Genomic DNA, 144,179 nt, shown 5'->3' with positions numbered 1-144,179 from the left:
TTTATGTGTTTTGTAAACTGTACTAGTTTCATTTCTTTGTAAAAGTGTTGATCTTTTCTCTCTTTTTTAGACATTAAGTTATATGAGTATATGTAGATACATGTAAAAGTTTATAGGATTTCCATTTAAAACTAATTTTGTACATTGAGTTGATCACGCATTCTTTTAGTGCAGAGTTTTCATTACAAAACTGAAGTTATATGCATCTTTACTATTTCCGAGACCTCATCATTGTGACATAATTCCACATTATCTTCAGTTTGGGGCAATCACTCAATTACAGTAAGTGTTGTTATATATATATATTGTTTGCATTTAATTTCTTAAGAAGCAATAAAAAATATCAAACTATAATAAGTATTTATTATAGTGCCATTTCTGATTGTTTAATTTTGTGTCAAATTTTCAGTGTGGTGACATACACATCAAACGAGATTGTCATCCAGAGTCTATGTATGTACCTCAGTGAGGACGTGACAACAGTAATCAAAGAATTACAGGTTTGTATACGTATGCCCTTTTTAAAGACCTAACTTACATTGCCAGCCTGTATGTTGCAAATATTTCAGTGAAACTGAAAATGTGTTCTTTATTTATTTATTTATTATTATTAAATTATTTAATATTTATTTACTTACTTTTGCCTTAGGACTGCAACCCTGAAGAAGCAGAAAAAGAAATTTCTGAAACCACTCTGGGGCTTTTTGTGATTTGCAAAGAAGGTGCTTGTGCTGAGGATGAGCCTGGTGATGTTGGAGTTGTGGGCAGCAAGCTTTCCCCAAAGGTTCAAGCACTTAAAATTAAAATGTTTCTGTGACTGGTTGCCTACATATTTCCAACAACTGGAGGAACATTGAAAACATTTAGACAAGAATGCCCTCTACAAACTGATGACACTAACTCCAGCATGCAAGAGACTGCACTTTCCTGCTTCCTGTAGCTCTGAAACTTTTGATACAGGAGATGTTACTTCTATTGCTATTGAGTCCAGGAAGTCAACTTTTTAGATAACTCGTTTTCCAGTAGCGTTGAGGCTGTCTCGGGTTACAGTTCTTAGCCTCGTTGTAGTCTTTTCTAATTTTTCATGTTCTGCTTAAATTCAGCTGCAGAGAGCGAAAACAGAGTTCAACAAAAGTTGAATGCTACTTCTTCCACCATCAAAACAAAGGTCTGACATTTTTGAAGGCATGGCTGAGAAGATCTTTTGGTATGCAGCATACCCCTCTGCAATGAGTAGGACACATTGTAATGGCCCAAATTCTGAAATGTGAAAACCTGTTATATGTATTTAAAAAGTGTTGAAAACTTGATTTATGTGAAGTAAAATATTTGCTTTTCTTTTTTCCCTTTTGTTTTAATTATTATTACTTCGGTTGCACTTAATTTTACAGTACGTGTACTTACATGTACTTATAGTACAGTGTATTTATCTAAGAAAGTTCTGGTAATTCAAGGTAACTGCATGGGGTAGGGTTAGGTTTAGGGGTAGGTTCAGGGTAAGTACCTTGTTATTACATAGTTATTGAAATTACTATAATAAGTACATAGTATGTACATGGGGAACATTTTATTGTATAAAGGGTCCTGGTTATTTAATTATTTTAACAAATATTTAGGAAGAGAAGGGACCATTTACATTTCTGTTTTGTGTTATAGATCAGGAGAAAGCACATTGTTTACTGTACTATGCAATAATATGACAGTATTACCTAGAAAATGTGAAATTAATCTTTGATGTTAAAATGGTTTCTTGTTGATCCCTGCTAGTTGTGGGCACACATAGCTAAAAAGTCAAACATGAGTTATAACCACTGGATGATTTAGTTTATAAGGATTCATGAAACTGCAGAAAACAGTTGCTTTTATTTGTTATGAAAATGTAACATGTTTTGTCCATTTATTTAATAGAATTAAGAAAAGGTAAGGTGATTATATAAAGCAAGTAACAATAAGTTATTGAAAATGAGTAAAGTTTATGTATTTTACAAGCTTAAATCACAGTTCATCAGTTTTCATAAAATGTATTTAATTCATTTACGTTAACTGAACATGAAAGGGTGAAGCTTAAACAAATGTTAACTTTTGCGTTGGATTTATGTGATTAAATTGGATGGAAAATTGACATCTAATTGAATTACATAAGTTTTAACCTTTGAGGTGAAATATTTTTTTGAGTGAACGCAGTCAGGCAGGATTTGTGTTATGAATGTTGTGTAATCTAATGCTCATGCTAAAACATCCCGGAGAATGCCTCAGATGTATGAAGAGCCCCGGGCACACCCTGCTCTGCACGCGAGAACAATGCATCAGACTCGTTGACCTTACAGTCCTGACAGGGAAGACGTTACAAGCACACATGCAGGGCGGATCATTCCAATTCATTGCATTTACAGAACAACTGTTCTGATGTCCTGAGTAGTTTTTCATTTAACTGTCAAGTTCCAAAAAATAAAAAATAATAAAAATTGGTCCATGCAATGCATTATTAATGTATGTATAATTAAATTGTAATTCATGGAATTGTATTCTGTGTCTTCTGAAGATGACGGAAGTTTTATGCAAAGCTTGGACACAAATTAAGTTAATATGCACTGAAAAATCTTTAAAAATCGAAAAAGAAAATAATGTTTCTCTCATAAGGCATTACATGCATTGAAATATAATCATATGATTAAATATTATAGTTTTATGGTATTTTATGTCATATTTTAAGATTTCTAGAACATTACAAAACATTTACATTTCAAATAAATGGTGTTCTTTTGAACTTTCTATTCAACTGTGAATCCTGAAAAACACAATGTGTGACGGTTTCCACAAAAAATATTTTCACTGTTAGCACTGATTCCATCATGGATAATAATCAGAAATATTTATTGAGAAGCAAATCAGAATATTAGAAGGATTTCTGAAGATCATGTGACACTGAAGGCTGGAATAATGATGCTGAAAATTACTATTTGATCACAGCAATAAATTAAGTTTTAACATAAATTCACATGGAAAAGACTTTCACAATATTACTGTATTTTTAATCAAATAAATGCAACTTCACTTTCATTGAAAAAGAACATCACGGACTAGCTTTACTAAAGAAGGAAAGCCACAAAGGTTTGGAACGGCATGAAGGTGAGTAAATCATGATAAATGTGTTCATTTTTGAGTAAATCTTGTTTTTCTAGTTGCCCGTGACGTGCACACTCATGCTGCCTGCTTTCAAACACAACCAAATAAAAATACATTTATTTGTTTAGCATGCAAATATGCCAGAGTCTGACTGTAAATAACACAACATAACAGCCACAACAAAAACCATATAGAAAAGACATAAAGCAGAGTCAGTGTTGGGGAGTAACTAGTTACATGTAACGGCGTTATGTAATTTAATTACAAAATTATTGTAACTGTAATTAGTTACAGTTACTAAGAAATAATGAGTAATTAAATTACAGTTACTTATACTTTCCCAAATTGCACTGACTATTCTAAGACATACCGCCCTAATAATTTCCGGGATGCGGAAACACAGTCTGGTTTATAGAATCCAGTCATAAAAACGGAATGCCTAACGCGGACGGAATATGCCACATTTTGGATGACTAAATCAAAAGTAGGTCAGTACACTTGAATCAAAACATGACATGGACTAGTGTCTGTGAATATTAAGCCCCAAAAATGCAATATATGACTTGCACATTCTGCGTGTCTGTGGAAAAAAGGTGCGGACTGGACACCGGGAGAACCGGGACAATTCCCGGTGACCTGGCAGCCGATTTTGCCCCACTATTTAATATCATTATTGTATAGTTGCCTGCCGAGTGTACTAAAGCGATCATTTGCGAATCCGCCATTTGATAATTAAATCTCTAATAAGTCATGAATTGTTAGTCATGACTCGCGCGCTCTCCGCGCCTCCGCCAAACGGAGAGAGAGAGAGAGAGAGAGAGAGAGAGAGAGAGAGAGAGAGAGAGAGAGAGAGAGAGAGAGAGAATAGAGTGGACTGCTGGAGCAGAGAAGCAGAACTACTGTTCAGGGTTTCAGGTCGGTTTCATCTGTAAAGATGCTTTTTGTCTTTGTTTTTTTATTTATTTAATCAAGCAGCAGCACGTTGCTCATCAGTCATTACTCAAAATACTATATAAAGGACATCATTATTATCTGTTGTAATGTTACAGTAGTAATTCAGCTGAAAAAAAAAATCCGATTTTTTTTTTTTATAGATTTAGGGGGAGCTAGGACAGACAACAACACAACCCTTACGAAAATTAACATTTTAATATTGATCTAAATCCAGAGAATTTAAGTTTAACTGTGATAACCAAAAATGTAAAATTATTTTACAAATGTATTTATTTAAAAATAAATACAAATCCATTTGCAAAAAAAAAAACAAAAAAACAAGGTTATTTTACTTTTATATAGGCTAATAAAAGCATGGTTAATTTTTGTAAGGGAAAAACATGTACAGTATTAGGATTTTTCTATAAAGATATTGTAGTATTGTAGAGTATTGTATTGTAAAGTATAGTTTTGTTCAATCTTAAGTATTAAAGTCATGAGAGAGATGGATAACGGCAAAATAAAGAGACTGAAGAAAAAAATGGAAGTGAAGGTGCAGTTCAGGAGAGAACTTTTAATTATTTTGCATGTCCCCAAATTAAAGATTTAAACCTTTTTTATGTCAGGTCCATAAAAAAAAATAGTTTTGTCCATGAATTTGTTTGTATGAGTTTGAATTTTCCAGTCTGATTTTTTTTCCCAGTCCGCCCCTCCTGTAAATTAATGGCAAAGACATGGTTTCATTTACAATAGGCCTACTGAAGCTCGCAGTGTTTTCAACCTCTGCTGCCTCAATATAGGAGTACACGAGCACATAAACATAATTTCTAGAACGGCTCTGTGTCACTTCATGTGCATTTTACTTATTTTGAGAAAACTATCATCATATACAAACAGACTGCAGTTTAAAAAAAACACCAATGTTTCAGGAGTTTATTACACAGAATACGACACATGCTTATTAGATAACTGTATTTAAGTTGATGTATATGCTTTCATTTATTATTCTTTAATTTTCACAAATTTAGAAAAGTAATCAAAAAGTACTCAAAAGTAATTAGTTACATTACTTTAATAAAGTAATTGAAAAAGTTACACTACTATTACATTTTAAACAGGGTAACTTGTAATCTGTAACCTATTACATTTCCAAAGTAACCTTCCCAACACTGAGCAGAGTTTAAAGCATGTTAAAGACACGCTGAACCACGTGTACAAGTGTTGCATCATCCTGAAAACATGCCACATTGCAAAAAGAGTGTTTAGGTTCTGGTTCTGGTCACACTGAGCAACCTGTCTTTAGAAAATACAATGAAGCTTTTTCTGCTTACTAATGCTGATTGATAAGTGTGGTCAGTATTTCCTACATGCTTCACAGAAGATGTTTTTCATTCCCGAGGAGAGGTTTTCACACAGACGTCATGAATTGACGTACACAACCGGATGTAGAACCAGTTTCAGATTAAAGAGATGTGTATTTTCATAAGAAATGCTTTAAAGATTACACCACGTCCATAAGGTTCATATCCGAAAAGGAGCAACTAATAATAAAAGACCTTTCATACTTGTCAAACTTAGTGAGCAATGAGATTCAGTAGAGAGCCAATGAGTCATTTATTTCTGTATTAAAGTATTAAAGTGCATTGTGTGAAGTTAATCACATCACAAACCCTCTGTATGCATTTTTTTATGCATTATTGGCACTATTTTCCTATTTAACCCTGACTGTTTAGTTGCTTTGATACAATCTTTATTGTTTAAAGCGCTATATAAATAAAGGTAACTTGACTTGAGTATGAGCAACAATAATGGCCTTGATGACCACTAGATGACCACACAGTCCCATATAGGCCTTTTGTATGTGTGTTCATGTGTGACCTGTTTTTTTTAGGTCAGAGAGAGAAATGATGTGGTTTTGTACTATTTGCCCTAACAGTAGTCAAAGCGTAACAGAGGAAACATTCTTTTCCTTATTTCACTGGAAAGCTTAATTAGAGTAAATAAGATGAGTGCAAATCCTGGGGTTGAATTTGGAGCGGCATCCTACTTTTGCTTTTTCTGCTATATATTTACATACAGTATCTTATGAATTCTAGCACTGTATGTGATTCTGAATGCTATCATAACAATCTTACATTTGTTTGAGCATCTCGAAACAGCAACACTGGCTCAATGGAATGTTCTGGACTATGGCAGATGAAGACGTGTTTGGGAATATTTTTTTTATCTATTGCAGCGTTTTTGTTCTATTGAAATTGTATATTTTATCTTTAAATAAATAATGTGATTTTTTTTTCTGGTTCCAAAATATATGAAGATCAACATGGAGTCTTATCATTTCACATAAACTGTTGAATTTGAATCACCTTAATTAAGTCTTTTGTTATACATCACCATTCACAAGTTCAACAAGATTTCATCAGCAAGGATGCATTAAATTGATAAAAAGAGGCAGTAAACACATTTATAATGTTACACAAGATTTCTAATTCAAATAAATGCTGCTCTTTTGAACGTTCTATTCATCTGTGAATCCTGAAAAATAAAATGCATCACAGTATCCACAAAAAAGGAAGAAAAAAAAGAGAGAAATGTTTCTAGAGCAGCGAATCAGTATATTAGAATGATTTCCGAAGATCATGTACCACTGGAGCTGGAGTAATGGTGCTGAAAATTCAGCTTTGCACCACAGGAATAGATTTCATTTTAAAATATATTAAAATAAAACTCAGTTCTTTTCAACTGTAAAAATATTTCACATTTTTACTGTATTTTTGATCAAATAACTGCAGTCTTGGGCTTGGTCAGGGTTGGGCAGTATTTCAGATACATATATTTATAATACGTATTTGAAATACAAAATACTTTTTAAAAAGTCTTTAAAAATCTAATGTAATTTGCATTTAAATAAATTTTTTTTTCACACACAAAAAAAGGATATCGATCGAACATGGACTTCTCATTACAGCTACGTAAATATGCACCATTTCTAGATATGGCGTTAGAAAGTAAGCGAGAGAACAGAAGTACCTCTATCCTCGTGCGCGCCTCGGTGATGGGCACGGCGCTGTGTCCGCGGTGGTCCTCCGTCACGCACTCCTGACACACGCAGCACGCGTCGGCGCAGCAGAACAGCTCCAGCGCGCAGCGGTGAACCTCACAGGTGCGTCTCTCGATGTCCCGCAGCGGCTCCACCAGCCGGTGGCTCTGGAACTTGACGTTCTCCAGGTGTGGCCTCAGGTGAGCCTCGCAGTACGACACCAGGCAGGTCAAGCACGACTTCGTGGCTCGAAACGGCCGGTCGATGCAGGAATCACAGGTGACATCATTCGGCCCCAGAACCTCCTCTTCATCCTGAGGCTTCTGAGGGTCCTCTGACTCCTTCAGGTCCTCCTGAATCTTGCTTTCCTCAATGGTCTTGCTGTCTTTCTCTCCTGCGGTCTGGATTTCTGTCTCTGGAGATCCATTGATCTTCTCCTCTGTGGACTTCTGATTGTTCTGCTCTGGGTTCTTCTGGAGTTTTTCTGAACTCGAGCTGCTAGCTGGCAGATCTGCTGTCAGCACCACGTCGACCATGATTGCTCTCCTTCTGTCTTGAGCTTTGATTTCAGTTTAAAGTTGAAGCTCAAGCCCAAACTTATGAGAAGTGAGTTGGATCTAAACCACGCCCCCTAACAACTCAACTATTTCCTCAAATTCTTCTCATTCTGATGCAGTCAGAGGAGGAGGGCGGGGCTACGCTCTAATGTGGGCGGAGTTCGTATGCAGATCAGAAGGGCGTGTTTTCTGTCCTGACTGTGTTTTGGTAATAATTTGATTACTTAAGTTACTAGGCTAATAGATTTTTTTTTATGTCTTTGTGTTTATAGTTCATTTCCTCATCTGTAAACCCGTTTAGTGTACAAATGAATCAGACTTAGAAACTTCTAGCTGTTCTTTTATTTGTTTCATTGTGAGTTGTTTTTAAGATGCTGTGTCAAAAGTAGAAAATCTTGGCTTCTGTCACAATTATAAAACTCATTCATGCTTCCATATATTCAAAATAAGTGTTCATATCATGTTGTAACTCCATACCAGGTGATTGTCCCTGTAATGAGTGTACTGTAAGTTTCTTTAACAACATTTAAATTATTGAATTGGACTAATTTAACATTAAACTGAACTGAGCTGAACAATGCCACTATACTGTCTTGTTAAAGCTGATATACAGCACAAGTTTCATCACTGGTTCTGCTACTGTCCTGTTTATTACTGTGAAGCTGCTTTGTTCTATAGAGTCATGGGTTGGTGATGCAGCACATGGAGTGATCACGATGGAGATGACAGACAAATCTTTTAATTAAGTAAATCCAAATACAAAGAGTACAAGCATGACAACCAATTTACCATAGATGAGAATGGGCAGAGGCTAAGAGAGAACTGAGGGTTTAAGTAGTGAAGCAAACTAAGGAGCTGACGATTAAATGAATCATACACAGGTGAACAGAATGCTAATCAGGAACAGGTCAACAGAACACACAATGAAAGCTAAACATAACCCTTACATATAGACTTTGATTTATTACAGTAAAATAAAATATATATTTATTAAGCCACAAACTTAGACGCCCGTATTAATGAGAGAAAATTTGACATTTAGGCATTTTGCAGATTCTTTACTTCAAAGCGATGTACATTGCATTCAAATTAAACTCTATATTATTTCAATTTAAGTATTGAATCCTTATAAATTATGTTCTAATGAAGGTGAATGAGACTTACTTACAGTAAAGTTTAAACTGATACACAAAACATGATTGATATGGAAAGAAAAAAGAAGAAAAGGAAAAAATGAAAAAAAAAGGAGGATCTAACGGTCCTCTTGGATACTTTTATCCGGATCTGAATCCTTTGTTAACCACCTTAATGAAAAACTGAAGCTCTTACTTCATCAGTCATCAGGGATTTTTTTTGTCAGATGCTAAACGAGCTGGTTTTACTTCTTTTTCTGAAGAAGAAGGAAATTATGGCTTTATCTTTTGCAGTTTTCTTAACTTCAGTTCGATGCTGTTTGGCAGACCGTACTTGACCTGCACCTGCTTGATCTGAAACACAGACGGACAAACAGAACAAATTTCCCCATGTGGTCTATTTAAACCATATTCTGTTTAAATATTCTTAGTAAGTGTGACGTACTTGCTGTAAAACTATTTCAGTGCTGATCTGTGTCAGGTCTAAAAATGAGGAAAGTCTCACTCGTAATCCAACGACATTGTCTAAAGGGAAACATACACAGAAAACTAAAAATTCATTTTTATTTGTTGACACTAATCATTCAAACACTGTACAGGATTATAGGAAATTTATCAAAACATAATCTATCGATAAGATTTGTACTTTTCAAGATGCTGTTTCCTGTTCCACCGTCCACCCTGAAGACCCATCGACCGGGAACATTAACATTACTGGAGTTCCTGAGGTTTGAGATGAAGCTGCCATTGATTGATCCAGGAATCACAAAGTAGTGTGTGGAGTTTATCGTGTCATAACCAGCCTGAAAGTGTGTAAAACATTATTCATATAAACAGGATTTATAGAACATGAACTTTTATACAGTAGTGAATCATTTTGTTCTTAATAAAGAAAACAAGTTTCTTTCACCTGCACTGGATGTCCAGTTACAGCAATGTTACCATAATTCATCAGAATAAATGAAAAATTACGGCCTGAAATTAAAACCACTTGAAACGATGTTTCCTGCAAAAATTAAAAGATAAAATTACTTTAAGCTTAGCAATTTATTGTTTTCTCGGTTACTGTCTTTACTGTCTACTGTATTCACATGGCCTAGTATTCAGAAAATGAATCGTGAACAAAGTGAAAACAGTCACATTTCAGAAGAGCATCAATCTTACTGTGTTGTTTAAGCTGAAGTAAGGAACTTTATTCCACGTTGCAACAAAGACCCAAGAAGCGGTGAAGTTCAGATTTGGGAAATGTGTGTTTATATCCCGAGTGGCGCGTGTGAGAACATTTCCACTGGTGTACTGTTGATATGAAACTACACCTTTCAGACGGTTATCAAGATTAGTCCAGAGGCCTGCAATTATATCTTGGCTTCCTCTAGCGGGGAATGAGTAGGGAGCATATGCTGATGAAGACTGGTTGAATGTGAGGCGTCCATTATTATTAACCTGCAACATGAGAGATATTGTCAAAATCACTGATTACAGATGAGTTTATAAAGCATTACCCACTCAAATTTAGACTCGGAATCCAGACGGAGTCAAATTCTTACAAAAATCTGCTGGTATGTGCGGCCAAAGAACAGAAATGGACTCAACAGCTGAATAACTGGAGAGCTCCCATCATCAACAGCAGCATTTATTGTGTCTCCAGCTACTGAGCCGAATCGATAAAATACTGATCCTGCCAAGAGAAAAAAAAAAGTAAAGAATCTGACATTATTTCTCACAGATTAATGGGGCCCGTGTTTGAATCTGGCTGTGATTAGTAGCAAAATAAGGATGACCTCTGGTGGCCAACTCATGTAGATGTTAAAGTAATAATGCAAAACAATTCAAAATGGGGGAAATCTCGTTATGAAATAAATTATGGATGAAAGATAAAAAAGAAAGAAAAGATAATGCATATTTATTTGCTGCCTTTGCACACAAATACCAAGGGTGCTAATATTCATGTACAGGAGTGTATAAATCGGGATAATCAACAGTTATGCATTAGGTTACACAATTTTAATGTGCTTCATGTCATGCATTAAAACCGTGTAATGCACACCTATTGATTATCCCTTATGTTATACCAGAGATGTTCAAAATTTTTTAACTTGGAGTCCGAGTCAAGTCTAAAGTCTTTATCGCTGGAGTCTGAGTAGAGTCTCAAGTCATTTAATGGCTCGCTAAATAAAATCTTTCTATTTATGAATCTGTTTTATAGACTATAGACAAAATATATGGTCTATGATCTGCTTTTTAAAACAATGAGGTGTTAAGTTGTAAGTACATCCAATCTTTTATTTATAGGCTATGTTTTAATCCATTACCATGTTCAAAACAGTTTTTCTGTAATCAAATTATACAATAAGAGTCCAATCTACTATGACATGTAAGGAAAAATGTAGTAGTACTTTAGGATATAAGTCAGGGGTATTCAATTAAAGTTCCAAGAGTTGCGGCCTCTTTATTTTCTTCCAAGTCTACTTTCTTCATCTACTAAAAACAAAGTAGCTGTAATAATCAAAACTGTCTCTGTCAGCAGAAAAATAAAGTTAACTAGCAGTTTAAGTTTAAGTTCTATCCTAGCCAATTAACAAGTTTCCCAATTATAATTACATGATTCTTTTGAAATGATTTTAGCCTACAGATTAACTCTCTGGGACTGACTGTCACGCCATAATATGTAGATCAGAAATGTCTTGTTACATCTGGTTTGAACAGCCGGAGTCATAGATAGTTTGATAGATATTGATAGATAACTAGATAGTAAGGAAAAATTGTTTCTATGAAGCCCATATTTATAACACATTATAAGGGTATTCTTAAGGCATTATAATGAATGCATAATGCATTATAAAAAAAAACACTGAGTATATGGTATATCAACTCATGATTAATTATAACAACAATTATAATACATCATAATATTTACATATTTGTGGTTATAACTTTTAAGAGTATGATTATTTATAACACACAATGAACACCATATTAAATCTACTTTACTGTATCATATCTTGACATTGTTTATTTAAGATCTACACAGTATCTTACTGAGTGTTATTTAAATGTTTCCTGCTAATAATATTTAATTGATGTGAGCTTAATATTCTTCAACTGAAAAAAATGCACTGTTTTATATGGTTAATGTCACAGTGTCTGGGTTGTGTTCCCTGGGTTTCCACTAGGTGTCCTCCTTTCTCACAGTGTCTTTCTCCTTATCACTTCCTGTTCCCTTATTTGGTCACCTTCCTCCTGTTTAGTAATTGATTGTTCCCCACCTGTCTCCTGTTCCCTCATTATCCTTCTGTGTATTTATACCCGGTCTGTCTGAGTCTGTGTTACGGAGTCCTTGTTTAATGTTGATAATTATTCATGTCCGTCGCTTCTTGCCTTGCCTTACCTTACCTTGTCTTCGTGTCTTGTTTATGTTATGTTTGGATATTCTGGTTTTGACCCTGCCTGGACTGTTTACCCCTTTGGATTACCCTTCAAATAAACATCATACCTGCAATTGGTTCCCTCTCCTGTGTTATCTGTAACACCATACGTGACAGTTACATTTTATTTTGATGGTCCCCTTAGTCTATTGACTATAAGCAACTGCAACTACAGGTCAACTCTCATTAGAGTATTAGTAGCCTTAGGTTGAGGTCAAGGGGAATGTAGAAATTTGATGTACTTGCAAAGTTGTGTATAGTCAGTATGTCTGTTGGCGGACCTTCAAAGTAAAGTGTTAGCACATATTCACAGTAGCAGACATACGAATACCCTACATTTAAAATGGTTTAAAGCAAATGTGTTATATTACACATTCATCTGATCTGATATCTGATCTTATGGCTTTTTGAGGAAAAATATAATAATATTAACTATTATTATTATTATTTTAACTTATAAGTGATCTTTGCCTGCCTTAAGTAAAGTAGCATAAGAAAGATGGCAAGATATGAGACTTATAAAAATAAATACAATCCAAGTGGATGCAACATTTTCATTGTGTGCTATAATCATTCTCTTAAAAGCTATAACCACAAATAAGTATGTATTATAATACATTAAAACTGTTTTTAAGAATATTCATGAGATGATATAACATATTATATGTTTTTTGTTATGCATTCATTATAATGCCTTAAGAATAACCTTTCCATTTATTATAAATACTGGCTTTACAGAAACTGTTAGCAGAAAAATAACTATATTTCCAGCATTGTTGTTTTCTGCTTGTGTTTTAGTGAAAGGTAATCTATAATTTGCTGCTCACAGTGTTTCTGTTGTTAAAATAACCAGCTGTTAAAATAATGTTAAAATGGTGCTGTGCTACAGCTCACGGTCCGGATGGATGCCTTTTGAAAGTCAGTTATAGAAATATTTAAGAATCAAAGACTCAAGTTGCTTTTAAAATATTCAAGAGTCCTTTTCCTCGAGTCGAGTCTGGAGAACAGTCTGAAGTCTATAAAAATGTGACTCGAGGCCGAGTCACTAACTCGAGTGCCCATATCTATGTTATACAAATAGAATTGAATAAACTTGTCAAACATTAACTTTGGTGTCCTATTCTGCCTATTAAAGCCATGCTGTATGAACAGGAACTTCGAGACTCACACCTGCAGCCTAAATGAATGTTCCTAATAGTGCTGTAAATTCAGGCAGCATGTTCTGAAGGGTCATGCATTTGAAGTGACATGAAAGGCCAAAATTCCCTGACATTTATAGCAAGTACAGCAAGATGAAATGACAAATGTGTTGAATTGCTTTGTGGCGACCTAAGACGCTGTTTCTAGCCAAGGCTTCATTAAACAAATGCGGCACCTTGTTGATACAGTAGGCAAAATTGAAAATTGCGTACGCTTTTACATTAAAAACAAAGTGGATACATTAAAATATCGGTACTTGTTAAGAGTTGATCAAAATAATTATATTCATTAAAATTATACCGGTTTTTTTTTTTTTGGGGGGGGGGGGGGGGGGTGCAATATGAAAGACTGGTGGAGACTCATGAAAACTTTGAATGAAAATCAGGGTTATTCAGCCAAATATTAATTTCTTCCAAAGTGAAACGCTGAATCCTTCCTTGATTGTTTTGATAGAAAATTAATACAAACTTGTTTTGTTTGCATTATTTGAGGTCTGAAAACATTTCATCTGTTCATATCTAGTTGTCATTTTCTACAAATAAATACTCTAAATTACTCTAATACTCTTAATCTCCATAGCATAGCCAAGGATACAACACATTAAAAATACATATGAAGCAGCTACTGATGTAAATACGATTCACCACTATTACGATGCAGTGTGATCTGATTTCGGTTCGGTTCGAGTCAACACAATCTGATTCAATGCGATATGAAGCAATGAAAAAAAAAAAAAAAAAAAAAAAAAAAATATATATATATATATATATATATATATATATATAATGCTATGAACCCCCCACATAAACACAAAATGCCTTCTTGTTCTCAAATTTTGACTAGTAATAGATTCTTGGACAGCTGCAGATCCTGCATTGAGTACACATGATGATCTGGAAAGTAACTAGTTCTGCAACAAAAGATTGTTCCATTTGAAACTCTGTACTTTTGTCACGAAAAAATAACATGGGTCTGATTTGTTTATGTAAAATAATAATCCTCCAGACTGATTTCGGCTGTGGTTGTGGTTTTGGCTGTAGTTTCGGTTGTGGTTGTCTCTGACATGACAAGCAGACAATATTAATAATAAAAAAGAATATTACACAAAATAGTAGCCTACTTTCTTAAATAAACAAAGTCACATGTAAATATATTTACCTGCACAGTATGCCAGATAGCAGGTACTTGGGCTGACAAACTCATAGACATAATACCCTCCTGGACAGGCTTTGACTTTAATGGGATTGGATTGGAAATAGCAGCAGTTATTGTTCCAGTGACCGCAGACATTTCGAGTGACCACTCCATCCTCAACTGTTGGATGTCCTCCGTTCAGCCACAGTGGAGCATAAGTGCCACAACTATACTCCTCAACACATGTGTCTGGCATCTGAACGCTCTGACCCTGAATGAAGAGACGGTACCAGCCGTTCCAGCTGACCCAGGAGTCACACATTATTTGAGAGGAATGTTGATTGTTGGTGGCTCTCCACAGATCATCCAGAACATTGTAGTTGTAGCAGGGGTCAACAGGGGGAGCTGGTGTTAAAAAATATTAGAAAATTAAATGTTTCACACTAAATGAATGTTACACTGTTTTTTTAAACATCAAAGGTACTGGTATGAAATCTCCAGAACAGTCTTCACTTATTTTCTCCTGTGTTTAAAGTTATTAAAAGTTGATGAAACAAATGGTTAACATTTGCAATGGAATAACTTGACTTTGAGAAGAACTGTTTGAAAAAACATTTAGCTTCTTAAAATTATTGCTTTGCGTTTGGTGGTCTGCGCATAAAACACTGATTAAGTTATATCTTCATATATATATTATATTATATATTCATACACTGAAAATACAGATTTTTACTACTTTAACTATGATTTGCTATACTCTTTTATAAAGGGAGAGAAAGAGAAATTTTAAGAGAGTATGTGTAATAAAAATAAATGACAGAAAATGACAGAACTTTACCAGTGGTTGTGATTGGTGGAGTAATGGATTCTATGGGTGGGATTCTCTCTGTTGTTGTAGACACTGATGGGGTGGACTGGTTTGAGGCTTCTGATATGAAGAATTTTTTTTATATCAGTATCAAACATTTTTAAACATAACCCCTAAAAAAGTACATTTAATTACATATGAGTAAATAATCACCTGCACAGTAAGCTGAGCAATATATTGGCTTGACAAACTCATAAACATAGTAATTTCCGGGACAGGCTTTGACTCTTATAGGGTGGGATCTGTAAGTACAGCAGCCGATCACTGAGACACAGACCTGACGGATGACCACTCCATCTTCCAGCTGTGGATGAGTGCCGTTGAGTGACAGTGGGTATTGCGTCCCACACATGCCTTGATTAACACATGATTCTGGCATCTGAGTATTCTGACCATTGGAGAACATCCTGTACCAGCCATTCCACTCCACATTATAATCACACATGCCATAGTAATAATTGCTATTATAGTAAGAGTTGTCAGTGGCTCTCCAAGGCTCATCCAGACTGGTGTAGTTATGGCAGGGGTCAACACTTGGGGTGGTCAACAACACTGTTGTTAAAAATTAGAAAGAGAGCATTACATACTGCATATTAAATCAATTTAAGATAATAAAATGAATATAAACCAATACAAATTGTGATAAATGTCAAATAAAAAGGTAAATGAACATACCTGCACAATATACAGGAGCTGGGATTGAAAGAGTTGGTCTGATAAATTTGTAGACATAATAATCTCCAGGACAAGCTTTAACTTGGATTGGTTCAGATCTGTAGCGACTGCACTGATCATAGCGAGAGCCGTAAATGTCACGAGTAACAACTCCATCTTCTGGTCGAGGATGAGAGCCACCAAGATACAGAGAACTAATGCTTCCACATGACATGTAATAAAAACACCACTCAGGCATCTGAGCACTTGATCCATCAATGAAGAGTCGATACCAGCCGTCCCATTCTACACGAGTGTCATCATGATCATTTGAATAAGACCAGTAACTGAGTGTGCTTCTCCAGTGGTTGTCGAGTATGTTGTAGTTATTGCACGGGTCATAATCTGTGTTAGTGAGAGACAAAAACAGACCAGTTATATTTCAATGAGCAATTTCACAAGTATAAATCTGAACTAATCAAACACAATAACAAACATGATATTTAAATGTCATTGCCAATATACTGTACATACATACATACATCAGTGGTGGAAAGAGTACTGCATTTTTTTTTACTTATTTTGTATAAGTATTGCTACTTATGGAATAGTTTACTTGAGTACAAGTAAAAGTCCTGAAAATGAATATAACTCAAGTAAGAGTAAATGAGTATTTTGCTGAAAAACTACTCAAGTTACTTGCGTTACAAAGTACTTTAGTTTTATTTTAGTATTTTTTTCCAACATGAGAAGATGTGAGCATTATGAAGCATTAAACACTCTCTTGTAATGTCTGTGTCACAAGTAAGTATTAAACTTATGACTTTTCAAGAAATCCCATATATAGACAGATCTCTAAATCTATGCTTTTTAAACCATTTTGGGTTTTTCATAAGAATGATGTATATGTATACGTATAATGCAATGCTAACTGAAATAACCTGTACTGCAGTATAAAATTTGATAAAATAATAGTTTTTTTCTCTGTCGCATTCTGTGTTAAGAAGCAAAACGTAACCACAGACACAGACAGTTATCTCAAACATGACTGATGATATATAGTAATTTTGGACCAAAAATTGATATTAACTTCATAAACTGTCATGTAATTGAAATAATGTGGGGTATGTGTAAGGTTTGGCGTTGTTTGAATTGTAATGGTCCCGATTCCAATTCTGCTTATTGAATCAGATTCTTAATAATACCTACTTTCGATTCCAATAAATAATAATAATAATTATATATATATATATATATATATATAATATATATATATAGTGACGTGTGTCCTGAGCACTCATCAGCATTGCCCTGGAAACAGAGAGGAAACACCTGTGCACACTCAGCACGGGCTGGCCGGCCACTGCTGAAGCTCGTTAGAGCAAACTACAAAAGCCACCGCATGACACCCACTGGTGAGACACATCTCCAGAAGACTCCACGCTAATGCCTCTTATATACTTTTCTTCCAGAAAGCAGTGTGTGACCGGCCAGCTGCAGCACGTGAGCTCTACACAGACACCCAGCACTTGAAGACACGGAGGAAAGACAGAGGCAGATTACGGAGCACCAGCACATGTCACCACACACATCGGCACCTCAACTCTCAATAAACTCACCCTCCGGGGCATTCATTGAAATCCTATTGTCGTGTGATTCACCCCGTTACACTGGTGGAGAATGCAGGCACATTCGTGAGGAATCACAGACAAGTAACACCTCCAAAATTAAGTTTGCCCTGTGTCTGCAACTGTTGGTCACTTTTTGTTTTTTCCTTTTTGACTTTTTCCCTCTTCCCCTGTTGTCTCCGCAGGCGGCTGCTCCTCCCCAGTCATGGAAGAGTTGCTGAAGCATCTCACTGAGGTGAGCATCTGACAACAGCAAGTTATGGAGAATCTGAGTGAGAGATCACCTCCGCACTGCCGCTGCCCAATGAGTTCTGCATCAGATCCCGCGCTCAGGCCACCCAGCTACTACCGAAGATGACTGCACAAGACGACTCAGAGAATTATCTGCAGATGTTCGAGGTCATCACGACTCAGGAGGGTTGGCCTCGGGAGGAGTGGGCTCGCATGCTGGCACCTCTGCTGACGGGGGATTTCTCGATGACACTGGCTCTAAATGGTTCCTACGACGAGCTGCAGAAGGAAATTCTAGCCCGTGTGGGGCTCTCACCCATCTGTGCAGCACAACTGTTCCATGACCGGGAACATAAGGCCCGGTTACCAGCCCGGGCCAAAGCGTCTGAACTCACCCACCTGGCACTACATTGGCTCCTCACCGGGGAAGCCACCGCTGCTAAGGTGGCCGAGTGCGTGGCTGCTTCGGGCCCTTCCCTGTCCTCTTTGGCTGGCAGCAGGCATGCGGAACCCTCACACCATGGGCGAGCTCGTGGAGGCCGTCGAACTGGCAGAGGCGGCCCAACATCAGGAGGTTGGGGAGTGAGCGCCGCCTTTTCCCTGGAGGGTGAAACAGGAGCGATGTGCGCCAGAGGGCATCTCGTGGCCAGTGAGTAGTCCGGCGGTTCCCGGCCCACAGGATGAGCCGATGCCCATGGAACCACCCCGCTCGCCAGGTCTGACTTGGCTGGCAGGCTGCGTCGTCCACCATGAACTGCCAGCAGGGGCGCTGCGGGCAAAAGTAAGAATTATTGGACGGCACTACCAAGCCATACTGGATTCGGGCAGCGCAGTCAGTTTTGTGCAGTCCACAGTGTTACCCCTGTGGGCGGGACCCAAGACCCTCCTGCCCATCACCTGTGTACATGGCGACACCCGACAGGTCCCAGCTCGTCGTGTCACCATCTCCGCTGCCCCAGACGCCTGGCCCATCGAAGTAGGGATTGTAAAGGATCTGCCCGTCCCTGTGCTGCTCGGGATAGACTGGCCGGGGTTCGACCGACTGCTCGCCGCCCAGCGACGGCCCATCTTGTTGGCCTTGGACAGCACCAAAGATGGTGAGTCCCCCTCCCAAAACTCTAACCTCTTTTAAGGGGAGCGTTTGCAAAGCAGCAAAATGGGGACGATCGGTTAAAACATTGCTGGTCTATATACATACATGCATACATACAACACACAACATATAATATACAGCTGCATCTCAGTGAATTAGAATGTAATGGAAAAGTTTCTTTATTTCAGTAATTCAATTCAAATTGTGAAACTTGTGTATTAACACGAGTGTGCAATAGTATTGTTTAAAAATACTATTGCACACTCATCCAACTGTATTTATTACCACTGTTGTTGCGTTGCTGCAGCTCATAATGTACATAAAAAGTGATGTGACATTCAGCCAAGTATGGTGACCCATACTCAGAATTCGTGCTCTGCATTTAACCCATCCGAAGTGCACACACACAGAGCAGTGAACACACACACACACACTGTGAACACATACCCAGAGCAGTGGGCAGCCATTTATGCTGCGGCGCCCGGGGAGCAGTTGGGGGTTCGATGCCTTGCTCAAGGGCACCTAAGTCGTGGTATTGAGGGTGGAGAGAGCACTGTACATGCACTCCCCCCACCCATAATTCCTGCCAGCCCGAGACTCAAACTCACAACCCTTCGATTGTGAGTCCGATTCTCTAACCACTAGGCCACGACTTCCCTACATAACCCTACACTGCATTCCTATTTAATACAGTGTATATAGCAACTCCACTGTGCATTCTGTAAATCATAGCTTCACTTACTCTGCACTTATATGTATATAAAATACTATATTCTTTTAATTCTGGTTAGATGCTAACCACATTTCATTAGCTCTGTACTTGAACTGCATAATGACAATAAAGTTTAATCTAAATCTAAATATTAAATTAATTCAATGCACACAGACTGAAGTAGTTTAAGTATTTGGTTCTTTTAATTGGGATGATTTTGGCTCACATTTAACAAAAACTTCAACAAATTAGAATACTTCATAAGACCAATAATAATAAAAAAACATTTTTGTGAATTGTTGGCCTTCTGGAAAGTATGTTAATTTACTGTACATGTACTCAATACTTGGTAGAGGCTCCTTTTGCTTTAATTACTGCCTCAATTCGGTGTGGCACTGCTGAGGTGGTATGGAAGCCCAGGTTTCTTTGAAAGTGGCCTTCAGCTCATCTGCATTGTTTGGTCTCTTGTTTCTCATTTTCCTCTTCACAATAGCCCACAGATTCTCTCTGGGGTTCAGGTCTGGTGAGTTTGCTGGCCAGTCAAGCACATCAACACCATGGTCATCTAACCAACTTTTGGTGCTATTGGCAGTGTGGGCAGGTGCCAAATCCTGCTGGAATATGAAATCAGCATCTTAAAAAGATCGGCAGAAGGAAGCATGAAGTGCTCTAAAATATCTTGGTAAACGGGTGCAGTGACTTTGGTTTTCAAAAAAGACAATGGACCAATACTAACAAGCCCCTACCAAGTATTGAGTACATGTATACAGTAAATGAACATACTGTACTTTTCAGAAGGCCAACAATTCTTTAAATGTTTTTTAAAGTTAAAGTTTAAAGTTTAAATGTTGAAGTATTCTAATTTGTTGAGATATTGAATTGATGGGCTTTTGTTAAATGTGAGCCAAAATCATCCAAATTAAAAGAACCAAAGACTTAAACTTCTTCAGTCTGTGTGCACTGAATTTATTTAATACATGAGATTCACAATTTGAGTTGAATTACTGAAATAAATGAACCTTTCCTGGACATTCTAATTTATTGAGAAGCACCTGTAGTTACATTCTCAAGTCTAGGTACAGGTTAACATGTTAAATAAAAAACTTTTTTTTTCTTTCTACCGAAAATGTGCCTAAAAAAAGTACAGGCACAAGGGTACAAATTACACTTTTACTTTACACAAAAAGGCATGCACTCTTATTTCAATGCTGTGCAGGTTACGTCAGGTTCATATTTCATACATATAGTTTAACTGCACTGTTAAAGAGGGCAAGCTTTACCATTCAACTGAACTGAGTGCATGCACTTTAGACACTTTTGCTTACCTGCTGTACCTGTTCTTGCTCTGTCCATGAAACAGGGTACAGTACATTTCGAATGTCACCTGACAAAACCTGGAAAACAGGTCTCATCACTTCTGCTCGTCAGAGAACGTGTTAACAGCCGTATTAAATAATGGCAATATCTATGGACATTTAAGATAATCAGTTAAACTAGTTAGCTTTTTTATTGTTGACGTTTTATTCCATTTTATATGTAAATGTTAGTGAAAAGAATAAAAATAAATATCTTTTAGATATCAGTCCACATATGTGATGGACATTGGTTATGATTATCTACTTTGAAGGTAATCAAGGCATCTTTGAGTAAAACAGCTTCATATTGAACAAAGCATATGCAAAACGCTTGAACCGGAAGCGATAAGACCCGTTTAACAGAACTCGGAAGTCTGTTCGAAATAGCCACTATAACTGTGTCCTTCTATCAACCGAGTTTTCTATTTACTTAAACTGCTGAGCGCTCTGGTAATATCAATGAAATCACCCAAATCAGGAGCTGACAAAATAACAATTTAAAAAGAGTACTGTACATTCACTAAAATATTGAAATGTTAATGATACTGGTTCAAAACGCCAACATCAGTGATTGTCCGTCAAAGTCAAGTGCGGTTTGAATGCCATGAGTTTAAACGATTGAGTTTTGATTGGTTTTGCACAGAGTCAGACCTGTCTGTTATTGCCTGAAGCTCAGTGCCCATCAAACACCAGCTCGCCCAGTTTCTCCATCAGCACCTTTGTCTTTTTTGTACTTTTGGGGAAAACTTTATGTAACAAAGTTGAATATATATATATATTTTTTATTAAACTCAAATAAAAGTACCATAATTTAATTATACTCAAGAAAGTACAAAAAAAAAAGGAAAAGAAAATTGTACTCAAGTACTGTTACGAAAGTTTCTTTAATTAATTAGTTACTTTCCACCTCTGACACACACACACACACACACACACACACACACACACACACACACACACACACACACACACACACACACACACACACACACACACACACACACACACACACACACACACACACACACACACACACATATATAGAGAGAGTGAGGTTACATGCCTTAATTCAAATGTAACTTACTCGAGGTATTGGTGAATCCAGTACTTATATTTGGACTTACAGTGGAAATCTGCCGTGAAATTGTGTTGACATCTGTAAAGAAGAACATTCAAGACATGATTGAAGTGAATTTAAAACTTTTGAAAGACTTCATTTAAAAATAGTGAAGAGAAAAAGCACATTACCTGTGCAGTATCCTGAACATATGCTTTGTGGTTTCACAAGTTCATAGACATAGTAATTTCCTGGACATGCTTTTACTCTGATGGGGTTTGTCTTGTAATTACAGCAGCCACCCGAATAAGCCCCTCCACAGACGTCTCTGGTCACCACTCCATCCTCTATCTGAGGGTGAGTACCATTGAGGTACAGAGTCATGTATGTGCTACATCTGGATGAACTAACACAGGTCTCTGACATCTGGATGTTCATTCCATTGTAGAAAAGCCGGTACCAGCCATTCCAGGAGAAAGAGTCATCACAAATGTAATCTCCACTTGCATTGTTGGCTCTCCAGGGACGATCCAGAGATGTGTAGTTGTAGCAGGGATCACTGCTGATGTTGCTGAAAGCAACTGTCATGGAGATTGGGAAAGTTCTGTTAAAATACTGAGACCCACTTTACATTAAGTGTCAACAACTACAGTCTTCTAAAATGTAAATTTGTAATTTGATAAAGTTCACTTATTGTGCAGATACATGATACACTGTGCTTATTTTAAAACACACATTTATGTACAGCTGCAAATAATTTCTGTAAATGCATCTGAATTCTTTAAGTACACTCTTGACTCATATCTTGTTTAACACACCCTTAAATATAATCATACCATTAAAACTGTCCCAAACCTCAACCATTCCTCCTAATGAGCAACTAACATGAACAAAATGAGAACGCTGTACCTTACAATTCATCTTCTCATCGAAATTGAAAGATTAATATATATAGTGTATAAATGATCACTTATTGCAGAAAGTCATTGATGTGAGATTTAAAGTTGGAATCATAAGAAATAAGTTCTGAGATATAAAAATCGCCTAATGAGTTTTTCTTGTTCTGTTCTGATCATCTGGATGATATTGGGCTTTATGTTTTCATAATGGCCTACTGACTGGACAGTAAATTATCTCTGTGCATTGTGGCTGATTTTATAAGCCCCACACAGACTGAAAAACAAACGTTTGGCATGATTTTCAATCTGAGTTGATTATATTTTAGCAATAGTGAGACTGAATCGGTCAAATATGCAGCCTTAACACCTAACTTTTGAGGTGAAGATATTTTTTGACCTGTTGTCCAAAAACAATTTTAATGTCGAAACAAAACATACTTTCTGAATCTGCATGCATCGTGAAATGGACTGAACACAGAACTGTTTGGAATTTGTGCATTTCACAAATGTCACAAATAAACACATTAGGCTTGGTTCATCTAAACAAATTTTGTCTCAGTACAATAATAAAATAATAAAATATGCTAAAATATGATCAAGTTTTAAAGCAAAAAAAAGATTGTACTTAAAAGTTTGTTGATTATTGATTATTTGATTATTTCAGTGCTTAAAGGAACACTCCACTAGTTTTGAAAATAGGCTCATTTTCGAAGAAAACAAAAATAACGACTTTATTCAACAAATGATATATGTAAATACCCAAGACAGTCACAGGTGTATCTGTTTAACTGGTTCTCATTCTCTGTTGTCTAACACCCTGCTGAACGCCTGCTTGGGCTGATAAGCATTGGTGTTTTTTAACATGTAGCCCTGTCTTACAATAAAGGCTTTTTATAGTTTGCCTACTATACGAGTCCCTGAATGTGGATTATTTTTGTACACACTTAATGTTTTTTGCAATGGAATACACAGTTCGTTTTTAGCTAAAACCGTTAATATTATTGCCTATATAGCTTATTTTATTATTAAAAATTATTTCATAAACACATGAACACATGTCATGAAATCCTGCTGTTTTAGTACAGGTCTATCATACTGTAGGAGCCAAAATGTGTGTAAAAAGGTGATGTGTTATTCTCATGTTGACAATAGAGTGGTTATGTGAACATTCCAGACTATTCAGTGTACATAGGTTGCCTTCCCACTGCTGTAGGTAGGTGTTTGACCCGGAAGGGCAAAAAGTTTTTTACCACAACAGCATGAAAGTGTCATGTCCGCTGTCTGATCACCCCGTTCTTCGGTGTGTGTGTGTGTGTGTGTGTGTTTCTGTATATGTCTGCATCTCGTGTGCACATGGTGTTTTGTTTTGGTTTTGATCGTTCATCTTGCACCTATCTGTGGCGTTCCTCCCTCCCCCTCATCACTACTGTTTCTTGTTTTTCAGTTCCAACTCTAACATTCCATCTCATCTTTGACAAATTAAATGTGTGCAAATCAAACAGGTTTCGATAAACCATTCTTGAGATATATCATCGTATTAATATTTATATCAGTTATTGGTATGCATGAAATGAGGAAGAACATTTTTTTAAATATATTTCATAAAATCTTTATGACATTTACCAGCACTAAAGATTACAGTGCAAATGACATATTTTGTGACATATTAACAGTACATTTCATTCTATATTTTAAATTTCTGGTTACTTTCTAGTTATCTTCTCTTCTGTATCAGCGCTATGATCTGCACAGCACACATTTAATTTGTCAAAGATGAGATGGAATGTTAGAGTTGGAACTGAAAAACAAATGTGTGGCATTTGGACAGATGACATTTTTCACCTTTAAACCAGTCAATTATGCAGCAAGCTGAAGATAATATTTATTTAAATAATATTTATCTAAAACACTCTTTTTGTCAAATGTTTTTTCTTTTCCAGTAAGTAATTTTTCAAATACAGACTATTCTTTTCCTGCCAATGTAAACGATTAATTACATAGATATGATTATTATTATTATTATTATTATTATTAATAATATAACTGTTAATCACTGTTGGTCTGCTGAATACGCATTATGAAATGGACTGAAGTGTTGAGTGTTTGTGCATTTCATAAATCTCCAAAATTCCAAAGACATTTAGCTTTGTTTATCTGATAAAACTCTGTTTCAATACAGTACAAATAATACAATTATTATTATCAATATTATTAAATAATAATTTTTTGTATTTTAGTTTTATGTAAAACTAAGGATGGAAATATTATATAAAGCAAAAATGTATATATATATATATATATATATATATATATATATACACACACACACACACACACACACACACACACACACACACACACACACACACACACACACACACACACACACAACACATATTGTACCTGTAGTTTGTCCATTGATCATTTCACCTGTTAAATACACAGTATAAGCATAATGAATCAATATTAAGAATGTTAACAATATGATTGAAGCACATGACGAATAAAACTCTCACCATTAATCAGCAGCAGAACAGACACACACAGAAAGATCAGAAACCTCATTGTGACCAGCGGAAACTCCTGCACCTGCACAGACCTATACATACAAATATATATATATATATATATACACACACTACCCATTAAAAGTTTTTTTATGTTAATAAGTTTACATTTTTTTCTTCTTTTTTTTGAATTCTCTTCTGCTCACCAAGCCTGCATTTGATCCAAAATACATCAGAAGCAGTAATATTGTGAAACTTTTTTTACAATTTAAAACAAGAGCTTTCTCAGAGACAATTTATAAGAGACATGCCACTTCCTCAATCCTCAATACAACTATATAAGGAAAACCCGTAATGGCAAAGATGGTGGTTGTATGCACATGTCCCGATTTTTATCATATTTTACTGCTGTTTCTATACATGCGGTTTTTATGTCCGGTGACCAGTGAAAGTGCAGTTCTGACTCTCTGCCCATTCATTTAGAGCCTGGTCTTATTAGTCTGAAATAGCTCCCCGGAGGCGTTGCTATAATTTTTCTGCGAGAAATTATAGAAATGTATACTTTTATTTAGCAAGGATGCTTTAAATTGATCAAAGGTGATGATAAAGACATTTACAATGTTACAACAGATTTAAAGTTCAGATAAATGCTGTTCTTATGAACTTTCTGATAATCAGAAAAGCCTGAAAAATTCTGCTGTTTTCAACATAATAATAAATGAGCAGAAAATTGGAAAATTAGAATGTTTCTGAAGATCATTTGACACTGAAGACTGGAGTAATGATGCTAAAAATTTGAAATCACAGGAATAAATTCTATTTTAAAAATATATTCAAATAGAAAGCAGTTAATTTAAGTAGAAAAAATATTTCACAGTATTACTGTGTTTGCTGTATTTTGGATCAAATAAATGCAGGCTCAGTGAGCAGAAGAGAATTCTTTAAAAAAACATAAAAAAAATCTCACTGTTCAGAAATGTTGACTGGTAGTGTGTGTGTGTATACTGTATACAAATGTTTCTCATATTAATTATTTTACATTTTATTTTGTGCAAATTTGCAAATAAATAAATACATGACTTTACCTGAGGTCAAATGCTGCTGCAGAACACACTCGGGGAGATTCTCTCTTCAGCAGCTGAACACAGTGATGATGATCTGCAGCTCTCACGATCTCATCAGTGCCTTTAAGAACTGTAAGTGGGCCTCTACTGAAACCTGATATATTTTCTCAAAACTTTTCTCATGTGACATGAAGATATTTATTTGAATGGATCACTTCCTTGTGTGCATCTTTTAGAAATTCCTTCACTCTGATAGATAGATGAATGCAGATGGAATGATGATGAGCAACTTTTTCCAAAGCAACTTTACAGCACAAACCCTCCAGGGAGTGAGCCAAAGGTGACTGAAAAAAGATTCATGCTAATTATTTTAATAATCTCTAAATTAATTCAGTGTGTAAGGCAAGGCAAGGCAAGTTTATTTATATAGCACATACACAATGTTAATTCAAAGTGCTTTACATAAAAGAAAGTAAAATAATCATGAAGCAATGAGCAATTCCAATAGGAGCAATTCCAATAGGGTCCTCGCACTGCAGTGCTCAGGCCCTAATTAAAAAAAAAAAATCAATCCTAAATGTAACTGGAAGCCAGTGTAAGGACCTGAGGACTGGTGTGATATGCTCAGATTTTCTGGTTCTAGTCAGAATCCTGGTGGCAGCATTCTGGATGAGCTGCAGCTGTCTAATGGTCTTTTTGTGAAGGCCGGTGAGGAGACCATTACAAAAGTCCTGGTGAAAAAAGGCATGAACAAGTTTCTCCAAGTCTTGACTGGAAACAAAACATCTAATTCTTGCAATGTTTTTAGATGATAGTATGCTTATTTAGTTACTGCTTTGACAATTGACATGAATACTGAAACTAAGGTCTTTCTCCAGAATCACAACAAGATTCCTGACTTGATTTTAGTTGTTTGACCCCTAGAGTCAAGGTAAGCATTCACCTTGAGAACTTCATCTTTGTTTCCAAATGCAATTACTTTATACATTTTTTTCCTTGTTTAACCTGTCCTTGTGATAGGCAATTTGGTTCTTTCTAATTATTTGACTTAGTAGGAGCATATACAAGCTAAACAAGAGCGGTGCAAGAATTGAGCCTTGTGGGACTCCGCATGTCATGGACGTCCAATTAGACTTATGCTCTCCTAGACTCACATAATAACCTCTCCCTTCTTAGTATGACCTGAACCATTTAGGTACCATCCCAGAAAGCCCGACCCAGTTTTCCAGTCTCTCTAGTAGTATGTTATGATCGACAGTGTCAAACGCAGCTCTGAGATCTAGCAATACCAACACTAATATATTGCCAGAGGCAGAATTTAAGCGAATATTATTTATTATCTTAATGAGTGCTGTCTCTGTGCTGTGATGCAGTGGGAAACCCGATTGCAAATTGTCCAGGTATCCATTTAAGTTTAAGTATTTGTTCAGCTGATTAAAAACAACCTTTTCTATTATTTTGGCAATAAATGGAAGATTAGATATTTGTCTATAATAGCTCAAAATGGTGTTATCAAGATTGCTCTTCTTTAGGAGGGGCTTAACAACTACAGTTTGGAAATGTCCCAGAAAGAAGTGAGTGTAAATAATGATTAACAAATGACAATAAAAGCATTAGTTCATCTTAATACCACTGGAGGCACACAGGTGATCGAGTAATATAGAGTTTATGAGATGTGCAATCTAACAAGATCATAACTTAGCAGGATAATATTCTTTTATTAAGAGAATTCTTCTTTTCCGGGTTGCGTCTATTGCTGGAGCAGCTGAGAAGGATCTGTTTTTATTATATATAGTGAAAGCGGCCTCTAGTGATTGAAATCACTGACAGCACATGCTGTTTGTTAAAACACGTGATGCTGCACGCTGAACACGGCAAGAAACTTCAGACCCACATTAAAAAGCAGCTGACAAAAAACCAAACTCGGCCACAGCCTGGAAGTCTCACCCCCTCCTTCCTTCGAAGGCGTGTCAAGTCACGTCTAACCTCGTTGGTAAGTCTTACCTGGCTGCTGGTCAAGTGGCTGCCACACTCTATGCTATGGTGGTGCTTCAAGCCTACCAAGCGGAGCGGACAAATGCAGCTGCCCACTGCTCCATCTCGCTTACGTATGTAACCACGGTTCCCTGAAGAGGGAAAGAGGTGCTGCGGTTCGGGCCATACTGTACCTTGATAGCGTTTCCTTAGATCATGAAATCTGAGCAAAATAGCGCGTGGCACGCAGGTATACTATGCTGACGCATGCGTAAGGCGGTGCCAAGCGCTATTTGGCCAATAAAATTGGCGGATGGTACAGGGATCCAGATATTCGTCACACCAAAGGGTGTTAAAATATGGTGATGTCACCGCAGCATCTTGTTCCCTAATCAGGAAACCTTGGTTACATACGTTACTGTAACAATATACAAACTTCACAGTCACGGGAAGGAGGAGGCAGGAACCGGCGGAAATTCAAAATGAAACTTTAATTACAAAATAACCACAAACAGCGTGACAGCCCCACACAAAATAAGAGGCCTGGTCCTCTCTCTTCCGTCACTGTCGTCGCTCCGGTTTTATATCCCTCCATCTCCTCTGTGGGACTCAAGACCGGTGAGTGGAGCAGGTGTCACTCATTTCCCAATCACTCCACCGGCCTCACTCTCTTCCCATGTTTCTCGGCCCCGCCCCACTCGTCTCATACCCTAATCGCCCCTCGCAGGTCAGGGGGTAACCACGAGACTGCGCTCCACCCACCCTCCATACGGGCGAACCGCTCAGGGAGACCTACGGGAACCTGGGGGTAGGACAGACAAGGCGAGAGAAAAGGAGATGGAAGGATGAGGAGCGACAGAGATGAGAGAGGGGAGAGAGGAGAAAAATAAAATAAAATAAAAATGTGTTCCGGTTCCTAGACATACTGCCGCTCGGCCCTCGACCAGCTGGGTGAACTCCCCCGTGGTGCCTGGCGGTGGCACTGGAAAGGCCCTCGGATGATGGCATGACATTTCTCCAGTTTTAGGCAACCGGCAGGAGTCCCCCATTCCCTGTTCCTCCCCACTTTTGGCGGATGGCAGCAGGCTCCAGCCCACTGGCTAATGGAGCCAACTCCTCCGCTCCCTCATGGACGGCAGCCACCCCTCCACATCGCGGGCGGCTGGCAGCGAGCTCGTCCATCTCCAGCAGCGAGCTCGTCCATCTCCAGCAACTCACTCCAGCCCACCGCCTCGAGCGTCCACGGCGCCAGACTGCTATGCCATGCTCGATGGGGATTCACCCCAGTGGCAAGGGATCTTCGTCAGTGCGTCCCTCCTTCCTCCCTGGTTTTGCACCAGTGTAACAATATACAAACTTCACAGTCACAGGAAGAAGGAGGCGGGAACCACTGGACATTCAAAATGAAATGACAAAATAACCACAAACAGCGTGAAAGCCCCTCGCGGATGACTGTCGTGCACAAATAAAAACCAAACACAAAATAAAGTCCAGGCCTGGTCCTCTCTCGTCCTTCACTGTTGTCATTCCTCTTTTGTATCCTTCCAATCTCTTCCGTGGGACGCGAGACCAGTGAGTGGAGAAGGTGTCGCTTTTTTTCCCAATCACTCCATTGGAGTCTCAGGCCAGCAATACCACGACTTAGGTGCCCTTGAACAAGGCACTGAACCCCCAACTGCTCCCCAGGAGCCCCAGGACAAATGCAGCTGCCCACTGCTCTTGGTGTGTGTTCACTGCACTTTGGATGGGTTAAATGCAGATCATGAATTCCTATGAAAGGGAACATCTCGCTTACGTATGTAACCACGGTTCCCTGAAGAGGGAAAGAGGTGCTGCGGTTCGGGCCATACTGTACCTTGAAAGCGTTTCCTTAGATCATGAAATCTGAGCAAAATAGCGCACGGCACGCAGGTATACTATGCTGACGCATGCGTAAGGCGGTGCCAAGCGCTATTTGGCCAATAAAATTGGCGGGATGGTACAGGGATCCAGATAGTCTTCACACCAAAGGGTGTTCTTATATGGTGATGTCACCGCAGCATCTTGTTCCCTAATCAGGAAACCTTGGTTACATACGTTACTGTAACAATATACAAACTTCACAGTCACGGGAAGGAGGAGGCAGGAACCGGCGGAAATTCAAAATGAAACTTTAATTACAAAATAACCACAAACAGCGTGACAGCCCCACACAAAATAAGAGGCCTGGTCCTCTCTCTTCCGTCACTGTCGTCGCTCCGGTTTTATATCCCTCCATCTCCTCTGTGGGACTCAAGACCGGTGAGTGGAGCAGGTGTCACTCATTTCCCAATCACTCCACCGGCCTCACTCTCTTCCCATGTTTCTCGGCCCCGCCCCACTCGTCTCATACCCTAATCGCCCCTCGCAGGCCAGGGGGTAACCACGAGACTGCGCTCCACCCACCCTCCCTACGGGGGGACCGCTCAGGGAGACCTACGGGAACCTGGGGGTAGGACAGACAAGGCGAGAGAAAAGGAGATGGAAGGATGAGGAGCGACAGAGACGAGAGAGGGGAGAGAGGAGAAAAATAAAATAAAATAAAAATGTGTTCCGGTTCCCAGACATACTGCCGCTCGGCCCTCGACCAGCTGGGTGAACTCCCCCGTGGTGCCTGGCGGTGGCACTGGAAAGGCCCTCGGATGATGGCATGACATTCCTCCAGTTTTAGGCAGCCGGCAGGAGCAAAGGCAACTCACTAAACTTTGGAACAAAGTCAAAGCATGTCCTGTGTAGATTAGGTAAAGTTGTATGCATCTTTTTAGTCTTCATACAGCTATATTGAAGCTGGGAGCTGATCTGGGGTCAGAGGTTGTGAATGATGAGCGCTGCAGTGCTGTATTAACATTGATCCGAAGTTAGTGCATTAGGCAATGATCTTTACATTCAATAATGTCATTTAGTTAAGTGAATAGGAAGCACTGCTTAAAAATCAATGTGAAGGAAATCCTCCTTTTAAGTATATTTTAATGCATTTTGTTTTAAATGAAAAGATGCTCTCTATGCACGGCATTGCTTGTTATAAAGACAAGATGAATTCAGATTCGATCCTGTTTCTTAATGCACATTCCTGGTCCTTCAACAGCACATATCATTCTGAAATAACAAATGTTTAACTTCTTTATCCTTCGTCAAAATGTCTTCCAAGACTGAAAGTACTCATCCTACATTTTTATTCTTGTCAAATACCCTGTTTCTTTCAGTAATGCATCATATTATGCAAGTAAAATGAATTGTGAGCCAAGTTTCATGTTTACTTTAATTCCAATGCCTTCATGCATCAGTCATCATGTCAGTGTCAATCTTTTCATCTTCTGCTCTTCATCCCATCATCATCATCCTCTTCCTCCGTCACTGGATTCCCACCAGTTCAGTGATGGGTGGTGCAAACACCATCAGCTCCTGATATTTGTGGAAGAACAGACGCAGACGGGAGACATAACCGTCCTCCAGATACGGCAACTTCTTCTCCTTCAGATACCGAGACACTATAGGCTTCACCTGAGACAATAAACACATGCATATTCATTATTACCATTCATTTACTAGTAGATATATTTATTTGCCATATTAACTTTATCAATTTGTTTATCATTTTAAATTAATTTTGTTTGAATAATGTTGCTTCATTAATTTATTCATTTTTGTGAATTGTACTGTTAATATTAATACTATGTTTATCCTGCATTTCAATTTAAATTATTTTAATATTTTAAATATTCTTTTTACATTAAAGTAATTTTTACTTATACATATTTATTACACAAATTATTACACATATTAGATTATTTTAATTAATCTAGATTAATATTAGTTCATTAATCTATTCCTTTTTGTTAATCATAATGCTACTTGATTTGTTAATGCTGCATGTTAATTTTATAGAAACAAATGCAATGATTTATTGTTTTAAATGATTATACTTTTTTTACTTTTTTATTCTGCATTTCAATCTAAATATTAAGTTATCAATAACGTGTAAATTAAACAAATTAACACACACACACACACACACACACACACACACACACACACATATATATATATTGGCATGTCCTTATCCATTAGTATTTTCTTTTTAATTAATCTTGTTTGACTAATGTTGAATTTAATTAAAATATTAATTCTATTTATACTTTATATGTTAAGGTTGCATTTTAAGTTAATTTAATAAATTATTTACAATTATTTTAAATATTCAATGATTTACATTATTTAAAAACTGAATATTGTATATGTAATATATTAATTATTTATATTATATAAATAAATATACATTTTATATACGATTATAATTACATCTTATAAATTATTAATTTAAATTACTTATTACGTGTTCCCTATGTCTTGCCTGGACTTTTATGTTGAAGTGTTTCCTGTGCTTTGTTTGTAGTCTGTTTGTTTATTGGTTCCTCTTGATTCTTGTCAGGTGTGTCTTGTTATCTCGTTAAGCTGTAAACATATATCCCTTGTGTTTCACTTGTCCTGCCTGCACATTGCATTATTCAATTAAAATGCAGCATAAACATTTAGAAAAATATCAATATTAAATATTAAATAATAAATTAATCAAAACAATTAAAATAAGTTAATTTACAAATGTAATAAAAATAAATAAAAAAATAGCTGATGTTTTTTTTATTTTTATACATATACTGCAGTTTGAGAAACACTTTGTTCCATGTGAATAGAAGCTGTGGCTGTCAGTATGAACGCTCACCTTCAGGCACATGTTGTCAGACAGGAATGGGAAGAGGTGATGCTCTACGTGGCAGCTGATGAGGGAATGGCCGAAGGTCCAGTCCAGCAGCGGGTTTCGGGGAAGGTTCAGGACTCCGTGTGTCATCTGGAGGATGCGTTTGGGCCGCTGAGTGGCAGAAAACATTGCCAGGCCGATGTGCTGCAAAAGGGGAGAAAAAGAAACCAAACATGTTCAGGGCTCAAAAGATACCACTGACACCAGAGGGGGCCCAAACGAGACAAAACTGATGTAAACACATGAGACAATAGCACATACAAGCATTTATCACAGACACATACTGTAACACACTGCGACTATGAACAGAGCAACACAGCATTCACTCCTAAACAAAGGTCTCACACATCGCTGTGGGTCTCAGAGCCGACGGCTGCCCTTTAAACCAGCGAAAATACCTCAGAGGATCAGCACAATACAAAAGTACATTCTCCCTTAGCTCTGCCTGGGAAAATCATGCGTGAATTGTTCTCTGCCGTTTTATGTTTTTCTTCAAACGAACCCTGTGAACCTCTGCGAGCAGCAGAGGAGAACAAAGCCGCATTGAGCAGGTCTCGCGGGAAACGATGGAGAGACACACACAGACAGGGATGGATTGATGCAGACTTCAGCTGAATGGCTTCGAACATTCACACTCAGAATGATTACTCTTATGAGCCTTCGAGAGACAACAGAATAATGTAGTTCTGAAGTGTTACTGTACGGCCAGAGAGGTTGTTAGTGGATTGTGTGGTGCTCTGTTAAAGCTCAGGACCAAAGCAACAATAGCAGTCCTTTAACTATCACCAATGTACCTTAACTTACCAGTTTTTATATTTTCTGTAGACAAGCAGTGTAAATATGAGCAACCATAGCATGCAAAACCAACTGTTTTTATATTTAGTGAAAAGTGGAATAGATCCTTTAATTTATATTTTCTGAGCATGCAAAAAACACTATAACAGTCAAAAAACGACTATATTTAAAATACTTAATATTTTCTGAACATGCAAAAAACTATATTTTTATATTTTCTGAAGATAGGCAGTGTAAATAATTTAATTTTTTACTTTCTGAGCATGCACAAATTACTATATTTTTATATTTTCTAAAGATAAGTAGTGTAAATGATATAATGTATATTTTCTGATCATGCAAAAACAAATAAATCATGCAAACAACTGTTTTATATTTTCTGATGATAAGTAGTGTAAATAATTACATTTATATTTTTAGAGCATGTAAAAACAACTACAGCATGTAAAAGAACAATATTTTTATATGTATATCAAGTGATATTCTCGATTTAATTTTCTGAGCACACAAAAACAAATACAGATTTCTTCTTATAAGTGGTATAAATTATATAATTTATATTTACTGAGAATGTCAAAACAGCCATAGAATGCTAAAGTTTTTATATAATTGGTGTAAATGATTTAATTTAATTTTCTGAGCATGCAAAAACAACTGAACATACAAAAACAGTTGTGCTAGTGTTGTGTGACACAATTGTCTAAAGCAATTGTAGAAACCATGCAATTCCAAAAAATAATCAAAATCAGGTGCACAACCAAAAAACATCTATCATAGTCATATATTAAAATGCATCTAGCATTTTTCTATGATGCATATCTCACCTGAAATATGTTGACGTGTATGTATGGCAGGGAGAACATGGCTCTGCACAGAAGCATGACCACCAGAGCAGAGCTGCACGAGAGTCCTGACACACACCTGAGCAGGTAATACTGAGAAAAAAAACCCAGACACACACACAGGACGGTGCGCACAATCTGGAACGGAGACTGACACTTCAGCTGACCTGAAACACATGAGAGAATATGTTTCACTGATGATGAAGCTGGTATCAGCGCATTCACACAAGGGTCAAATGTAAATTTATGTAAATGTACATCAGCTCAGAGCTAAATGTACTCGGTTGATGTGGTGTCCTAAGCAAAAAAGGGCCTCACCGATGGCAACGATGGGTGTGATGATGGGGACGGCCAGCGGCGCGATGAACAGGTAGACGGATCGAGGAAGGAAGGGGATTTTCCAGGTGCTGGAGTCTCCCAGACCGATCACATTAGTGTGAGCGTGATGCATCTTGACGTGAGCATGAACACCGGCCCGCGCTGAGAACGAGCCGCACACCTGAGAAACACCAGAGAGGAGCAGCAGTCATATGATGCATGCAGGGGTACAAAAGAGACCACATTTCATCAACATCTCCTCTCATTTAAGAGTTTTGGGATTTTGAAGCATTTAAAACAAGGAAAAGATGATGTAAAATAGAGAACTGTGAACTCATTCAACTGTAAGTACATAAGGGTCATTGATCATGTGACTCTTTGTACAGACCAATGTTCTTGCTTTCGCTGTAGCTCAAGCGGATCTTTAGAACACCTCAAATCATGATGGATTTTAATTTAATGTGATGACTGAATACATTTTTTATTTAAATATTCAATAATTTAATTAAAATACTAATTAAATTATGTTAAATATTTATATTATTAAATATTTTGATTTTAATATTTACATTAAATGATTTACTATATATATATATATATATATATATATATATAGTGACATATCTATCAATAAATATCCTTTGCACTTGAATATAATTAAAGTGGCATTAAAATAATTTAAAAATAATAAATATTGAACATTTTAAATAGTAAATAGCAAAACAGTAAAAAGTAAACAAATTAAAATATTTAATAATGTAAATGATTTAATGGAAAATTAAATATAGGTCAGATGTTCTTGCTTTTTGCAAGATGCTTTTTTCATTCATAGTTTCAGCACTGCTGTCGTTAAAGCATTAAAGATCATTTAAGATATACAAAGAAAATCCAATTAATTTGACTCAAACTGTTGTGCTAACATAATTTGCAATAAAAACTGCTTATACAATTATAAAGGTGAATAACTCTTTGGGGGCCAACTGTGTCTGTGTGTACAGACTGTTACCATAGAATGTGATCAACAATATGACTCTTGCATTCTTGAGAGATTGGAAACTGTAAATTAACCTCAATCCTCTTTATCCATGAAGTTAATTAATGAAGAATTTATCAGCTAAATTCTTTCCATTGCATTTTCATATTACAGAGAGCATGTGAAACACACTGTGCTTTAAACATCAGTACAAAAACTCCTGATGACCCAAAACACATGGAATTAAAGTAAAAATGGAAACTAAAATTAAATTAATGTAAAAATGGAAAGTACTGTGGCAGTATCAAGACTCAGAAATGGCAAAACCATGGTTCTTTTGGTGCTTTATCATTTAATAAGTATATTATTTTACTACTGTGTAACAATAGATTTCCCAATAGATTCGCAATGTTTAATGATTTCACATTGCCAGCAAATCTCACTTCGATGAAGAAGACAGCCCAGAAGTCAGTCCAGGCCGGAGACTCGCTGAGCGCGCCGTGACTGGACAGATGTGTCCCTTTAACAGTGATGACAGCGTGAGCGATGCCCATTATCAGCAGACCCAACAGGAAATACAGCGGCTGAGAAGAACCCAACAACAGGAACCCTGCAAACACAAGAACATCACTGTAACAGCGCAGAGGTGCGGAGCTCGACTCACGACTAAGATATGAGCACAAACATCTGCAGAGACATCTAGATGACATTTATGCTCCATAATCAAAGCTATGACACAAAATGCTTGCTTTATGTAACTATTAACAGGTTTAGAAATGAGTTGAGAAAACACTATAAACAATTTGAGGTAGAAATGATTTTACTTAGAAATTGCTAAATTTCACATTTAATTACAGATAAATATCAAGTAGCACATTGAATGAAACTGAAATTTTGATGTAGAAAGACTGAAGTAGTTTTTTCTTGTAAAGCATGCTCCAGTAGACTTTTACATTAAAGGGACGTTTATATGACAATGATGGTACTAAAAACAGAAAGGTTTTTCCTTTGCATTTTTAAAAAGTTTTTCATACAGTAAACAACGTTTGTCAAAACGACCCCTATTCACAGATGTGTTCAAATGAATGACAACACTGTGTTATGCATGCCAGGCCAGTTGATGGTGATGTCACTTTGTAAAAACAATACTAAGTGTTTTTAAAATTTACGTTTTCAGAGATTACATGGAGATGATAACGGTTGATAACAAAGTGCACGTTTTTAAAAGAAAATAAAAGTTTTGCATTCATTGAATATTTTTCACAGTGAATTTAGATACAGTGAATTTTGGCATCTGATAAATAAATAAAAGTCATTTTGAATTCATGTTTCAATTGGTGTCTTTGTAAAACTAAATGATGAATTTTGATGGGAATGTCTGGAGAATAATGCTTCCGAACAGGGAAAGTTTGATTGTGATTATCTGATTGTTTAGCTGTTTTATCAGCCCATGGTTATATTTAATGTAATGCGTTGAGTATATCATTATGTATTATTCGTGATGTCTGAAATAGTTTGGTGATACAGTAAACTACTTTCTCTCATGGAACACAATAAAAAGAAAGCTTAAACTTAAGTTACTAGTACTAAAAATCACATAATTATATAAAAATATATTAAAACAAAGTATCTGTAGTATATGCCTTTTTAAAATATATTGGTGTCATTTGTTTTGCTTTGTTTGCGCTGTTAAATATTTCTTTCATCCAAAGACTGGATAAAATGATACACAATTTCAAAAAGATGATGCAATGAATTTAATTATGCTATGTCCTGTTGTTTTTGACTAGTGTAATACAGCACGAAATTATCTTTTTTCGAATAATTTAGCAGTTTTGACCTCCATCACTGTTTCTCCCTGAAAGAGGAGTCAGTGGCGTGAGTGCTGCAGGAAACTGGATCTGCCCAATGGGATGGAAGCAATCAGATCGAACCGGTCCCCATGACAACCACCCCCATAGGAGCGCCTTGGTAATTTGGATATTAAAGGGATAGTTCACTCAGAAAATAAAATTCTGTCATCATTTACTCACTTGTTCCAAACCTATGTGAAGTTCTTTCTTCTATTGAATGTTTAAAAAAAAAAAAAAAAAAAAAGAGATATTATGAAGATTGTTGTAAACCAAACGTTTCTGATGGGGGCCAGCAACTGTCTGATCTTCATTCTTTTGTTTTCAGCAGAAGAAAGAAAGTGATTAAATTATGACATAATTTTCATTTTTTTGAATGAACTGTCCCTTTAACTGTAGCCGTGTCTGAAAGCTTAAAAAGCTTTACTATATAAAGAAGCTGATTTGTATGGATTGAAAGTCAAAGAACATTTGGCACAAAACTGAAGTTGTTTTTTTGTGTCAGTGTTAAAGCAAAGTTTCACCCAATAACCGGCAGACACACAGTCACACCCCTGGACTGCGTGACTTAAGTCAACAATTTGTTTTAAATGCACATTATCCAAAACTCTCCATTAGTGACATTGCACACCTTTACACACTCATACAGACTGTAGTACACACAAGTATGTGTTGGGATGAAAACACTCACAACTTAAAAATCAAAATGCAAATATTTTCTAGCTAAAGCAAGATACAAATTTGAATTGATTTGTTAATAGTAATTTCCTCACACACCATAAACTATTTCTAAAACGTTTATGTTGCCTACATCATTAATAAATAAATATATAAATAAAAAATATTATGCAAAACAGATTATTGGATTTTTCATTTATTTTATTTATTTATTTTTTTATAGAAAATACTACTTCAGTCTTTCTAATTAAATACTTTACAGTTATTTTCATTATTTATAAATTTCCGAATTAAAAGTATTATTTAAAAAATGTTTCACCCCATGAATGAAAAAAGGAAATGAAATTGGATTATATTTCAAAGCCTTTAAGCCTTGCCATACATATACATTCATTCTAATGCATACACACATACACACACACACACACACAGGTGTGTGTGTGTGTATGTGTGTATATATATATATATATATATATATATATATATATATATATATAGTTATTTAGAATTTTAATTCCATTTTTTGTATTGCATTTCAGTAATGAAAATTTAAAAAGATAATGTGGGTAATTTGAATGTAAAATGTAAACTACACAACAGACTCGAAATAGGAGTTATTTTGAGTATATTTATTTTGTTTCGAGATTCTCCCAAAGAGCCTGTGTCTAATCAGTCTTTTTGTGTCGATAATGAAACAGTGGTCAAAGTGAGTGTACCTGCCGGTAAACTGATGAAGGCTGCGGTGAGGATGCTGCAGTCTATTCCTCTCCTCTCCCACCAGCTGCTCTCTCTCACACTCTTCTGCACCAGGCGCGTGAGCTCCATCATCAGCGTCTCGCGCTCCGCGTCCGCGTGCGGCTTCCCCTGCGCTCCGTTCCCGTGTCCTTCATCATCCCGGGACGCTGGATCTCTCCACTCTTCACAAATGTTCTGCATGCTGGCACTAGAGTTCAGAGACGCATGGCGCCCGCTCGCACTCTCTGTCCGGTCCGGGAAACAAGAGTGAGGGACTTTAGTGCTGACTGCGCTAAAAACGCGCTCACTCTGTCTTTCTCGTTCCCACGGCGACGCCTTTGGCAGGAGTGTCCTCAATACTGCAAGAGCTCTGCGTCATCTCCTACAAGAACAACACACACACACACACACACACACACACACACACACACACACACACACACACACACACACACACACACACACACACACACACACACAGCTATAAATTAATTTTAAAACCAGAAAAAGTAATGGTTGCATCCAATTAAACAATTTTACGCAAAACTACTGTGCATAAATTGAACAAATGTATGTTCAAGTCAAATAATAATAATAATTTACACAGGAAATCTGCTATTTCTCTGTAAACAAATAAACAAAAACCTGTCAAATCACTCACACACACAAAACAATTTATGCAATAATAGTTTTATGAATGATTTATACAGAATTTTGTTCAGGATGGTTTAATTAACAATTGACCGATATTTGACTATTAATTTTACTTACACAGAAATTCAGCAAATGTTATGGTTTTAAGGAAAAATAAACACTGCAAATTTCATAAAGCCATTTGACAAAAGTTGCATTTCTGTGTATTATTTATATAAATGAAAGATGGCAACTGACAATTTTAAATCAAAGGACCGTGACGTCGCCCGGTATGGCGCAGCCGGGGCCCCACCCTGGAGCCAGGCCCGGGGTTGGGGCTCGTATGCGAGCGCCTGGTGGCCGGGCCTCCCCCCACGGGGTCCGGCCGGGCTCAGCCCGAAGGAGCGACGTGGGGCCGCCTTCCCGTGGGCTCACCACCTACAGGAGGGACCGTAAGGGGCCGGTGCTTAGACAATCGGGTGGCAGTCGAAGGCGGGGGCCTCGACAGCCCGATCCCTGGACACGGAAACTAGCTCTAGGGACGTGGAACGTCACCTCACTGGCGGGGAAGGAGCCCGAGATTGTGCGTGAGGTAGAGAGGTTCCGACTAGCGATAGTCGGACTCACCTCTACGCACAGCTTGGGCTCTGGTACCACACTCCTCGAGAGAGGATGGACTCTTCACCACTCTGGAGTTGCCCATGGTGAGAGGCGGCGGGCTGGTGTGGGTTTGCTTATAGCCCCCCAGCTCAGCTGCCATGTGTTGGAGTTTACCCCGGTGAACGAGAGGGTCGCTTCCCTGCGCCTTCGGGTCGGGGATAGGTCTCTCACTGTCGTTTGTGCCTACGGCCGAACGGCAATGCAGAGTACCCAGCCTTCTTGGAGTCTCTGGGAGGGGTGCTGGAAAGTGCTCCGACTGGGGACTCCGTCGTTTTACTGGGGGACTTCAACGCCCACGTGGGCAACGACAGTAACACCTGGAGGGGCGTGATTGGGAGGAACGGCCCCCCTGATCTGAACCCGAGCGGTGTTCAGTTATTGGACTTCTGTGCTAGTTACAGCTTGTCCATAACGAACACCATGTTCAAGCATAAGGGTGTCCATCAGTACACGTGGCACCAGGACACCCTAGGCCGTAGGTCGATGATCGACTTTGTGGTCGTTTCATCCGACCTCCGGCCGTATGTCTTGGACACTCGGGTGAAGAGAGGGGCGGAGCTGTCAACCGATCACCACCTGGTGGTGAGTTGGATCCGATGGCGGGGGAGGAAGCTGGACAGACTCGGCAGACCCAAACGTACTGTGAGGGTCTGCTGGGAACGTTTGGCCGAGTCTCCTGTCAGAGAGATCTTCAACTCCCACCTCCGGCAGAGCTTCGACCGGATCCCGAGGGAGGCTGGAGATATTGAGTCCGAGTGGACCATGTTCTCCACTTCCATTGTCGAAGCGGCCGCTCGGAGCTGTGGCCGTAAGGTTTGTGGTGCCTGTCGAGGCGGCAATCCCCGAACCCGGTGGTGGACACCGGAAGTAAGGGATGCCGTCAAGCTGAAGAAGGAGTCCTATCGGGCCTGGTTGGCTTGTGGGACTCCAGAGGCAGCTGACAGGTACCGGCAGGCCAAGCGGACTACAGCCCGGGTGGTTGTGGAGGCAAAAACTCGGGCCTGGGAGGAGTTCGGTGAGGCCATGGAGAAGGACTATCGGTCAGCCTCGAAGAGATTCTGGCAAACCGTCCGGCGCCTCAGGAGAGGGAAGCAGTGCCCTACCAACGCTGTTTACAGTAGAGGTGGGGAGCTGTTGACCTCAACTGGGGATGTCGTTGGACGGTGGAAGGAATACTTCGAGGATCTCCTCAATCCCGCTGTCACGTCTTCCATTGAGGAAGCAGAGGCTGAGGGCTCAGATGTGGACTCGTCCATAACCCAAGCTGAAGTCACCGAGGTAGTCAAGAAACTCCTCGGTGGCAAGGCACCGGGGGTGGATGAGATCCGCCCTGAGTACCTCAAGTCTCTGGATGTTGTGGGGCTGTCTTGGCTGACACGCCTCTGCAGCATCGCGTGGCAGTCGGGGACGGTGCCTCTGGGATGGCAGACCGGGGTGGTGGTCCCTCTTTTTAAGAAGGGGGACCGGAGGGTGTGTTCCAACTACAGGGGGATCACACTTCTCAGCCTCCCTGGGAAAGTCTATGCCAGGGTACTGGAGAGGAGAATCCGGCCGATAGTAGAACCTCGGATTCAGGAGGAACAGTGTGGTTTTCGTCCAGGCCGTGGAACACTGGACCAGCTCTATACCCTCTACAGGGTGCTGGAGGGTTCATGGGAGTATGCCCAACCAGTCCACATGTGCTTTGTGGATTTGGAGAAGGCATTCGACTGTGTCCCTCGCGGCGGCCTGTGGAGGGTTCTCCGGGAGTATGGGGTCCGGGGCCCTTTGCTAAGGGCTATCCGGTCCCTGTACGAACGGAGCAGGAGCTTGGTTCGTATTGCCAGCTGTAAGTCAGACTTGTTCCCGGTGCGTGTTGGACTCCGGCAGGGCTGCCCTTTGTCGCCGGTTCTGTTCATGATTTTTATGGACAGAATTTCTAGGCGCAGCCAGGGGCCGGAGGGGGTCAGGTTTGGTGACAACACGATTTCGTCTCTGCTCTTTGTGGATGATGTTGTCGTGTTGGCCTCATCAGGCCAGGACCTTCAGCATGCACTGGGACGGTTTGCAGCCGAGTGTGAAGCGGCTGGGATGAGAATCAGCACCTCCAAATCCGAGGCCATGGTCCTCAGTCAGAAAAGGGTGGCTTGCCCACTTCAGGTTGGTGGAGAGTTCCTGCCTCAAGTGGAGGAGTTTAAGTATCTTGGGGTCTTGTTCACGAGTGAGGGAAGGATGGAACGGGAGATTGACAGACGGATCGGTGCAGCTTCTGCAGTAATGCGGTCGATGTACCGGTCTGTCGTGGTGAAGAAAGAGCTGAGCCGCAAGGCGAAGCTCTCGATTTACCGGTCAATCTACGTTCCTACTCTCACCTATGGTCATGAGCTTTGGGTCATGACCGAAAGGACAAGATCCCGGATACAGGCGGCCGAAATGTGCTTTCTCCGCAGGGTGGCTGGGCGATCCCTTAGAGATAGGGTGAGAAGCTCAGTCACCCGGGAGGAGCTCAGAGTAGAGCCGCTGCTCCTCCACATCGAGAGGGGTCAGCTGAGGTGGCTCGGGCATCTGTTCCGGATGCCTCCTGGACGCCTTCCCGGGAAGGTGTTCCGGGCACATCCCACTGGGAGGAGACCCCGGGGGAGACCTAGGACACGCTGGAGAGACTATGTCTCCCGGCTGGCCTGGGAACGCCTCGGTGTCCCCCCAGAAGAGCTGGAGGAAGTGTCTAGGGAGAGGGAAGTCTGGGGTTTTCTGCTTAGACTGCTGCCCCCGCGACCCGGCCTCGGATAAGCGGTAGAAGATGGATGGATGGAACTGACAAATGGAAATTATCTGAAACAATCAATCAAATCACAAAATCATGCAACAATGTACTGTATGTAAAAACTATTTACACAAAAAAAAATCTCATCTTTCTTGCTCCTACAAAGATGCCCTTGGTCCACAGTGCAGCTAGGGCCCATGTGGTGTCTTGAATTGCAAGAACAACACATTAAAATCCCTCTCTCTCTCTCTCTCTCTCTCTCTCACACACACACACTCCCCCTCTCTCTTTCTCCTAGTACAGCTAGAATACATTTACTTTCTCTCTCATCTGCTGACTCACACGTGTATTCAGCAAACCTTGTTCTCCTTCCATTCTCTCCCTCTTTTAATCTACTTGGCAGAAGACAATAGAAACATTGAAGCAAAAGAATGGAGTGTCAGAGAAAAAAAAAGGACTGAGCAATTCTATACAGCACACAGGCTATTTAACATAACAATAAACTTCAAATAACTCAAACACAGGTCAGTAATAATGACTAGTTTATTAAATTGACATTTTAAACCAGCTACCCACAATTTGTCACTGAAAACAATGGCATTTGGCTACCCTGAAAACATATGAGTCTTGGGTCATATTTAACCCTCAAATACAAAGAAAATATATATATTTTTAAATGTAATATTTTTTTTTCTTTGGATTTTAGGGTAAGATATGAGCTGACATCAAGGTCAAGGACAATCGTAAAATATAAAGACAATATTTACAGCATCATGTAAGACTACAAAAGAGAAAGAGCACAGAATGGAAAACAAAACACTGTGCTTCAAGAAGCATAATACAAAACAGAAGTAATACAGAAGAACAAATTTCTCATAAATAATTAAGTCGTTTTAAGAATGATTTACACAGAAATGTTTGTATTTAAAATATTTCTCTACAATTTACATAAATGTTTTACACTTTCTTCATAGAAAATATCTTAAAATTCTATGCTTGACAATGACTTAAAAAACCATTTACATTGACATTTTTGAATACTGTAAATGAGTATAAATGAACTATGACACAGGAGCAAATAAAGCATTAAACTTGTATTCAGACAGATGTATAATGTCATGTATTCAGTACATGTAAGAAAGGCTAGCCGTGCGTAGCTGAATTGTGTGGAGATGGAGTGTGATGGATAGACAGATAAAGTAACAAGAGTTATATCAGCTTTCAGCAGGTCAGCCTCTACACCCATAAATGAACAGACAGCAGAGGAACACGGCACCCAGAACAAACATCTCACCCACTGAGCAAGAGGCTTCGACACACACACACACACACACACACACACACACACACACACACACACACACACACACACACACACTCCTAGCACCTCTTGGCTGGAGCCAGTCAACATACAATCATCAGAATTCAAAAGATGAAAACTGTAAATTGCCTACTTTTTACATGAGTGAAATGTCTTTTGGCTGGACATTGATGTCCAAAGCTCCATATTTACAACTATGAACAAGACTGAATAATTTTTAAATGCAAAATGAATAAAAAAACAATGTTAATCTTCAATAATGTGGTACACTAAAGCTCTGATTATATAGATTTTTTCTGTCAGATTCAAGCTGAGATGCCATGTGACAAGGCTTTGTTTCTTGGTCTGAATGTTTAGGGTTGAAAATTGCTGTGAAGATGAACATTTTACCACAAATTACTCTAATTACCTTTATCCAAAAAATACAGTATCAGCATGCAAGGCAAAAAAAATAAGAGTGCATTAGGAACCACAATGTATTTGATGAACCTCAAGATAGTACCGTAAATAGCAGGTCAAATTAAAAGTTTGTGTGAATTTAACCTCCAAACTGCAAGGGCATTCATAACTGAAAACATTAGCATGCAGAATTCATTTTGCAAGCAGAACCTCTTTGTTCACTGTTTTGCTGGCTGGAAAGGGATGTGTTCCATTGAAGAGCTGTAGTTTCACTGTTTTCACAGGCACAGACACCCACAATGGCTTTGTTCAAAATGTAGGTATAGACAGAATAAGAAAAAATGTGAATTGCACTGTGCAACCTGTTTTACTTCCACAGTGTCATGCATTTCAAAGTGAAACAACATTTATTTAGGAAAACAAGTTTAGTGGGACTTGATTTTATCAATCTGCTATTAACTGGACTGGTTTAAAAGTGAAATTCCAAAATGAAGTTAAAATGAATGAGAGTTTAATAAAACAATGTGCAAGTAACTATTTGTCAGTTATTGAACAGCCTGCACAGCTGTCAGCAGAAAAGCAAAGTCCTTTCACAGGAAGAGCAAATTACTTTTACCATAAAATAAAAAAAATATATAAAAAACACAAAAGCCAAATAATATTTTTTTTGGAATAACAAGAACATATGCCTGTATAATGTCGCTAAAATTTTGATAATGTAAACGTACCTTAAGACTGGGGATGAACATTTAGTAAACAATAAAATTAAGGTTTTGGCCAAATTCCCAGGCAGCATTGCATGTATGCTTTACAGAGAAACAATCTTAGAATGTAACAAGCTCAGAGAAAAAATACATCCAGGTGACAGAAATACTGGAAGACTTGTCCAATACATGGGGGAAATGGATAAGTATCCCATGGACTCTGCATGAAGTACTATCTGTGTGGCATTGTTGAGTTACTGCCTATGTAAACACAAGGATACAGTTAATCTAGTATATTGTCTTAAAACAGCCGCTTATGCAGGCAGCAAGAAAGTACACTAGGTTTTGGAACTGTCAATAACAGACATACACATACTCTACAACATTGTGTCCTTCATGCCATCAGCATCGTCCAGAGCCTTGTTGTGCCTACTGCATGCATCAATTAGTTTTTTGCGAGGTCCGAGTGGGATATGGATGCTAATGAGGTCTTGCTCAGAACACAACAGCAACGCCTCCAGGTCCATCTGCTCTCTATGGAGAATTGAAAGGAAGTCACTCAGTCCCTGAGATGCCAGGAATACTTCTAAAGGACCCGACGATGACTGAAGCTCGTCATCCTCCTCCTCCAAACCCAGGTCTCCTTCCTCCCATGGCAAATCCTACAGGATGCCGCCACATGAGAAAAATTAACAATTCTCATAAAGCCCCTCTTCCAGAGCTAGATGCAGTGTCTTCTCATAAACTGGTTAGATCAACAGATTCACACTGATTCAGATTGGCACATTTACATTAATTCAGATCAACAGATTTCTATAACTTACTGTACACTAAATGGCCAAAAGTATCTGGACACTCTGGACTCTATATTTATTACTAAAAAGTGCATGAAGTCAAGCATGAAGTCATGCAATTTTCACGGACAACCATTTGTACTAAAATAGAACCTTTTTTTGTTCCAGTATGATGTCCCTGTGCCCAAAGGTCAATAAAGAAATTATTTATTGGTGTGGAAGAACTTGAATGGCCTTCACAATTCCCCTGTCGTAAACCCCACTGAACACATTGGGAATTAATTGGAAACACAGACTGTAACCCTGACCGCATGGTCCAGTGCCAGACCACATCTAATTGGGAGCAATTTCCTGCAGTCATGTTCCAAAATCTAGTGGAAAACCTTCCCAGAAGATTGGAAGCTTGGACCAACTCCCTATTAATACCCTTGGTACTGAAATTAAATGATTATTTGGGTGTCCACGTTTGGCCATTTAGTGTAGGCATGGGCAACTACACTCCAGGAGAGCCATTGTCCTGCAGAGTTCAACTCTATCCCTAATCAAACACACCTGCCTATACATTTCTAGAAAACCTGAAACCTCTTTGCTTAGATTGGGGATGGAGGTAAACACTGCAGGACAGTGATTCTCCAGGACAGGAGTTGCCCATCCTTGTTCTGCTTTAAGTTCAAGAAAGCCAATAGTAAGAGTCTAGTTCAGGGGTAGCCAACTCACTCCTGGAGGGCCATCCTGGAGAATGTGGCCCCAACCTGAATCTATAAACTGAAGACCTTGGGAATTTAGCCCTCCAGGAGCATTAACTTAAAACTAATCAGATGAAGCTAGCACCTAATGATTCAGAAAGGAAATCGATAGGGGTTGATAGGAACAAGTGGAATCCGTATGGTATCTGCTGATTTTTGTTTGTACCTGCAAGTTCTTCTCTTGAAGACTCAATGAGCTGCCTAAGCTGACTTCATCATGACTGGGTGATCGCAGCGGCAATCTCCCCCGTAAGCGGACATTCGGGGCTCGTCCCACTGGTTCACTCCCCACCACACTGCCCTCATTCCGTCCCATTTGGAACAACCCATCCGTTGCATAATTCCGACGGAATACCATGGTACCGAGTCCTGGGCGGTTGAACAAAGAGTCCCGACCAGAGTCTGTACTTATTTCAGAGTATGCAGCATCATACAGACCTGGATCACTGAGAGCCCGGGAAACAGTGTCTACCTCATCATCATCATCATCTGGCCTGATGTCCTGTTTACCAGAAAACATGTTACGGATGTTGAGCCGAGGGCTGGACTGCTGGCGTCGGTCGACGTACGTTTCCTGCTTCAAGAACATGACGTCATTGCCCAACTGAAGACCAGAGAGCGAGCGAACACTCTTTCGCCCATCTTCAGATATCTTGAACATTCCATCACCTTGCTTCTTCTTCTCAAGTCGCCGCTGAATCTTGGTCCGGCCTCTTGTTGTGGACTGAAGAGTTGCCTGTAAAGAGAAGTTTATCATTGTCATACTTCAAACAAATAGGGTTTCACACACATCTAGAAACCCTATTTGAAGACTGACTACTGTTAGTGTACTAGCTACTCTTATGCTACTCTAACAAGGAAGCACGTTTTAATTTAGCAAATGCTTTATTTAAAGTAATAAAGCAACATCCCAGCACCCTGGGGCTTTGCACAAGGGCATAATGGTGATAAGTCATGTGGGGACTGAACCAGCAACTACTGCAGTCCACTGCCAAGTGTTTAACAGAGTTAATGTATTTTAGACAGCCCTTTCTAAATTAAAGGTTTGCATAGTTTATCTACATCCTTTACTAATGAGCATAAAGTCAAGGCATGCAATCACCATAGACATTTTTACTGAAAAAAAGCTCTTTGCCAGTCCACCATGATGATGCCCCTTTGCACAATGGTCAATAAAGACATTCACCGGTTTTTGAACAGAGCTTTTTATCTTGCTTGTCTGATTTACTGACTTAATGGTTAAGTCCATGAAGCAAAGGTTTTATGTTGAGTGTTACCAGTTCTATGCCCTTTAGTACCCATGTGATGCTCAGGCACAGTACCTGTGAGTATGTCATGTTGGAGTCGAGAGTGTTGAACTGAGGGATCCTTCTGCTCAGGGTGCTGCTGAAACTGCTGTAACTCATTGTATCTGACGTGTCCATTGCAGCATTCTCTCTCAAGAAATGCTTCTCCATGCGTTCGTGATGCCTACGCTGAAGCTTTTCACAGTTCTTAATGCGTTTCTCTGCATTACGGAAGGCACGATCCTTTAATTTGCTCACCACTTTGGGGTTGATGGTGATCTGTTTGGCGGCGATAGTGTCCAGATATCGCACACAGTCCATGTGGCTCCTAGAGGCCGCCATGTCCAGTGGCGTGTGGTAGTCATTGTCCAAGCACCACACATTGGCACCAAATGACACCAAAAAGGACAGACAGTTGAGATGGCCATTAGCTGCTGCCAGGTGAAGAGGAGTGTTTCCCCAAATATCACATTTATCTGGATCTCCTCTGTGGAACAAAAACAACAACAGCGGATCAGTTACATCTAATTTACATTGTTACATGGTCAAAATTAGTGGTCGATGGACAAGTGTTTGTCAGTGACTGATACCAGTAATGATATTAAGGGAGCAGGGTGGCTGATGGCCAATATATAATACAAATTAATTATGGAAAAGTAGATGTTGCCAACATATTTATGCAAAACGCTTTTTTGGCCAATGCCGATGTGTTCAAAATGGCTGAAAAATGGGCCTTGCCAATACACTGATCAATAACTAGTGAAAATATAGGGTGTGTGAATCCATGTATGTGCCCATGTGCATGTCAGTGCATGCATTCATGTTCTGTTGTGTGGCAAGGTGTTGATCTGAATACGTAACATGATGCTTTGGAGCTCTACTTACCCACTGTACCACACATTATGCAAACTGCTATTGTGGCTTACCTCTCGATGTCATTAAAAACTGTGCACCATGTAATGCATTCATCATCTTCAATGAAAGAGACCTGTAGTATTCATTACCAACCATACTGTTACAGTCAAAATTCATTTAATTTGTGTTTAATTAATGAGGCACTATGTTGACAATTCAGCACAAGTGCAAAACCCCATTTACTGTAATTTATAGTGCAGCATATTAACCAGTCATAATGGTGTCAAGATTATGTATGTTTGCTATGGCCCATCAACAAACCGAAGTGCAACAGACCTTAATTAAGACAAATGCATTGAAAAGATGCTGTATATATACTCTGCATTTTTAATACACTTTCGGCTCTCAATAAGGTCCTCTTTTAGTCTCAAATTCTAATATCTACAAAGGTATACATGGCAACCATCCTTTTCAGAGACCAGCGGAAGCTACCAAAATACAAAAATTATGGTTAAAATACTACAGAGAGCAAAAACGTGAAATCCTGAGGTGTTTAATGGTGCTGACAATCAAGTTAACAAAATGCCAACAGCCAAGGAAACAGGCAGGCGGAAGAGGAATAGCCCTAATTCATTATGTTGACCTTTAACTGTGAACATTACCATCTTTCTCTCTGTCTGGCCATGTGTAAAATTCCTTTCCATGAGTGCGAATGCAGCCCTGGACTCTCTTTAAAGACTCTCAGCAGTAAAAATTTTTGCTCATTAGAAATGTAGCACAACAGTTAGTGTCTGTACTCTAGACATAGTGGAGCCGTGATGCTCAAAAGGGTGATGCGAAGTCTGTTTGTCACTCCCATTATAGATTGTTCCTAGTAGTGGTAAAGCAAAATAATTATGCTCTCAGCTACCAAGAATAGTGTATTACTCAACTCTTTAAAAAAAACATACACACACACACACACATATATATTAGGGATGGGACGATAACCGGTTTTATTGATAACCGTGATAAAATGTGCTGAAGGTTAGTAATATCGTTTAAAAATGAATTATCATTAAAACCGTGTTTGATTATCGCGGTTTTAATAACTCACTATTAAATCATGTCCAGCCAGCAACAGTCTGACGCAAGCGCAGCGCACAATGTTTTTTTTGTTTTTTTTCGAGAAGGAATGGCGAAAGTCAGTGACTTTTCTATGCTTTTCTATGCTTCTACACTTTTCATTGTAAGGAAGGAAATGCCACAGAATTTAATCTTTCTTTAAATTAAGTGCATAGAGTTGCTTGTTTTATTAGTTGTTTGTTGATTATTAAATATAAAACTTGCTGAAATGTTTTCAGTGTGAGCATCAACTATTTTTGAACACTTTCATCTCGTTTCAACAAAACCGTGATAATATTGATAATCGTGATAATTTTAGTCACTATAATCGTGATATTAAATTTTCATACCGTCCCATCCCTAAATATATATACACATATACATATATATATATAGCGCTACGGAATAACTTAACTTGGCGTTACATACCTCTCATCTCCAAATACCGGACTCCATTAATAACCTAAAGCCCATGTTTCATAATCCATAATTCAAAACCAACCCCTGATGGATAAAATCAAGTTACTGCCATACATTTGTCTTGCTGAATATTTAGTTTTACTCAGAAATAGGATGGAAATAAGCAAAATGTGTTAAGTTAAACATGATTTAAAAATACAAATCCATTCCGTGAGTGATTTGGACAATATATGGAAAGGCAAAAACATTCAGTCAATTCTATGACATCCAAATAAAAGCTATAAAAACTATAAAAATCAAAGTGATCCTCTCTCCTAAACACAAACTTTGTGAATCATGAACTCTAAATGTTGGCTGAGTTATGACTCAAATTGCAGTCGCCTCTCTTTGTGAACATGTTTCAGTAACAGATCTGGTTCAGTCAGAGATCTGGAGGGACTGATGCAGAACACTAATTAGAGAACAGTGAAGGTGTTCACAGAGCAGAACATTTAGCTTCCATTATTAACCTGCTCAGGAGATAAGAGGCAGGTTATTTAGATCTAATTACCAAATTACTTGATAAACAATACAACACTTGTGCTCTCTCCTAAAGCCAGTTCTAAAAAAGAATAGAAAACGGAGACATTATTCACGTTCCCTCATGATTCAAACACATATGATGATATTTTCAATAGAGCACAAAAGTATAGAATTTTGATGCAGTTTTTTCATATGTAAAATAAAATTAACAGCAAATAATCTTGGAGCAACATGAGAGTGATAAACAAAATGACAAAGTTCAGCTAGATTGAGCTGAATGCTTTAGATATCCATGACATAGCAGATTATTACAGCACACCTTCATCTGTAACTCCTCTATATGCAGTTTTTTATATTATTATTTAATATAAGCCTAATACTTTTAAGCAGTAATAACAGTTGCAACAGAAAGGCATCACTCAAGATAAAATTGCACTGTTCTCCTGGGTGACCTTTATTTTAATTAGGCTAGCCCAATACAGTAAATATGCAAATAAAAAAATCCAGATATCCATCAGTGAGAGCGGCTGGGTGGAGGGCTAAATTATCTCAATGCAGATGTGATCTGATACAGGAAAACACAGAACTGCCATCATGTTAATGAAACTGTATATGCCAAAACATAACCAGACCTGAGAAGCGTTGTACATCACATTAACTATTTAAAAAATGTTTAAACTTGAAATTATATGTTTCAAGTAGAACCAAATAATCATTTAAATGCATTAAAAATTAATAAATAAAAGCAATGCTCATATGTTAAGATTTTCAGATTGTACATTGCCAGCAAAATATATAATGTATTTCTATAAATGTGTTTTTGGTGGTGTCTTGGTTCTTGTTACTATACTATGTATTTCTTAAAAGAACATTTCTTTTAAGAAGAACTTCAATAACAACCGCCTTCTAGCATTTGACTTAATAAATAAATAATATTATTATGTAATTTGGTGTCTGGAGATTTATTTTTTTAAGTACTGTTTTAAAGAATAGGAACATTAATAATTATTTAAAAAAATATATAAATATATTCTACATAAATAATTGACGCATCACTCACCCTCGCGCCACCAGCAGTCTGAGCGCGTCCAGGTTGCCGTGGTGCGCGGCCCAGAGCGTCGGCGTCATCCCATCCTCATCCGGCGCGTTCAGATCTCTGCGCGTCGCCTCTTTCAGCAGGTGCAGGTGACCGTCTCGAGCCGCCCGGTGGTATTTGTCGTTCATGACGGCGGCTGTAACCCCAAACCCGGCTCACGGACGGTCATTTGGCGTGCGTTGCAAGGGCAAGATTTCACGTGCGCTTCTAGCGTCTCCACTCGAGGAACTGCTGGCACGCTCGAGCGGTTGCTATGGGAGGAGTCCTGGAACGACCACGCCCACTTCCGATCAGCGCACACCTGACAGATGAGAACTCGGTGACACATCCAGGTGAAATCACTCTCTAGTATATCACAAGAATGATAAATATTAATGCACGATATAATCCAATAATTTGGGCGAATGCCCGTTATATTTAAATGAAAACAAAAAGATCCAGTTGTATATAAAGGAGACTTCAAGTATATATGCATTTGTATAAATATCATCTATTTTATATATTAATTCAGCCTGTAAAATTGTACTACTCTCCGTTGAGGCATCATACATAGGCTACTCCCTGCAGCTGAGAAAATGAACACACAATACAAACACTAAACTAATCCAATCCAAACAGAGGCAAACCCTGCTGTGACCTCAGTACAACCTCACTCTAGCAGATCTGATCAAACAAATCCAAGATGTGCTCTCGTTGTTGACCACAGCATTATCAGAGGAAGTCGTTGAACTCTGTTCAAGGTCTATTAAAAGTGCATGCTGTTTTACCTTAAAGAAGTACTTCACTTTCAGAATGAACGTTCGGTCATCATTTACTCACCCTCCATTTGTTCCAAACCTGTCTGAGATTCTTTCTTCTTTTGAACAAAGATGATATTTTGAAAAATGTTAGTATACAAACAATTGATGGGCACCATTGACTTCCATAGTATTTTATTTTATATTTTCCTATTATGGAAGTCTATGGTGCCCATTAACTGTTCAGAACATTTTCATGAATTTTTATTCTTTACATGAACTACTTTAATCCAAATGTGATAATTATCGCTGCCTCTGATTTTTTATTTGGGGGGGGGGGGGGGTATGACCTTGCAAATCACATATTTTCCTATAATCTTCTTAGCATAAGTCTCATCCTGCATTTTTCTCATTAAATATCCTGTTTTATTCAGAGAGACATAATACATAGCATTGCCTATTAAGAGATTATACAGCATGTTGATTTTAACAAATTTCTGACATATATTGGTTTTGTACAAATGGCATTCAAGAGTTTTTATAATTTTTCTATACATGCAGCATTTCCAGCTTTTATATGATTAAGCTTTTGCTTCAGTTTATATACAGTTCATTCACACCCCTCCACACACAGGACACTATTACAGTAAAAATAACAAAAATAATATAAACACACACTCCTCTCACTGCTCACGAGGTCAGAGACCTGAGGGTTATGGGTCCGTTCTCTTGGATTGACTCAAGAAGAAAATGAAGCAGAATGTGTCAGAAATAACAGGACAAATTGATTGGCAGCGTAAATGCATTCATTCGTTTATATATACAAAACTCAAAAAAGTCAGAAAAACAAAACTTTTGATTTTACTGCATTACATTTTAGTGAGAAAGCTTCAAGTTTAATTAAATCTGTGTGAATGTGTTCAGTTTGGAGAAATGGAGTCCGTTTTATTGAGTTGATTCTCTCGGTGTCATTAAATTCTCTGGATCTCAAACAGCTTGACATCAGTGTCGTACCAAACAGGAGGATCCTCGTTACTAAAACAAGAAGAACAAGATAATTTAATTCTGTTTTATGAGATGTTAGCCACATTTCAACATATAAATGCATGTAATGTTACACTGATCAAGTCCTAATGTGTGACTTTCTAGGCAGTGTAATTTTGAGTAGTGCCCACATTGTCCTGCAGAGGGAGACAGAGCGCAGGACTCACCGCAGGTAGATGATGCCCCACATGTATGTGCGGAACCACAGAGCCGTGCCCTCATTGGCCTGGTACTTGCGGATGAGGATGGGATGAGGAACCGGCAGCAAACCCACCAGAGTCCCGTGCTGCAGAAACTTCAGGATCTCAGACTCATCCGTCAAACCTCTACAAGAACAGCAAGAGCATCCGCTCTCAGTCAGGGGAAAACGTAAAGTCTAACACTTCCTTTAGGCTTCAAAACTGCAAGACCACATTGAAAATCTGGGATCTAAATATATTTTAAACCTGGCATTTAACAGACTTCTAAGATTGTGAGACATTCCCTAATAGAATGATATAAAATGAATATATCAGATTTCGTAGCAATTAGTCAAATATACAATGCACTTTACACACCTCAAATCATGCTGAAGAACAGTAACATGTTTCTGATCATACTATTTCTCAAAAAAATGTTTACATAATTTTTAATTAAACCATTTGCATTGAATTACAACAGAAGCATTCTTACTAACGTTCTTAGATGTTTGGATCCTTTGTGTACATTTAGGTGATGCCATTTTTGTTGAGTTTCATGTGTAAAGTATTGTCAGAATTGCCAGGGTCCTCAGTATTAAATGATAAATATGTATCTCACTTGTCAATGCAGATTTTCTCCACCTGAGGCACCAGCACCTGCAGGAGTCTCATTATAGTCTGCAGAGGAAGTTTACTCTTCCAGGAGAGGACCTGAAAGAGAGCATGCAGAGATTGGATGTTTCGGAGAGGAAAACATATGTGATTTTCTTTCTTTCAGTCTATATAAGGTCCACACACTCATTGGTCTATATTTGAGGATCTATGACTGACCCAGTCCGTAGTAGGAGTCCAGTCTGATGAAGAAAACACTCGTTTCTGACTCCCATCACAATCTCTGGTTTCACACTTCTAAGAAAGAAGAAAATTATTATTATTTTTTATATATATAACCAGAACGAAGTACTGTAGATTAAATGTCAGGGTCATCAGATGATGCTGTACCTTTTCATCTTCACCTGAGGTCGGCTCAGTGTCTCTGACTCGTGTCTCAGAGCTGTGATCTGATTGGTCGTGGGTCGAGTCACTCTGCTGCAGTGAGAGTGTCGTTCCGTCCTCAGAAACCTGTGAGGTTTCTGTTAGTTTATCAATGCCTACAACATAAACAAAAAAAAAAAAAACCATTTATTTTAATGCCATTTCACAGCAAGGCCATTTTATGGCAAGATCAAAGTGATCTTACAATCTTAAAAGTCATACAAATAACAAAAATGAAGTAAAAAAGAAGATAATAAATCAACAAATAAGCTGTAACATTACTAAAACCAGCAACACTAGCAGTTTCCATCCAGATTAATCTTGCATAATATTTCATAATAAAACATGTCCAAATTTAACAAATGTTTCCATTGTTCTGAGCCAAAATTATGACTTCCTGGAAAAACTGTTATTATTAAAACTTAAAGTATTATTATCATCACTAAGATTAAAATGATTCAAACTGAGAAGCTACTGCGACTGTTATTTCCTACATAATAATGGTGCCTGAGAATGTGCAGATGAAATGCAAAGCAAACACTGTCATGTTATCTTGTGTGGCATGCAGTCAAGTGAGATTTTTGGGAAGGTATTAATACCAAATCATTTTGATGATAGACATTTCAGAATGACTGAAACAATATTTGAGACGGCTGGTTCAGGTACAGTATTTAAATCACACGATCTTTAGTCACATGAGTTTCTTATTTTTTAGCACATCACAGAATTTATTCAGTAAATGTGTTTTCAAACTACAATAGTTTATGCCCATGTTTCTGTTCTGGATAAAGAAATCATCTACCTCAATTGTGTGCATATGTTATTATGCACATTTTAAGATTTTATGCACTGGATACATCATTTCCATCCAGCTTTTTTTAATGCCATATCCCAAAATTTGCATAGAAATGTGGATGGAAAATACTACGGTCTAATGAAATTGGGTTACGCACGTGGCATGGCCTTCAAGCTGGCATTCAGAGTGCCTGTTTGAACTGGTGTGGTTTTATATGGGGCTTCACTACAGGCAGTGTTGCAGGGGTTGTTGGTCTCCATGAAGACGGCATTATGGGTGCTGTTGCTCCTGCTTTTCCTCTGCAGGGCTTTCTGGATCGAGCTGACGTCTGTAGGCAGGTTAGCCAGCTGGTGAAAGAGGTTGCGTTTGCGGATGATGCCGTACACCAGGTTAGAGTTACCTGATTTTTAGAGACAGATGAATACAAATGCTTATAAGAATTACAATAAACATTCTCTACAAATATTTGAATATGTTTGTGCAGTCTGTGCTGCAAAGTCCAAAGTTGAAGGATTGCATACCGAGGGTTGCTGCAGAAATCATGTTATATGATACAATTATTTGCATTCAAATAAACAAGAGTTTTGCTGCTTTACTTTCATATCTTATTTGTCATTTGTTACCCTGCAGCACAAAAGCAGTCTTGAGTCTCTGGAGTATATTTGTAGCAATAGCCAAAAAACATTGTATGGGTCAGAATGATTGATTTTTCTTTTATGCCAAAAAGATCATGTTCCATGAAGATTTTTTTCCCCTACTGTTAATATAATCAAAACCTTTTGATTAGATATATATATGGCTAAGAATTAATTTGGACAACTTCAAAGGTGATTTTCTCAGTATTTTGATGATTTTGCTCCCTCAGATTTCAGATATTCAAATAGGTATATCTCCGACAAATATTGTCTGATCCTAACAAAGTTATTTATTCAGCTTTCAGTTGATGTATAAATCTCAATTTCAAAAAATTGACAATTAAGGCTGACTTTATTTACAGCAGCGATGAAGCTACAAAAGCTACTTACCATCAAACTGGTACTGAATGATGTTGTTAAAAACTTCTAGCAAAAAGAAAACCAGGTGATGGTTAACAGGTGAGAAGAACAGGAACCATGGGCTTGAGAAAACCTCTAGCAGATGTAGTAGTTTGTTGGCTGCTACCATAGACAGACTTTTCAGGTAAGGAGACACTGAAAGAACAAAAGCAGTGATTTATCAGGAAGTGAAAATTTATTTATATGCATGTACATTTCCGTGAGTAAACTCGCATACCATTGACTATAATAGTGAGCAGACAGTCATACAGGGGCTGAAGTCGCTGATGTCCACTGGTGATGATCTTATGGAAAACCTGTCAATCAAAAAAAATATTTTGCATTTTAATGCTCATGCAATCAATTCTTAAATCGTATTAGCTTCACCAGGAATGCATTAACTGAAAAGATGCACACATTGAATGCAAAGCAAGTTGCTTCTTCCAAATGCATAAATGCAAAATATTAATTAAGGAAACATTAAGCAATTGTGATGCACGCTCCGTGAGTAAGACTGGACAGCTTTGGAAAATCGAAAACTTACATTAAATTTTGGGTCTGTTCTTTACAAAAAGCTATAAATAATTTAAAAATGCATGCAATTTTGTACACAAGTCATATAGACTACTTTAAATTAGCTTTAATTCAATTTTGTTTGTGGCTTTCCAATATGATGCGACAAAGGCACATGACAGTATCTGTGTTCATCTCACCACTATCAGCAGGTCAGCATGAGTCCCAGCGAACACTGAAATATCCATCGGCACTCGCACACTGTATGGTTTATTCAGACGCACCCCAAAATTCCTCTCTCCACTTAACAGCAACAAGATGAACACGCAGATATGCACCAGACCGACACGTGCTGCAAACAGACGCATATACTGTACACACCTACACATATGGCCATTATCATCACACCCAGTTTATAACTATAAGACAACACTAAAATTGCACTTCATATTTAACTACAAATGTCTCTCAACGTATGATAAATATAAATGTATCTTGTACGTATAGGAGGAAATGCTCCAGATACTCACAATGATTGGTGCGAGCGTCATTCAGATAGAATAGAATTGGTACCAGAATATCCAGCACATCACTGCTCTTCAACACATAGAACAGGAACTTCTGAAACACAGAGATGGAGAAATGCGAGTACAGAATTACATTTCTACAAATTACATAATTGTAAAAATTACTGAAAAATATGAAAATATTTTTATCAAACAAAACATTTTATTTCATATTTAATTTCATTTTACCATACATTTCATAAAAAAAGAATACAATAAAATAAATTATATAAAAAAGTGGCACCTTGTTGAGGTCACAGAGTTTCCAGAAGAGCACCAGGAGCTCCTGATGAAACTGGATTTTCTTGCAGGAATGGGGCAGGTATGTCTGCAGCAGGGGGTTATTGAGCAGCCGGCTGATTCCTCGCAAAATTAAATGAAAGTCCTACAGGCGGGTGTTATTAGAAACATATTATGTGAGGATACGGATCATTTACAGTGTCTAAAGGACTATTAGATGTGTAAGGTAAGAGTTAAGGGCATTTGCACTTGTTTTGGGGTGGTTGTGAAGTGTTTGTGTGTCTTACCTCTTCTCTGTGAATTCGAGACAGGTAGTTTACAAACAGGTTTTCGCTTCTTGTCGTCTGAAACATCATGAGGGAAAATCTGATACTCAACTTGAGCGCATGAAATTCTGAGCGATCATAGTACTGAACACAGGTGAAATGTACAAAAATTATGCTAATTTTTCACACAAGAATGACTGCTTTTGAAGGCTTTTTAATGAAATGTCAATTATTTTTATGCGTAATTTGTTAATGTTTTATTCAGCACTGAATCAAACAAAAAAGGACAAATTTTGTATTTACTATGCATTAATTGTGCTTACAGTATCATGCATGTTACATTGCAGGACTACTGCATGTTTAATTCATTGAGCAGAATGGAGTTATCACCTCGTAAATAAATAGTCTATAATAAATAGCATTTTTAACTAAAAATTAATTTTACTGATCAAACAGAATGTTCCCTTAACATCTGCAAAACCTTTTTAGAACTTAAAAGAAACATTCGGAAATAACTAAATGGAAACATTAGCAAAATGTTCAAATAACTTTCAAACCTTCAATACGTTAATTTTTTTAAACGTTCAGAGAACATTCAGAAATAAAACTTAATCTTAGAAAAACATTCTTAGATTTTTTAAGCTGCGATACTATTCTGCACAGATTTGTGTCTTGTTACCTGGCATCCCTCAGCAGTTGTGTTCTTGTTGTAATCAGCAGAGCAGGTGTCAGTGTTGGTGCTCAGGTTCGGGCTGGTGTTGGAGTTATCGACCAGCTCTTGATCCAATGAAACAATCAGAGTCTGAAGCGCCAGCTCCGCTAGCATCCCCCTCTGGTCAGAGAACATCAGGTGATTGTACGGGACGCCGTACCCCACCGGATCATACGCACATACCACGTTAAGAAGAGAGGTGAAGAGCGGCAGGGCATGTCTGACAGAGAGAGAGAGAGCACAAACTTTAACTGCTGCATCACTAACGAATGACAACAAATGAGAGCATGTGTGCTTACCGGTTTTCTCTAGAGCAAAAGAACGAGACCCAGGGGTTGAGTGTGTGTGTGTCAGATGGAGACTGGTACATTTCTTCTGAGAAACACGTCAATAAAAGCTTCAACAACTCTGCCCTGAGAGTGAGGGAAAGAGAGTGAAAGGCATAGAAAAATAAATCAAGTATGCAATAAATTGCAAAAACATTTATAAAGTTTCAAAAGATTTCTATTTTTTTTGAATGCAGTTCTTTCTTTTAGTTAAAGAAAATGGGAAAAAAAATCTTTCAAGGTTTCTAACATTTTAAAACATGTTTTTAACATTAATAATAATTAAGTTGTTTCTTGTGCAGAAAATCAGCATATTAAAATGATTTCTGAAGGATCATGTGACACTGAAGTCTTAAGTAATGAAGTTGAAAATTCAGCTGCGCATCACATGAATACATTACTAAGAAATAAATGATTTTAAAATGTACTCAAATAGAAAACAGCTGTAATATATTGTAACAATAACTCACAATATTACAGTTTTTACTGTATTTTTCATCCAATAAATGCAACTTTAATGAACATAAGACTTTTGACCCCAAACTTTTGAATGGTGGTGCTGGTATTTATTTAAATAAAATAAAAAATAAAATAAAAAAACAGTTATTTTTCCCAGTGCAATCAGGAGAGAGAGAGAATAATAATAATAATAATAATAATAATAAAAAATAAAAAAAAAAGTTCAACTTTTAGAGCAGTGGTTGACTGACAGGTGGGTAGGCAGTCCTAAATGTTTGTCATGGACACATCAGAATTGATTTTATTTATAATACAGATGTAATGCGGTCACTTGCAAACTACTACCAGCTGTAAGGTACTGTAGGTCAGAATGTATAATTAGTACATAAGAGGGACAGGGCAGTATGCAGCAGGCGGATCTCTGACCTGTTGGAGTCATGGGTGTGATTGAGAGGCGGAGTCTGAGCAAATCCAACACCTGCTTCCCAGATGAACTCACAGCTGTCTATGGACTGGATATCAGAAGGCCCATCCTGAACACACACGTAACTTATGTCAATAAAATAAATTATATTAATTTATTTTCCCACATGTAGATGGACAGAAATTGCGTTCCTGCTTAGGGTTTCTCAAACTGGTGTTTCACAAACCCCTGCAAGATTGTTAGGGAAATGATGAAAACCTAAGAATTAATTAAATTACATGTAAAAGTTTTTAACATCAAAATAGATTCAGCGGACAAAATTCATTGCGTGATTCTCCAAAAACATTTGGAAATCACGCAAGGAACAAAAATACTGATAAAATAATTACCCTCAACGCAGTGCAGTTTAATTTGGATAAAACATATCTGCCGAATGCAGAAGATGTAGATGTCCATTCACATATTCTACAAATTTCTTTGTGTTGTCTGTGCAAACATTTGAGACTTCTGTGGCTTTACTTGAAAGAGCAACTGTTTTGTTGAATGGTGGTTTTGCCAATTTTAGAGAGGGTTACCGCACTGGTCCTGCTGTGGCTCTCGACAGTGAAGTCAGGACAGAAAAGCAGATCAGATATAGCTGTGAGGAGAGACTCCGCCAGCGGCCGTGTGCTTTCGTCATCGCTTTCATCCTACATCAACACAGGAACACACCAAATCAGTCCGTCGTACAACAAAGAAATCATGTTTTTAATCACAAAAGCAGGAAACTCATGCATTCCTTTTTTTTTTTAAACAGTGCAAACTTCAAGACTTCAATCTCGTCTGACAAGAGTTTGAGGAGCTATTGGCTTTCATAAGAGTTTCGCTCACACAATCACTTCATCAATACACTCATTCTGCTCCCTTCATCTCTCTAATCACAGGATATTTAATATGTTGTCGTTCTTTGAGAGAGACACAATCAGAGCAGTGTTTAGGCTGGTAACAGGAGACTGTAAAAATGCACAGCAGAACAAACCCGCTCTTACACAAGCTGCTCATGTTTAAGTTCGTGCTAGGCAAAGCTTTGCTGTGTATCTTCTTAAAACCTGCTTGCACAGCTCGTATTCAGCGGATGTTCTGGGAGTGTGTGCAAAGATTGCATGCTTTACTTGCATTTTGGAGAGGCAAGAACTTTATTAACCACTTACCACAGTCTTGCCCACTTTTGGTACAGTGGACCAGAAGAATCCACGCCAGTCTGGATCCTCGAAGATATACGGCAGAATACGAGTCAACAGACGAATGCAGCTCAGTACAGTCTGTCTGTCTCTCTCACACACACAGCCTGAGTCGGCGTTCAACACGAGCCTTTCCACCGCCTGCAAAACACACACACACACACACACACACTTGTTTTCCAAGCAAAATATATTCATTTTATTTGCATAAACTTTCAACTTTTCATGCTGCAGTGGTTCATCAAAATTCAGTCCCAAAACATAAATGCAACATACGTGAAAGAGACTAAATATATAATGCACAAAAAAAGTATTTTAGAGACAAATCTAATTCACAGAACAAATAAGAATCATGAGAATCATATATTTTTTCAATATTTTTTTTTCTAAAAATAAATTCCAAAATATGGTTTCTTTACTAATAACAATTTTTTTCTGATATTTTTATGTATCTCTTCCAAGTCAAAACAGACTTAAATGAGTGAGTGAGTGAAGTGACATTCAGCCAAGTATGGTGACCCATACTCAGAATTTGTGCTCTGCATTTAACCCATCCGAAATGCACACACACAGAGCAGTGAACACACACACACACACACACTGTGAGCACACACCCGGAGCAGTGGGCAGCCATTTATGCTGCGGCGCCCGGGGAGCAGTTGGGGGTTCGAAGCCTTGCTCAAGGGCACCTAAGTCGTGGTATTGAGGGTGGAGAGAGAACTGTACATGCACTCCCCCCTCCCACAATTCCTGCCGACCCGGGACTCGAACTCACAACCTTTCGATTGGGAGTCCGACTCTCTAACCATTAGGCCACGACTTCCCCCGCATGCATGCATGCATGCATGTTTACCCAAGAGTCATATTATTAAAGTACAAAACATTTATTTTGTAGTATATCATAAGTCCCCTCCCATGCTGAGATCACATGACCATATTTTTCTCATCATTAACCTCCACTATGGGACACAGGCTGTATGTACCTTGTAACAGAGGGTTGCCAGATTGGACGGAGACTCCTCTCTCACAGCACGGATCTCAGCAGCAGGAACCAGAGCAAAAATATCCTGTGAAGTCAGGTTGACGTCAGTCCAGAACTGGTCCCAGAACACATCCTCAGAGGCCTCTACTGGCTACACAAATCACACAAGGGTGCATTTTTAAAAGTCAAAACTAAAAAAGGATAAATGCATTGAGATAAGATAGTGACATCTTCAGTCTTTAGACATCTTCTTCTGTATCTACTTTATTTCTCAAAAATCTAAAACTTCTTTACGGTCCTAAATGCTTAATTATCACACAATATATATATTTATTATTATTATTATTATTATTATTACCATTCTTTGTTTTAGGAAAGGGTGTTGACATAATCATGGCGATTAGGCTACTGTAAATCCCTCATAAACACAACGTTTTTACTGAGAAACATTAAGCAGGTCAGCTTCAACTTAACAATATGAGCATCAGCTGTAAAAGTCAATAAGAAACGAGAAAAGCATGTAACACGAACAAACAGCATGACTTTTGACTGCACACAGCTGTCATGTTTAAAGTTTTTGATTCTCTCTATGCATAGGCTCTTTCTGAATAAAATGATTACAAACGTAATTTAATATTGAAAGAGAGTTTAAATGTCCAAACGAGTGTATAAAGTTTAATATTATTAGATATAATAAAAAAAAATGCACCAGGCGACAGTTTTCCATCTGCTACACTTTAACAGCGCTTCTGAACTAGATTAACCCTTCACAAATGCTCGTAAAAGTCACATAAAATAAGCCTGACCTGTGTTTTGGTTGTAAGTTGTATCACCGCTTTTCTGAAGTTCAGTTTGGAGTCTGAATTACCCATTTCGCTCGGATCTGTCCACCGCGCACCTGTAGCGCAGGTGAAAACGACGCCACATTAACAATCCTACCACGGCAAAGGCGATGCTCATGAATATTAATTAGGCTGCACCAACGTTGACGTTAACCTGCCTGACGCATCCAATCATGTAATGTATTCATATTTGAGATTCGTTGATTCACCTGCTCCCATGGCGCCCGTTTCAAACGTTAACCAATCAGATTGGACGACTGAGAGAACATCCCGTTACGTCATGAATATACATGAGACAAGGCTTTTAGCCATAGTAGAAATCGTTTGTTCATGACCAGGATGCAAGCAAAGTCTTTTTCCGGGTGTGTAAAGTAAATGTTTGTTCAAGGATTACTCTTTAGATGTCGAGTGCCTTAAGCATTCTGAGAATTAACTTTAAGCTGCTTCTTTAAAGGCGCGGCCTGCACTGAATACAATGGACGATGTCCTGAGAATAAGCGTTTCCTTTATTACTCTGCGATATGGCTTAAGATACTATGATTCAAGTACAGTATAAACATACAGTAAACACACAATGATATTTTCTCTTTACCCAGTGGAAGTATTTCTCTTGAAGGTGTTTAACATTCTAAGTGAAAAACCACCTGTTGTAATTGTGGATATTGGTTCCTGCACCATTATTTGAATGGTGCTTTTAGAGTAAAATCTATAAAGTTGTTGTATTTTATATGCTAACAGCATAATTATTGATTAGAACTGAGATGTATATACTTAACTAGAAATGTTGAAGTATTTTGGATGTTGCAGTGTTGGTCATTGCTTTTTAATAATGTTTAGAAGTACAAATATTCCATGTTATCTCATTTAATTTTTAGCTCACGAAAGCTGCTGCCATTATAATTATATAAGAATTAGTCAAATGTTTTTATTTGTTTCGTATGAAGCTTAACATTGTGTGGTTGCAAATGACACATTCATTTTACACTGCAATTTTGGGTTTTTAAAATGTGATTCAGATGGTAATATGACTGTTTTTGCTTTCACATATCAAAAATGGCAAAAGAAGCTGCGTCATATGGCAATATTTGGCCAAATATTACAAGCAAAGTATGTTTAAATGCACATCATTTTCAAATCCAAAATTCATCCAGAAAAATAAGTACATGCTTTACTTGGAACAGTCTTGTTTACATGTGTTCATTCTTACTGTTTATTTTTCTCCAAAACAATTTGTATATAATATCACCCAGCATTTCCTGTGTTTGGACATGTGTGAAACACATATGTTTAAAACTAAGAACTGTAACATGTTACACCCAACACTGAGCAAGAGGAAAGATGATCAGAACAAAAGCAGTCAGCGTATTAAATCCAAGAGGCATCTAAAGCATTTAAAGACCTTGTCTATGTTGGGAAAAAATACTATTGTTTTTCTTGGAAATTTTATTTGGGATATTATTTTTGGGATATTATTATTAATTTTATGTCACGTTATTTGTGCTCACACTTTATTTTTATTGATTGCAACACTTTAAACTTTAACTCCCATTGTTACAACCAAGGACAACCTTTTTTGAGGAAATTAATACATTCCAAGCATGTAAATTATATTACATGATTACTTTTGTTTTTATTATCACTAATTTTATTCCACAGACAAAGTGTGTCCTGTTAGTGGTGTGTGTCTGATCTCCTCATGTTTGGATTAAAAATTGAAAAATTGAGATGCATGTGTATTATATATTTTAATGTGTTGTATTGTCTTTGTTTCTTTGATGACCAGTTGATTGACCAATGGCAACTCTGGTCTTCATAGAAAAGTTTTTTTTCAAATGCATCGCAATATTTTTGTGCCATTGGAACAAGATACAATACATATAATAATTTATATGCAAGATAAATCAACTGTAAAAATAACATTAAGTTTAACATATCAGTTATCAAGTATGTTATTTAATTTTTTTATATGTACATTTGTTGCTAAGAATCTCGCAGGAATCTGATCTGATTTTAGGTAAACATATTCATTATTGTTATCACTGTAATAACAGAGCAACCAGTACACAACAGAACTGCACAATGTAGTAAACCTATTAAATGGCAAGCAAACCATAGCTACAGTCTTGAATAACTTTCAAATGAATTAAAAACTGGTTTAGGTTATTGTTTAGAGCTTACTCTTGGTTCCAGTAAAGGTCCACCCACATGTATTAATAAAGGCACTGATGAGATCCTGAGAGCTGCAGATCATCATCACTGTGTTCAGCTGCTGAAGAGAGAATCTCCCCGAGTTTGTTCTGCAGCAGCATTTAACCTCAGGTAGTTATTCCTCAAAATTTTGCCACATTGTGTTTTTTTTTTTTTTTTCTGGTTGTATGATTTATGGAATAGATGCAATTAAGTTTTTCATAAATGGAAAAACTGACTTGGATTGAAATAATTTCATTATGTAAGAAGTATAGTGTGAAGCAGTGCAGGGCAATGAATGCAAGAACGGTAGTTTACAGAAGTTTCAAGTTTAGTACAGATTATACAAAAAAAAAAATGAATTGCAGAAAATCACAACTGATCATTCAGAGTCAAGTTGTTTTGTTTTTACAGGTCATTTGGTCATAATGAGGTTTCGAATCTCACTTTTTGTATCACTGATTCTGCTGGTTAATGGTGAGTACATTTATAAAAGTTGTCAGATTTCTGTCTCTTTTAAATGTCAGCTGACTGGAAGCTATATTAACTCATGCTTCAATTTTTCATCAACAGGTGAAATAGTCAATGGACAAACTTCAGGTACAACAAAATTCAACCTACAACTTCAAGCAGAATCTACAACTTCCAGCTCTGATCCCTGCTATGATTATAACACTCTTGATGAATACTGGAGAGACATACGGCAAGACGTGTATCAGTACTATGGACATGATGACACTCTTGTTGAATGGAGTGGCTGGTATCGGCTGTATCTGAACGGAGAAAGTGCTCAGATGTCTGAGTGGTGTGTGAGTTATGTGGGATGTGGTGGTGAAACTGGACTGTATCTCGGTGGATCTCATCCAACACTTGAGGATGGAGTGGTGACCCGTGAAGTTTTGGGAAATTATATGTGGTCTAGCCAGTGTGACAACTACACTTCCACATCCATCCAAGTCAAAGCCTGTCCAGGAGATTATTATGTCTATGAATTTGTCAAACCCAACATATCAGCCTCTGGACCTACATATTGTGCAGGTAAAAAAAAAATTACAAAACAAAATTTGTGAATTGTGTCATTTCTGCTGAAACAAAATTGGTGATAATGATGTTACCCAGACCATTCTTGTACCATGCCTGTTCAGTCAGATCCATGTTAAACAGACAATTACATATAGTCTTGCTCCAAATATAACTTTACTTAAACCAGAAGTTGTTGTGTAAAAAAAAAAAAGGTTAGACTGTTTTGGAAAACTCAACCTAGGAATGGCCGACTTGAAGTTAAAGTGAGATAGGGGAACGTATTAAAAAAAAACAAAAACATAATTCACCTGCAATGATATTTATACATGTTATTTATCTCTTACACAAAAAGTGTTTGAATGCATAACTTTACATTTCTCTTTTGGCCATGACAGTTGTTTTCAGCAGCTCCAGCAGTGATCCCTGCCACAACTATGAGTCTCTGGATCGTCCCTGGAGAGCCTCCAATGAAAGTGGAGACTGGATTTGTGATGAACGTTTCTCCTGGAATGGCTGGTACCGGCTTTTCTACTATGGAATGAACATCCAGATGCCAGAGACCTGTGTTAGTTCATACACCTGTAACACATACATCAGTCTGTGGCTCAATGGTCCTCATCCTCAGATAGAGGATGGAGTGGTGACCAGAGAGGTCTGTGGAGGGGCTTATTCGGGTGGCTGCTGTAATTTTAAGACAAACCCCATCAGAGTGAAAGCGTGTCCAGGAAATTACTATGTCTATGAACTTGTGAATCCACAAATCGGATGTTCAGGATACTGCACAGGTAATGTGCTTTTTCTATCTTTCTCTTCCTCTTTATCTCTTACTCACTCCGTCTTTTAAACAAAGTCTTTCAAATTTTTTAAAATGACATAAATTGAATTTATGTCAAGAATGTTCTCCTTTTTTAGATGTCAGCACAATTTCACGGTCAATTTCCAGTGTAAGTCCCGATATAATTACTGGATCCAGCATTACCTCGAGTAAGATATATTTGCCTATCTATCTATCTATCTATCTATCTATCTATCTATCTATCTATCTATCTATCTATCTATCTATCTATCTATCTATCTATCTATCTATCTATCTATCTATCTATCTATCTATCTATCTATCTATCTATCTATCTATCTATCCATCCATCCATCCATCCATCCATCCATCCATCCATCCATCCATCCATCCCTCTTTCTCTTTCACTCTCTCTCTCTGTATCTCTCTCTCTCTCTGTCTGTCTGTCTGTTTTTTTTTGCCAGTGAAAGTGAAATCACATGTTTGTTTGTTAATGTATTTGATTAGTACAGATTTGCAATTGTAAAGTTGCTCATTGAAATATAACTGTTTTTGTCTCTCACTAACACAGATTATGACCCGTGCAATAACTACAACATACTCGACAACCACCGGAGAAGCACACTCAATTACGGGTATTGGTATGGCTTGCTAAATGGACTTGATGACACTCGTGTAGAATGGGACGGCTGGTATCGACTCTTCATAGATGGATCAAGTGCTCAGATGCCTGAGTGGTGTTTTTATTACATGTCATGTGGAGGTTTTAGTTCTCTGTGGCTTGATGGCTCTCATCCTCGTCTTGAAGATGGAGTTGTTACTCGTGACATTTATGGCTCTCGCTATGATCAGTGCAGTTACTACAGATCTGAACCAATCCAAGTTAAAGCTTGTCCTGGAGATTATTATGTCTACAAATTTACCAGACCTACTCTTTCAATCCCAGCTCCTGTATATTGTACAGGTATGTTCTTTGTATTTTATATGCTTTTATATTGAGGTTTTCATATTATTTTTGTCTTGGAATAATTTATTTGGCACTGTATATAATAGTCTTTTTTTCTAATAGTACCTTTCTCTACCCTAATCATCGATCCCTGCTATAACTACACCAGTCTGGATGAGCCTTGGAGAGCCACTGACAACTATTACTATAATAACTATTACTACAATTACATGTGTGATTATAATGTGGAGTGGAATGGCTGGTACAGGATGTTCTCCAATGGTCAGAATACTCAGATGCCAGAATCATGTGTTAATTATGGCATGTGTGGCACTTATAATCCGTTGTCACTCAACGGCACTCATCCACAGCTGGAAGATGGAGTGGTCACCCGTCAAGTCTGTCTCCCATGGAGTGGTTGCTGTGATTACACATCCCACCCTATAAGAGTCAAAGCCTGTCCCGGAAATTACTATGTTTATGAGTTTGTCAAGCCAATGTTTTGTGGAGCTTACTGTGCAGGTAGATACATCTAACCACACACACTTTGTTCACTATTGTGGGATTATATTTTGGAAATGAGTGACATTAACAGAAATCTTTCTCATATCAGATGTCAGAGGCCTTAATGAGACATCAACCACTGGTAAAGTACTGTTCGGTTCCACTGATATTTGTAAAATGCAATTTATTTCTGTGATGCGCAGCTGTATTTTCAGCATCATAACTCCAGTCTTCAGTGTCACATGATCTTCAGAATTCATTCTAATATTCTTATTTGATACTCAAGAAATATTTTTGATGATTATCAATGTTTAAAACAGCTGTTCTGCTTCATATTTTGTTAAAACTGTGATACAGTTTGATATTAAAATGACTGATCCCAAACTTTAGAATGGTAGTGTATACATTCGTGACATGTCTTTTCATATTTTGATAAATGAGTTTTCCACTCTTTTATACACTTGGATTAACTTTATTCTTTACTCTTGGATTGAAATTTTTAATGAATAAATCAACTGCAACTGCAGTCAATGGCCATATTTGTAACAGAATAATTTTAGTTTATACCCCTGTCAATTTATTTGATTCATTCTTTGGTTCTCTCCTTCAGAGCCCTGTGCTGAACTCAACTGCACAGAGGATGAATGGTGTGGAGAGAAAAACGGCGTCTATGGCTGTTTGTGTTACGAGAACCAGACCAGACCAGATTCTTTTGGTGAAGATCATTCAACTACAAAAACTTTTAAATATAGTTTTATAAGTAATTATTATATATATTGTTTTGTTTATTCCACCAATGTTTTGGGTGATTTTTTTCCCTTCTCAGAAAGCTTCTCAGAAAGCTGTGAAAGCAGCTCTGGCTCCATGTCTGTGTCTCGCTGTCAGCTCTTTGAGGCTGGTTTTCCAGCTGACGTCTTACACCTCAATGAACCCAGCTGCAGAGGAACAGTCCGGAATGGCAGAGTGGAATTCCATTTTGATAATGATGAACATATCTGTGGCACAAATCTTCTGGTAGGATATATTATGTACATGCCTGTTAAATGTACTATTATCTCTTTGAACGTTTGATAAAAAAAAAACTCTGAAAGAACATCCTTTTTATCATACTTGTGACTTTATGTTGATTTACTGATGCTGCTCTTGCTATAAAATTTAACATGTAAAGAAATACAGAGAGAAAAAAAAACGGAATCAATTTTTTTTTTTATGTCAATCAATCGTGATCAGTCATTTAGGCAAAGCTCTAATCAACAAACACTTTAGATAGTGGTTGAGGAGTAAAATAAACAGATTGACAAGTACTATTTCTGTTGTCCACAGGCCAACGGCACCCACTTCATCTACAGTAACTTTATTCTGGGGACACCGAGGTCAGAAGGTCTCATCAGCAGAGAGAAAATCCTCAAGCTTTCTTTCAGCTGTGCTTATCCTCAAACACAAACACTTTCCATGAATGTGGAAATCAATCCACTGGAGAGGTGCGAATCTTTTAATCTTTTAAGCAGGAAAAAATAATGCACAGTAGAAAAATGTGTAAATATTTTTTTCTAAGAAAATATATACTGAATGCTATGGTCTTCACTGTTGTTTATATAGCACTTTGTACAATACATATTATTAAAGCAGCTTCACAGTGTTAAACAGGAAAATAGTGTGTCAGTAAAAATATAATTCTGTTGTAATGCAGTTCTCAAAAGAGGGCAATGGTAAACAGTCAATTTTCATTTAAAGACAGTTCAGTTCTCTGTGCATAATCTCTGTGTCTGTGCAATCGAATCGATAATATTCCAAACATTTCTAAATATAGATTGAGTGGAAATCCTGTTTTGTTTTTTAATCAATCTTGAACATTTCAACAGCATTGTGCACAAGACTCTTCCCGCTGGAGAAGGCAGATATCAGGTTCGGATGATTCCATATGAGGATGATGAGTTTACTCGGCCCTTCACTGGTAGAGTGGATGCAGAGCTGGACCAGAAGATGAATGTGGAAGTTCGTGTCGAGGGGGTTGACAGCCGTCAGTTTGCTCTGGTGATGGACACGTGTTGGGCTACACCTGTGAATGATCCTGATTACAGTCTCCGCTGGGATCTCATCCTCACAGAGTAAAGCTGTGCTGTTTTAGGATTACCTGTGAAACTTTGATTTTGATTTGATTTGTTAATTGTCATTGTTAATATTCTCAGGTGTCCCAACCCAATTGATGACACAGTGGAGCTGCTGCAGAACGGCGTCTCGACATCCAGCCGTTTCTCCTTCAGGATGTTCATCTTCACTGCAAACTCCACTAAACTTTACCTGCACTGCGCTGTTCACCTGTGCCTTCTGTCAAGCAATCGCTGCTCAACGGTGAGTTTAGAAGACTCACTAAAAGTAATTGATCGTATCAAAATTGGGGTTCAATCAGAAAAGAAGGAATTACAGTCAGGGAGCTAGTTCAATAACGCTTATCATCTTCAAAAAAACTAAACAAAAAAAACATCCTCTGCAGCATATAAACAAATAATATACAACTTTTCAGCATCGTCTCACAGTCAGTCTAGCTTTCCTCTCCCCCATCAGCTCTGGAGCTTTTTTAAACACTCTCTTGTCCTCAGAGAAAAGGAAACAGCTGTTTTCTCACTATGTAGAATTAAACATATACAAATGATGGTTAAAGCTACACTATGTACTTTTGGCCCTCTAGCGTTTGAAGTGTAAATCTACACATTATTTTGTTAATTACATGAGTTATGCTTTGTCTCCACCATACTGCACAGATGAATCTGATGGTTACTGATGACCAATTGTATCAGTGTTAATGTCACTAATGAACAACATGCATGTATAAAAAGAGATATATAAACAGTATGTCTTACTAGAAATAGCTTACCAAGCTTTGGCAATGTTGATATTTCACCCTGATTGCTGTTCATGTCATTTGAGGTCCAACTGTTGAAACTGATATAACTATTTATAGGCCAACAGACCAAAGCAATAACTGATTAAGAGAATGGCATTGTTACTAATATAAACACTGTTTTGTGAATGTAGTGAATGTACAGCAAATGTGATGCTACTAAACATATTTCTGAAAAGCCAAGACTTTCACAAATAACAGTTCCAAAAAATGTACTGTGAAATGAGATTAAATATCAGCAATTTTGAACAGGAATTTTTTTTACAGCTGGATTTTACCTTTTCTCTTTTAGGACTGTAACTCTGAACCTCACTGGAGAGAGCGCAGGTCTCTGGACTTCCATGATAGTGCTTCCATATCCCTGGGTCCTCTGATGTTGTCTGAAGGGAACACAGGTGAACATTTCATTTACTGTAATCATTTGTAAATGAAGGTTTCTGTCAGGAATACATTACAATTCACTGCATTTCATTATATTTCCTGTTCACAGATAAGTGGGTCCCAGAGCAAGTGAAGGCATCCGAGGCTTCTTTTCTGTGTGCTTCTCTGATTTTGACACTTGCTCCTCTGATGAGTGTCCTGACACTCTTTTAGGATTTTACCACAAAAATGTGTAGCATTTTACATGAATATTTTAATGGATGTGGTTGTAGTGAACTGGTTGCAGTAATGCTTTAAAGCGATACAAGACAGACATATTTACAGGACAACATTTCAAATTGTGTACAATTTAAACAATTTTCATAAGAATGCATATTTAGCTTTAGACATTTCAGTAAGAGAATGAAAATAGCTATAGGGTATTTCTGAATAAATGTTATGGTTTTGAAGAAAGTTGAATTGTTGTTTCTTATAAGATGGGGGGTAATTTCATCTATTTCATAAATGGGTAACACTTTAGAATATTGGTCCATTAGTTAATGTTAGATAACAAACAATGAACAATACATTTATTACTGTATTTATTCATCTTTGTTCATGTTAGTCAATGAAAATACACTTATTCACTGCTAGTTCATGTTAATTCACAGTGCATTAACTAATGTTAACAAACTCAACTTTTGATTTGAATAATGCATCAGTAAATGTTGAAATTAACATCAACTAAGATTAATAAATGCTGTAGAAGGATCATTCTTGCTTAGATCATGTAACTAAAGTAGTTAACTAACATTGACTAATGGACCATTATTCTGAAGTGTTACCCATAAATAACCAAAATAGTTATTGTATTACTAGATTAAGAGTTTAATAAAAAATGTAAACTGATGAGTGTGACACTCTCTTTGTATCAGGAAATGCATGATTTTAATTTGATTATTTTTGCCACTTGTGATAATGTGCATAAACTCTAATCAACAAACTTGACGTTGCATGATAACGGATAATGAAATTACTAACAGTTAATGCAGTGATGGTCATGTAAGTCTTGAGGATCAACTAGTTCCAATACTGTAACCAGTTTTGATGATTGACAACTGTATTTTTTAAAGCTGCTTTCCAACATCTTTACTGAAAAACATATTTATCATTTTCTTTTCACTGTTGCTCTGCAATTTTGAAAAACCTGTAGGAATGGTAAACCTGACTATTGAGTTTGAAAACTATTTCTCATGAAGTGAAGACGTGTTATGTTGTATTTCAGAATACAAAGAGGTGCTTTATGCTTGTTGATGAGGAAGGTTAAAACATATTCAATATAATTAAAACTAGCTGTCATTGCTGTACCCTCAAACACATCAATAATAAATTAAATTCACTTTATATCATTTGTTAATCTAGGTTAATGTTAATTAAAAGTATACTATTCTTTATTTTTAATTCACATTTGTTGATAGATTGTTCATTTCAAATGTAGATTAGAATATACAGGAATTAATAGTAATATTTTAATATAGTTGCTTCTTTGTTTATGATATGGAATGCTTTAACTATTAAACTCTTGCTGGAGTGGTTTCCTCTTTTCTTTTTTTGGCTAACTCACTTTGTGTTTAAAGGTATCAGCACCTAGAAAGGACCTCTACATCCCTGAAAGACAACGGAGGCCAGAACAACTAGAGCCCCAGATACAGATCCCCTGTAAAGACCTTGTCTCAGAGGACCACCAGGACAAGACCACAGGAAACAGATGATTCTTCTGCACAATCTGACTTTGCTGCAGCCTGGAATTGAACTACTGGTTTCGTCTGGTCAGAGGAGAACTGACCCCCAACTGAGCCTGGTTTCTCCCAAGGTTTTTTTCTCCATTCTGTCACCGATGGAGTTTCGGTTCCTTGCCGCTGTCGCCTCTGGCTTGCTTAGTTGTGGTCACTTCATCTACAGCGATATCATTGACTTGATTGCAAATAAATGCACAGACACTATTTAACCGAACAGAGATGACATCACTGAATTCAATGATGAACTGCCTTTAACTATCATTTTGCATTATCGACACACTGTTTTCCTAATGAATGTTGTTCAGTTGCTTTGACGCAATGTATTTTGTTTAAAGTGCTATATGAATAAAGGTGACTTTGACTTATTATTTTTGTAAATTTCTGGAAAATGTGCTGAACAAATAATCTGACTCGTCTTCATTATATTTAATTATTTTTGACTCGTCTTCATTCCAGTCATTAATCTGACTCATCTTCATTCCATTCTTTCTTTTTAAATGCTGGTGTATACAAGAAAAAAAAAGTCAATTTAAAATAAACAATGTGTCACATGAAAATTGCTGTAAAATTACTTCAGGCAGTTCCAGATAAAATTGCTGCAGAGCTGCAGGTCACTGTATTCAGCTGCTGAAGAGAGAATCTCCCAGAGTCTTGCTTTGTGAATATTTTAATTTAAGGTGTTTTTAATAATCTGCACAATAAACAAAAATAAAATAGAACTGAATGTTTCAGGTTGTGTATGTGTGAGATTTCTGATCTCATTTTTCGTTTTGAAATTAAATTATATATTAAAAACAAGCAAGCCCAGACGAGAAAAAGTAATGCAAAAGTAATGTAACACACTAGTTACCAGGGAGTAACATGATGCTGAAATGCATTACTTTTAAAAGTAACTTTCCCCAACATTGGCAGTGACAGTCAGTGTATGTAGTTCTTTTTTTAATCTCAATCATCGGGTTGCAGCAGGTACTAAAAAAAAATCCACTTTAAGTGATAATAGCTGTACTTTGATACTAAGAAACCAAGCAGTATTTGCTCCATGTCCAGAATCCCGTCTGGTGGTTTTCTGAAAGTCCTGTAAATGTATAAAAATTAAAGTAAACCTGGCTATGCAGTTAAAAAAACAGTCACATTCAGTACTTCTCAATGAATGTGTTGCTGTCATTTGTCATCGCTACAGTCACGATCATTAGATGGAGTGCCCATGAACTTCAGTAGAGGGCACTCCACTCAAGACCACTCCAGAAACAGTCCTTTACCAGATCCTCATCCCCAGGCAAAAGGTGACTATACTGAATGAATTCCTCCACAAAGAGCTCAATTGGTCGGCCATCTTGAAAAAATGAGCAAAGCACACTTACAGGATTGAATGAACTTTTAGCTGGCTCAATACCTGGTATGGTGTTCAATAAAGCTGCTGGATCCTGGTTTGGCGAAGTCTTCTGTAATGATGAGCCAGAGACGTTCGGATCCTAATGCAGCGCTTTATTAAAGAATGGTCAAACAGGCAGAAATCAGGAATGGCGTCAGGTGTGTCAGGGATAACCAGAATCGAAACCAGAAACAAGCAGAGATCGGGGCAGGCAGCAGAGAATCAGAGTCGGAGTAATCAATCCAAAGATCAAACACGGGAATGACAAACACAGAGAGAAACGCTCAGAAATGTTAGACAGGCTAAACAAGACTTCGTAATGAGTGAGAGTGAGTGTGCTGCTTTTATGTGTGTGTAAATGAGGTGCAGGTGTGGCAAGGAAATTGGCTGATGAATGAGGTGCAGGTGTGGCAGGGTGGTTGTGATGCAGTGACTCATGGGGAATGTAGTTCGGGTGTGGTGCAACAGTATGAGAGGTGCTAGTGTCCAAGTGACATCTGGTGGTTGATGGGTGAAATGGTCCTGAGTGGAGTGCCCTCTACTGAAGTTCATGGGCACTCCATCTAATGATCGTGACAGCTAAACACCAACATATTACGTTTAAATTTATTAATGCTCATTCATGATATCCAATGTATTAATATATCACATTACAAGAACGTTATATATATATATATATATATATATATATATATATATATATATATATATATATATATATATATATATATATATATATATATATATATATTACTCCCCAAGGGTAGAGTATACCCTTTGTCCATACCGGAATTATGTTAACTTAGTATGTTTCTTAAATATCTGCGAAGATATTATATTATTTTTATGCTTTAATAGAGTCAAAATCTTACATACAGCACCTTTAAGCCTAAATAGTGTATATGCAGATATCGGATACGGGTCACTTTTAAAACATGTAAGCGGGTCATCAAAAAAATTGGATGTAGTCAGAAAATCTAATTTGGGAATCCAGATCTGTAGTGTAAATACAGCCCAAGCTGCTACCCGTCTTCCACCGCATCGGCCGTGGGACTGTGCCATCGACCTGCTGCCTGGGGCCAGACTCCCCAAGGGTAGAATATACCCTTTGTCCATACCGGAATGCAAGGCAATGGAGGACTACATCAAGGAGGCTCATCAACAAGGATTCATTCAACCTTCCACTTCACCTGCCGTATCCAGCTTCTTCTTCGTGGGAAAGAAGGACGGAGGCATTGAGGCCATGCATCAACTACTGTGCCCTGAACTCTGAGACAGTAAAGCTACCATATCCACTTACCCTGGTCCCAGCAGCCCTCGAGGAACTCCATGGAACCAGCATATTCTCCAAGCTGGACCTGTGGAGTGCGTACAATCTCGTTCGCATCTGGGCAGGTGATGAGTGGAAGATGGCGTTCATCACACCCTCAGGTCACTATATATCTGATTATGCCCTATGGCCTTTCAAACTCACCTTCCGTATTCCAAAGCTTCATGAATGAGGTGTTCCGGGAGTTCCCCATCAGTTTGTGATTGTCTACATAGATGACATCCTAATCTACTCCCGGAACCTGGACGAACATTGCCACCACATCATGCAGGTCCTTCAGCAACTTAGGAAACATCAACTCTATCTGAAATTGGAGAAAATCACTCAACTGTCCAGTTCTTCGGCTACAACATCAGCATGGAAGGTATCCAGATGGACCAGGGGAAAGTGCTGGCCATCCAACAGTGGCCGCTTCCAAAATCAGTAAAGGAACTGCAATGATTCCTAGGATTTGCAAATTTCTATAGATGATTTATTCACCAGTTCAGTCAAAATACATCACCCCTTACCACTATGCTGCATGGTAAGCCAAAGTCTCTGTCCTGGAACCCATATGCCCACAAAGCCTTCCAATGTAGTCAAGGTGGATGCCTCCCAGCCTCCATCCTTGTGCATACTTCTCTGGGAAACTGACCCATGCAGAACAAAACTATGACATCGGCAACCAGAGGCTAATGGCTATTAAGTTGGCTCTGGATGAGTGGCACCATTGGCTGGAGGGAGCCTCTTCAGCATTCACAGTAATAACAGACCCCAAGAACTTACAATATCTCAGAGATGCAAAGTGCCTGAACCCCTGTCAAGCCCACTGGGCCTTATTCTTCACACGGTACCATTTCATCATCACTTACTATCCCAGAAGCCAAAACCCCAAGACTGATGCTCTCTCCAGGTTGCATGCACTGGATCAGCCCTCAGATCCTGAACCCATTCTCCCTTCAGCCCTATTTGTCAGCCCTATTCAATGGGAACTCACACAATGCATATGGGATGCCACCCGAGCCAAACCAGTTCCACTGGGAGGCCAAGAAGGGAAGACATACGTAACAACCTCCCTGCTAATCTCCTTTCTGGGCTCAGTACACAAAGTACCGGGCTCTGGACACCCAAGCAGCCAGACCCCTGGCTCCTTCAGCCTCGGTACTGGTGGCCTGGTATGACCGAGAATGTCATCAGGTACGTCTGCAGCTGCTCAGTCTGTGCCGTGTCCAAGACCCTTGCCATATACCATCTGGCAAGGTGGTTCCCCTACCAATACCACAGAGCCCCTGATCACACATTGGAGTAGACTTCGTCACAGATCTCCTAAACTCTGAAGGCCACACATGTGTGCTCATGGTTGTGGATCACCTGCAGGTTGATCCCTTTCAAAGGCCTGCCCATAGCACTGGAAACAGCGGAGAATCTATTCCACCATGTGTTCTGAACTTAGTCACAGACCAGGGTCCTCAGTTCATCTCCCATGTATGGAGGGCCTTCTTCCGGCTGCTAGGGCTCACCGTCAGTTTATACTCCGGCTACCATCCCCAGACAAATTGCCAGACTTAGCGTAAGATCCAGGAGCTCAGATGCTACCCTTGGTCATACTGCTCAGACAACCAGCACAGCTGGAGCCGGTTCCTCCCCTGGGCCAAGTATGCCCAGAATTTCCTAAGGCAATCCATCACCAACCCCACTCCATTCCAATGCATACTCGGGTACCAGCCTCCAGTCTTCCCATTGACGGAGGAGCCCTACAAGGTTCCAGTTGTGGACTTCTGGTTCTGAGAGAGTGAGAGGGTATGGGACTCAGCAAACATTCACCTTCAGCGTGCAATACGGGGACATAAATTCTTCCATCCCCAGTCAAATGGCCAGACTGAGTGTAAGATCCAGGAGCTTGGATGCTACCTATGGTCATACTGCTCAGAAAACCATCACAGCTAGAGCCGGTTCCTCTCCTGGGCAGAGTGTGCCCACAATTCACTCAGGCAATACACCACCGGCCTCATTCCAATGCATACTAGGATACCAGCCACCGCTCTTCCCATGGATGGAGGAGTGCTCCGAGGTTCCAGGTGTGGACCACTGGTACTGAGAGAGTGAGAGGGTATGGGACTCAGCACACATCCACCTTCAGCGTGCAGTGCGGGGGGCATAAATTCTTCACAGACGCCCATTGGTCAGACCCTCCTCAGTTCCAGCCAGGTGATAGGGTCTGGCTGTCAACCAGGGATCTCCGCCTCCACCGGCCCCCACTACATAATAATAATAATAATAATAATAATTCCTTTACATTTATATAGCGCTTTTCTAGGCACTCAAAGCACTTTACGTTGTCAGGGGGTATCTCCTCATCCACCACCAGTGTGCAGCATCCACTTGGATGATGCGACGGCAGCCATAGTGCGCCAGAACGCCCACCACACACCAGCTGACTGGCGGAGAGGAGACAGAGTGATGAAGCCAATCAGCAGATATGGGAATTGTTAGGAGGCCATGATGGTCGGAGGCCAATGGGTGAATTTTTAGCCAGGATGCCGAGGTCACACCTCTAATCTTTTGGAAAGACATCCTGGGATTTTTAATGACCACAGAGAGTCAGGACCTCGGTTTAACGCCTTATCCGACTGAGAGTGTGCTTGTTGACAGTATAGTGTCCCCATCACTACACTAGGGCACTAGGACCCACACAGACCACAGGGTGAGCACCCACTGCTGGCTTCACTAGCAACTCTTCCAGGAGCAATCTAGTTTTCCCAGGAGGTCTCCCATCCAGGTACTGACCAGGCTCAGCCCTACTTAGCTTCAGTGGGTAACCGGCCTTGGGCTCCATGGTGATATATCTGCCGGCTATATCACCCTGGATAGGTCCTTACATAGGTCCCTTTCAAACCCAGAGGCAGGTCAATGATGTCACATATACATGCTCCAACTCACTCCGTGGTAAAGAATTCACCCCACTTTCCATGTCTCATTGTTAAAACCTGTTTTCCCTTCCACCACAGAAACCACGGAACTTGCCACACATCCTCTCCCTGAGTGCTTAGAAGAGGCAGCAGTCTACCATTTTCGTGACCTTCTGGACTCACAGTGACGGGACAGCCGGCTTGAGTATCTAGTGGATTGGGAGGGATGCAGACCGGAGGAAAGATCATAGGAGGCCAGGGATGATATCCTAGTCCCCTTACTTCTGTAAGAGTTCCATTGTAACCACCCAAATCGTCCCACACCCAGAGGCTGTGGTCATCCCCATTGTCATTTAAGGGCATCAGGAGCCACCCCTGGGGGAGGGGGACATGTCAGAGAGTCACAGTCACTGCAGTCACCTCAATCAACACAGTCACCAGATCACATTCACCTGACTTCTGATTCCCTTCACCTGCTGCAGCCAATCAAGCTCCACTACATAAGCTCACTCAGTTCACTCACTCAGTGTCCGGTCTACTGTTCACATTGCTAAACCATGCCAGACTCCCTTGTTCTAACCTTTGTGTTTTTCCCCATAGAAGATTCCGGTCTCTTCTCCATTCCAATTCTCCACTGATCTCCTGAACCTCAGCCAAATTACCTGGCATCACGCTGCACTCACTCAAGACTTTCTCATTCCCTTCAGTCAGTAAAGACTTGGATTTTAACTACCTTCTGTGTCTTGTAGCCTCTGTACGTGACAATAGGTGTAGATTTCCTGCATCTTCTCCAGTTTCCTTTTTAAAATGATTGTCCACTTGCAGCAGGACAGCAGCATGTTTATACAGTAGGATGCTGTCATGGAATGCACGGATACTGTCAAAACTGCTGCTGCTTGCCAAAAAAAAAAAAGAAACTAAAATTAAATAATATTTGAGAGCAAGGTTAGATTACCAAAAATAGATATGTTCTTGAATTTACAGCATATTTTTTCTATCTATGATGTGTTTCTATTATTAAATGTCTATGGAATTAACTAAAAATTGCAAATCAAATATCCATGTTTAGAAAATTGCCAAATTTATATTTTAGATTAGATTTTAAATCTTACAAAATCAGCAGTGCTGCCAGTCATCAATGACCGGGTTGTGTGACTTAATTTGTAAATATGTTTTGGCCAAACGTTTCATCATGATAAATATATGAGCTAAAGCATAAAGTATGAGTTACTTTTGTATGTGGTTTACACACATAAAAGTAGTGATTGTGTTACTATTGGTCTCTGAGGATTAACCTGCTGGTTAATAGAGATTCTGACCAGGTGTGGTGTAGTATAGCTGATATATTCAGTTGGTAGGTTTTAGAAAAATGAGGTTAGGGTAATATGATTTATCAGTTCATGTAACAGATATACTTTAGCAAAAATTCTTTAACTTCACATTTATATGTCATCAACTTGCTTAAGATGAACATTCATGTATGATGTACGAAGTAGCAACTGGTTTTTGAAATTTAATGGAAAAATCAATTTTCAGTGATTGACAGCTACAGTTTGTTGCCTTTACAGAGTCATTGTCTGCTTGTTTTCTAAAAGTATAAACTGTATAAGAACCTGACTATCCAGTTTGACTTAACAAAAGAGTAAAAACTTCAGATAAAGTCTTAACTGTACTGTAGAGAATATAGGTGCTTTTTAGTTATGTTTTCTTTTTATAAAACTGATGCTAAATAGTTAAAATGTAGCTAAATGAATAAATGTATTTAGGAGGTAATAGCAGTAAAAATCTATTCATAAATACTGTAATAGCACTGTTGATTTTGTTTTGCTAAAAAACCCACAAACAAATTGAATATTACAGTTATAATAAAGACTTCTAACAACCATTACACATTTGAGAACAGGACAAAAAGTGTTTAATTTATAGTGATCTGCAACTTTTACTGCTCATTGGAGGTGAAAGTCTACATTCTACAGGTGAAAGTCTACATTCCTTCATTGCACATTTTAGCTCATTATTCAAAAGCCCACATTTAAAAAACAATGTGATATATATTTGTATTTGTCTGTACATTTACAGAGGAGACATTACTGTCATGACACATTAATGTTTGTCACATTGTTTTTTAAATGTGGGTTTTTGGATGATGAGCTAAAATGTGCACTGGAGGAGTGTAGATGTTCCTTAATAATACACCTCCGATAAACCTGTGAATATATTGTTCACTTCCTTCAATTGCCCAAGAACAGACTGAATTCTTTTTCTTCAAATTAAATGATTAACTAAAAATTTGCATGTTTTGCCAGCTTATGTTTAATTTATGCTGTATTTATAAATCAACATCCATGAATATTTGTTTCTTTTCCTTAAATTTTTTCCCATTTATTTTCTGTATCAAAATATTAAATACCATTCCTACTTTTCCTCATTTTAACCTGCTATTTACCTTGCATGCTGTTTCCCATTTACTTTTATTTTTACATTTACTTTAGGATTTAGCTTTGAGTTGTTTGAGTTGCATTAAAGTATGTATTTCTGTATTTGTTTTATAATTTTGTTAGTTTGCACATCTAAAAATCTCCATCTTACAGCCCTTGCCAGCATCCCTCCAGTGGTCTTTAATTAATTAAATGTAAACATTATCAAACAACATTAACATAAATGATTTACAAACATAATTAACTAACACATTATTAAACTAATAGGCATTAATATTTCCTGTCACATGTTAAAGTACAGCTACTTATCAAATCAAACTTGTCATCATTCCATCTACATTCACATTTTTTTTGAAATGCAGCTGCACACAAGGAAACGATCAGTTCAAATATCAAATCTTCACATTACAAGAAAAACTGGTTTACGACATTGCAAAATTTCTTCTGGTTCCAGTAATTATCCACCCAACGTTATTAATAAAGGCACTGGTAAGTGTGAGATTGTGCAGATCATCATCACTGTATTCAGCTGAGTTTGCTCTGCAGCAGCATTTGAACTCAGGTAAAGTTATTTCTCTTCTTTTCATCACATTGGGCTCTAATAACAAGATCATTGGCTTTTGACTGATTAAAATTATTTCACAAAATGTTACTTTTATGTAAATATTTATGAACATTATGATTTAAGTAGTTTTTACTTATCTGCACAATACACCACCCCCACAGACTAAATAAATTAATTAATCAATTAAATATAACCAAATAAATATAACCAAATGTTTTGTGTGTGTGTGTGTGTGTGTGTGTGTGTGTGTTGTATATTTGTATGCAGGTGCATGTGTCGTCCGTCATAATGAGGTTTCTGATCTCTCTGTGTGTGTCACTTCTGCTGCTGATTAATGGTAAGGGTTTCACAATCTGTCATGTGTATTAAAATAATACTGTTAGTATGTGCACTAATCTTTCTTAATATGAATTCATTATGTCGATATTGTGTATTTAACAGGTGAAATAATCAATGGACAATCTACAGGTACAATAATGTTTTACCTTATTACATCACTTTTTTCCAATCCTTTGCTGTCCTTTACAAATATAAAAATAAAAGAAGCATAAAATGTTTAATTCTGTGAAAAAAAAAACTACTATTATTGTATTCAAAAAGTGCACAAATTCCAAACACTTGCTTGTTTTGTGTCAGGTCCATTTTATTTTATTCATGTATGTAGATTCAAAAGACCTTCAGTGATTAACATATTCATAATTGTAATAATAACTGTGTTTTTTACTTAACCATGCTAATTTAAGGCATTTTGAGAATAATTAGTTATACTGAATGTGAGTGTGTATACACTCTCTCTCTCTCTCTCTCTCTCACACACACACACACACACACACACACACACACACATATATGGATTAATTAAATAATAAATGATTTAATAAATAAATATTCATGTGTTTTAGACAAAAAAATATCTTCATGTCGAAAAAGTTTTACAGAAAAAAGATTTACAGGCTCATACGACAATAGTATATCCCAATTCTACACTTATTTCCCATAATTTAGATTCACATCTGTGACTTTCTGTAGTAATTGATAATTTATACAGCATACCGTGTATGTTAATATGTGTTACAATATAGAATTGGAATAGTCTTCCATTATTCATGATATCGAAAAATTTAATATTTGCCAAGATACAGATGCCACTAATTTGTTGATTTATGTCTATATTTAATTTTTATTAAAGTACTACAGTATATATCAAGATGGCTCAGAGTGAACTAGGATACAAACTCAAATCCCAGGTTTTTTTTCATACTTTTTTTTTTTTTTTTTTAGAAATGAGTTGAAGTCCTTGAAAGCAGCTTTATATGCATGCAGATAGTGAAGTGGTAATGATGAACAGGTGAAGTGGGTGGAGTAACAGGTGAGATGATTCATGATTGATAGCAGAACAGTAACACCAGACTTCACCTGCTGGACAGAGCAGGAACAGCAGGACCTGAAAACAGAGTGAATCATAGTAGACATGATAGCTATACATTTACATCTTAGTAAATTAGAATGTCGTGGAAAAGTTCATTTATTTCAGTAGTTTAACTCAAATTGTAAATAGATTCAGTGCACACAGACTGAAGTGGTTTAACTCTTTGGCTATTTTAAGTGTGATGATTTTGGCTCACATTTAACAAAAAATCAACAATTCAACAACAAATCTAAAAGAAAAATTGAATATGGTGAGATGCCAATCAGCTAATCAAAACACCTGCAAAGGTTTCCTGAGCCTTCAAAGGCTTCACTAGGCTACACAATCATGGGGAAGACTGCTGATCTGACAGTTGTCTAGAAGACAATCATTGACACCCTTCACAAGGAATGGACTGAGGCTGGGGTCAAGGCATCAAGAGCCACCACACATAGACGTGTCAAAGAATTTGGCTACAGTTGTTGTATTCCTCTTGTTAAGCCACTCCTGAACCACAGACAACATCAGAGGGGTCTTACCTGGGCTAAGGAGAGGAACTGGACTGTTGCTCAGTGGTCCAAAGTCCTCTTTTTCAGATGAGAGCAAGTTTTGTATTTCATTTGGAAATCAAGGTCCTAGAGTCTGGAGGAAGAGTGGAGAAGCTCATAGCCCAAGTTGCTTGAAGTCCAGTGTTAAGTTTCCACAGTCTGAGATGATTTGGGGTGCAATGTCATCTTCTGGTTTTGGTCCAATGCGTTTTTTGAAAACCAAAGTCACTGCACCCGTTTACCAAGAAATTTTGAAGCACTTCATGCTTCCTTCTGCTGACCAGCTTTTTGAAGATGCTGATTTCATTTTCCAGCTGGATTTGGCACCTGCCCACACTGCCAAAAGCACCAAAAGTTGGTTAAATGACCATGGTGTTGGTGTGCTTGACTGGCCAGCAAACTCACCAGACCACTCCCCGCCCCACTCGTTACAATGAAGTATTCTAATTTGTTGAATTGGTGGGTTTTTGTTAAATGTGAGCCAAAATCATCACAATTAAGAGAACCAAAGACTAAAACTACTTTAGTCAGTGTGCATTGCATTTATGCACATAAATTTCAGTTCAATTTGATTTGAATTACTGAAATAAATGAACTTTTTCACGACATTGTAATTTGTTGAGATGCACCTGTAATCACATTTTTAAGAAAAAAAAAAAATGTTGTTACGAATTATATATATCTGAACACACCATAAACAATACATTTGCATTTTTTTAAGGTGTCATATATATGTATAATAAATAAACTAACTAATATATATAAATAAACTAACACATTTCTTGAAGTTGCAGTTAGTTTTATATAATCCCTCCATCGTGTACTATGCCAATATCGCTTCTTGTCATAAAGACTGTTTGTCACATAGTGAGTATGTATCATCACAGGGTTGTCCTTTTTTTATGTCATTGACTCATTATTCTCTCAGAATCTACAACTATCAGCTCTGATCCCTGCTATGATTATAACATACTTGATGAATACTGGAGAGACATACGGCAAGGCCAAAGCTATGGACATGATGACACTCTTGTTGAATGGAGTGGCTGGTATCGGCTGTATCTGAATGGCGAAAGTGCACAGATGTCTGAGTGGTGTGTGACTTATGCGGGATGTGGTGGTGAAACTGGACTGTATCTCGGTGGATCTCATCCAATACCTGAGGATGGAGTGGTGACCCGTGAAGTTTTGGGAACTTATGTGGGGTGGGGGTATTCCAATCGGTGTGGAGCCTACAATTCCACATCTATCCAAGTCAAAGCCTGTCCAGGAGATTATTATGTCTATAAATTTGTCAAACCCATCATATCAGCCCCTGGACCTGCTACATACTGTGCAGGTGAAACTCTCTTTTGTGTTTTTTTTTTTTTTTTTTTTTAAATCCCAGCATCAAGAGTAAATTAAACATGTTTTAACAGTTAAACATGGTTTAGCCATTTAGAAACAGTGGAGTGCATTCATTAAACATTCTGTAGGCTTCTTTGTAATTCTCCCCACCCTCTCATTGCACTTCACTAACTGTAGCTGTCATGTTAGTTGTAACACAATTACTCAAAGTTTCAACTGTCAGCGTGTCTTGCCATGTTATTTATATTAAAATTATAAAGTTACTTCATAATGAATATCATAATTGACCCGTCCTCATGAAATAATGTCATTATGTTTTGCAATGTAATACTCTAAATTGCCTTCAATGTACAGTAAATATAGTATTTTAACAGTACTTTTCCGAACTCCATGACAGTTGCTTTCAGTAGCATCAGCAGTGATCCCTGCTACAACTATGAGTCTCTGGATCGTCCCTGGAGAGCCAACAATGCAAGTGGAGATAACGTTTGTGATGAACGTTTCTCCTGGAATGGCTGGTACCGGCTTTTCTACTATGGAATGAACATCCAGATGTCAGAGACCTGTGTTAGTTCATACAGCTGTAATGTACACATCAATCTGTGGCTCAATGGTCCTCACCCTCAGATAGAGGATGGAGTGGTGACCAGAGAGGTCTGTGGTCATTATTGGAGTGGCTGCTGTGATTACAACACAAAACCCATCAGAGTGAAAGCGTGTCCAGGAAATTACTATGTCTATGAATTTGTGAACCCACAATTTGGGTGTTCAGGATACTGCACAGGTACCTTCCTTTTTAACACTTTACAAAGTCTTTTCTAACTTTTTAAATGATCTCAGTCATATCTTGACATGTCTTTGTAGATGTCAGCACTATTTCACAGGTGGCTTCTACAGTAAGCCCAGATACAGTCACTGGAACCAGCATCACCTTGAGTAAGTTATATAAAATATTTTATTTAAAAAATGTATTTATGGTAACACTTGAGTTTTTAACACTATACATGAACACTATTAACTAGTTGGTTATTAGCATGCATATTACTAGCATATTGGCTGTTTGTTAGTAAGGCATGACCATTTTCTAGACCCCTTAACCCTACCCTATACCTTAACATAACTACTACAACAACTAAACAGGTCTCCTACTCACTATCAGTAAGAAGCAATTAGGAGTTTATTGAGGGAAAACTCATAGTTAAGTTAATACAGAACATGTTCCCTAATCTAAATCTTATTTTGCAATGAAAGTGGCATCTTTTATGCATAAACTTGTAGCTTCACTATTACACTGTCATGACATGAATGAATTATGAGTCTCATGACGTTTACTATATTTAATGGTTAAGATTTGCACTTCCTCATTGAAATATACAGTAACTTGCTTGTTTTGATATCTCAATAACAGATAATGACCCGTGTGAAAGCTACAATGTACTCAACAACTACTGGAGAAGCACACTCAATTACTGGTCTACGTATGGATACATCTCTGATCACGATGACACTCGTGTAGAATGGGACGGCTGGTATCGACTCTTCATAGATGGATCAAGTGCTCAGATGCCTGAGTGGTGTTTTTATTACATGTCATGTGGAGGTTTTAGTTCTCTGTGGCTTGGTGGCTCTCATCCTCGACCAGAAGATGGAGTTGTTACTCGTGAAATTTATGGTTCTTATTATGATCAGTGCAGTCACTACAGATCTGAACCAATCCAAGTCAAAGCTTGTCCTGGAGATTATTATGTCTACAAATTTACCAGACCAACTATTTCAATTCCAGCTCCTGTATATTGTGCAGGTATGTCCATTCATTATTTTTAATTATTACTTATATAGAGGTTTTCATATTATTAACTTGAATAGTTATAATATGCAGTATGTAATACTTATTTTTTTTAACAGTACCTTTCACCACCCCAAGTGTGGATCCCTGCTATAGCTACAGCAGTCTGGATGAGCCTTGGAGAGCCACAAGTAACCCTTACAATTACAACCATAACATGTGTGATTATAATGTGGAGTGGAATGGCTGGTACAGGATGTTCTACAATGGTCAGAATACTCAGATGCCAGAATCATGTGTTAATCAAGGCATGTGTGGGACGCAATACCCACTGTGGCTCAATGACTCTCACCCAGACCTGGAAGATGGAGTGGTCATCCGTCAGGTCTGTGCTTCCACATGGAGTGGTTGCTGTGGTTACACATCCCACCCTATAAGAGTCAAAGCCTGTCCTGGAAATTACTATGTTTATGAGTTTGTCAAGCCAATGTTTTGTTCAGCTTTCTGTGTAGGTAAGTATTTACTCATATGTTATAGTCAATAGACATTTATATTCCTAGGTTTTGTTTAAAATTGATTGATATTAATATAAAAAATGTTCTTAGTACCAGAAGCCTCAAACCAGTCCACCCCATCAGTATCTACAACAACAGAGAGAATCCCACCCATAGAATCCATTACTCCACCAATCACAACCACTGGTAAAGTATTGTCTTGACTCCTTTATAAAACCTCATCAGCAATGTTCCCTCTAATTTTTTTGTCCTTGCTGAGCAAAACTTCAGGACATTTCAGCCACCTGAGCAAAGACATTCTTTATACCAAGTACTTTTATGTTCTTTATACAGCACACACACACATAAAAAGTGTGTAACTTTTAACTGTAATGTGCTACTTTTATTTGATATGACCCTTGATGAAACTTAATGCACATTTAAGGTTACATGGGAATTTGTTGTTACATGAGAATGCTGTTACCAGAACATAAGCTCTATTAAAAAAAATAAAAAATAATAATAATAAAAAATAAATCTAAAGCAGAGCAGTTCAATTCTTTATTCCCAGGGAATAAAGAATTGTTCAATTCAATTCCTGTGGCTCGGTGGTAGAGCATTGTGTTAGCACTACAAAAGATTGTGGATTCAAATCCCAGGGAACACACATTTAGAGTTTAGAGTAGTAGAATTTGCACATTACTACAGCTGTGTGTGACTCTAAATGTCTGAGATTATTTACCGTTCTGGGCTCATCATCCACTATTTCCACCATTTAAGCAAGCCACTCTTCTGTAAAACATGATGATGTTTTATTTCACATGTCATTTGTTTGCATTGGCTCATGGTGTTGAGATATTTCGTCCGCGACCATTAACAGATTAGTTCACTTAAGAATTTAAATTTCTTCATAATTTACTTACTCCCACTTACATCCAAGATGTCCATGTAGTTCTTTCTTCTGTCACAAAGATATTAAGTTTTTTGAGGAAAACATTACTTTTTAAATATGAGCAGGGCTTGGTTGTTTTTAATATAAGAAGTTCTATTTATATCAAATATAAAAGCCCTTTCACACCAAAAAGTGTAATGAATAAACCTCAGGCTGAAGGAAAAATAAATTCACGTCTGTACAGTAGAACACAGGAGAAGAAGGTTCAAAACTCTTCAGCAATAAAAAAAAAAAACAATGAAGCACAATTGTTAGTTTATCTAAAGTCATTTTTTAATTATTAGTGTGGTTGAACTGGATCATTAAAGGTCAGCAGCAAAGACACTGTTAATAAAATGGGAATAGATACATTTGTGTTATTTAATATATTTAGTTATTGCAGGTTTGCGTCATATTCTGAGTTTGCATTTCACTGTTTTGATTAATTTTGATGAATACTAAATCTGTTTTGTTTTGCACACATTTAGTCTAGAACTACAGTAACATCATGTTCACACAGCGCACACAACGCCTCCATACTTCCGATTTCTCCCAATATGGGAACAGGAGGCTTGTCAGTCAAAAAATGGGAATACAAAGTAACTGGCATTACTTTTTTGAAAAAGTAACTCAGATATTTTCTTGTAAATTAAAAAGTAATGCGTTACTTTACTAGTTACTTGAAAAAAGTAATCTGATTACGTAACTTGCATTACTTGTAATGCATTACCCCCAACACTGTTTAGAAGTACCGACCCATTGTTTAAAAGTGAACATGCAAAGAAGTTCAAAAATCCTTTACAATAATAATAATAAAAAAAGTGTAGATGTACAGTAATGTAGAATGATTTAGAATGATTTTTAAGTTGGAGGAGAAAATGAGATGGGAGTTTTTCAATATACCCTAACTCTCATCAACCGGAATGCGCAGAGTTAATGCAGAGCTAGACAAAAGGAGCCTTTGAGGTTAAAAAGTATATATATATATATATATATTTCTTATTCCTCATCTGGGATTGTGTAGAAAGCTTTGAAGCTGCACTGAATCAGCCATTTGGATCTTCCACCCAGTGAACCCCACTGAAGTCCACTATATAGAGAAAAACCCTGGAATGTTTTCCTCAAAAACTTAATTTCTTTTCGTCCGAAGAAAGAAATATGTACATCTTGGATGACATGGGGGTGAAAAAATTGTTAGGAAATTTTAATTCAGAAGGCAACTACTTTGGCCCATCATGCAGGAAGAGCGAGACACTGGTTTGTATGTGTGTATTTTGAACGACAGTGTATGTACTATGTATATAGGTGAGCAGTTTAGATCAAAAAATGTCGTAAACCGTATTCAACTGGTTCTATCTCTATAACGACACCAACTCTATAGCGATATGCCTGAGCACTGCTATTATTTTGCATTCACTAGAATTCAATCAAATGCTTTCTCAGCTCATGCCACAATGTGAGAAGTGCGCAGCTGCACACACGCAGAGCTTAGAGGGAAAATTGCTCATGAGTATCTTTTTGCACATATTTTCATTATTAAAATGTAGTAAATTTATAGCTAAATGAACCTTTCCAGAAAATATGATTAAAAATCACATAGACATAAGCAATATTGCTCACATGACTACACAATATTAATGGAAAGGAAAGGGCAGCAGCTGTCTAAAGACTCTTTTATGTACATTTAATCGACATTTTAAATACTTAGCTAAATAATCGATAAACGATAATAAATAAATAAACGATCTCCCGTTTCAGGTAAATTCATTGTGGACATTAAACATTAAACTCACATAGGATAGTACATGACATACAATAAAATACCTCATACATCTCCTGTATAGGTCATTTTGCTTCCCAACTTACAATTTTTGGAGCAGTAAATACGAGTTGTGTAAGTTTCCAATGAAAAAGTAAATGATATTCATTCAGTCAGCAAAATGTATTTTTCTAATATTTTTTAACACCAGCTCCCCCTGTTGACCCCTGCTACAACTACAATGTCCTGGATGACCTGTGGAGATCCACCAACAATCAACATTCCTCTCAAATAATGTGTGACTATTGGGTCAGCTGGAGCGGCTGGTACCGTCTCTTCATTCAGGGTCAGAGCGTTCAGATGCCAGACACATGTGTTGAGGAGTATAGTTGTGGCACTGTATGCTCCACTGTGGCTGAACGGAGGACATCCAACAGTTGAGGATGGAGTGGTCACTCGAGATGTCTGCGGTCACTGGGACAATAACTGCTGCTATGTCCAATCCAATCCCATTAAAGTCAAAGCCTGTCCAGGAGGGTATTATGTCTATGAGTTTGTGAGTCCAACTACATGCAATTTGGCATACTGTGCAGGTAAATATATATACACATGTTCTCTCAGTTTTTGTAAGAGATTATTGTTTTCATGTAATATTCTTTTTTTTTTTTTCAGATGCAAGGAACATAAACATTACCTCTACTACGGTAATGCCAGAGACTACCACAACAATAGAAACTTCAGCTGAAACTACACTGCCTGGTAATACAATGTGTTGTATAACAATCTGGAGGATTATTGTTTTATATGAGCAGATCAGATCCATGTTATATGTTATGACACTTTTAAAAGAATTTAACACAGATCACCATGTGAACTCAAGTCAGGATCTGCTGCTGATAGTTGGAGTGATGAGTCCAAGATTCTATGACTACTTAGAAAAGGAGGCACTGTGTGTGATTGATAAAACCTTTTAACAAATTGCTAAAGAAATGTTTGTAGTTACACTAAATGTACTGTAGGGTGCAGAAGGTGCAAGTGTGATTTTTTTAGTATCCACTATGCCAAACACCTGGACTAATATTATTAATATTAAAAAGGGAAAAAGATTCATTTAATTCATTATAAAATATCTTAAAATGAGACCAAGAGCAATAATCAGTCGAGGGTCCAGAATGTTTAGTAGAAGTATATATGGAAATGTAACAGCTTTTCTCTGCAACACTCAGTTCTAATAACATTTCTTTCTGTTGGTGGAGTAAAATGTAAAGCTGAGAATTGGTTGATTATGACTTGTGGGTTACTAAGCAGTGCTTATGTTTAAATTTACATTTTTTGCACTTAATTGATGCTATTTTACAAAACAACTTCTTCTCCTAGTTAATGGGAATCCCTGTTCTGAACTCAACTGCTCTGATGATGAAAGGTGCGGGATGAAAAATGGTGTTTACGGATGTTTGTGTAAAAAGGACCAGCACAGACAACAACAACATCATGACTCTTTCGGTTGGTATCAGTCCACAACTAAATGTAAAAAAATACAGTGTTTTCCAGTCAATAATTACCTTAACTTTTTCTCTCAGATTTCTCAGAAAGCTGTGAAAGCAGCTCTGGCTCCATGTCTGTGTCTCGCTGTCAGCTCTTTGAGGCTGGTTTTCCAGCTGACGTCTTACACCTCAATGATCCCAGCTGCAGAGGAACAGTCCGGAATGGCAGAGTGGAATTCCATTTTGATAATGATGAACACATCTGTGGTACAAATCTTCTGGTAGGACTTACAGTACTATGTAAAATCAATGCAAATAGCCATCCCAAATATGTGTAGTGCATCACAGAACCAGAAGAGTTAGATTTGAGCATCAGCTGAGTCTCTCAGAGACTTGAGACTCTGTGAAGTCTCTAGAGTGGATTGATTGGGCCTTTTCTTTTGTTACAGATTGATTCTTTGGAGGGCCCAAACAGACCACCCTATAGACTAATCAGAGTCTCAAAAATATTCAGTGGGGAAGGGTGTACATGACCTGGGCAAAAAAAGAAAAAAAAGAAAATTGTGCCCGCATTATCCACCATTATTATGTAACCCAGCATTATTTCACTTGATTGCATTTATAAATTTTGCCCACAGGCCAACGGCACCCACTTCATCTACAGTAACTGTATTCTGGGGACACCGAGGTCAGAAGGTCTCATCAGCAGAGAGAAAATCCTCAAGCTTTCTTTCAGCTGTGCTTATCCTCAAACACAAACACTTTCCATGAATGTGGAAATCAATCCACTGGAGAGGTGCGAATCAAATACACATTTTAGCTGTACTATTCTATTAAAGGAGAAGTTCACCAAAATTGAATTTTTCTCATCATGTTGTTCTAGTTCTCATGTCTTTATTTATTCTGTGGAATTTTGATGGTCACACTTTTCAATGCAGTTAATCATCTTGAGGACTTGTAAGAAAGCACCTCAGATGCATTATAAAAGTGGTCTATATGAATGAATAATTTTGAGAATAAGATCAGATGAACAAATTGCTTCCAATTAGGACATCATTTCTTTTCTATTGAACTCTCATGAACATGCCAAAGAGAATATTTTAGGTGTCAAAATTTTCTTTGAAATATGATGAAGGTTTTTGTGTGAATAAATCTTTTAAGCAGAAAAATTAATGTAAAAAAAAAAGTTAATAGGATAATATTTTTTAAATCAAGAATATATATTTTACCCTTAAAACAGTAATTTTAAAACTGATCTGTCTATTATTTCAACAGCATTGTGCACAAGACTCTTCCCGCTGGAGAAGGCAGATATCAGGTTCGGATGATTCCATATGAGGATGATGAGTTTACTCGGCCCTTCACTGGTAGAGTGGATGCAGAGCTGGACCAGAAGATGAATGTGGAAGTTCGTGTCGAGGGGGTTGACAGCCGTCAGTTTGCTCTGGTGATGGACACGTGTTGGGCTACACCTGTGAATGATCCTGATTACAGTCTCCGCTGGGATCTCATCCTCACAGAGTAAAGCTGTGCTGTTTTAGGATTACCTGTGAAACTTTGATTTTGATTTGATTTGTTAATTGTCATTGTTAAAATTCTCAGGTGTCCCAACCCAATTGATGACACAGTGGAGCTGCTGCAGAACGGCGTCTCGACATCCAGCCGTTTCTCCTTCAGGATGTTCATCTTCACTGCAAACTCCACTAAACTTTACCTGCACTGCGCTGTTCACCTGTGCCTTCTGTCAAGCAATCGCTGCTCAACGGTGAGTTTAAAAGTTGATCAAACACTAAATAGCATCAGACAATCTTCACCTTTAATGTTTATGGTGCTGAGGTTAAACTACTTGTTTTGGCCACCCTCAGCTGGACACTTTGTGCGCTACTGTTTCATGTTTTCTGTGGCTGTTCTTCTTTTTTCTCTTTTAGGACTGTAACTCTGAACACCACTGGAGAGAGCGCAGGTCTCTGGACTTCCTTGACAGTGCTTCCATATCCCTGGGTCCTCTGATGTTGTCTGAAGGCAACACAGGTGAACATTTCATTTATCTTAATTATTTGTAAATTAAGGTTAATAATTTATTTCATAAATACATTTCACTGCATTATATTCCCTGTTCACAGATAAGTGGATCCCAGAGCAAGTGAAGGCATCTGAGGCTTCTCATCTGTGTGCTTCTCTGATGCTGTTACTTGCTCCTCTGATGAGTTTCCTGACCCTTTTTTAGTTTATTTCCATAAAATGTTTTACATTTTACAAGTATATTGTCTAGTTCCATAATAAAGATGCAGCAAGCAATTTTTGCCAAATTATGTTTATATTTGAAAGCACCAAAACAAACATGCTCATACCCCAAAAGGATCTCGCCCCTATTTCGATAACTCCACTCCACACGTTTGTTCACAACCCTGCCAGGGACAATGGCAGGCTGCGCACTGCTCCAGGTGTGTGCGTGTCTGTGCACTTTGGATGGGATAAATGCAAAGCACTAATTCTGAATATGGGTTACCAAACTTGGCTGTGTGTCATGTCACTTTCACTTGAGTTTCTCCACCACTGGAAACCTGTTCCAATATTTACGTGGCTCACATCTCTTGCCTGATTGTAATTCTTCTTTTTAATGTTTTGTTCCTCTTTTTTTTATCTTTCATCTCCCGCTATCTATAGTCAGTCTGCTAATATCCATCCTGAGCACTCTCTTCTCCATATCATTACTAGACACAATCCTTACTGCTGATTGGCTGTGAGTGTGTTTTGGGAAAAACCGACTGTGGTCAAAACCGATTTTCAAAAATGCATCTTTAATGTGGAACTGATGATACACTCATTGTGGGTTTCTACATAGTTCTTTATATCATAAGTGTGTTAATTTGACTTAATAAAATAATTATTAAAACTTCTATCATTCTATTTTACTTGAGGGGATGTGCTGATAACAAATACAATCATATTTTTGATTATTGAAATCATGCAAAAACATTTATAGGGCCATTTCTTTTCTGCAGTTCCTCTTCAAATTCTGTAACTAAGTAGTTCCAAAAAAAAAAATGCTTGTCAAAAGGACTGAAACTGAATTATACAATATTGTGATGGTAGAATATTTTGATTTATTTCCTTACATTATGTTTACTATTTTATTCTGCCATTTATACTGGGACATAAACAATAGGGAGATGATCATGCAGTCTGGATAACTCAAAATATAAATAAGAAGAAAAAATAAATATATTTGAAGATTAAAACAAAATGAGTTTTAACTTTGTAAGAGTTTCCTCAGTAAAAGTAAGATAAAGATTAAAGACCAGGATGTTATCTTTGTGCTGCTATGTTTGCAGCCGTTTTCCATAGTGATTCTATAATAGTTTGCATGAGAAGAGTCTTGCTATTAAACGCTCCTTTCTAAAGCTTTTGAAGAATGTTGCAGCACTGGTTGAATTATTCTTTCTCTAAAGGTAAGGTTAGGTGAGGATCAGCCGCTAGCTAGATTTAAAGGTTTTATTTATTGTTCTAGTTTGTAAAGAAGGTGAAGAGAAAGTGAAATTGAGCAGTTGTTAGGGCAGAGTGCATTCAGTGTGACACAAATATCTAGGTTAGTTCATATCTGTACAGTCCTCTGGCACTCTTCTTTAATATTCCAATATCTTACTAAAGCCCCTGTAAATCCATCCCTGATAATTTTATATGTACTGTATGCTGCAAAAATGTTATATTTCAATTTAAATAATGTTGACTGCATTTCTGCAACATTCAGGTGCTGCAATGCATTTGTCTTAATGCTGATATGTATCTTTTAATACACATATTTGGAATATACAACAAACAAGTACAATTCAAGTCTTTATTTATAAGATTGTTAAATTTAATCATAAGCAATCAGCAGAGCTGTCAATCATCAATGACCAGATTGTGTAACTTATGTTCTTGCCAAACGTGTCATCATGATAAATATGAACTTAAGCATGAAGTATGAGCTGCTGTTGTATAGTTTAAACACATAAAAGTAGTGATTGTGTTACTCTTGGTTTCTGAGGATTAACCTGCTGGTCATGCTGGAGATTCTTTGACCAGGTGTGGCATAGTACACTATAGCCAATATACTAACTAGTTGTTACTAACTAGTATACAACTAAGTTGTTAGGTTTTTGGAAAAGGATGGTAATATGATACACCATGATACACCAGTTAATGTGTCAGATGCACTTTAGCCAAAAAATTATTTCATTTTGCATTCATTTACAAACAGCATACTTATAATGAACATTTGGATAAAATTGTCTTAATTTCAGTTCACTAAGAAAGTATTGTTTGTTTAGTGGAAATGCTTCCTCTGTAGTGAGCATCTCTATGAGATCTGTGCTTCAGTCAGAACCAACAGGTATGATCAGCTTTTAATTATGTTCTGTTTTTTATGGGAGTATTTATATATTAATAAATATTTGGCCACTAATAATATTCAGTAACTGCAATTACTAGAATTTATCACAGATAATGCAGAATAAAAAACAAAACAAAAACAAAACACTGTTCTTGCTCACGTTGGACAGTCACGTACTGAAAGTACTTCTTGAGGAATCTTGATCAACTTGTCGCAAAATTTTCTGGAAAACAAAAATTCCACTTTCAGTGATTGACAACTGAGGTTCAGCGACTTGATAAAGAGAGATTGCATCGTCATTGTCTGATGGTTTTCTAAATGTCCTACAATGTAAAAGAATGACAATAAGCAACAATAAGCTATCCAGTTTGACTGAAGAAATGAGGAAACTTAAAAAAAACAAAAAAAAAATGTTTTGCCAAGTTTGTTGCTGCAGCATATTTAGTACAATGTAGCAGTCAATTTTTAAATTCTGCACACTTGCAAGTTTCCTATTAAGTTTACTGCTTTTAATAAATAATAGGCCTATGTATTATATTACGCTGCTTCATAAGAAATTATGCAATGATTTACTTCATTTGTTTAAAATGTATTAGTGTATCGTCTCAAGAAGGTAATAATAACAGTAAAAGTATATTAATAAATGCTGTAAATGTATTGTTTTTTTTTTTGTTAAAAAATTACAAACAAATTGAAGCTTACAGCTGCCAAAAAATCCTGACAAGCATCGCAGATTTGAAAAAAGGTAAAATTAGTAAAATTAACAGTGGCACATTGATCATTTAATTTATCATCCCTAATATATTTTTTTAATTCCTTAGTCTGTACATCTTTTCTAAGGAGACATTACTGTCAGGCCACATTATTGTGATTCACATGGTTTGTGAGATGTGGGTTTTTGAATGATATAATAAAATGTGCAGTGGATGAATGTAGAACAGTCCTAAACAGTGTAATTCTGCACCTGAATATAGTGTTCACTTCCCTCAGTTCTCCAAGACTAGACTTTATTCTGCAGACTTGATTTTACTTTAAATTAAATGATTGATTGATTGATTGATTGAATGATTGAAATTTATTTATTTATTTTTGCTTTGGGGAAGTGCAAACATTTGCCTGTTTTGCCTAATTCTGTTTATTTTATGTTGTGTTTATAAATCAGATTTCATGGATATTTGATGCTTCTTCTCTTTGTTTTTCCCTTTATCCAAATATTAAATAAACATTCATTTGTCCAATGTTATCCTACTACTTAGCATGTTGTTTCTCAGCTGCTTTTAAGACATTAGTTAATTTTTGGGTTTATGTTTGAGTTTTTAGTTCCTTTAAAAATATGTAACTCTTTGTGTTAAAATTTTAAAATGTTATACTTTTGCACCTCTAAAAATCTCGATCTTACAGCCACTGCCTGCATCCTTTCAGTGGTTTTTAATTAATAAAACATATACATTATTAACAATCATTATCACGGTTAAACATGATTCACAATCAGAATTATAACATTATTAAATTAATTGGCATTCATCTTTTCAGTCACCTTTAGCTCACTCATTGGTGATTTTATATTACTCTTTTTGTAAAGCAGCTTTGGATAAAAAAAGAAAAATGAAATCAAACTGACTTGCCATCATTCCATCTACATTTAGATCTTTTAAAGCACAGAGTGAAAGAATGTGTTTGTGAATGCTGGTGGAAACAAGGAAACAATCAGTTCAAATAACAAATCTTCATGTTACATGAAAAACTGGTTTAAGACATTGTTGAGAAATTACTTCTGGTTCCAGTAAAGGTCCACCCACATGTATTAATAAAGGCACTGATGAGATCCTGAGAGCTGGAGATCATCATCCGCTGCTGAAGAGAGAATCTCTCTGAGTTTGCTCTGCAGCAGCATTTGACCTCAGGTAAAGTTATTTATCTAAATTTCATCACATTGGGCTCAAAAGACTAAGGAGCTACTTTGAAAAAAAAATATGTTTGTTTATTTAGTCATTTCTTTATAATAGTTAATTACCTTTTAGTAAAAATTCCTTTAAAAAAATCTTAAATCTAAAAGAATATAATATTCTTATACTATATAATTAATATAAGAATATAAAAAACGTGCATTTGTTGTAAATGTGTGTGCAGGTGCAGGAGCTGCCATTCGTCACAATGAGGTTTCTGATCTCTCTGTGTGTGTCACTACTGCTGCTGATCAATGGTGAGAGTTTTATCATCTGTCATGTGCTTTAGAATAATTAGTAGGTGAACTGAGTTTTTCCCTAATATTAATTAATTATGTTTGTATTGTGTATTTAACAGGTGAAATAATCAATGGAGAAACAGGTACCTGTACAATAATTCTTTACTTTACAACTTATTTTTCCATCTGTTGCTTTCCTTTACAAATGTAAAAATTAAAGAAGTATAAAAGGAATAATTGAACTAGATTACCTATTGATATGAATTCTCATATTTTAACATTTTTTCTTCTTACACTTAGAAAAGCTTTCATTATTTTTGTAAATTTGTGTTAAATAGACCAAATAAAAATGGTTTTTTTTTTTGTCAATTGTAACATGCATTCCAAATGCTGTGGTCAGTCTATTTTATGATGCATTTCGTTTCAGCAGACCACTACGGAAGTTCTAAGCGGCCTTGCTTTATAATTTTTCTCGTTATCTCGCCATAACGAAAGTCGTTTTCTCATTATAACTAATTAATTTTCTCTAAGAAGTTTACAAAACTGCACCAGCAGGTGGCACTATAGACCTGAGTATAACTGATGGGGTGTTGTAGCTACACTGTTCGCTTTACTGTACGCGGACCTTCCTCGCGATCGCTATAATTTGTGCAGTCTTGTTCATTACTGACATTTAATTAATTCATAAATGTTAGATGCTTGAATCAATATGATTATATTGTGTATTAAGTTCTTGCTAGATGCATGAGCTTCACCGACGCGTTCTGTGTCATAAAATAACTGTTGACGTCACTGTATTCTGTTTGCACCTATTCTTTATTTGTGCTTCTTTTAGGCACATGATTAGGTAGTTAATAAGCGGAAATGTTCTGTGTATCTACAGTAGGACAGGATTTAACGAAGTAGGCTATTTGTGATGTGCTTCTTTTCCTTATTATTAATTTTTATTGTTAACCATATTGATGAGAAATGTGATGTATATGTAAAATCCATAGACTAATTTAATTCAGTTTTGTTCTATAATGTTGTGATCGTTTTTATTCTGCACACACACATACACTGCACAACGCTCTTTTCAAACAGAAGCTTAACCTTACGAAAAATAACCATGGTTCCTCTTCAGGAACTCGAGCTGCATCGAAGCGCTTTGGGGAACGCGTTCAGCGTACGCGACTCTGAATATCGTGTGTAATCAGTCCAATGGAAGGGCGTGACGTCACCGACGTGGTGACGTAAGCGACCAGGAAGCTATAAAAGCACGTGCCACGCAACTGGCGTCAGCTTCGCGTCTTTCAGCAAGCGCTCTGTGTGTGAATGTCATTTGTCCGTCTTGTGAGTCTTATTTACTGTTGTCTGTCCAGTTAAAAGAGCTCCTTGACATGCCAAAAAGCAAGGCGAAAGTTAAGCACTCAGATGCCGATTCCAAATCGCGTTATAGGCTGTGTGTTCCTCCCTGCCCGAGATATATAACGGGTGGGGATACACACAACCTGTGCATGGTTTGCCTGGATTCGAAGCACGCTGAGTCGGCTCTCGAGGGGGCCGACTGCCCGCACTGTGAGCGAATGTCGGTGCGGCTGCTTCGTTCCCGGAGGGCCCTCTTCGAGGAGGGGGCCTTCGCCAGCGTTCCCCGCGGTGCTGGTCCCGCTTCTGCCGAGGCAGAACGGCGGCTGCACTCGTGGGGTTCGCAAGTCGATCTGGTAGAGGGAATGGAGACGGGCCAGTCCCTATCTCCTTCCACTTCTGCCAGATCCGGCACCCAATCCCTAGAGTCGGAAGCACGCACAGCGGTTCCTTCCACTCAGGGTGAGGGATCGACGCTCCGCCTCTCTTCCTCCGAGGAGGTCAATGTGGAGTCGCTCGATAGTGATTCGCCACCCCACTCGCTACAGTATGAGGAGCTCTTAGAGGTGGTTACTCGCGCGCTGGCCAAATTAAGTATCGATTGGCCCGCCGAAAAGTCTACCGAACCGCAGAGAAGCAAGCTGGATGAACGCTTCCTGCGCGCGAGTCAGCCACCTCCCAGCCGGGGCCTTCCATTCTTTCCCGACCTGCATGATGAGATCGCCAGGTCGTGGAAACGTCCATTCTCGGCCCGCCTCTACATCCCCTTGTCTGATTACTACGGAAATGTAGTGGGGATGGGAGAGCACGGTTATAGAGCGATGCCCCGGGTGGAACAGACGCTTGCGAGCTATCTGTCCCCTGGCGCGGCATCGTCTCTGAAGGCCCCGGCATTGCCCTCAAAGCCACTAAGAACAACTTCGGCTTTGGTGGGCAAAGGGTATGCGGCTGCAGGTCAGGCTGGTGCGTGTCTGCACACCATGGCGGTGTTACAGGCGTACCAGGCCGACCTGCTCAAGGAGCTAGACGAGGGAGAGGAGATCAAGTCCCATGATATTTCTGAATTAAGAAGGACCGCTGATCTCTCCCTCCGCGCCACCAAGGAGACCGCCCGAGCGATTGGGCGGTCCATGGCAGCTATGGTGGCCGCGGAGAGGCACTTATGGTTGACCCTGTCCGATATGAAAGAACGGGACAGGGTCTGCCTCATGGACGCCCCGATCCAGCCGACTGGCCTGTTCGGCGACGCAGTTAATTCTATCGTCGACAGGTTCCAGGAGGCCCGCAAACAGGCGGCGGCGTTCCATAAGTTCCTCCCTCGTCGCTCCCTCGGGGCATCTGGGAAGGAGATGCCCCAGCCGCACCCTAGCTCCTCACACCGCGAGGCCCAGAAACAGAGCGTCGCCTCTCGTGCTCCTCCGCATCGGGAACGAGAGTCTCAGCGACGCTCTAGGCCGAGGTCTTCTAAGCCCAAATTAGATTTAAGGGCGGTTATCGAAGCTAAGAAGTCCTCGGCCAAGAAACCCTGACGCCAATGGCCCGGGGTTTCAGAGGGCAGCCTCCGCTGGGGTAGAACGGTACACACCGCAGTCCACGGTGCCCGTCCCACCTCAGTGCCCTCTAGGGGTCGTTCTGCCAACCCTGCCAGTGCTCCAGGGCGCAGCGGCCCCGGGCGAGCATCATTCTCAGTATCCTCCGCCCGTGCGTGTAGCGGGGCTGGGACGCTCGCCGCCCCTGCGGGGGTCTCTTACACCAGAGGTCAGTCTCGAGAGACTGATTCCCTTAGTAGATTATTTAGCAGCGTGGAAACTACTGCCAAATGTATCTCGTTGGGTCCTGCATATAGTAGAGAAAGGCTACCGCATTCAGTTCGGCTCCGTGCCGCCTATATTCAACGGGGTCGTTCACACGATAGTGGGCCCCGGGCAGGGTCTGGTTATGGAACAGGAAGTGAAAACCCTATTAGAGAAGGGGGCCATCGAGGTGGTCCCTCCTCAGGACAGGGAGTCCGGATTTTACAGCCGGTATTTCATAGTTCCAAAGAAGGATGGGGGGCTGCGTCCGATTATAGACTTGAGGGTCTTAAATCGTTCAGTTATGAGACTGAAGTTCAGAATGCTCACAATCAAGCATGTTGTTGCTCAGATCAGGTCCGAGGACTGGTTTGTCACGATAGATCTCAAAGACGCATATTTTCATATCTCCATCCTTCCTCAACACAGGAAGTTTCTGAGGTTCGCTTTCGGGGGCGAAGCCTACCAATATCGAGTACTTCCCTTTGGCCTCGCACTCTCACCCCGCACGTTCACAAAGTGTGTAGATGCGGCTCTGGCCCCCCTGCGCACGCAGGGCATCCGCATTCTCAATTATATCGACGATTGGTTGATTTTAGCTCAGTCAGAGCAGATTGCGGTTCGACATCGAGATGTCGTTCTCGCACATATGGGGGAGCTGGGTTTGAGACTGAACGCCAAGAAGAGTGTACTTTCTCCGGCTCAGAGAACCACCTATCTAGGCGTAGTATGGGATTCGACCGCGATGCAGGGACGATTGTCCCCTGCTCGTATCGAGTCGATCCTCATCTCAGTCAAGAGAGTCAGAGAAGGCCAGTCACTCACTGTCAAACAATTTCAGAGATTGTTGGGTCTGATGGCAGCTGCGTCCAACGTGATACCTCTTGGCCTGCTGTACATGAGACCCCTACAGTGGTGGCTCAAGACCAAGGGATTTTCCCCGAGGGGCAATCCGCTTCGCACTATCAAGGTCACGCGGCGCTGCCTCCGTGCCTTAGACATGTGGAAGAAACCTTGGTTCTTGAATCAGGGCCCGGTGCTGGGAGCTCCTTGTCGCCATGTGACACTAGCGACGGACACGTCCCTCACCGGCTGGGGTGCGGTCATGAGTGGCCACCCTGCCCGTGGTCTGTGGAGCGATCGCCATCTAACGTGGCATATCAATTGTCTAGAAATGCTAGCAGTTTATCGTGCACTGAAGCACTTCCTCCCAGACCTGAGAGGTCACCATGTGTTGGTGCGCACCGACAACACATCAGTGGTTTCTTACATCAACCACTAGGGCGGTCTGCGTTCGCGCCCTTTGTACAAGCTGGCGCACCAGATCCTGGTGTGGTCCCAGAACAAACTCCTCTCATTAAGAGCAGTATATATTCCTGGGAAGTTAAATATGGGAGCAGACATACTATCGAGGCAGGGGCCGAGGCCCGGGGAATGGAGACTTCACCCACGGGTGGTAGATCAGATATGGAGAGTGTTTGGCAGGGCTCAAGTAGACCTTTTTGCGACTCAGGAGACGTCACAATGTCCCCTCTGGTTCTCTCTAGTTCATCCAGCTCCTCTGGGACTGGACGCTATGGTACAGACCTGGCCAAGGCTTCGTCTGTACGCTTTTCCCCCTATCGCTCTGCTTCCGGGAGTTCTGGCGAGAGTATGCCGGGACGGGGTCCGTCTGTTATTAGTAGCCCCGTTCTGGCCGGGCCGAGTATGGTTCTCTGATCTAGTCTCGCTCCTCGACGGCTCTCCGTGGGAGATACCGATCAGGACAGACCTACTCTCACAGGCGCAGGGCACGATAATTCACCCTCGCCCGGAGTTGTGGAAGCTGTGGGTGTGGCCCCTGTGGGGGCACAACTGGTAGCAGCTGGTCTCTCAACTGAGGTTGTGGAGACCCTACTCCAATCCAGAGCTCCCTCTACGAGGAAACTGTACGCCCTGAAGTGGAAGCTTTTCACTTCATGGTGCAGAGACCGCCAGCTAGACCCAGCAAACTGCCCAGTTGGTACAGTTCTGGAGTTTCTACAGGCTAGGCTCTCTGCAGGGTTGACCCACTCTACTCTGAAGGTCTACGTGGCGGCCATTGCGGCCTACCACACCCTTCTCGACGGTCAGTCTCTGGGAAGACACCCCCTAGTTACACGTTTCCTCCACGGTGCACTGAGGCTGAGACCTCCAGTACGGTCCCGTATTCCCCCGTGGGACTTGGTTGTGGTGTTAGAGGCTATGTGCAAACCCCCATTTGAACCTATTCAAGATATCTCAGACAGACATCTCACACTTAAAACCTCTTTTCTGTTGGCTATTACCTCTCTGCGGAGAGTAGGAGATCTTCAGGCCCTCTCGGTGGCCCCTTCTTATCTTGAGTTTGCACCAGGCATGACTAAAGCGTTCATATACCCTCGAGCGGGATATGTTCCCAAGGTTCCCTCTGTTACACCACGACCTGTAGTGCTGCAGGCCTTCTGTCCTCCTCCCTTTCGGGAGCCCGACCAGGCGAAGCTAAACTGTATGTGTCCGGTTCGAGCACTGGACGCATACGTCCACAGAGCTGCCCTGTGGAGAAAAACTGACCAATTGCTTGCGTGCTACGGTCCCCCCAAGAGGGGTTCTCCTGCTTCTAAGCAGACAATTAGTCATTGGATAGTCGAGGCTATCAACGTCACCTATGAGTCCTCTGGTCGTCCCCCGCTGTCGGGAGCCAAGGCTCACTCTACTCGGGGTATGGCGGCCTCTTAGGCCTTCATAGCAGGTGTATCCATACTGGACATCTGCAACGCTGCGGGGTGGTCCACGCCCTCTACATTTGTTAGGTTCTATGGCCTAGATATGCCAGTCATTCCAGGCGCTTCTGTCCTCCTGTCCTGAGCTGTGGTCTTCGGATACACACCAGGCAGGGGTTTGGTAGTCTGGCGGCGTTAGGACTCGTTCCCCAAAGCGCTTTGACGCAGCTCGAGTTCCTGAAGAGGAACGTCTCTAGGTTACGTATGTAACCCTAGTTCCTCGAGGGAACGAGACGCTGCGTCTCGGAGCCATACCCCCGGCACCCCTGCCGGCGCTTGCTGGTACTCGAAGCTGATGCCAGCTGTGTGGCACGTGCTTTTATAGCTTCCTGGTCGCTTACGTCACCACGTCGGTGACGTCACGCCCTTCCATTGGACTGATTACACACGATATTCAGAGTCGCGTACGCTGAACGCGTTCCCCAAAGCGCTTCGACGCAGCGTCTCGTTCCCTCGAGGAACTAGGGTTACATACGTAACCTAGAGACGTTTTATTATAGTAAAACTGTAGTAACCCATGTTTTTTTTGGCGTGTTGACTACCATTTGTATAACCACAGATTTACTACAAATACCATGGTTAAACCATGGTTAATATAGCAAAACCATGGTTAATTTGTGGTTACCATGGTTTAACTATAGTAACCATGGTTTTTTGGTTTTATTTGTAGTAAAACCATGGTTAATTTTCGTAAGGGTTGTAACGCACATGATATCGGTCACAGCATATAATGACTACTAAAAATTACAAATTATATATAATTTTATTTCAAATAAATGGAAAATTAAAAGTGAGTTTAATCCAAGCAGCTCAAGATCTTCGAACAGTTCTGCATTCTTATGAAGGCACACTGTGTTCGCGGTGTTGCCATTTAAACATGTTAATTACAAAAACAAAACGTTTGGTGTACTGTCTCTGGAAAAATCAACAGTGATTGATTGAGCCTTTACTTATGTACAGTATTGTAGACGTTATTACCTAGGCGAAGCAAAATTTGCTGAAATATAGGCTTCAGTAAGAGCGCCTGCATGGTTGTCCATCAGATGCCTGTCAAAGTTGAGTTCGTTACTATAGCAACAGTAAAACTGTTATTCTCGAGGTCGGACAACCGGGACTTTTACTCCCATAATGCACTGCGCGCGCATAGCAACCGCGGCGAAGGGTAAAACAAACAAGCGCTCGCCATTAAGCAACACGAAGCGAAAGACAAACGAGCGCAGAGCTGTCGAGAAAACTGCCGAGAATCATGCCTAAAAACTGTTGTGTTGTTAGTTGCACAAACAACAGCGTAAATATCATTTTATATGATACCTAGCAAGGCAACTGAGCCAGACTGATAAGCAACAATGAAATGCACTAGTTGTGTGGGGAATAAGATACGTTTCTGCAGTTAGTCTATTTTTGCTTTTTTGAAAAAACTCCACTCCACTCCCTCACTGACACTGTACAAGCTGTGCCACTGACAGACTGAGCTCATTACAGCCATTGTGTAACACAGTGCTTTTGAATAAACATCTTTTTTTTTTTTCTAAATGAACATAGTTAATGTAATCGATGCTTGATGGGTATTTAAACATGACTGCAAGTGTAGGACACATGGTATGTACACATGGTGTTCATACCAGGGGATTTGATGAGGTTTTTTGTATATGTCTGGACACTTGAGCCTGGGCCATGCCTTTGGGTTGTTCTCCCAGGACTCAGCTGGATGTCGATAGGGACAAGATTGTAACGTTAAACCTACAAGCGACAGCTTTCTGTGGTACCTGGTCAATGCAGGCGCAAGTAGACTTTCTATATATTGATAAGACATCCTGTAATAGAAGAAAGATCTGTATTTGTATAGCTGCTAGCGCCTTTCACATACATGTAATGTTAGCTAACGTTAGTCACAAAGCGCTTTACATGAGTGTTTTATTACATTCACTTCACTTCTCACCACCGACATACATTCGCATACACAGATATCATTCATCATTAATACAAAGTAGTCCGTTAGTATCCATAACTGACATAATCCACAACAAAACTTCTGTGAATAGATACCTTTTTGATTTTCCTCGGGCTTTGCCTTGATTGCCTTCAGTTTGTTTTACCCTTCAAACACGGCGGCGGCTTGTTGCTATGCAGGTCACATGATTTGTGACGTAACGCCGACCAAGAGAATGTCGTTATAACGAGAAAACAAGCTTTCGTTATGTCGAGATAATGAGAAAAATAAGTCGTTATAACGAGAAAATGACTCTCGTTATGTCGAGATAACGAGAAAATTAAGTCGTTATAACGAGAAAACAAAAAGTAAAAAAATTATAATGCATGGCCGCTTAGAACTTCCGTAGACCACCAATAATTAACAGTTGTCATAATTACAATAATAATCATATATATTTACATAACCATCCAAACTGTCAGGCTTTTTTGGGACAATTTTTTTTAAAGAATCACTTATAGGAAAAATAAATATTGACTAGCCTATATGATGTGATTTAGAAAACAGTACAAAAATATTATGTTTGGTCAGGTTTGACTTATTAGACAATTTTATTTCTCACAATTGCGATCTTATTTCTCATAATTCCAACTTTACATCTCACAACTATGAGATTCTTTAGTAACTGACAATTTATACAGTATCTATTAATATGTGTTACAATTTAGAAATGAAATGGTCTTCCAGTGTATTTCACTGTATTAAAGTACTATTTATCAGGAAGACTCAGATGCAGACTCAAATGTCAGGTTTGCTAAAGACATTTATAGAAATGCATTGAAGTCAAACTCAGACAAGAAATCACATTAAAGAATAAACAAACTAATAAGGTTGGAAAGATGTGGCTGATCAATACTGAAGAAAGCAGGTAAATATGCATGTAGATAATGAGATGATGAACAGGTGAAGTGGGTGGAGCAACAGGTGAGATGATCCGTGATTGACAGCAGAACAGTAACACCAGACTTCACCTGCTGGACAGAGCTGGAACAGCAGGACCTGAAAACCAATGAGAAAGAGAGAGAGGATAGTAGACATGACAACTATTTCACATTTTGAAGGAAATTGTACATTGTTACATACTGCATGCATACAACTTAGATTACATACATACATTATTTTCACTTTATGGTGTCAATAAACATTTTCAGATTTTATTAAAAGCCTCAGTGCTTCAGTACTTCTAGAAAATAAATGTTTCCTGTACAAATGCAAACGAGTGGTACTATAATACTATATAATACTATATTTACAATACAGATGTACCATACAGCCTATTCAAAATAAATATATATTTTGAGATTTTAAGAGCCACATGCCATTTGAGCTGATGGAAGTGAATATAGCTCCTATAAATGAAAGGAGATCTAGTTAGTAAATCTTTTTAAATTAGTGAGAGAATGTTTTAAACTGATGATACAAGCACAGTCCGTTTATATAATCCCTCCCTAGTGTACTATCCCAATATCATGTTAGGTCATAAAGACACAACTGTTTGCCACATAAATAGAGAGTATGTATCATCACAGGGTTGTCCTTTTTTATGTCATTATTCTCTCAGAATCTACAACTTCCAGCTCTGATCCCTGCTATGATTATAACACTCTTGATGAATACTGGAGAGACACACGACAAAACCCGTATCAGTACTATGGACAGGATGACACTCTTGTTGAATGGAGTGGCTGGTATCGGCTGTATCTGAATGGAGAAAGTGCACAGATGTCTGAGTGGTGTGTGAGTTATGCGGGATGTGGTGGTGAAACTGGACTGTATCTCAACGGCTCTCATCCAATACCTGAGGATGGAGTGGTGACCCGTGAAGTTTTGGGAAATTATATGTGGTCTAGCCAGTGTGAGAACTACATTTCCACATCCATCCAAGTCAAAGCCTGTCCAGGAGATTATTACATCTATGAATTTGTCAAACCCAACATATCAGCCTCTGGACCTGCTACATACTGTGCAGGTAAAATCTTTAATCTTTTCCTCTTCAAAATTTTTTGACTTTTTTTATGTCAGTAACAAGAGTTCATTGTCTGATTATTTTATAATTAAACATGAATTTTAATCTACTATTTAATTTAAACATGTTTTAACCAGTTAGAATCAGTGCAGTCAATTAAACATTCAGTAGGCTTCTTTGTAATTCTCCACACACTCTCATAGCTCTCCTCTACTGTAGTTCTCATGTTAGTTGTTACACAATTACTCAAATCTCACAACTCTAGACGAACCACTAACAGCACATTTCTGCTGTACGTGATGTAAATTTTAACTGTAAGTGTGTTTTGCATGTTATTAATGATAATAGATAATCACTAAATTACTCCATTCTTAATGAATATCTCTACATAACTTACCTGTCCTCGACCTAAAAATTAATCAAAACTGTTTTTGTTGTTTAAATGTTAGGACATATGTGTGTTAGACCCGTTTACTGTACATAACATTACTTATTTTGCAGGTTAAATGTATAATATTTTTCACAATGTAATACTCTAAATTGCCTTTAATGTACAATAAATGCAGTATTTTAACAGTAATTTTACAAATACCATGACAGTTGCTTTCAGTAGCATCAGCAGTGATCCTTGCTACAACTATGAGTCTCTGGATCGTCCCTGGAGAGCCAACAATGAAAGTGGAGACTGGATTTGTGATGACTCTTTCTCCTGGAATGGCTGGTACCGGCTTTTCTACAATGGAATGAACATCCAGATGCCAGAGACCTGTGTTAGTTCATACACCTGTAACACATACATCAGTCTGTGGCTCAATGGTCCTCACCCTCAGATAGAGGATGGAGTGGTGACCAGAGACGTCTGTGGAGGGGCTTATTGGAGTGGCTGCTGTAATTTTAAGACAAACCCCATCAGAGTGAAAGCGTGTCCAGGAAATTACTATGTCTATGAACTTGTGAAACCACAAATCGGGTGTTCAGGATACTGCACAGGTACGTTGCTTTTTACCACATTCTAAAGTCTTTTAAACCATTTAAAATGATCACAGTCATGTCTTGAATGTCCTTCTTTGTAGATGTCAGCACTATTTCACAGGTGGCTTCTACTGTAAGTCCAGATATAGTCACTGGATCCAGCATCATCATGAGTAAGCTATATATTTATGTTTATAAATTTAAATGCATTTATGGTAACACTTGAGATTAGGGAACACTATTTCCCATTAACTAGTTTCTAATTAGGTTCGATCTTACTAGCATATTGCGTGTTTACTAGTACTTGTAAAAGGACATATAAATGCCTTATTCTGCATAACCATATTCCTGATCCCTTAATTCAACCATATACTGTTATGATCCTTGGGTCTAGGGTTCAGGGGTGACACATAATCAAACTGTGCTTTCAAAAGAACTTCCTCAGGCTCTTGTTTTTATTGTGAGGTTAGAGGAAAACAAGCTTTGCCAGCAGATTATAAAATGAATAAGAACACTGAAATAATTTCAGAGCTGGGCCAGGCCAAAATAATAAGCAAAGTAATCTACCTTAACCCTGAAACTAAATGCCCCATCAGGAATAAAATAAACAGAGAGTGAGAGAGTGAGGGAGAGAAAGGTAAACATTATCAGTTGCTGCGGGAGCGCAACTATCCAGTGTTAGAGGGGTATGCCCCCCCCCACCCCCCCACGGTTCACAATTCACAAGTAAAGGTTTTGGTACAGTTCGGTATGTGCTATGTTTATGGAGAAACTATACTTAATTTTTTTTTTATCTAACTACGAGCAACAGCAAAATTAAATAAAATAGTGTAAAGATACAAATAAAAAAAATATTTTCAGTTTTATTTATTTTTTTAGGGAGGTCTAGCATTAGTTTTTAGGTACAGAAATTGAATAAAGTAATCAAATGTAAAACATAATCGCATATTTGACTGTATAAATTAAAGATTGTTCTTTATTAAAGTTACAAAAGCTTTTTAATCAAGGGCAGTGAGTGATTTCTTTGTTGTTGCTGTTCGATTAATATAAAGACTGTCACTTTGAGAGAATGTACTGATACAGTAGGCCTACGTTCAGCCGGCTCTGTCTGCTGTAGGATTCTTACCAAGACGGGCATTTTGACATAATTTTTGTCTGAAATTGTCCATTTAAACACAATACTTCAGAGAGTGCTTATATCTGAGTGCGTTCTGAGGCGCGGGTTTGCGCGCTTCTGATCAGCGCATGCACAAATCTTCTCACTGCGAGCGTGAGCTCTGGCCAAAATGTTTTTCTGCATACCCCTCTAACACTGGATAGTTGCACCCCTGATATCGGCAACATTGTTTTGCAGGAAGTTAGTAAACACTTGCCAATCAACATTAATATTTGCAAGCCTCCACGTTTGGTAGCAAATCTATTCATGATTCCACGGTAAACCAGAGCTATTTGCCATTTATTGTACATGCTACCTTTCAATTCTCAGCTCAGCAACCTCGTTTTTTTTTATTTTTAACTAGCTAGCCTACATATTCTGTCTGCTACATTCCCAGTGTTAGCAAACGCTAGCTAGTCTGTTAACATGAATAATGTATCTGCAAGCCTCCAATCATAGTCACATTTTAAATCCTACATGTTGCCTTTCACCATCCACTTATTTAGCTGCTGTCGCAACCCTTGCCATCTCTTTTTCCCTCTTTCCTTTTCTATTTTTAGCCCCCAATAGCTTTTTTGTTTTATCCATCTTTTTCGAGTTTCAACGACGACGCACTCACGTTACTGCTGCTCACTCAGCGCTCTCGGCACCCCGCCCACTCGCAACCGATAGCATCTCCTACCACCCAAATCAACCCAAATCTGCACATGACTCCTCAGTCTAAATATTACCCTTCTTTGTCTGAATTCTATGATGGAATAGCTATCACGTGTTAGTCCTCTAAAATGTATATTACGTTTATTATATATAACTTTTAATATAAATTTATATAACTTTTATTATTTACATAATAATAATAATAATAACCATCGCTTTGGCGCCCCCCATGGTGCGGCACCCCTATTCGCCGCATATAGCGCATACCCACGTTTTGCACCACTGATTAGCTGACTCAAGTTTTAACAGATCTTACAATCAAGGTATGATAGCACAATTTCAACAGCATTCAGCAAGGTGGTCAACATGCTCTACTCTGTCTCTCTCCCTGTCACTGAGTCACTCTTCCATTCCTTTTTTAAATATATGTCAGCACTGCCCGTCACCTATGTGTGAATGCAGAAGGAAAATTACCGGTATGAGCACGTACGAGTTCAGAACGCAGTGACGTAAGACATCTACTCCGAGCCAATCATAACAATGTGACGCATTCACGCACTGTTTACGAAAATAAAAGAAATGTCATCCAACTGGAGCAACAGTGAAATAAAAGCGCTTCTCCTTATCCGGGTGAATGAAGAATCATCTTGTTGTCATCTGAGAGGAACTGTTAGTGATTCAGTAATGTATGATAAAATAACTAACTGTTTACTGTCTCCGAGAGTAATGCATTCATGTCTTAAATATCTAAAAAAAAAATAAACGACCATCACAAATTAAGTAGTGGTAGAATTTCTTGTTCCTATTAAGACTTTTGTCAATCTATTTGGGAGTCCAGCTACTCCACAAATCCTGTAGCTCTAACCAGTGGATCTCAATCTGCAGCCCGTCACGAAATTACAAAAACAGTAATAATAAAAAATAATAACTTTAGTTTTACAACTTATATAGTTTTTACATAGGGAAAAACACATAGGGTACAAACGAGAAGTCGGAGCAGTGAAGACGAGTACTGGACATTCGGCATCAACTTTCGGTTTGCCCCGAAGATGACGAGTCAGGCAACTTCATCCTCGCGACACAGACTCAGAAAACACTACACTGTTAAAAAAAAACTGTCAAATTTACGGTAAAATACCGGTAGCTGTGGTTGCCAGGAATATTTTTAAAGGAACTATTACATGTAAATTACTATATTGCGTATTTTAACATCAACCTAATCCACTGGGCAAAGTTACATCCTGTGGACGTCTTTTTATGTCTTTGCAGACGTTGAAAAGACGTCCACTGAGGAGACAGAATGTTTTTATAATGTCATTTTTTAAAATGTTTTTTATGTCTTGTGTACGTCCGATATAGACATTCACAGATCCTCCTTACAAGGTTTTGTGACTTTATTTCTGTCAGACATTTAGAGAAGCTCTTATTGAGAATTAACAGAGGTTTAAATTTTGATACTTGATTCATTTGAAGTCACCATTGTGGTGGAAAGTGTTTGGTTCAGTTGGGATCTTGGTCCAGTTACTTCTTGTGATATCTTGTCTCTTGCTTCTGTAACAGCGTATTTTAAAACGCTGTTTTTGCGGCAAAGAAAGACTTAATTTAAATGAGCTCAGGTGCAGAGGTGGGTAGTAACGAGTTACATTTACTTCGTAATCTTTACTTGAGTAATATATTGGGGTAACGAATACTTTTCGGAGTATATTTAAGTATGGGTACTTTATACTCTTACTTGAGTAAATTTTTGGGTGAAAATCTGTACTTTTACTTCGTTACTGTGTGTTACGCTCCTCTCGTTGCAATAAATGTTATAATGCTTCAGTTTATTCCAAACGCGCCGTCTACTTTTCTCTGGGCAATGAGCGATGCCCATTCGCGAATGATTCATTCTTTTGAGTCAATTCTGTTCAAAGGCTTGATCAAACCAATTGGCAAACGAGTGAATTGGTTCATGAATCAGTTTGAATGAGTCGTTCAGTTCCCTGCCGCACGCGCTGAGCGACTGAAGCGGTTCACTCAGAGTTGTAACGTTTAAGAACATCAGCAGAGTTGTAACGTGTCTGGAACTGCACTGAATTGAAAGCAAATCTGCAAAGGCTATTATTTGCTAGCGATGGAGATCCTTATTAGATGAACACCGCGTGTGATGTCTACTGTTTAACAGGTAATAACTTGGACTACATTCGATTACAGTACACGATACCACTGTGACATTAGTTTGTTGTAACGTTACGTGTGTGGCTTATAACAGAGGGGAGTCAAGTTGAATGCAGCTTCCAAAAGACAAAAAATAGCCGATTAAGATTTTATTAATTTTAATACAATCACACCTGTGCAAGTACGTTCAGCGAGTCATATTATCAGCTGCTAAATTCAGATCTGTGATTGCTTGCTGGCGCTTAGCCAGAGATAGATGCGTTTATACAGCGCTGACCATTATAACAAATCACACATGATTCTTTTGAGCTTATTAAAGCATTGGCCAATCAGAGGTGTTCCGATGAGTCATCGCTAAAATGCCGGTGCTTCCTTCACTCGCTCCTGACTGAATACCTCTTTCTGGCGAATTCTCTCGCAGGAACAACAAAGTGCAGATGTGTGTACGAATCTTTAATTAAGATATTGATTTCACAGTGTTAACAGTTTCAGTGATTTTAATGGGAGTTTCTGAGAGTGATTGAAATCTAGAATGTCAGTGAAAATTATCTTTAATAATGTAAATGTTATTTGCTCTCTTTCTGAACAATGAAAGATTAGTAGCAATATTTATATCACATTAACTTTCAATGTTAAATTCACATTTAATATAAAGTCAGTCGTATTAAAAATATGTTATGGCATGACACCTATATCTGTTACTTAAGTAAACAGACAGGGTTTTATAATAAATTACATAAATTGGAGTAAAGGCTGATGAAATATATACATTTATACACGCACACATACATTACATACATTGTATCTATATATCTAAATAAAAATAGGCTCAGTACAGTATATATGACCCAAAGTAACTAGTAACTAACTACTTGAGTAGATTTTTTATCCGATACTCTTTTACTCTTACTCAAGTAACTATTCAAGACTAGTACTTTTACTTTTACTTGAGTAAATATTTCTAGAAGTACTTTTACTTTTACTTGAGTACAGTTTTTGGGTACTCTAGCCACCTCTGCTCAGGTGTTAACAGCTCTTTGTTGATGATGAGAAAGTCATCACATAATACGTTTTTTGTTTGATATTTTTAACCGCACCAGGAGCAAAATACCTTTCTTGAAGATGGTCAAAATGAATGCGTTTGGAATCTTTTGAGTAAAAGGTTCAAGTACTCACACACACAGACTTCTAGATTTAGCATATGCATCACAACAACGGTGAGAAACAAAAGAGCTCCATAGCACAAACTCATCCTTATTTTACAGCCTTTTTTGTTCTGATTGTCACCATTGATGTGATGCATATCCAAAATCTTGATGTCTGTTTATGACGACAACGAATGGTCTTCTAAAAATATTTTTTTCTGCAAGGTTTCGATCCATAAAAACAAATCCAGTCGCAACAATACATGACAATCTGATTTTTCTGTAATTTATCACCATTACAAGCAAGATGTGTAGTGTACACTTGATCTCAACTCTCTCTTTGTCACAATAAGAGTGTTTAATAACACACAGTTACAACAGCAAGAGACAAGCTAACACCAACAAAGAGCTGATAACACCTGAACTCTCTTAAATTTAGTCTTTCTTTGCCACAAAAACGGCGTTGTAAAATACACCGTTACAGCAGCAAGAGACAAGTTAACACAAGAAGTTACTGGACCAAGATCCCAACTAAACCAAACACTTTCCACCACAATGGTGACTTCAAATGAATCAAGTATCAAAATTGAAACCTCTGTTAATTCTCAATAAGAGCTTCTCTAGATGTCTGAAAGAAATAAAGTCACAAAACCTTGTAAGGAGGATCTGTGAATGTCTATATCGGACGTACACAAGACATAAAAAACTTAAAAAAAAATGACATCATAAAAACATTCTGTCTCCTCAGTGGACGTCTTTTCAACATCTGCAAAGACATAAAAAGACGTCCACTGGATGTAACTTTGCCCAGTGGATTAGGTTGATGTTAAAATATGCAATATAGTAATTTTCATGTAATAGTTCCTTTAAAAAAAAAAAAAAAAAAAGTTAAATACATGTGACTTCATCCCACAAGACTGCTAACGTATGAAGGTATAATTAACACTGGATTTATTTAACATGCATTATGTACCATGTGTTGAGTTCAGTGTAAAATGCATTGAGTAAAGAAGCTAATATACAAGACTTGGTATGTCCTTGTGCTTTGGACACAAACTTTCAATAATAAAAAAAGTTATTTGACCCGTGGTATGGTCTTTTATTTATTTAGACGACTTGAATAATAAAAAGTTGTGGCCTAGTGGTTAGAGAGTTTGACTCCTAACCCTAGGGTTGTGAGTTCAAAACTCGGGCTGGCAATAACACGACTGAGGTGCCCTTGAGCAAGCCACTGAACCCCCAACTGCTCCCCGGGTGCTGCAGCGTAAATGATGAACACTGCTCTGGGTGTGTGTGTGCACGATGGGTTAAATGTAGAGCATGAATTCTGAGTGTAAGTCTCCATACTTGGCTGAATCTCATGCCACTTTTTTTCACTTTAAAATTGTGTATGCTTATAGATAATAGGCCTTGTGTTCAGTAAACAAAATATATTTTTTTCTGATATTTTTAAGGTTAACATGACTATTTATGTTGTGACAACTTATTATTATTATTTTAAGTTGGGTGGACTTTAGTCCCGTTTGTTAAGTTTACTCAAAAAAAGCGCTTGCGATAATTTGCCTTATTTTTTTAAGTTGATGCAACTTTTTTTTTTTTTTACAGTGATATATTATTATATCCATAAAACGCTATGTTGCATTTTTAACATAAAATTACTGTATAATTGACAAATATATTAGTTTTTTTCTACCATGATTTTGGTAAAAAAATACGTTGTCTAATGTAAAATTTAGGGTTACAAAACCAGTATACCGTATTGTCTTTTACAGATTCCACATTTTTTCCACGGTATATTCCTGGCAACCACAGCTGCCGGTATTTTACCATAAATTTGACAGTTTAATCTGTATATCAGTATCTGAATTTTAAAATAAAAAATACTATCAATTTTATTGTCTTTTACTGCTGATATTTGCTTTTTTTAAATGGTATTTACTGGTGGTATTATTACGGTTGACCCTATTTTTTAACATCTTGCATCTGTAAATATGGATGTTTTTGTTTGCTTAAAAATCTACAGATTTATACTGTGAATTCCAATGTGCACAACCCCAAAAGATGTAGTTTTACTCAAATAATACCGTAAAATCTACGGTTTTCAGACATTTTCAACATTACAATATTTAATTGTAAAATGTATGCATATTTATTTGTTTTCAAAGAAAATATTTATAATTTCAACATTTTATTACAGTAAAAAACAAAGTTTTATCCAGTCTCACAATTAACGGTTATTCAATCTATTTAATAAAGTAAAAGGAAGTTTTTGGTTTTACGCTCCATTACCGTTGGAATTTGACGGCGTTTTGCTGTATATTTTACTGACTTTTTTACAGTGTAGTTTATTGGTAAATAATTGAAATATATTTTTACTATTTCGCTCTGTCACATTCATGGTAATTACATTTTTCGGTGCTTTGCGCCATCTTTTGAACGCAAAACTGTTCAGCTGCGCAACCGGTTGGCTGACGACACAGACTATATATGATATGAATTTGGATCAGCATCTGAGGCTAAATTTGTGAACACACCTCTGCAATGTCGCGCGTCTTACAGACTGCAATTTACAATCGCAACATCATTGTGCTTTTACTCTTTTCCGAATTTCACTAAATTGGTCAGCTCCCGACAGCATCGGGTGTTTTATTAATGGCGAGTATAATTATTTAAACCAGTCATCTATTACGATGTCTATGTAACAAAAGTAGTTGCATGAAAGCTAAAGTTTAAAACACTGACCGCATATACTACTAGGGATGCACCGGTTGACCGGCCATAAATCGGAACCGGCCGGTTTTTGATTAAAATACGCGATCGGCAATCGGCCGGTTTTTGGTCTTTTTCGGCTGATTTTTCCGGAAGTGCGCTCGCGTGCACAGACTACATTGTAATGGTTCGCTATGTCATTTGTGTGGAAGTATTTCGAAATCTGTGCGCAGGACACGGGCAGCCGATCAGCACTGGAAATGCAGAGCTTCATGTCTGAGGCACAGATAGCAGGAAGCGAACAGCCGTTGTTGTCTACTGGCGCACAAATAATAGGCCCCTTTCCTGTACACTGAAGCTGCAGGAGTGTATACTGTCTGCGCCCTGAACAAGAGTAGACCGTGAAAAGATGTTCAGATCAACTTCTCACGTGCTGGATGAGAAACGAAACCGACTAAACTGTGACAAAACTGAATTTTTTTTTTTTTTTTTTTTGTAAAGTAGAACTTGCATACACATTTGAAAAGCCAGAAGTACAGGTCAATTCTGCATTAGGATGATTATTTTTATTTTACCTTGAAATTACATAGAGTTAATTTGATTTAAAAATCACCTGCTGTAGCACACTAAAAAAAAAGTGTTTCATTCATCCAATTAAAACATTTTAGGGTAATGATTCACATCTATATTTTTTTACTTGAGACAATAAATTATTTATTTTTCATTGGCTCAAGTAAAAAAAAAATAGATGTGAATCATTACCCTAATTTTTAATTTTTTTTTGGATGAATGAAATACTTTTTGCATCTTTGTTTTATTCGCACCAACATTATTTGATTTTAACATTTTGGAATAATGTATTTATATAGCATACTTTTATTTAGTCTCACTGGTAAAGACCTTTTTTAAATTTAAAACCAAATTTAAAAACTAAAATAAATACTGAACGCTGATTAAGAAACATCTTACTGAATGTGTGTTGATTTTGTTGTTTGGATTGTAGAACTACAGTTATTGACTTTAATGTCACATGGTTACAGTTAATCTTTTAATTTAAGGCCCGTTCACTGTAGTTTCAACACAATTCAAAAACAAAAGCTAAATGCTGATGTCTGTACCCTCTGTGTTTGTACTGAATGTAGGCTACTTACTGTGCAGTTACTGCCGTTAATTTCAGATGGTTACGGTTATTGTTTTCAATAGCCAAAAGCCAGTTTGGCCTATTAAATACCAAATAAACATCTTTTTTATGCACAGTTTCCTTCTTTCTTGTTTATTGCTTAAAGATAATTGAAAAAAATCGGAAATCGGTATCGGAATCGGCCAGTTTGCCTGTTAAAAAATCGGTATCGGAATCGACCATGAAAAATCATGATCGTGCATCCCTAGCATATACCCCTTCTACGGTGCCCGTTGTGACTTGTTCGGTTTACTTAGTTTTGTCATGGCTATAACATAATAACTCGTGGGAACGTGATAATATGTTGTGGCCACGAGATATTAATTTGTGGGAACGTCATATTAACTCGTAGGAACATCATATTATGTCGTGGCCACAAGATCATTTTGTCGAGGTAACGACATCCTTATGTCGTGGCCTCGAGATGCTATGTTGAGGGAACAACATCCATTTCTCGTGACCACGACTTCTTATGTTGAGGGAATGACATGTTTTTCTTGTGGCCACGAGTTTAATACGTAAACAAACCTGCATGTTCATAGCAACCCAGGATTATCAGAGATGGATTCATTAATATTTATTTAGAATTAATAAATTAATTAATTTATTATTTTTAAGAGAACTTACTGGTATTTTGGAATGGATGTGCGAATGCTGCTTTTCCAGAAAAAAAGACGGAATGTCATTGACTGTGTGAACAGCGCATTTTTTAATTTACCCGTAAAGTCGTTCCGGTAATTTTACGGCAATTTACTGGTATTACTGAATGTGAAAAAAATGAAAGTGGCAACTTTTTATGCAAGAACTTTTAGCTTCAGTATCACACAGTTTTGTTGTGAATGATTTAACAGTCTCTTGATTGTTCACTGGTAAAGACTTGCACTTATGAAGTTCTTCAGTGAAGTATAACTTGTTTGTTTTCACTAACAGATTATGACCCGTGCGAAAACTACAATGTACTCAACAACTACTGGAGAAGCACACTCAATTACTGGTCCATGTATGGATACATCTCTGGTCATGATGACAATCGTGTAGAATGGGACGGCTGGTATCGACTCTTCATTAATGAGTCAAGTGCTCAGATGCCTGAGTGGTGTTTTCTTTACATGTCATGTGGAAGCATTAGTTCTCTGTGGCTTGGTGGTTCTCATCCTCATCTAGCAGATGGAGTTGTTACTCGTGAAGTTTTTGCCTCTCGTGATTATCAGTGCAGTCGCTACAGATCTGAACCAATCCAAGTTAAAGCTTGTCCTGGAGATTATTATGTCTACAAATTTACCAGACCTACTCTTTCAATCCCATTACCAGTGTATTGTGCAGGTATTGTATACTTTCATTCATCTTTATATATGACATGCTTAATATCAGTTGTACTGTTGGTTTTCATATTATTATATTGAATAAATTAAATCTGATGTATGTGATGATCTTTTTCTACCTTTTCATAATAGTACCTTTCACCACCCCAAGTGTGGACCCCTGCTATAACTACACCAGTCTGGATGAGCCTTGGAGAGCCACTGACAACTATTACTATAATAACTATTACTACAATTACATGTGTGATTATAATGTGGAGTGGAATGGCTGGTACAGGATGTTCTCCAATGGTCAAAATGCCCAGATGACAGAATCATGTGTTAATAATGGCATGTGTGGCACTTATAATCCGTTGTCACTCAACGGCACTCATCCACAGCTGGAAGATGGAGTGGTCACCCGTCAAGTCTGTCTCCCATGGAGTGGTTGCTGTGATTACACATCCCACCCTATAAGAGTCAAAGCCTGTCCCGGAAATTACTATGTTTATGAGTTTGTCAAACCAATGTTTTGTGGAGCTTACTGTGTAGGTGAGTATTTACTCATATGTACTTTATTAATTTATTTTTCTGGGGTTTGTTTACAAATTATTCACTTAGGGAAATAAATGTAGTAAATGTTCTTAAATGTTCTTAGTATCAGAAGCCTCAAACCAGTCGACCCCATCAGTGTCTACAACAACAGAGAGTATACCACCCACAGAATCCATTACTCCACCAATCACAACCACTGGTAAAGTATTGTCTTGTTTCATTTATAAACTCTCATGGGTATTATTCTGCACATATTTTCATTACACACAGTCTCTAAAAATTGTTCTGTTTCTGTTGCATTAAACAAAAATGTACAGCAAAATTAATGTAAAAGAGTAAAACTCATATAAAAATTTGTAATGCAGTTCACAAAATGAGAATGCAATATAAATGAGAAGCAAAAGACAACAGTTGTCTAAAGACTCTCTGTCGTAATTGACTGATTATGTTGCTTCTCTAACTCTATACATTACAGTATATATAGACTTTTACAGATGGTTAATCAGAGTAAAATACTGAACCAAAGTGTTGTTTTATTCATAATGAAAATCATATCACCACTGTTTCTCAGACGTCTTTAGATTGCTTTCATAAACTCAAACTGTTTGCAGTCTCCAACTATCAGAGGCAGGAAATAACCCAAACAGCATGTATACTCATGGATAAAAGATAAAAGTCATAGGGAAAATCGATAGCATTTCAAGTTTATTTATTGATTGAACTGACAAGAGTTTGATGTCATAGCTGATTTGGCACAAAGAAGATTTATTTTTTCTCTCCACGATAGGACCCCTTATAAGTGGTCTATATATCTGTCCAGACTGCCCTGTTCCTGGATAGGTTTTGTTTGTTTATTTTTATTTTTATTTTTATTTTTTCTGTCCTTTGAAATTAAAGCCCATCTAATAAACAGACCTTTTTGAGCACCTGCAACTGAGTCCCAGTCTCACTCTGACACTATATGTAGACCAGCACACACAAATCCCTCATTGCAAATAAGAGGTGAAATCGTTTTCAAATTGTTCTTCTCAATTGCGAAAGGGCTCATTTCTGGCACCTTGAATCATGTTTCTTTTTCACAGCAAAATAAAAGATGTTCAAACTCAAGAGAAACTATCTTCAGCTTTGAATAACTAAAAGCAAGAGAGTAACAGGGAGCTTAAGAAAAAAGCATTCTGAAGATTTCATAACACTACTTCAGTTGTACAAAGAAAAGTAAATAATATTAATTAAGTCAGGAACATTTATGTTTTTAATGTTTCCATATCACCAGCTCCTCCTGTTGACCCCTGCTACAACTACAATGTCCTGGATGATCTATGGAGAGCCACCAACAATCAACATTCCTCCGAAGGAAGATGTGACTATTGGGTCAGCTGGAGCGGCTGGTACCGTCTCTTCATTCAGGGTCAGAGCGTTCAGATGCCAGACACATGTGTTGAGGAGTATAGTTGTGGCACTTATGCTCCACTGTGGCTGAACGGAGGACATCCAACAGTTGAGGATGGAGTGGTCACTCGAGATGTCTGCGGTCACTGGGACAATAACTGCTGCTATGTCCAATCCAATCCCATTAAAGTCAAAGCCTGTCCAGGAGGGTATTATGTTTATGAGTTTGTGAGTCCAACTACATGCAATTTGGCATACTGTGCAGGTAAATATTAATTTCCATGTGTCCTTGGTTTATGAAAGAGATAATTCAGATTAAATATATATATATATATATATATATATATATATTATATTATATATATTATGTTTATAATTTTTTTCAGATGCAAGCAACATTAACACCACATATACTACTATATATACAACCACAGCTGAAACTACAACCACAGGAACCACAACCACAGAAACCACAACCATAGAAACTACAACCATGGACATTACGACTGGTAATATATTGTAGTGTTACAATTTGAAGGATTATTGTTTTGCATGAGCAAATCAGACCCATGTTATATGTTTGTGATGCATGTAAATAATTCAAAATAATCCATAAAGTTACATAAGCTAATATATTATCAGCTATATTAAAGTAGGCAGAAGGCCATAGGTAATCACAGGCACAGCCATGATGACATACAGTCATATTGCTGTATCATAATTATGCAAAGAATACACATATTACATTAAGGTAAATTAAAATTGAAATATAAATGAAATTTAAATGCCAGGGAATCAGAAACCGATATTTATGTTGTTGCTAATTAATGTTCAATATATATATATATATATTATTTTATTTTTTTTCCTCTCTCAAACAATGCCATTATTATTGCAGGGCCATTTTATCCATTTGGAACTGGAGACACAGTGAATGGACGCAGTGATGATGGGAGTTCATCAGTTATATACTTGCAGCAGCCATTCATATTTTTTGGACAAACATACAACCAAATTTATGTAAGTCACTTTGGAATGGGAGGATTTTCAATGCTGAGTGTCTGTAACTGAAAAAAAAGTAAATGGGGAAAAGGACTGTTGACTGCAGTTTACATTTCTGTGACAAAAATGTTGTGTCTTTTATAAGAAATCTGCACATAATAATAAGTCCTCTTCTATTTCAGGTCAACAACAATGGACACTTGACCTTTGACGGGGCATGGGGCAGCTTCTCTCCATACCAGTTCCCAGCCTATGGAGGAAAAGACCTCATTGCTCCATTCTGGACAGATATAGACAATCAGTTGAATGGTGTCATCTCATATCAACAGTATACCTCTGGCAGTGTCCTTACACAGGCAACCCAAGATATTAACCAATACTTCCCTGACTTGAGTTTCTCTGCTTCATGGGTCTTTGTTGCAACATGGGATAGAGTTGCTTATTTCTACAATTCAGGAACTGTAAGTAGCCCAGTTTGTTCCATGGAAGTCTTCCGCTACCTACATAAAAATAAATAAACAAACAAACAAATAAATAAAAATCAGCACACCACATAACATTTTCTTTCTTCCTTTAAAAATAATCAGACTATTTCTTTTTTTTTTTTTTTTTTTTTTTTTAAAGGAAACATCTTTCCAAGTGGTTTTGATTTCAAATGGCCATCTTTCATTTGTTGTAATGAACTATGGTGCAGTTGCTCCAACACAACGATATGTACAGGTATGCATAAGATGACAAGTTGATATGATAGGTATTGCATTTTCAATGGTTAACTGAATAAGCAGACATCTGGATGTCTTCCAATCATTAGGCCGGTTATGATACTGTCGACTCAAGCGACCATTTCTCAATTACTGGATCCCTCCAGAATGACATCACCAGCCTACCACACAGCAGTAATGTCAATGTGCCAGGCAGATGGGCCTTCAGAACCGATCATGGATCACGGGGCTGTCAATTTAATGGTAATGTTACTGCCCTAACTGCATGCCATATTTGCTATTTGCAGCCAAACTAAGAATGACCTATTCAAATTGAATTGTACCATGCCAGTGAACTATAGCCGAGTCCTTCCAGTAATTACACAAATGATTTTAGGTTGGCTTTTACAGGTTTGCCAGTGCAGCTAGGAGACTATTTCTGGAGTGATGCCGCCTGTCAGGAAAGATGCACCTGTACCAGAAGAGGCCTCCAGTGCAGCTTTGAGCCCTGCACTTTTTCCCAAGCTTGTCGTCAAGCTGCTTTCCAATACTCTTGTCAGAACATTCAGCGGCAAACATGCACCATCTCTGGTGATCCTCACTACTACACCTTTGACAATCAGATTTTTCACTTTCAAGGAACCTGCACATATGTTCTGTCTGAGGTTAGTAATGTTGCTATAACTTTGTATTTATTGTATAGAATCGACAAGACTGGGGATTCTTTACTGATACTGATTTTTGACACTTTATAGGCTTGTGGAAATGGTTTGCCGTACTATCGCATTGAGGGAAAAAATGAGCATCGGGGTAGCACACATGTGTCATGGACTCGAATGGTCAGAGTATTTGTCTATAATGAAGAAATTGAACTGGTTAAAGATCACTATCATGAAGCAAAGGTAAGTATCACTGTTTTGCTGTAATATTGAGTTCAGCCATCCTTCCATTTTCCTAATTTTTTTTGTCAACATTGTCAAGGTTAATGGGACCTTTATAGCAACACCATTCACCCTCCACAATGGCTCCATCCAAGTCTATCAGTCAGGTTTTTCCTTGGCCATCAGCACAGATTTTGGTCTCCTAGTTACATATGATGCATATAGCTACGTCACCATCTCTGTACCTTATGACTACCAGAATGCCACATGTGGTCTGTGTGGAAACTATAACCTACATCCTGAAGATGACTTCCGTTCAGTCTCTGGGGAGATCTTGAGCTCAGATATTGACTTTGCCAACTCTTGGAAGGTAGAGGGAGACACAGATCCTGAATGCCATGATGTCAGGTGCACAGGTCTAGGTTGTGCGGTTTGTACTGCCAATGAAATGAGCCTTTACAGTGACACAAACCACTGTGGGATTCTAGGAGATGTTTTGGGGCCTTTTGCATCTTGCCACTCTGTGTTTTCGCCACAGACCTACATAGAGAACTGTGTCTATGACCTTTGCTTAGGAGGAGGGTACCAGCCGATATTGTGCCAGGCTCTCAATGTGTATTCTGCTCAATGCCAACAACAGGGTGTACAACTAGGGCAGTGGAGACAACCAGGATTTTGCGGTAAGTGCCTTGTTATGTCTTCAGTAGAACTTAGTTTTGCATTCAACTTTGTGTAACTGAAATATCTGTGCAGTGTGAAAGATCATAGAGTTTGATGCATATTCCTACTTCTGCCCTCCATTTCCAGAGATTCAATGTCCTGAGCACAGTCATTTTGAGTCCCAAGGAACAAGCTGCCCTGCCACATGCAGCAACCCATTTGCCCCAATTAACTGTCCCCTGCCTAATCAGGAGAGCTGTATTTGTGATGATGGGTACATCCTCAGCGCTGGGCAGTGTGTAGCTGAAGTAAACTGTGGCTGCATCTTTGAGGGCTTCTATTACTCTGAAGGACAGTCGGTAGTGTTGGGCGAGGACTGTGGGAGGCAATGCATTTGCAATAGCAGGTCAATGGTGTGCGTTCAGCACCAGTGTGGTCCAGCTGAAGTGTGTGGACTCCATAATGGTGTAAGGGGATGCAGACCCATCAGTTATGCTACCTGTTCAGTTGTAAGCCTGGGTTCATACCACACCTTTGATGGACAAACTTTTAGATACCCAGGAGCTTGTGGACTGACCCTTGCAAGAGTGATGGGGCCATCCCAACTGCCATACTTTGTATTGACAGTTGAGAAAGTACCCAGAGGCCTTCAAGACTTTTCTAGGTTCCTGAAGTTTGAGACAGGGGGAACTCATATTTCCATTGAATTGGGAGAAGGTAGCAATGTACAGGTTAGGCAATGTTTTTTTTTTTCTCAGTATTAAACCATTATCTCAAACTCAAATGCTAGATCAAAGTCAGAATTTTTGTCACCTCAGGTGGATGGACAGATGGTTGGTCTACCTATAAGTGTTGGTTCCAGTCAAATCCATATCTATCACAGCAGTGCAAGAGGTTTTGTTTTGGAGACAAACTTTGGAGTGACTGTTAGAGCTGATTGGCCACATATTGTCCGAATCACTGCACCAACTACTTACAATGGTACACTTGGAGGTCTGTGTGGGAACTTGAATGGAAATGTTGAAGATGAATTCCACAGCCCGGATGGTGTGCTGCTGGATGACTCCCAGCTTTTTGCAGACAGCTGGCGTGATGGATCCCTTTCAGCCCACTGTGAGGACCCAACTGACATGTGGGAACCAGGTCATTATCAGAATAGGAGCGAGTTCAGAGAGCACTGCAGCATCATGGCCATGAATGATGGACCATTTGCTGAGTGTAGCAGAACACTAGACCCTTGGCAACGGATTGAAGATTGCATTCAGATGCTGGAGCGGACGGACGGTGCTAGGGAGGCTCTATGTGAGGCCCTGCGAGGCTACACACTGCACTGCCAACAGAATGGCATCGGAGTTGGAGAGTGGAGGAGTTTCACCCACTGTGGTTAGTATCTTGTAATATGATAAGATTTTCAGAATTAAAACTATATATATCCTTCAAAGTGCTGATCATTCATTGTCATTTCCATGTTTTATCTTAAACCTCCCAGATCCGAACTGTCCAGCAAATACCCATTTCGAATTGTGTGGCACATCCTGTCCTGCATCCTGCCCTAGTCTCTCATTTCCCTTCCAGTGCACGCTGCCATGCCAGGGGGGATGCCAGTGCAATGATGGACTGGTGCTGGATGGAGATCACTGTGTTCCCCCCACTGGCTGCGGCTGCCACTATGATGGGCGGTATCGGCAGCCTGGGGAGCAGTTCTGGCATGGTGAAGAGTGTCAGTTCCTGTGTGTCTGTGATGGAATCACTGGAAATGTCCGTTGCACACCCTCATCATGCAGTGAACAGGAGATCTGCCGTGTGGTGGATGGGGAGTATGGCTGCCATCCTCATCCACATGGTAGCTGTTATGCTTCAGGAGACCCACATTATAAGTCTTTTGATGGAACATATTTTGACTTTCAAGGCAGATGCCGATATGTTCTGGCCAAAGTATGTGATGACACTCGTGGTCTACCGCACTTCCAGGTCGATGCAAAAAATGATGGGTGGCATGAATGGCCAGTGTCAATAACTGTCGAAGTTTTTGTCAACGTCTCTGGGCACCTTGTGCACATGTCACAGGACATGAACGGTTATTCTGCTGTTAAGGTAAGCTGTTCAAACTTACTGAAATTTTCCATGGAGTATTTGTAATATGAAAAACAATATTGTTCTAATTATTCATTGGATTGCATTGCATAAACCATCTCTATTTTCCCTCAACCAGGTTGATGAAGAGATCAGAAACCTTCCCGTCTATCTTGACTCTGGTCGGGTCTCTGTCTACTCCACCGGACAGTTTATATATGTCTCATCTGACTTTGGTTTTGGTGTCAGTTATGGTGGTTCCTGGCAGTTAAACATTATTGTGCCAGCAGACTACAATGGAGCTGTGTGTGGCATTTGTGGCAACTTCAATGGCCTTCCCGAAGATGACTTCCTCACTCCTTCAGGTGTTCTGGCACATTCAGCAGACCAGTTTGGGACAGAATGGATGGTTGAAGATGACACGTCATACAATCATGACTGTGGAGGCGGTGTCATTCCTGGCAATTGCCAAGATGAGAGCACAACTCTGATCTCACAAGCCTTGTGTGAGATCATCAGGGACAGTCAGGGTCCCTTTAGCTTCTGCCATGGTTATGTCGATCCACAAGCCTACTTTGATAACTGTGTGTTTGATGTGTGCATTTCTGAGAACAGTAATGATGTCTTGTGTCACTCTGTCCAAGCCTATGTGAGTGCTTGTCAATCTGCCAATACTGTTGTCTATCCCTGGAGAGAAAGTGCATCCTGTGGTAAGTACAGTCTGTAAAATATGTAAAAATACCAACCACAAATGAATTTGTTTTCTTTATTCAATGAGTTTTCCCCTTTTATTTCAAAGATTTCATATTGCACATACTATTAATTGCATTCTACAAATACATTTTGTTGTTGCATTTCTAGTCATGGAGTGCTCCTCAAACATCCCAAACAGCCATTATGAGGTGTGTGGCACAGACTGTGGCCATACATGTGCCAGCAGTATTGATGCTAGCTGTGAACACACATGCTCAGAAGGTTGTTTCTGTGATGAGGGATTTGTGAGGAGTGGAGGACTCTGCATATCAGTGGAGCAATGTGGCTGCTTGTATGATGGATTCTACTATAATGTAAGGATTTAACTATTATGTTTTCATTTAAGTATTATCATATAGGGGCAAAGGATAACGAGGCACAAAGACTTATGATGATGCTGTATTTTGAAGGGGTTTTTTTGTAGGTGAAAATACTCATTGACATTATGTTATGAAAACGTAAAGTACATCATTATTATTATTTTTTTTTATAGATTGGTGAACAGTTCTGGGATTCAACATGTTCCCAACGCTGTCAGTGTTTTGCTCCTAATGATCTACGCTGCTCTGCATCTGTCTGCCCAGCGACCATGGATTGTGCGGTCAGAAATGGACATCGTGACTGCTACAGTCCAATGTCTACCTGCACAGTCTGGGGTGACCCCCACTACATCACCTTTGATGGAGCTGTGGCGCACTTTCAGGTATGAATTAGTAATGTCTGCAATTTTTTTCAACAATTACCTTAACTGTTGTTTTATGACCCAATTCTAGGGGACAACTTCTTTAACAGTCAAGTTTATTCAAAGGATGGTTATTGGTGTTAGACTATCTAAACAAATTTGACTACAAATATATTTACATACTATACAAATATATAAAATATACTAATATACTAAATATACTGCATAATATTTTACATAGCACTGAAAATTATTTTATTTGTGAATTTATCTAATGTCTTACAAGAAACATCTTGGTATGAAGTTGCAGCTGTTTGGCAAATGAAAGAAATTAAGGAGACTTTGTGCATTGTGTTCTGTTAGGGAACTTGTTCATATGAGATTGCTCAGACCTGTGGTAATGTAACCGGAAATGATCTGGAGTTCCGTGTGGTGGCCACCAACAGGCACCGTGGGAACATGGTGGTATCATTTGTGTCTGCAGTGGATGTTTGGTTGTCTCAGCATGGACAACAGACGCACATCACAATTGGGCAGAACAGGAGAGTTAAAGTAAGTTGGACTTCAAATGCTGTCAATGTAAAAAATATTATCTTTCACTTTCTTTTGAGATGTTGAAATTTTTATGATTTCCTTCTAGGTTGATGGGACTGCCATTGACACACCAACATATCAAAACAATGATCTTGTAGATATACGTGAGGAGCAGGGATTCATAATTCTAAATGCTTTCAATGAATTCATGGTCCATTTTGATGGACATAACAGTCTTCTAGTCAGAGCAAGTGAAAGATTCTATGGATCTCTATGCGGAATGTGTGGAAATTTCAATGGTAATCCTGCAGATGACAAAGTGCTGCCGAGTGGAGACCCCGCTCCTGATGATAATTCCTTTGGCCACAGCTGGCAATCAGACACCAGCATTCCAGGGTAAGAACCATGAGACGTTAGGACAGCTGCTTTTACCTGGTCAGTCATTCTCAGGCTTATTTTGATAGAACACTGGACAGGGAAAAAGGTCCAAAGGATTACTTTTTTCTTTTGTTTACTATATTTAGTATTTTATAGATAATGTTTGTTGTTCACCTGTGAACTCTTTCTTTGTCCAAGAGATGAAATAGTGTAACCATTTAACTGACCTTCATTTTTTTCATGTGTTCTTCAGCTGTGGTGCCGGAGACCAGACAGGCAATGCTGATGAGTGTCCATCCAGACAGAGATATTCTGATCTCTGTAGTATTATCACCAACACCACTGGCCCCTTCCAGAACTGCCATCTTCATGTTGACCCTGCACCTTACTACTACTCTTGTGTGTATGATCTGTGTCTGTACACACGTGCAAATGGCATGTTATGCTCAGCTGTTGAGGCCTACGAGACAGCTTGTGCCATCTTAGAGATCCAGATCCCAGAATGGCGCTCAGGTCTGCGGTGTGGTAAGTCTTGTTAACATGTCATTCAACCAAGATTATTTTTTGACCAACTGCTTCCAAATTTATTCAGTCCATGAAAGAGCTTTGATTCATGAACTGATTTTGACAATTTTGCTAATCTAGCCTGTAACAAACCTGACATTGCTAGTTCTTAAGTGCAATTCCACAGCTAATTCTTAGACATATAGAGGGTGTTTATATAGATAATTTTAAAATAAAGTAATAAAATCCCCCTGAAATTTAATTCAAAATTTTAAATGTTAAAAATCGGTTAAAATGGACTAACAGACAAAAAATTCTAACACGCTAATATTTGTGTATCTCAGTGGGAAAATTAGTGAACATTTGAAATTCACTTTAAATCGTTAGAAATGAATGCTGAGCTCTGGCCCAGTTATTATGACTCAATGTCTGTGTTATATTTCATCTATGTCTGCTTCTCTTAGATGTGAGGGACCGCTGCTCTGAGCTCAGCTGCTCGGAGGATGAGTGGTGTGGAAAGAAAAGTGGTGTCTATGGCTGTTTGTGTAACGATGACCTACCCAGACCTCAAGCTGACTCGTTTGGTTGGTAAAATTCCACAACAAATATGAAACATGATTTTTTAAAACATTTTATTGTTTAATATTTCTGACAATCATTATATTTTTTTTCTCTCTCTCTCAGACTTCTCAGAAAGCTGTGAAAGCAGCTCTGGCTCCATGTCTGTGTCTCGCTGTCAGCTCTTTGAGGCTGGTTTTCCAGCTGACGTCTTACACCTCAATGAACCCAGCTGCAGAGGAACAGTCCGGAATGGCAGAGTGGAATTCCATTTTGATAATGATGAACATATCTGTGGCACAAATCTTCTGGTAGGATATATTATATATAATCTATTCAAATACATCATCAAAACATTTGTAGTGTTTGATGAAACCAATAGAGTTGAATCAGATGATACTTCTTGAACTTTTGGGGGGTTTGTATTTTTTAAAGTTTTAAAGTTTTTATTGTTTTCAAGTCAATCAAAATGTTAAATATGTTGTTCACAGGCCAACGGCACCCACTTCATCTACAGTAACTATATTCTGGGGACACCGAGGTCAGAAGGTCTCATCAGCAGAGAGAAAATCCTCAAGCTTTCTTTCAGCTGTGCTTATCCTCAAACACAAACACTTTCCATGAATGTGGAAATCAATCCACTGGAGAGGTAGGAGTCAAATTCACATTTGCTGTTTTATTAAAGGAGTACAATTATAGCCATAAAGCAGTGTAGTTTTAACACAGGTCTATCCATTATTTCAACAGCATTGTGCACAAGACTCTTCCCGCTGGAGAAGGCAGATATCAGGTTCGGATGATTCCATATGAGGATGATGAGTTTACTCGGCCCTTCACTGGTAGAGTGGATGCAGAGCTGGACCAGAAGATGAATGTGGAAGTTCGTGTCGAGGGGGTTGACAGCCGTCAGTTTGCTCTGGTGATGGACACGTGTTGGGCTACACCTGTGAATGATCCTGATTACAGTCTCCGCTGGGATCTCATCCTCACAGAGTAAAGCTTTGCTGTTTTATCTATTCTTTAAAGCTCAGTCTTAACTCACTATAACATAAAAAAGATGATTGATCTGCACATAGACTGATTAAATATTATATTTCCCTTTAGGATGAGCTGATAAATAATCTTTCAGTACTAATGCAAAGACTTCCATTAATTTATTGTGCATATAATGCAAATGAGTGATGGTTTACAGGAAAGCGTTTATGATTTGAATGTCTTTCAAGTTAAATAATTTGATTTGTTGATTGTTATTGTTAATATTCTCAGGTGTCCCAACCCAAATGATGACACAGTGGAGCTGCTGCAGAACGGCGTCTCGACATCCAGCCGTTTCTCCTTCAGGATGTTCATCTTCACTGCAAACTCCACTAAACTTTACCTGCACTGCGCTGTTCACCTGTGCCTTCTGTCAAGCAATCGCTGCTCAACGGTGAGTTTACAAAACCTCTCAGAATTATTAATATATTTCTGTGTATAGGACTTATGTATTGAATCCATCTCCATGTAATGGTTAAATTGTAAGGATTTAAGAATTTACCACTGATAAAACCCTGTTGATCAAACATTAAAAATTGGAAGGAAAATGTTACCCTTGATCTCCATGGTGGTAAAGTTTGCCTTCTGCTGGAGACGTTGTGCATACCTTTTCATGTTTGTGCAATGATATTTAACAGGGATTCACACAACTGGATTTTTGCATTTCTCTTTTAGGACTGTAACTCTGAGCACCACTGGAGAGAGCGCAGGTCTCTGGACTTCCATGACAGTGCTTCCATATCCCTGGGTCCTCTGATGTTGTCTGAAGGAAGCACAGGTGATCATTAAACTTTATTAATTAAATATTTATTTATTTATTTTAAAAATAAAGGTTTCTGTTGATTTCTGCACTCAATACATTACATTTTACTGCATTTGTTCCCTGTCCACAGATAAGTGGGTCCCACAGCAAGTGAAGGTTTCCGAGGCTTCTCGTCTGTGTGCTTCTCTGATGCTTTTACTTGTTCCTCTGTTTGGATTCCTGAACCTGTTTTAATGTTTTCCTTCAAATATAATGTTATCTTTTACATGCTTAATTTCTAATGGCATTTTAATGAATATCGGAGGGTAAATTTCTTCTTGTCATAAATGTAATTTTTTGTTCCATATTCAGTTTTATATTAATTGTTCTGTACTAAATGAATTTTATTTTACTTGTACTACATTACCAAAGACAATCAGATTCTTGTTTTTTCTTGCTTAATCATGCAAAATTATTAAAAAGTAATTCCTGGTCTGCAGTTGCTTTTTTATTATCAACCTGTTCCAGATCACTTTCTAATTATTTTAAAAGTACACAAAAACTAAACAAAACCCAAACAGGCTGAGTTGTGAGGTACAATCTCTGACTAAAATGTTTGCCATATTTGAATCATGATAGAGAGTCAAGTGATTTAATATATGTCTGTATGAAGAAGGTAAAAATTGAATTTATTATAAGGCATATATTATAGGGACACAAAAATGCTGTTGAAATTATCTAGAAGGTAAAGGTTGACACAATTGACCACAACATTCTTTTGCATAGACTTGAACACTTTGTTGGCATTAATGAAAGTGCATTAGCATGGTTTAAATCGTACTTATATGACTGCCATCAATTCATAGCAGTGAATGAAGAGGTATCATATCAATCACAAGTGCAGTATGGAGTACCTCAAGGCTCAGTACTAGGGCCGCTACTCTTCACACTTTATATGTTACCCTTGGGAGATATCATCAGGAAACATGGTGTTAGCTTTCACTGTTATGCCGATGATACTCAGCTCTATATTTCTCCGCGGCCCGATGAAACACACCAATTTGAAAAACTAATGAAATGTATAGTCGATATAAAAAACTGGATGACGAGTAATTTATTAATGCTAAATTCTGAAAAAAACAGGGGTGTTAATTATAGGAGCTAAAAACTCTGCATGTAATAACCTAGAACACTGTATAAGACTTGATGGTTACTCTGTCAATTCTTCGTCATCAGTTAGGAACCTAGGTGTGTTATTTGATCGCAATCTTTCCTTAGAAAGCCACGTTTCAAGAATTTGTAAAACTGCATTTTTCCATCTAAAAAATATATCTAAATTACGGCCTATGCTCTCAATGTCAAATGCAGAAATGTTAGTCCATGCATTTATGACCTCAAGGTTAGATTATTATAATGCTTTATTAGGTGGTTGTTCTGCACGCTTAGTAAACAAACTACAGCTTGTCAAAAATGCAGCACCAAGAGTTCTTACTAGAACCAGAAAGTATGACCATATTAGCCCGGTCCTGTCAACACTGCACTGACTCCCTATCAAACATCGTATAGATTTTAAAATATTGCTTATTACTTATAAAGCCCTGAATGGTTTAGCACCTCAGTATTTGAATGAGCTCCTTTTACATTATAATCCTCTACGTCCGCTACATTGTCAAAACTAGAATATCAAAATCAACTACGGGCGGCAGATCCTTTTCCTATTTGGCGCCTAAACTCTGGAATAACCTACCTAATATTTTTCGGGAGGCAGACACACTCTTGCAGTTTAAATCTAGATTAAAGACCCATCTCTTTAATCTGGTTTACACATAACATACTAATATGCTTTTAATATCCAAATCTGTTAAAGGATTTTTAGTCTGCATTAATTAGGTAAACCGGAACCGGGAACACTTCCCATAACACCCGATGTACTTGCTACATCATTAGAAGAATGGCATCTACGCTAATATTAGTCTGTTTCTCTCTTATTCTGAGGTCTCCGTAGCCACCGGATCCAGTACGTATCCAGACCAGATGGTGGATCAGCACCTAGAAAGGACCTCTACATCCCTGAAAGACAGCGGAGACCAGGACAACTAGAGCCCCAGATACAGATCCCCTGGAAAGACCTTATCTCAGAGGACCACCAGGACAAGACGACAGGAAACAGATGATTCTTCTGCACAATCTGACTTTGTTGCAGCCTGGAATTGAACTACTGGTTTCGTCTGGCCAGAGGAGAACTGGTCCCCCAACTGAACCTGGTTTCTCCCATGGTTTGTTTCGCCATTCTGTCATCGATGGAGTTTCGGTTCCTTGCCGCTGTCACCTCTGGCTTGCTTAGTTGGGGTCACTTCATCTACAGCGATACCGTTGATTTGATTGCAAATAAATGCAAAGACACTATTTAATCTGAACAGAGATTTTTTTTTTTTGCTTTGATAATATGCATGAGACTCGTCCTGCTATTTTACCTTCAATTCTAAAGGTTTTTTAGAATGTTGCTGCAGTGATTGAATTGTTCTTTCAGAGAAATTCATGCATGAGTTTAGATCACTGACTAGTGATGTGTCGTTCTTGAACGATTCGTTCATTTTGAACGAATCTTTAATGTGACTCGGGAAGAACGAGTCGTCTCGGGGAGTGATTCGTTCAGTCGCGCATGCGCATTATTCTATAGGTTCTGTTCTAGTAGTAGTGATTCACCTGTCAGTCAATGCAGTCTTGAGCCGGAAAGAGAATTGATTAGTTCATAGTTCGGGTCTATCAGGATTTTGACTCGTTCCTTAATCACGTGACAGCCCCATACGCTTATCCAATGCAGTCTTGAGCCGGAAAGAGAATTGATTAGTTCATAGTTCGGGTCTATCGGGTTTTTGACTCGTTCCTTAATCACGTGACAGCCCCATACGCTAAAACCAATGCAATATGAGCCGGAAAGAGAATTGATTAGTTCATAGTTCGGGTCTATCGGGTTTTTGACTCGTTCCTTAATCACGTGACAGCCACATACGCTCAAACCAATGCAATATGAGCCGGAAAGAGAATTGATTAGTTCATAGTTCGGGTCTATCGGGTTTTTGACTCGTTCCTTAATCACGTGACAGCCACATACGCTAAAACCAATGCAATATGAGCCGGAAAGAGAATTGATAAGTTCATCTCATGAGTCTTCGGGTCGGGTCGAGTCATTCCTTAATCAAGTGACAGCCCCATATGCTAAAACCATGGACAGTAAAAGAATGCAGTATTGAGCCGGAGAGAGAATTGATTAGTTCATCTTTCGGTTCTTCGGGTTGTTCGTTCTTTTGTCCCGTGATGTGACAACACCGGCTAGAGTAATTATTAAATCAGATTGTCTGTATAAACCATACTTTTGTAACATATGACACTTTATAAACATTAAAAAACACTGTGTACATACTTTTGAATTGTTGTTTATTGTTTATTTTTGTGCCAGAAAAGCTTTGTAACAAAGAGGACAACTATTCCAAAATAAATCAAAATAATAAAAAAGTAAATAATTAAAAATAAAATTAAAATTAAAAGATAATAAAGCCACAGGGTCTAATAACCTTAACAAATGAACTTTAAAAGTACAATATAAAAAAATAAATAAAAATATTGCACAACAAGCTTTGCTTTTTTAATATAATAATTTAAAATGAATACATTTTAAAATAAATAACACTTTTGTGCCAAAATAAAAACTTTATATCAGAGGTTAACTATTCCCAAAATAATTTTAAACCATTTAAATAAAAATAAATGAAAATTAAGAGATACTAAAGCTACGGAGCCTTATAACAATAACAAATTACCTTTAAAATCACAACAACAACAAAAATATTGCACAACAAGCTAGTCTTTTTCCAAATAAATAAAAATAAATAAGCTTTAAAATAAATAACACACTGTGGCTATATTTTTAGGACTTGCTTTAAGGCATGTTTGCATTAAAAAAAACAAGCTTTTTTTAAGAATTCAGTATAGTCTCGGTAGTTTCAGCAGAAAGACCGGGACATATGAACTCACTCCGCTCAGAGGCCACGCCCACAGATTACATAGATCTGGCCTAGGGTGCCAAATCAGTCCCTGTACTTGTGATAATAAATCCTGTCTGAGGGGAATCTCCATTGAGAGCCCGCTAACAGATTGATCAGATCCACAAACCACGGCTGTGAGTGTGCCACCGCGGAGCCACCAGCAGCAGCTGTTCCACCCTGTCCAGCCGTATTCCGCATAATACCGCCGAAATCAGACGGATTGGGGAAAAACGCATACAAACTGGTCCTGGGCCAGTTGTGGGCTAATGCATCCAAGCCCAGAGGTGCTGGAGGGCATAGGGAGAACCAAAGCGGGTAATGCGTAGTCGTGTTCGACGCAAATAAATCCACTTCGCTTCCCCGAAAATCTGACATAGGAGACTCACCGTTTGGGGGTGCAATCCCCACTCCGCTTTCTCCAGAGTCTGCCTGGATAGCAAATTCGCTCCGAAGTCCATCGTCCGGGGACATGAACAGCTCGGATCGATAGAATTTAGTTCTGAAACCAAAAGGACATGTTTCACCAGCCTGCACAGGGGGCGAGAGCATAATCCTCTCTGATGATTCAGGTATGACACAACCGCTGTGTTGTCTGTTCTAAGCAGCACATGACGGCCGATCAGCAGATTCGAGAAATACTGGAGAGCCAGAAAAAAACCGCCAGTAATTCCAACCTGTTTATGTGCCTAACTCCCTTGACAAACAGTTCCCCAGTCGGACAAAGACGCATCCGTCGTGACAATCTCTCGGGAAGCGCAAATCCCCAGCCGAACTCGGTTGATATACATAGTTTTAGCAACATCACACACCGCCGTGTCACCGGGATCGTCCGATGCGGAGACAACGGGGTGAAACACTCCATGCGTAAACCCAGGCTGTTAAATGGTTCAGCACAAGATCCCCATGAGAGTGTGCTTGAGTCTGCGATTGCGCTAACACCAGCCAATCGCCTAAAATAGTTGAAACACGAACGCCCTGGGGCCGCAACGGGGCCAGAGATCCATCCATGCACTTTGAGATGTACTGATCTGCTTTGCCCTCTAAAGCGAATCTGAGGAACTTCCTGAGTCTCCTGATGATCATCAAAATCTTGAATTCCTCAGCCTGAGTGCAAGATTCAGATGGTGTAAATCCCGAATGGGTCGTAATCCGCCGTGTTTTTGTTTTTTTTAAAAAATAACGGCTGTAAAAACCCCGCCTCCATCTGAGAGGGGTGTACTTCGTCTATAGCCCCTTTGCTCAGCAGAGTTGACATCTCCTGTCGCAGCACCGCTATTTCCATCGGTTTCGCCACCATGGAAAGAATTCTGCGGAAAGGAGGCGGGCCTTATTGAAAACTGAATGGTGTATCCGTGACAAATCGTGCGTAACACCCATAGAGCAATATCGGACAAGCGTTCACACACGGCCCGAGATCATACTAGCGGTCTCAAAGGGAACGTTTGGCATTACAGCTCAATCCAATGCTGCTCGAAGCACTGTTTGCTGCGAGGCAGACAATGTAGAGTGTGGGGACTGCAGTGAGAGGGTTAGATGTGCATTAGCAATCCAACAGCACTCTCTGGTGGAGGGCACAGTCCCTGGCAAACATTAAGGAAAACGCATGTGTCAAACTCGCTGCGTTTCGTTGTGTATAATCCTGAAGCGTATCCACGGCAGGATTTAATCCAACAAGATAAACATCGGGCCACGCCGCCAGCGAGAACGCGGCAGCTGTGTGAGCCGTCATACACTGGCCATCTTTGCCAGCCTCCGCGCCATCCCTCAAACTCTGAAGGCTGGATTGTGCAGAGTGTCTGAGGGGGCGCGCGAATGAGAGCTCAGTTCAATGACGCTCGAGGTGCCTTTGCTGCGAGACAGTCAATGTTAGAGAACATGATGGAAAACGCATGCATCAAACTCGCTGCGTTTCGTTGTGTATAATCCTGAAGCGTATCCACGGCAGGATTTAATCCAACAAGATAAACATCGGGCCACTCCGCTAGCGAGAACGCGGCGGCTGTGTGAACCGTCATACGCTGGCCATCTTTGCCAGCCTCCGCGCCGCCCCTCAAACTCTGAAGGCTGGATTGTGCAGAGTGTCTGAGTGGGCGCTCAAATGATAGCTCAGTTCAATGACGCTCGAGGTGCCCTTGCTGCGAGACAGTCAAATGTTAGAGTGTGGAAACAGCAGTGAGAGGATTAGATGTGCATTAGCAGTCCAACAGCGCTCTCTGGAGGCGGGCACATTCCTTGGCAAACATGAAGGAAAAACGCATGCGTCACACTCGCTGTGTTTCGTTGTGTATAATCCTGAAGCATATCCATGGCAGGATTTAATCCAACAAGATATCATCGGGCCACGCCGCTAGCGAGAACTCGGCGGCTGTGTGAACCGTCATACACTGACCATCTTTGCCAGCCTCCGCGTCGTCCCTCAAACTCTGAAGGCTGGATTGTGCAGAGTGTCTGAGGGGGTGCGCGAACGATAGCTCAGTTCAATGACGCTCGAGGTGCATTTGCTGCGAGACAGTCAAAGTAAGAGTGTGGGGACTGCAGTGAGAGGGTAGATGTGCATTAGCAGTCCAACAGCACTCTCAGTGAAGGGCATAGTCCCTGGCGTGTTAACATGAAGTAAGGCGTGTGCGTCAAACTCGCTGCGTTTCGTTGTATATAATCCTGAAGCGTATCCATGGCAGGATTTAATCCAACAATATAAACATCGGGCCAAGCCGCTAGCGAAAACGCGGCGGCTTTGTGGGCAGTAATCCACCATGCGAGTAGCCATATAAATAGCTCACTGAGGAAGGAGAGGCGCGTTTCTCCTGTCCGCTCGGAGGGAGAGAACCGCGTATGCCGGCCAGAGCCTACTCAGAGTTCGAGGCCGCAGCTCGGACAACATAGTTTGAAGAGCAAAACTGCTGATAAACGCGCTCGAGTGGGGAAGAGCGAGCACATGGAACTCCAGTGCATCACTATATTCATAGTCAAGCCGCACATATCGCCCCTAACTAACATCTCGTGCAGGGCCTCGGCGACCGCAGAAGGGAAACAGTGGGGGTTAAGAAATACACTCCAGAGCGCGGATATTTCTTATATATATATATATATCTATATTACTGTAGCCGTAGGCTATCAAGGAGAGAACCTGTAGAGAGGCTGCAAAGAACCTCTCATAAGTGCCTCCTCGTGATAACCCATCATATGGCTCCTACCTTTCGTTGACTCATCGCGTCCGCGGTTGAGGAGTATACTGCTCGTGACGATCGCTGTTGAACGCGAGATAATAGGGCACAGAAGATTCGCTTCGTTACTGAAGGAATGAAATCTGAGTGAAATGGTACGCGGCACCAGGTATATATATGCGTACGCATGCATGGTCGGTGGCACGCGCTATTTGGCCAATAGGATTGGCGGGATGGTATAGGGCTTCAGACATTCGTCACACCGAAGGTGTTCCCATAGTGGTGACGTCACCGCAGCATTGAAGTGACCTATGAAAGGGAACTAATCAATTCTCTTTCCGGCTCAAGACTGCGCTAGTTTTGCGTATAGGGCTGTCACGTGATTAAGGAACGAGTCAAACTCGACCTGAGACACGAAAGACTCATGAGATGAACTAATCAATTCTCTTTCCGGCTCAAGACTGCGTTAGTTTTGCGTATGGGGCTGTCACGTGATTAAGGAACGAGTCAAATTCGACCCGAGACCCGAAAGACTCATGAGATGAACTAATCAATTCTCTTTCCGGCTCAAGACTGCGTTAGTTTTGCGTATGGGGTTGTCACGTGATTAAGGAATGACTTAAACCTGAGGACTTCTTGTCAGATAAGAGGTGAGGTGAGCTAATCACAGACTGACGACCCAGGTAAAGAAGGAATTTTTTTTTCTGTATCTTATAGCATTTTAGTTTTGTATTGTTTTTAGTGTGATCAACGTTTGCGTAAGTACTAGATGTGTTGGGGAAGTAACACATAACATTTTCATTACATTTTGCTAAAACGAACGAAATGACTCGAAAAAAGATTCGTTCATTTTGCTGAACGAGACTCAAAAGTCCGAGTCGGTAAAATGATCCGAAGTACGAGGCTGACTCCAGCTCCTTATTCGCCAGCTCCTTATTCGCCAAACTATCCGTTCCACCTTAAAAATGTCTAGCGGTTGTTAATCCTTCCCCCTCAGTGCTATTGGTTGTATTTTTTAAAGGAACAGTTGCACAAAAATGACATGCTTCATACAGCAGTTAACAATGAACGTTAAAAATATATAGTTCTGTAAAAATTTATTGTATGTTTCAATAAGTGATGCTCGTGAGTGATTCAGGCAGAGTTCTTTTTTAATTTAAACTCCATGCCTTACTCAAAGTTTTTTCAACATATCCTGTATGAATGGAACAAGATAATATTGTTTGCCACTCTTATGTAATTTTTATTAAAATGTATCCATTACTGTAAAAGATTAAATAAACATATACATTATTTATCTGTCGCACAAAATCTTGTATTACTGCAATTTCTGATGAGCTGTTGAAGAAACATGTGCCCTACTCAACTGTATTCTGACAAAGCATGTTGGGCATGTCATCATTTTGTTATTTCAAAGGTTCTCAAAAAAAGGAGCACCTACAGGGCAAGAGTAATTCACTCTATAACGAAATCCTGCATTAGAAAATTTTCTGATATTGTGTTATGGAACTATGATCCAGATAATATGCCTTCAATAGAAACTTTATGGGCCGAAAAAGCATATTGGGCATGTCATAATTTTCTTGTTTCAAGGTTCTCAAAAAAAGAAGCACGTAGAGGGCAAGAGTAAATCACTCTCTACTGAAATCCTGCATTAGAACATCTTATGATATTTTATTATGTAAATATAACCCAGAGAATATGCCCTCAATAGCAACTTTATGGGCCAAAAAAGCATATTGGGCATGTCATCATTTTCTTGTTTAAAAGGATCTCAAAAAAAGGAGTGCGTACAGGGCAAGAGTAATTCACTCTCTAACAAGATCCTGCATTAGAACATTTTCTGATAATTTATTACGGAAATATAACCCAGAGAAAATGCCCTCAATAGCAAATTTGGGCCGAAAAGGCATATTGGGCATGTAATCATTTTCTTGTTTCAAAGGTTCTCAAAAAAAGGAGCATGTAGAGGGCAAGAGTAATTCACTTTCTAACGAGATCCTGCATTAGAACATTTTCTGAGGATTTATTATGGAAATATGACCCAGAGAAAATGCCCTCAATAGCAACTTTATGAGCCGAAAAGCATATCTGACATGTCATAATATTTTTGTTTCAAAGGTTCTCAAAAAAAGGAGCACGTAAAGGGCAAGAGTAATTCACTCTCTAATGAGTTCCTGCATTAAAAACATATTCTGATGTTTTATTATGGAAAAATAACCCAGAAAATATGCCCTCAAAGCAACTTTATGGGCCGAAAAAGCATATTGGGCATGTCATCATTTTCTTGTTTCAAATGTTCTCAAAAAAAGGAGCATGTAGAGGGCAAGAGTAATTCACTCTCTAATGAATTCATGCATTAGAACGTTTTCTGATGTTTTATTATGGAAATGTAACCCAGAGAAAATGCTGTCAATAGTAACTTTTATGAGCCGGAAAAGCATATTTGGCATGCCATCATTTTCTTGTTTCAAAGGTTCTCAAAAAATGAGCACGTTCAGGGCAAGACTTATTCACTCTCTAACAAAATCCTGCATTAGAACATTTTCTGATGTTTTATTATGAAAATATAACCCAGAGAAAATGCTCAATAGCAACTTAATGGGCCGAAAAAGCATATTTGGCATGTCATTATTTTCTTGCTTCAAAGGTTCTCAAAAAAGGAACATGTAGAGGGCAAGAGTAATTCACTCTGTAACGAAATCCTGCATTAGAACATTTTCTGATGTTTTATTATGGAAATATGACCCAGAGAATATGCCCTTTGAAGCATCTGTATATGCCGTAAAAGCATATTGGGCATGTCATCATTTTCTTGTTTCAAAGGTTCTCAAAAAAAGGAGCATGTAGAGGGCAAGAGTAATTCACTCTCTAACTAAACCCTGCATTAGAACATTTTCTGATGGTTGATTATGGACATATAACCCAGCAACTTTATGGGCCGAAGAAGCATATTGGGCATGTCATAATTTTTTTGTATTAAAGGTTCTAAAAAAAGGTAAGCCACACACTTAATTAAAACAAATTACAGAAATGGCTACATATTTGTACTGCCAATGTTCTACAGCAGGGATCAGCAACCTTTTCGGCATGACATGCCATTTTTTATTTTTATGGTTAACCACTGTGCCAACACAGCCCCCCCCCCCCCCCCCACACACCCCGATATAATTCTGTATTTAAACGGTACATACACAATTTTTTATTATACGATAAAAAACGTTTTTTTAACGTTTAATCAGCGTTAATGCACTGCTTTAATTGATGAACCTGCACACACAGACACACACACACACACAACACACACCACTCACACACAGAGATCTGAGATCGTGCTGTGCAAAAAGTAGCATTCAGAGTGTTCTCACGCTACTTTTATTAATCGATACTGAATCGCTACATTATATTTCTCAACAACAAAGGGGCAAAATCGCTTCATTGTCTGCAGAGAGAGACAATTTACACCCCCCCCCCACTTTCTTTCTCTCAAAATGGCCATATTTCAGAAAATTTTTCATCACTGGATATAGCTTTAGGTCATTTAACATTTCTATGGTAAAACGTATTATTAAAAGTTGACTAATGTTAATTGATTTGCAGCTTCATCTTACCTCACTCTCTTTAACGTTAAACTGACGCTTCGCGCTCTGCTTCTGTGAACAGTAAACCGCAAAGTAGTTAAACAGTAAACTACTTTGATCTGATTGGCCATCTCAGTCATTTTGACATTGA

General features: G+C 38.7%; 7 protein-coding genes across 8 annotated transcripts in view; 1 reads left to right on the top strand and 6 right to left on the bottom strand.

The window, feature by feature from the left end:
* trim16 (tripartite motif containing 16) overlaps window positions 1-7,731 on the bottom strand; it is an 18,441-nt gene extending 10,710 nt beyond the window's left edge. Inside the window, exon 1 of the mRNA XM_059531444.1 lies at window positions 7,090-7,731. Coding sequence (XP_059387427.1) covers window positions 7,090-7,635 — 546 coding nt within the window. The 5' untranslated portion in view covers window positions 7,636-7,731. The remainder of the gene's footprint in view (window positions 1-7,089) is intronic.
* A 1,160-nt stretch (window positions 7,732-8,891) lies between these two features.
* LOC132121119 (sushi, nidogen and EGF-like domain-containing protein 1) lies at window positions 8,892-15,476 on the bottom strand. The gene is made up of 8 exons (XM_059530290.1): window positions 15,387-15,476; window positions 14,573-14,953; window positions 10,337-10,467; window positions 9,954-10,232; window positions 9,700-9,795; window positions 9,436-9,592; window positions 9,235-9,314; window positions 8,892-9,143 (listed from the first exon to the last, which is right to left on the bottom strand). Exons 2-8 carry the CDS (start codon window positions 14,868-14,870, stop codon window positions 9,063-9,065), a joined length of 1,122 nt encoding a protein of 373 aa, XP_059386273.1. The 5' UTR covers window positions 14,871-14,953; window positions 15,387-15,476; the 3' UTR covers window positions 8,892-9,062.
* Window positions 15,477-15,543: 67 nt separating this feature from the next.
* Window positions 15,544-26,987, bottom strand: LOC132121169 (oncoprotein-induced transcript 3 protein-like). Its single transcript, XM_059530353.1, has 4 exons — window positions 26,663-26,987; window positions 25,562-25,625; window positions 25,449-25,475; window positions 15,544-15,968 (listed from the first exon to the last, which is right to left on the bottom strand). Exons 2-4 carry the CDS (start codon window positions 25,608-25,610, stop codon window positions 15,544-15,546), a joined length of 501 nt encoding a protein of 166 aa, XP_059386336.1. The 5' UTR covers window positions 25,611-25,625; window positions 26,663-26,987.
* Window positions 26,988-31,848: 4,861 nt separating this feature from the next.
* On the bottom strand, window positions 31,849-39,902 carry LOC132121720 (fatty acid desaturase 6-like). The gene is made up of 6 exons (XM_059531443.1): window positions 39,537-39,902; window positions 36,736-36,902; window positions 35,320-35,500; window positions 34,984-35,168; window positions 33,329-33,508; window positions 31,849-32,109 (listed from the first exon to the last, which is right to left on the bottom strand). Exons 1-6 carry the CDS (start codon window positions 39,754-39,756, stop codon window positions 31,960-31,962), a joined length of 1,083 nt encoding a protein of 360 aa, XP_059387426.1. The 5' UTR covers window positions 39,757-39,902; the 3' UTR covers window positions 31,849-31,959.
* A 6,169-nt stretch (window positions 39,903-46,071) lies between these two features.
* ush1gb (Usher syndrome 1Gb (autosomal recessive)) lies at window positions 46,072-53,083 on the bottom strand. Its single transcript, XM_059530289.1, has 4 exons — window positions 52,803-53,083; window positions 48,878-49,328; window positions 47,722-48,291; window positions 46,072-46,677 (listed from the first exon to the last, which is right to left on the bottom strand). The coding sequence occupies exons 1-4, from the start codon at window positions 52,964-52,966 to the stop codon at window positions 46,393-46,395; spliced, it is 1,470 nt and encodes a 489-aa protein (XP_059386272.1). The 5' UTR covers window positions 52,967-53,083; the 3' UTR covers window positions 46,072-46,392.
* A 1,330-nt stretch (window positions 53,084-54,413) lies between these two features.
* Window positions 54,414-64,324, bottom strand: hid1b (HID1 domain containing b). 2 transcript variants are annotated; one of them, XM_059531441.1, is made up of 19 exons: window positions 64,178-64,324; window positions 63,373-63,522; window positions 62,360-62,530; window positions 61,745-61,858; window positions 61,172-61,278; window positions 60,260-60,373; window positions 59,928-60,180; window positions 59,270-59,326; window positions 58,987-59,127; window positions 58,707-58,797; window positions 58,377-58,528; window positions 57,902-57,980; window positions 57,655-57,819; window positions 56,787-57,029; window positions 55,801-55,949; window positions 55,630-55,707; window positions 55,418-55,509; window positions 54,787-54,945; window positions 54,414-54,610 (listed from the first exon to the last, which is right to left on the bottom strand). In XM_059531441.1, exons 1-19 carry the CDS (start codon window positions 64,241-64,243, stop codon window positions 54,547-54,549), a joined length of 2,445 nt encoding a protein of 814 aa, XP_059387424.1. In that variant the 5' UTR covers window positions 64,244-64,324; the 3' UTR covers window positions 54,414-54,546. The 2 variants fall into 2 exon arrangements, with proteins under 2 accessions (XP_059387424.1, XP_059387425.1); XM_059531442.1 differs by having other exon boundaries at window positions 55,630-55,704.
* A 2,083-nt stretch (window positions 64,325-66,407) lies between these two features.
* LOC132121714 (alpha-tectorin-like) lies at window positions 66,408-133,724 on the top strand. Its single transcript, XM_059531435.1, is given in 34 exon segments — window positions 66,408-66,532; window positions 66,815-66,877; window positions 66,974-67,438; window positions 67,819-68,208; window positions 68,336-68,407; window positions 68,791-69,183; window positions 69,289-69,687; window positions 89,018-89,113; window positions 91,808-91,995; window positions 91,997-92,189; window positions 123,121-123,243; window positions 123,633-123,754; window positions 123,919-124,197; window positions 124,361-124,456; window positions 124,548-124,701; window positions 124,849-125,102; window positions 125,193-125,339; window positions 125,419-125,998; window positions 126,126-126,709; window positions 126,797-127,361; window positions 127,468-128,072; window positions 128,191-128,761; window positions 128,913-129,118; window positions 129,298-129,507; window positions 129,850-130,038; window positions 130,127-130,416; window positions 130,652-130,923; window positions 131,367-131,486; window positions 131,587-131,771; window positions 131,952-132,109; window positions 132,208-132,453; window positions 132,727-132,889; window positions 133,171-133,273; window positions 133,389-133,724. Coding segments are annotated over 33 exon segments (8,571 nt in total). The 5' UTR covers window positions 66,408-66,532; window positions 66,815-66,828; the 3' UTR covers window positions 133,493-133,724.
* Window positions 133,725-144,179: the final 10,455 nt, after the last annotated feature.

The sequence above is a fragment of the Carassius carassius genome, chromosome 39 (assembly GCF_963082965.1).
Source record: "Carassius carassius chromosome 39, fCarCar2.1, whole genome shotgun sequence".
NCBI classification, from domain to species: Eukaryota; Metazoa; Chordata; class Actinopteri; order Cypriniformes; family Cyprinidae; genus Carassius; species Carassius carassius.
This window is presented reverse-complemented; position numbering and strand designations above follow the sequence as displayed.

Bases quoted from the DNA above. Each gene is read 5' to 3' on its own strand.
- LOC132121720 (XM_059531443.1), bottom strand. From the start codon at position 39,756: ATGCAGAACATTTGTGAAGAGTGGAGAGATCCAGCGTCCCGGGATGAT. The intron at 36,903-39,536 runs GTACACTCACTT...TTGTGTTTGCAG, and splicing joins CTTCATCAGTTTACCGGCAG to GGTTCCTGTTGTTGGGTTCT. The intron at 35,501-36,735 runs GTGAGATTTGCT...GGTGTTTCTCAG, and splicing joins GGGCTGTCTTCTTCATCGAA to GTGTGCGGCTCGTTCTCAGC.
- LOC132121119 (XM_059530290.1), bottom strand. From the start codon at position 14,870: ATGTGTGACTCCTGGGTCAGCTGGAACGGCTGGTACCGTCTCTTCATT. The intron at 10,233-10,336 runs GTAAGAATTTGA...CTCATGTTGCAG, and splicing joins GCACATACCAGCAGATTTTT to GTTAATAATAATGGACGCCT. The intron at 9,796-9,953 runs GTAAGATTGATG...TAATTTTTGCAG, and splicing joins ACTTCAGCTTAAACAACACA to GAAACATCGTTTCAAGTGGT.
- hid1b (XM_059531441.1), bottom strand. From the start codon at position 64,243: ATGGGTAATTCAGACTCCAAACTGAACTTCAGAAAAGCGGTGATACAA. The intron at 60,374-61,171 runs GTCAGAGATCCG...CCTCACTCTCAG, and splicing joins CACACCCATGACTCCAACAG to GGCAGAGTTGTTGAAGCTTT. The intron at 54,611-54,786 runs GTGAGTCCTGCG...TTCTTGTTTTAG, and splicing joins TGGGGCATCATCTACCTGCG to TAACGAGGATCCTCCTGTTT.
- LOC132121169 (XM_059530353.1), bottom strand. From the start codon at position 25,610: ATGAGGTTTCTGATCTTTCTGTGTGTGTCTGTTCTGCTGCTGATTAAT. The intron at 25,476-25,561 runs GTGAGAGTTTTA...TGTATTTAACAG, and splicing joins TGTTCTGCTGCTGATTAATG to GTGAAATGATCAATGGACAA. The intron at 15,969-25,448 runs GTACAATATGTG...TTTTAACAACAG, and splicing joins GATCAATGGACAAACTACAG to TGTTGTTGACCACCCCAAGT.
- ush1gb (XM_059530289.1), bottom strand. From the start codon at position 52,966: ATGAACGACAAATACCACCGGGCGGCTCGAGACGGTCACCTGCACCTG. The intron at 48,292-48,877 runs GTACTGTGCCTG...TTCTCTTTACAG, and splicing joins CCAACATGACATACTCACAG to GCAACTCTTCAGTCCACAAC. The intron at 46,678-47,721 runs GTACAAACAAAA...GGCATCCTGTAG, and splicing joins TTCAAGAGAAGAACTTGCAG to GATTTGCCATGGGAGGAAGG.